The sequence below is a fragment of the Caretta caretta genome, chromosome 6 (assembly GCF_965140235.1).
Source record: "Caretta caretta isolate rCarCar2 chromosome 6, rCarCar1.hap1, whole genome shotgun sequence".
In the NCBI taxonomy this organism is placed as follows: domain Eukaryota; kingdom Metazoa; phylum Chordata; order Testudines; family Cheloniidae; genus Caretta; species Caretta caretta.
In genome coordinates, this window is record NC_134211.1 from 13,570,774 (window position 1) to 13,698,671 (window position 127,898).

At 49.6% G+C, this 127,898-nt stretch overlaps 6 protein-coding genes across 8 annotated transcripts; 4 read left to right on the forward strand and 2 right to left on the reverse strand.

The window, feature by feature from the left end:
• Positions 1-1,315: 1,315 nt before the first annotated feature.
• LOC125638820 (transcobalamin-1) lies at positions 1,316-13,250 on the reverse strand. Its single transcript, XM_048854996.1, has 9 exons — positions 13,164-13,250; positions 12,131-12,313; positions 11,205-11,354; positions 10,809-10,961; positions 10,445-10,623; positions 9,875-10,061; positions 2,397-2,586; positions 1,819-1,937; positions 1,316-1,610 (listed from the first exon to the last, which is right to left on the reverse strand). Exons 1-9 carry the CDS (start codon positions 13,240-13,242, stop codon positions 1,549-1,551), a joined length of 1,302 nt encoding a protein of 433 aa, XP_048710953.1. The 5' UTR covers positions 13,243-13,250; the 3' UTR covers positions 1,316-1,548.
• Positions 13,251-14,715: 1,465 nt separating this feature from the next.
• LOC125638821 (zona pellucida sperm-binding protein 3-like) lies at positions 14,716-23,353 on the forward strand. The gene is made up of 9 exons (XM_048854998.2): positions 14,716-14,785; positions 17,305-17,483; positions 18,681-18,793; positions 19,687-19,790; positions 20,315-20,486; positions 21,356-21,467; positions 21,780-21,966; positions 22,383-22,625; positions 23,100-23,353. Exons 1-9 carry the CDS (start codon positions 14,716-14,718, stop codon positions 23,351-23,353), a joined length of 1,434 nt encoding a protein of 477 aa, XP_048710955.1.
• A 19,788-nt stretch (positions 23,354-43,141) lies between these two features.
• LOC125638827 (transcobalamin-1-like) lies at positions 43,142-47,093 on the reverse strand. Its single transcript, XM_048855022.2, has 4 exons — positions 46,989-47,093; positions 44,197-44,359; positions 43,662-43,780; positions 43,142-43,444 (listed from the first exon to the last, which is right to left on the reverse strand). The coding sequence occupies exons 1-4, from the start codon at positions 47,065-47,067 to the stop codon at positions 43,383-43,385; spliced, it is 423 nt and encodes a 140-aa protein (XP_048710979.2). The 5' UTR covers positions 47,068-47,093; the 3' UTR covers positions 43,142-43,382.
• A 22,534-nt stretch (positions 47,094-69,627) lies between these two features.
• Positions 69,628-74,606, forward strand: LOC125638826 (membrane-spanning 4-domains subfamily A member 4A). The gene is made up of 7 exons (XM_048855021.2): positions 69,628-69,711; positions 70,124-70,241; positions 70,814-70,924; positions 71,454-71,510; positions 71,624-71,773; positions 73,275-73,397; positions 73,797-74,606. Exons 2-7 carry the CDS (start codon positions 70,182-70,184, stop codon positions 73,842-73,844), a joined length of 549 nt encoding a protein of 182 aa, XP_048710978.1. The 5' UTR covers positions 69,628-69,711; positions 70,124-70,181; the 3' UTR covers positions 73,845-74,606.
• Positions 74,607-83,666: 9,060 nt separating this feature from the next.
• On the forward strand, positions 83,667-89,743 carry LOC125638441 (membrane-spanning 4-domains subfamily A member 4A-like). Of its 3 annotated transcripts, none has more exons than XR_007357227.1 (8): positions 83,667-83,747; positions 85,898-86,021; positions 86,329-86,439; positions 86,897-86,953; positions 87,621-87,776; positions 88,176-88,298; positions 88,673-88,819; positions 89,518-89,743. XR_007357227.1 is itself a non-coding variant. In XM_048854218.1 (8 exons), the coding sequence occupies exons 2-7, from the start codon at positions 85,962-85,964 to the stop codon at positions 88,757-88,759; spliced, it is 594 nt and encodes a 197-aa protein (XP_048710175.1). In that variant the 5' UTR covers positions 83,667-83,747; positions 85,898-85,961; the 3' UTR covers positions 88,760-88,794; positions 89,518-89,743. The 3 variants fall into 3 exon arrangements, 2 of the variants coding, with proteins under 2 accessions (XP_048710175.1, XP_048710176.1); XM_048854218.1 differs by having other exon boundaries at positions 88,673-88,794; XM_048854219.1 differs by lacking the exon at positions 85,898-86,021 and having other exon boundaries at positions 83,677-83,747; positions 88,673-88,794.
• Positions 89,744-96,635: 6,892 nt separating this feature from the next.
• MS4A1 (membrane spanning 4-domains A1) lies at positions 96,636-117,824 on the forward strand. Its single transcript, XM_048855412.2, has 7 exons — positions 96,636-96,884; positions 100,835-100,987; positions 102,151-102,270; positions 107,353-107,415; positions 110,620-110,841; positions 111,371-111,445; positions 111,577-117,824. Exons 2-7 carry the CDS (start codon positions 100,883-100,885, stop codon positions 111,670-111,672), a joined length of 681 nt encoding a protein of 226 aa, XP_048711369.1. The 5' UTR covers positions 96,636-96,884; positions 100,835-100,882; the 3' UTR covers positions 111,673-117,824.
• Positions 117,825-127,898: the final 10,074 nt, after the last annotated feature.

Here is a 127,898-nt window from a genome sequence, read left to right on the forward strand (position 1 = left end):
AAATACATAATAATTAAACGCCGGTTCATTCCCTTTAGAGCTGGTAGGAGAAAGGCAAGTATGTTTTGTGTGCACACACAAAAAATCAGAAAAAAAAACAAACCCCACCCCACTTCCCCACCATTTGAATAATTGGGTTTTTTTTATGTTTCAAAACAATTTTGGTTTGTTAGGCTGGGGGTGGGTGGAACTAAAAAGGGAAGGAAAGAAGGGTTTTTTTCCTTACAAAATGAGATTAAAAATGGATTTTTTTTGATCTACACAAACATTTTTGTTGGGGATGAAAAGCCATTTTTCATTGAAAAAAAGCTTTTCAACTAGAAAGTTTTCACTGGATCTGAGTCCCATCACTCTCCCTAGCCCTCTCCCTGTATTTTTTTCTAACTACCTGGGCAGTAATCTCCAAGTGGGTTGTGATGGCAGAAGTGGGGAGGTGGGAGGGCACATGCCTGTGGGAAGAGCCATCTCCAAAGACACAGTCCACAGAGTGGAGCCTCCTCTAACCGCAGTCCATGGTCCAGGCCTCTGACACCTCTGGGTTCTGCTGTGGGGGCTCACAGTCAGTGGCGTTTACTGCTTCTGCCCCCTGTAGCCTGAGTCCACAGCTCTAGCCCCTTTCCCTGCAGGCCCAGGGCAGTTTCCAAGGGCCAGGTGAGGTGGCCTCTCTAACACCCTCACCCAGGAGGAGAACACCCCCTAGGCACTTGTTACTGACTGGATTGGGTTTGAATCTGGAACCTTCAGCACTAAAGGCTGAGGCCACCACTGCTAGGGCGAAAGGGCTATGCCCCCTGGCTGGCAGCTTTAGGAGAATCATCACCCTCCCATGTGGATCAGCCACTGCTGTGGGGGCTCGGACCCAGAGTGGGTGAGGCAAGGAGCCCAGGAAGTGCAGCTGCTGGGGATCCAGGCGGAAGAAGGGTTTAGCTGGGCTGCTGACACCATTAGCCTCCCATTCTCCACCAGCAGTGCCCTCCAGCCTGCCCTGCTACACCAAAAGCCTTAATGACCTGCCACTAACGATGCTACACCTAGTGTCACAGCAAGGGAGAGTCCAGGCCTGGGGACTGACTACTCAGTGCCCCATTGGCCAGGGCCCCAGAGGGGATGGTGACTCCCTGGTAAGCCCAGCACCCCATTGGCCAGTGCAGTGGAAGGGCTCCAGGGTGAGCCCTTATGTATGGTGAGGGAAGTGGCAGCCCTGCGGCTATGCTGTGTTTCCAGATGGAGGGTGCCCATCAGAGGCCCCATTAGCCACATTCCCAGTTTCTCAGCCCCTCTCCTTGCCTGGAATAACCCTCGCGGTACGGCGAGCTCTTGCAGAGCATTTATTTCAGGACTGAGGGCCAGACACAGGCAGAGCTTGGGAAACAGTCACACAGACATGAATATAAGACACAGTTGTCCCCAGGGGCCCATCCTACCCCCTGCTCTGGAGGGAATGGGTGGGGGATGCTGAACCCTGAAATCTCTGGACAGTAGAAAGGCCAGGACAAGTTTCACCTTCTGGAACACCCCTTGTCCCCAGGCTGGCCAGTGCCCTGGAGCTCAGTAAGTGGAGAATCTGACCTCCAGCCTCTCGCCATTATAGACGACGTAGTCCCCAGCACCTGGAACATGAGGAGAGGAAAGGGAGGGTAAGGGATAAACGGGGTCAGTGGCCCCTCAGCCTCAGCCACCCACCTGCATGCCAGCCCCTCCCTGGGATCCTGTCTTCTCCTGGTTCTCATCCCTGCTTTCTCTTGTGCCTCTCACTGCCCTGTTCCTCCCCCTCTCCCCTCACACTGCTCCCCACCCCTGCTCTTCCCACTGTCCCACCTTGGCTCAGTGGGATGCCGTTGCTCAGGAGCTGCCAGTAGGTGCGCTGGTTGTTATCAGCCTGCAGCCCCCGCACAGAAATGATGTACGGGCCCCAGGAGCTCTGCGTGTACTTGAAGCTACAGAGAGACAGAGAGTTGTGCAGGAGGACTGGTTACCATTGCCTCACAGCCTCCCCACCCCCCGCTTCACAGGGACATGCAACTGAGGACACAGTGGGACTGAACCCCATGCCATTCAGTGGGGAAAGGGATTGAGAAGCAGCCGAGCTGCCCCCTGCCTGAGCTCCGATCTCCCCATCCCAGGAAGATGTTGTCCAGCTGAGTGATGTGGCGGAGCCAGCCTTGATCCCCCCCTTCCCAGCCCCTGAGGGTTTAACCTGCCCTCAGCACACTGCTAGCTGTGAGAGCCATGCAGGGCGGGGTAGCAGGGGCATGTCGATCCCCGCATGATCCTAGGGACCCCTCTGTTTTTAAAATCTCTGTTGCCCTAGGAGCCCCATGCTACCATCTAGCCTGCTCTGTGCCGCTGCCGCTGACAGCAGTGGTGGGTGCCACGTTGCCAGGCTGAACAAGTACCTGAATTTGCTGGGGTCTTTATCCTGGACAACCTCCATCACCTTGAAAAGGACGGAGCCCTGGGGCACGGTGACACTGATAGAGTCGTTGAACGTGTTGTTCACACCATCGGCAACAGTGTAGGTGACTCTGATGCTAGGTGGGCGGCTAGTGGGTGGGGCGGGCCTGGTGGTGGACAGGGGGAGGTTATCTGTGTGGGGAGAAAGAGGAGAGAGGGCGAAGAACTGCGTATACCTTGGAGAGAGCGACTCTCTCTCTGCAGGGACTCCAGTCCCACTGGAGTCAAGGGGAGAGAAAGAGGCAGAAGCAAAGACAGAGAGGCTCTAGGCAATGGCCCTCTGGGCAGGAGATTAGCTGGGACTGAACCCAGGGCCTCTGGATCTATGATGATGATGCTCTAGTGATTGAGCTAAGGAGAAGGATCGGTAGATTGAGACTCATAAATCTCTAGAAGAAAAGGAGTACTTGTGGCACCTTAGAGACTAACCAATTTATTTGAGCATGAGCTTTCGTTAGTCTCTAAGGTGCCACAAGTACTCCTTTTCTTTTTGCGAATACAGACTAACACGGCTGTTCCTCTGAAACCTGTCATAAATCTCTAGGCCATCTAGTCACTAGATGGAGACATAGAGCCGCACGGGCTACACTAAGCCCTGGTCTACACTAGGACTTTAGGTTGAATTTAGCAGCGTTAAATAGATGTAAACCTGCACCCGTCCACACAATGAAGCCCTTTATTTCGACTTAAAGGGCTCTTAAAATCGATTTCCTTACTCCACCCCTGACAAGTGGATTAGCGCTTAAATCGACGTTGCCGGCTCGAATTTGGGGTACTGTGGACACAATTCGATGGTATTGGCCTCCGGGAGCTATCCCAGAGTGCTCCATTATGACCGCTCTGGACAGCACTCTCAACTCAGATGCACTGGCCAGGTAGACAGGAAAAGAACCGCGAACTTTTGAATCTCATTTCCTGTTTGGCCAGCATGGCAAGCTGCAGGTGACCATGCAGAGCTCATCAGCACAGGTGACCATGATGGAGTCCCAGAATCGCAAAAGAGCTCCAGCATGGACCGAACGGGAGGTACGGGATCAGATCGCTGTTTGGGGAGAGGAATCCGTGCTATCAGAACTCCGTTCCAGTTTTCGAAATGCCAAAACCTTTGTGAAAATCTCCCAGGGCATGAAGGACAGAGGCCATAACAGGGACCCGAAGCAGTGCTGCGTGAAACTGAAGGAGCTGAGGCAAGCCTACCAGAAAACCAGAGAGGCGAACAGCCGCTCTGGGTCAGAGCCCCAAACATGCCGCTTCTATGATGAGCTGCATGCCATTTTAGGGGGTTCAGCCACCACTACCCCAGCCGTGTTGTTTGACTCCTTCAATGGAGATGGAGGCAATACGGAAGCAGGTTTTGGGGACAAAGAAGATGATGATGATGAGGAGGTTGTAGATAGCTCACAGCAAGCAAGCGGAGAAACCGGTTTTCCCGACAGCCAGGAACTGTTTCTCACCCTAGAGCCAGTACCCCCCGAACCCACCCAAGGCTGCCTCCTGGACCCAGCAGGCGGAGAAGGGACCTCTGGTGAGTGTACCTTTTAAAATACTATACATGGTTTAAAAGCAAGCATGTGAAAGGATTACTTTGCCCTGGCATTTGCGGTTCTCCTAGATGTAGTCCTAAAGCCTTTGCAAAAGGTTTCTGGGGAGGGCAGCCTTATTTCGTCCTTCATGGTAGGACACTTTACCACTCCAGGCCAGTAACACGTACTCGGGAATCATTGTAGAACAAAGCATTGCAGTGTATGTTTGCTGGCGTTCAAACAACATCCGTTCTTTATCTCTCTGTGTTATCCTCAGGAGAGTGAGATATAATTCATGGTCACCTGGTTGAAATAGAGTGCTTTTCTTCAGGGGACACTCAGAGGAGCCCATTCCTGCTGGGCTGTTTGCCTGTGGCTAAACAGAAATGTTCCCCGCTGTTAGCCACAGGGAGGGGGGAAGGTTGAGGGGGTAGTCACGCGGTGGGAGGAGGCAAAATGCGACCTTGTAACGAAAGCACATGTGCTATGTATGTAATGTTAACAGCAAGGTTTACCCTGAAAGAGTGTAGCCACTGTTTTATAAAATGTGTCTTTTTAAATACCACTGTCCCTTTTTTTTTCTCCACCAGCTGCATGTGTTTCAATGATCACAGGATCTTCTCCTTCCCAGAGGCTAGTGAAGATTAGAAAGAAAAAAAAACGCACTCGCGATGAAATGTTCTCCGAGCTCATGCTGTCCTCCCACACTGACAGAGCACAGACGAATGCGTGGAGGCAAATAATGTCAGAGTGCAGGAAAGCACAAAATGACCGGGAGGAGAGGTGGCAGGCTGAAGAGAGTAAGTGGCGGGCTGAAGAGAGGGCTGAAGCTCAAATGTGGCGGCAGCGTGATGAGAGGAGGCAGGATTCAATGCTGAGGCTGCTGCAGGACCAAACCAGTATGCTCCAGTGTATGGTTGAGCTGCAGCAAAGGTAGCTGGAGCACAGACTGCCACTGCTGCCCCTCTGTAACCAACCGCCCTCCTCCCCAAGTTCCATAGCCTCCACACCCAGACGCCCAAGAACACGGTGGGGGGGCCTCCGGCCAACCAGCCACTCCACCACAGAGGATTGCCCATAAAAAAGAAGGCTGTCATTCAATAAATTTTAAAGTTGTAAACTTTTAAAGTGCTGTGCTTAAAGTGCTGTGTGGCATTTTCCTTCCCTCCTCCACCACCCCTCCTGGGCTACCTTGGTAGTCATCCCCCTATTTGTGTGATGAATGAATAAAGAATGCATGAATGTGAAGCAACAATGACTTTATTGCCTCTGCAAGCGGTGATTGAAGGGAGGAGGGGCGGGTGGTTAGCTTACAGGGAAGTAGAGTGAACCAAGGGGCAGGGGGTTTCATCAAGGAGAAACAAACAGAACTTTCACACCGTAGCCTGGCCAGTCATGAAACTGGTTTTCAAAGCTTCTCTGATGCGTACCGCGCCCTCCTGTGCTCTTCTAATCGCCCTGGTGTCTGGCTGCGCGTAACCAGCAGCCAGGCGATTTGCCTCAACCTCCCACCCCGCCATAAACGTCTCCCCCTTACTCTCACAGATATTGTGGAGCACACAGCAAGCAGTAATAACAGTGGGAATATTGGTTTCGCTGAGGTCTAAGTGAGTCAGTAAACTGCGCCAGCGTGCCTTTAAATGTCCAAATGCACATTCTACCACCATTCTGCACTTGCTCAGCCTGTAGTTGAACAGCTCCTGACTACTGTCCAGGCTGCCTGTGTACGGCTTCATGAGCCATGGCATTAAGGGGTAGGCTGGGTCCCCAAGGATACATATAGGCATTTCAACATCCCCAACAGTTATTTTCTGGTCTGGGAATAAAGTCCCTTCCTGCAGCTTTTGAAACAGACCAGAGTTCCTGAAGATGCGAGCATCATGCACCTTTCCCGGCCATCCCACGTTGATGTTGGTGAAACGTCCCTTTGATCCACCAGAGCTTGCAGCACTATCGAAAAGTACTCCTTGCGGTTTATGTACTCGGCGGCTTGGTGCTCCGGTGCCAAGATAGGGATATGGGTTCCGTCTATAGCCCCACCACAGTGAGGGAATCCCATTGCAGCAAAGCCATCCACTATGACCTGCACATTTCCCAGGGTCACTACCCTTGATATCAGCAGATCTTTGATTGCGTGGGCTACTTGCATCACAGCAGCCCCCACAGTAGATTTGCCCACTCCAAATTGATTCCCAACTGACCGGTAGCTGTCTGGCGTTGCAAGCTTCCACAGGGCTATCGCCACTCGCTTCTCAACTGTGAGGGCTGCTCTCATCTTGGTATTCATGCGCTTCAGGGCAGGGGAAAGCAAGTCACAAAGTTCCATGAAAGTGCCCTTACGCATGCGAAAGTTTCGCAGTCACTGGGAATCGTCCCAGACCTGCAACACTATGCGGTCCCACCAGTCTGTGCTTGTTTCCCGAGCCCAGAATCGGCGTTCCACAGCATGAACCTGCCCCAATAGCACCATGATGCATGCATTGGCAGGGCCCATGCTTTCAGAGAAATCTGTGTCCATGTCCTGATCACTCACGTGACCGCGCTGACGTCGCCTCCTCGCCCGGTATCGCTTTGCCAGGTTCTGGTGCTGCATATACTGCTGGATAATGCGTGTGGTGTTTAATGTGCTCCTAATTGCCAAAGTGAGCTGAGCGGCCTCCATGCTTGCCTTGGTATGGCGTCCGCACAGAAAAAAGGTGCGGAACGATTGTCTGCCGTTGCTATGACGGAGGGAGGGGCGACTGACGACACGGCTTACAGGGTTGGCTTCAGGGAGCTAAAATCAACAAAGGGGGTGCCTGTACATCAAGGAGTATTTCAGGCAGGACTGCACGGAGGGTTCCTATAAGAAATGGTGCACCTAAGTTATCGTTCTTATTGGAACAAGGAGGTTAGCCTGGCCTCTGATTGATACATGGCTAGATTTACCTCGCTGCACCTTCTCTGTGAGTGACTGCAGTGTGATCCAGAGGAATGAGTCCCCTAGACAGGGGAGGAGGCAAATGAGTACAAAAGAAATCTGGTCTATTTCTTGTTCTGACCCACTCCATCTATCTTTTACATCTTTGGCTGGCAGCAGACGGTGCAGAAGGACTGCATGCCATCCACATCTCATGGCTGCTCGGCAGAAGATGGTACAGTACGACTGCTAGCCATCTTCATCTCTTGCCTGCCTGGCAGAAGATGGTACAATACGACTGCTAGCAATCCTCATCTCTTCGCCTGCCTGGCAGAAGATGGTACAGTACGACTGCTAGCAGTCCGTATCGCCTGCCCGCTCACCATAAGACGGTTCAATAGGACTGACTGCAGGCAGGACTAAAGAGAATGACCTGGTCAAGTCACTCCAAATTTAGTCCCTGCGCCCATGTCTGCCCAGGCGCTCCCAGCCGACGTGGCCAGGAGCACCTCGGACACGACGAGGACGACTACCAGTCGTATTGCACCGTCTGCTGCCAGAAGGCAATGGGTTGCTGCTACTGTGCAGCAAAGGCGTACCGCATCTGCCAGCACCCAGGAGACATAGGGTGACGGTTACCTGAGCGGGCTCCATGCTTGCCATGGTATGGCGTCTGCACAGGTAACTCAGGAAAAAAGGCACGAAATGATTGTCTGCCCTTGCTTTTACGGAGGGAGGGAGGGAACGGGGGCCTGACGATACGTACCCAGAACCACCCGCGACAATGTTTTAGCCCCATCAGAGTGCTCCATTGTGACTCCTCTGGATAGCACTCTCAGATGCCCGATTGCTCTGACGCCGGGAGGGGCGTTTACAGGGTTGGCTTCAGGGAGCTAAAATCAACAAAGGGGGTGGCTTTACATCAAGGAGTATTTCAGGCAGGACTTCACGGAGGGTTCCAATAAGAAATGGTGCACCTAAGTTATTGTCCTTATTGGAACAAGGAGGTTAGCCTGGCCTCTGATTGATACATGGCTAGATTTACCTCGCTGCACCTTCTCTGTGAGTGACTGCAGTGTGACCTAGAGGAATGAGTCCCCTAGACAGGGGAGGAGGCAAATGAGTACAAAACAAATCTGGTCTATTTCTTGTTCTGACCCACTCCATCTATCTTTTACATCTTTGGCTGGCAGCAGACGGTGCAGAAGGACTGCATGCCATCCAAATCTCATGGCTGCTCGGCAGAAGATGGTACAGTACAACTGCTAGCAGTCCGTATCGCCTGCCCGCTCACCATAAGACGGTTCAATAGGACTGACTGCAGGCAGGACTAAAGAGAATGACCTGGTCAAGTCACTCCAAATTTAGTCCCTGCACCCATGTCTGCCCAGGCGCTCCCAGCCGATGTGGCCAGGAGCACCTCGGACATGACGATGACGGCTACCAGTCGTACTGTATCGTCTGCTGCCACAAGGCATGGGGTTGCTGCTACTGTGTAGCAATGCCATACCGCGTCTGCCAGCACCCAGGAGACATAGGGTGACGGTTACCTGAGCGGGCTCCATGCTTGCCGTGGTATGGCGTCTGCACAGGTAACTCAGGAAAAAAGGCGCGAAATGATTGTCTGCCCTTGCTTTCACGGAGGGAGGGAGGGAACGGGGGCCTGACGATATGTACCCAGAACCACCCGCGACAATGTTTTAGCCCCATCAGGCATTGGGATCTCAACCCAGAATTCCAATGGGCAGCGGAGACTGCGGGAACTGTGGGATAGCTACCCACAGTGCAACGCTCCGGAAGTCGACTCTAGCCTCGGTCCTGTGGAAGCGCTCCGCCGAGTTAATGCACTTAATGCACTTAGATCATTTTCTGTGGGGACACACACACTCAAATATATAAAACCGATTTCTAAAAAACCGACTTGTATAAATTCGACCTTATTCCGTAGTGTAGACATACCCATAGAACGGAGCAGGAATTTTTCAATGAACCCTTTTTTTCCCAGAAAAATGCCAATTCAGTGTCCGAACTGTTCATGAAGCAGTGTTGGGTTGGTAGAAACTCCCGCCTCAAAAAATGTGTGGTCAAAAGATTGCTGAACTGGAACGTTTTGGTTTTTCAACCTGAAACAACTTTTCGCTGAGAAATTTTAGTAAATTTACAGAGAGAAAAAAAGCGAGGAAGTTTGTAGTAGAAACACTTTGACGTTATCAAAAGGAAACATTTTGATTTATACAAATCAAAACAATTAATTTTTTTGTCTGTTTGTTTACTGGATTTTCAGTTTGTGAACATTTTTGAGATTTTTTTGCCTTTTCAGCCTCATTCAGGATGGAAACAAATTTTTGAAATGTCAAAACCCATTTCCCCCCCAACCCTTGCTACATGTGCTTCTGTCAGCCTCAGGTACTTTAGCTGGCCCCATCACCATCCTTAACAACCCCCCGATGAGGCAGGACAGTGCTATGAACCACATTGTACAGATGGAAAACTGAGGCACAGAGACACAGGGTACAGCTACACAGCCAAAAAATCCAAAAAACCCCATGGCAGCAAGTCTCAGAGCATGAGTCCACTGATTTGGCTCGAGCTCTGGGGCTAAAAATAGCAGTGCAGACATGAAGGCTCTGAGACCCAATCCCTCGCCAGATTTCAGAACCCAGGCTCCAGCCCTAGCCCAAACATCTACACTGCTATTTCTAGCCTCACAGTGTGAGCCCCACGTTAGTTCACCCAAGCTCTGAACCTTGCTGCCAGAGGTTGTTTTTTTCCCCCTTGTGTAGACTTGTCCAAGGAGTCATTGGCTGAGCAGGGAGCTGAACATGGGTTTTCTAAATGCCAGGTAAGAGCCCAACCACTAGGGCACCCTTCCTCCGCACGGTTGAATTAATGGGCTCTGTCTGCCTGGGTGCTACCAGTTCTTATGTCCTGTGCTGGGAGAATAAGGCATCTGGACTTAGCCACCCTAGGGATGCTGCCTTTGGTCTACTCTCCTTACCTGGATCCATGGAGCAGTTGAGCTTACTCACATCCAGGTAGGTCCTGTTCTCCAGGGAAGGGAGGATCTGGGAAGCAGCCATGGGGTTTTTGAACGTGCCCTGGGGAATCTTGTCCAGGACAGTGTGCAGAGTGTGGAGGCAACTCCAGTCCCCGGGTTTGAGATAGCTGGATGAGACGGATAAGGCCTGTGGAAGATAGAGAGGAAGGCAGGGTTACTCGCTGGGGCCTGGTTGCCCACGCCCAACATGACTGTTATAGAGGACAAGACTGTGAGCAAAGGCAGCTGGAAGGGGCTACAAGAACACGTCTGGATGGCCCACCAGGGAGAGAGCAGACGGGTGAGTAGGATGTAGACAGAAGGGAGGGATATTTAAGGCCTTCTATCTCCATTTATGGCAATATGGTGTTAACTCCGGAACCTACCAATGACACAGTAATTGCTGATATTAACTATTCCACAGGTGAATTATCCAGCTGCTCTGGGTTGTGGGGAGGGCCTTTGGGCTGTGGGTGAAGCTAGAATTCAGTCCCACCCCCTTTGATTCCCACTGGGACTCTGGTCCCTCACCTGCATGGCCAACCCTGTGCTGTAGATGTTCCCGATCACTCCATCGCTTCTCTTCTCATTCAGGATTTTTTTCACTAGCCACTGCACGTTCTGTCTGATCTTCTTATCCACCTTCAGAGGGAGGGGCTGCCCCCTGGTCTGCAGGCAGATCTGAGCCAGGACTGCCACCGCTGCAGTGTCTGTGGGGACCGGAAAAGCGGCTCAGATTGGACTGTCACGCCAGAGAGGGGTGAGGGAGAGGGTCATCCGAACACCGACCCCCATGGGGACAGTCACAGGGATCCCAGCTCATGTCACTCATGCCACCTCCCCATAGGGGAAGCCATGCCCCCCCAGGTATAGGAGACTGGGTGCCTTTACCTACCCACAGAGAACTGGCCGCTGAGGTAATACTTCTTGTGATCCGGGCTGAGGAGGGCACTGGCTCTGGCTGGTGAGAGGCGGCCGTTCAGCTGGCATAGGGCCAGCACATCCAAGCTGAGCTGGTAGAAGTTGGTCAAGGGGTTGCCATGGCTCACTGTGGGGGAGAGACCTGTTGTTAACCACAGACATACACACAGACTGGGGCCAGGACAGAGGGGGCAAAACAGGGGGAAGGTGTGGGATGGGGGGAAAGGGCCTGAGAGAGGGAGACACAGAGAGATAGGGGCAGAGAGAAGGGAAAGAGGTTGAGGGGATGGGAGAGCTTGATGGTGTGGGGGCAGAGGGGTTGAGCCAGGCAGGATCTTCCCCCCGGCCCTGCAAGCCTCAGGCTCCTCACCTATGTTCTGCAATTCCACCTGGAACTTCTGCTCCAGGAGACGTACCAGGTTGATGGTGGAGCCGTTTGCAGAGACCCGCCGGGGTTTGGAGCAGGAGGCCTGTTGAGCCAGGATATGGAGGGCCACCTGGCCCGAGGAGAAGGACGCAACTGAAAAACAGCATGGGGGGGGGTGTCAGTGGGGCTGGCCATGCTGCAAACTTGCCCTATGCTCCCTGCCCCAGCCTCTATTTCTGCCTCTGGTTCCCTGCCCCAGGCTCATCCTCTGCCTCTCTGCCCCAGCCCCAGCCTCCCTGCACCTCATTCCCCTTGGGTGTGTCTCTTTCTCCCCCCACCCCATCAGTCTGTCTGTCTGTTCCTATCTGTCTCCCTTTATTTTCCTGCCTTTCTCTTCTCGCTTTGGTTTCATGCTGTTCGGAAGGGAGCAGCAGTTTCAGCACCAGCCTTGTTGTACCCAATGGGGGTGCTATGGGATGCAAAGGGGTGGGGAGATGGCTGTGTTTTGGGGGGTGCTGTGGGACACAGTGGGCATGGGGACATTGCTGTGGTTTTGGGGGATGCTATGGGATGCAAAGGGGGCGGGGAAATGGTTGTTTTGCGGAGTGCTATAGGATGCCAAGGGGATGGGCAGATGGCTGGTTTTGGGGGGTGCTGTGTGGCACAGTGGGCATGGGGAAATGGCTGTGTTTTGGGGGCTGCTATGGGGTCACCTCTATCTCACAGAGAGGTGCATATTTGGGGAATAGCTTTGTTGTGGAGTCACCATTATCCTTTTAGGGGTCTGACTTTATATGTGAGGTTGTTGGGGACCCCACTTCCCAATGCGGGGTGGCTGGGTTGGGAAGGGTGGTTCTATTCGGGGGCAGTGTCAGAGTCCCACACGCCCGGGGGGTGTCTATGTGTGGGGAGGGGGATGGAGCGCTTACCAGCTCGCTGTACTCCATCCTGGCTCAGTTTGTTCAGCATGTCCTGCTCGATGCGCCTGTTGTGGTCCTGGGCCAGCCGCAGGGCAAGCAGGATGCTGGGGTTCGGGGGGGCACTAGCATTCACTGAATAGATCATCTTCTTCTGCAGATCCCTCACCAGGGGGCTCTCATCCTTGTTCACAGCTGGTGGAGGAGCCAGGATCACACATGGGTAGTCACAGCTGGGGGTCTATACAACTTCACCCCCACCCCCAGCCCTCAGAACCAGCTGAGGGGGGGATGCGGGGCCCCAGGCATCAGCCAGGAGGAAGTTAACACACCCCAGCCCTAGCCCCCTATTACACCCCATTTCTAAACCCACCTTCACCAGCCCCCCCAAAAGCCTCCCTGCCCACCCCCCAATCTCTCCCTGGCATTGTAGCTGTGCAGAGATGCTCTGCACAGGCAGTTTGCACATGGTGAAGCAAGGACCCAGACCCTGCAGTCCCCCAGGTAGGTGGGGTGTGACTTCGGCACCTGAGCCAGCCAGCTTCTCCAGTGCCCAGTGCTGGCACAGTCCCATGCTGCAGGTCACCTGTGTCCTGGCCCAGAGACAACTGCATCCTTGATCCCTGCCCGCCCTTCTCTATCCCTCACTGGCCATGTGTGAAATTTTCCAGGCCAGGTGTAAGAGGCAGGAACGATGGGAGGAGAGCAGCTGTCCCTGGATGGCAGGGACAATGAGGCTATTATTGCTCAGCCTCCAGTGGGGCATCAGGAAGGGAAACTCCTCCTGAGTCCCCAGGCAAACTGGACAAACCAGCTTCCAGGTCTGGGTGATGTCTACACTGTACACTGGTGTCGGCAGCAGAGACGACAGGAGTAGCTCGTACCACAGTGAAAAGCAGGCTGTGCCCAGGCTGCGGGGTGTAGCTACATGAGGAAGGGAAGGCTCTGGTGGGGAAGGCAGTGGAGAAAGGCTCCCTTCCCCCTGCCACCCCAACAGACACAACACAGAGGGGAGGGGTACATGGCACAGGGCCATTTGACTCACCACAGCCCTGGCACAGCCCCCCTGGGGCGAGGTATAGGAGCAGGAGCCCAGCTAGCATGGCCACCAAAGTCCTCATCATCCCTCTGTTTCCAGGTCCCTGGCTGTGCTGGGACCTGGACTAGGACCTGGTATTTATCAGCTGGAAGGAGGCGGGGACACCAGGGTGCCCTGCCCTCCTCCCCTGGCTTGCCTCACCCAGCTGCTTCCCCATAGCAGACTGGAAACATTGAGCAATGCCCAGCAGTATGGGCAGGTCTGTGCCCCAGAGACCGGCACAGACAGAGATGGCCAGGGCTGTCAGACAACTACTCCCTCCCCATGGCCTCTGGGCTGCACCAGAGACCTAGATCGAATTTTCCCAGTCACAATTCACACCCACTCCCTCCACCATCCTGTTGAACTTGGTGTCACAGGGCTGTGGGTCACATCTCACTAGGGGGGCCATAGGACTGTGAGATCACAGCTGGCTAACACCTCTGCCCAGACACATGGACACCATGGGTCACCTCAGTGAAGTAGTACTCCACGATACCAGAGAGGGAATTTGGGCTTCTTGGTTTTATCCCTACCTGGTTTCCTAGGTCATTGTGTGTAGATGACCCTGGCCATAGGCTGGGATTGAGGGGCATCAGGAGAGCTGGGGTAGGGAGCCCTGGGCCAGGATAGCAGAGGGTTACAGGTTGGGATTGAGGAGCCTCGGCAGAGCTGTGGGGGAGGCCAGGGCTAGGGTAACAGGGGACTGTGGGTTGGAATTGAGGCTCAACACCAGAGCTGTGTGTGACAGGGGTCCCAGGGATGGGATAGCCAGGGTCTAGGGTCAGGTTTGGCGGACATCAGCAGAGCTGGGTGGGGGCTCAGGATGGCACTGAGGTGGGTGGTTCTGGGGTCCAGGAGTCAACTGATTTCAGCTGAAGCCAGGGCTGCCCAGCACCTCTGAACAGTAGGCCCCAGGAGTCTCAAATTAGGCACCCAAAACTAGTGGGTGCTTGAAAAATTAGCCTTTGAATGTTCTGTGCGTCAGTTTCCCATCAGTATAATGGGGGTGGTCATCCCTTCCTCACTGAGATGGGGGGAGGGTTAGTTCATCCATCTGTGCATAGAACTAGGAGATCTTTGCCTGGGAGGTGGGGTGTCATGGTCTTGCTGTGTATGAGGGTTTCATTCCCAAGTGCTGGAGGAAACAGGGAAACAATGGACAGAAACTTTACAAACAAACCTGCTCTTATCACAAAAGGGTTGTGAACAGACATAAAGTCTCTTACAGAAGTGGGTAGGTGGCTCATTAGGAAAGGGGCAGAGTTACCACCCCTAGGAGCTGAACCTATAACCACAAGGGCTCAGGGTTGCACACATCTACCAGATGCAGCTCTCCTGGCTTTGGCTGGCTACGCTCACCTGCCCCTGTCAAAGCTGCAGAGGATCGGACTGGAGCTGTGGCCCATGCTGGTAATGGAGGAATCACAGACACCTGAGTGCTGCTGCCCCAGGTATAAAATGAGCCACTGGGGGCTGCTTCTCTTTATGTGGCTGTTTCCTGAGTAGAGAGTGGAAGATGGGAGCTCCTGTGGGGTGCTGGGCTTTGCTCCTCTTAGTCACTGGTGCTTGGGCTCAAAATGCTTCAGGTAAAGTGGGGGGAATGAGGGGTGCCAGGTGCAAAGTGAGCCTCTTGCTGTGGTTTATCCTCCAGCTGAGTGGGGCCTTCCTGCTCTGGGCTCCAGCCTCCTGGAAGAGCTGCTGAGTGGGCAGAGCCGGATCCAGGTCCTGTTGATCATGTGTTTCCTTAGACTTGTATGTTCTGGCTAGGTAAAACCTAGGGCTCTCCCATATGGCATGTATTCTGGGCACCTGCTCAGTGACTTATCTGCTGGCAGGGTGCCTACAGAGCTTCACTTCCTCCTGGCCCATGTGGGGAAACCCTGGACTCCTTGCAGTTGTCAGGCATGGAAGTTGCTCCATTTTACAGTCTGTGGCTGTAAATCTCCTAAGTATGCAACTTCCCTTGGGCTTAAATAACATAATCTCGTTCTTTAGGCAGTGTAGCCATGTCAGTCCCAGGATATTACAGTGACAAGGTAAGTGAGGTAATACCTCTTAGTGGACCAAGAGGACCCGTAAAAGATACTACCACACCCACCTTGCTTCTGTTGTCTTGTAAAACAGTGGCAGCTGCTGCCACTACTCACCAGAATGGTCTCTCGCCCACTGGTGATGGATTGGGGAAGCAGTTATTGACATAAGTGCTACAGAAAGGTGATGAGATATAGCTGGGCTCTGCAGTGAGGAATCCACCATGTTCCTCTTCCCCTCCCTTGACTTTGTCCCAGGCAAGATGGGCATTAGCGGTTCTTGGGTTCACAGACCTGCCCCCCTCAAAGGATCCAACACTGCATTTTGGTGGCAGGCATCCCGGGGCTTAGTAGCAACGATGAGACAACAGTGAAGGTTCCTCTTGTGGTCGCTATCTAGGCGCCTCTGGTGGCATGAGATCTGTAACACAAGGAGATACCAGCAGGACAGTCCTGTGCCCACTTGTGAGACTTCTGAGGTGGTATTCCCTAGTGGCTAGAGCAGGTGGGAGCTCTGAGTCTGGGGCCCTGGGTTCTAGTCCTAGCTTTGCAGGGGTGATCTTGTTGAAACCAAAGCTTTCCATAGTGGCTGCTGGATTTCTGGGTACCTCATTTTTGGGGTGTCTGGCTTCAGGTACCCACAGATTCACATCTGACTCGGTTTCCTGCTCCCGTGCCCTGATGCTTGGCAGCAAGCTGCATTGGTGCTCCTGGATGCCTTTTGGGTCCTTCAAGGGTTAATGCTCTCACTCTCTCCTGCCTCTAACCTGGCTTTATCAGCAGCTGGGAGTAACCTGCTGGCTGATGCAGAGCTTCCTTGTTCCTCCTCCACAGTCAGGTAGATGACTAAAGGCAGCTACCTGGTATTTCAGCTCTGGGGTTGGTAGAACCTGGCACTGCTGTGGCTCCAGTTTCCACTTTCTCTGAAATGGAGAGGATTCCTGGTGGCCTGTGTCTGAGTAGGGAAGATGTGGGAGGCTAGGGGCTGTTGGAGACCTACTCTGGGCAGACTAGGGCCAGGTCTCTACTCAGTTTTTTTGGTCAGTCAGGGGTGTGTGTGTGTGAGAACATGGTAAGCTGCCAAAAATTGCCATGTACACACAGCTTTGACAACAGAAGGGAGCCTTTCTGGGCTTAACAAATGTTGTTCCAGGAGGTGGTATTACTCTGCTGACGGAAAACATCTGCTGTTGGCATAAGCTCAGCCTGCACTTAAAGGGCTTTGCCATATCAAGTTGCAGTGGGGGAGGTTTAGATTGGATATTAGGAAAAACTTTTTCACTAAGAGGGTGGTGAAACACTGGAATGCGTTACCTAGGGAGGTGGTAGAATCTCCTTCCTTAGAGGTTTTTAAGGTCAGGCTTGACAAAGCCCTGGCTGGGATGATTTAACTGGGAATTGGTCCTGCTTCAAGCAGGGGGTTGGACTAGATGACCTTCTGGGGTCCCTTCCAACCCTGATATTCTATGATTCTATGATATAGCTCTGACAGTGAAGTATTGTGTGGACAAGGTCTGATTCTCCACAGACCCTGCATATGGCCAGTGTGCTATTGCAACTCATAGCCATCTAGCTCCAGGGACTCAGCTGCCATAGGTCTAATGACTGTCTCACTCAGTGTAATGTGGAAGAAGGGACCCGTCGCCCTCAGTGATGGAGGTTGGTGGATCCTCTAACCACATCACTGGATGCTCACCCTTTCTTCTGCTGACACTGGGCTCGTCCATCTGGCCACAGTGCCACTGGCTGCTTTTCCCAGGGGTGGTATCAGTACATGCCCCTGGTAAGCAGGAACCAGGGGATGAACTGTTGAGGTGGTGGGGAGATCCCCTCTCCTGCTAGCACAGATCTGGTAGCTGGACCCTGGGAGGTACCAGGGCTAGAGGATGGCCTCTCAGGCACAGGGCAGGTGTTTGGAATGGAGTGGAAAGAGCATGTTGGGGTTGCAGCAACTGGAATTATGGCCCTGAGTTCTAGGAGTGGTGTAAATCCCAGGATAGGATCTTGGGGGGGCTCTTGTGTCTGGAGGATGCTGTGGCTGTGAGTCTGTTAACCCCTGTGTGCCCCATCTGCAGTGTCGGTGGTGTGTGGCAGCTCGCGGCTTCAGATCACGGTGCTGGTGGATCTCTTTGGGAATGGCGTGACTGTCTCTGCCAGGGAGCTGACACTGGGGGCTGGCTGTGCCGTGACTGCTGTTGGGCCAGATAGATTCCAGCTAGAACACCTGCTATCGGCATGTGGGGCCACCATGGAGGTGAGAGCAGAGACCAGTAGGGGCTGGGTATGTGGGTAGGTGTCAATCTCTCTCCTGCTGAGTGCAGCCTAGTTTCAATCCTCAGCATGCGCCCCCCCCCCACATATTTCCTGAGTAATGGAAATCAGGCCTCGCATTCATTCACTCCAGTGCTGGACATGGAGCAGACTCACTGCAATGAGGCTCTTCTTGAATCTGGATATACCCTGTCCCATGCAGGAGAAGACTAATAGGGGATCTGGCTCAGAAGAAGCCCTTGGGTGGAGGGGAGCCAAGGGGAGAGGGCCTTCTAGCCATCAGATACTAACCCACAGCATTTCACTTCATGGTTGCAGCTGAACTAGGGGGAATTGTACAGTGTCTTAAGTGCACAGCAGGGGCCATGGAGGGCCTAACATTGCCAATGAACAGGCACAATGCAAGGGCTGAAGCAGATCTGTGAACGCTGGCTTGTGGAATTGCTTGGCTAACTCCTGCCTTCCTCTTCCCACAGGTTCCTGCATTTGCAGGAGCTGTGGGAACACAGACTGATCTAAAATGGGAAGTTACAGGCATTAGAACTATTGAGCTGGAAGCAGTACCCAGGGTTCCCCAAGTACTCAGTGTGCCCCTATAGGAAGGGACTCTCCATTTCCCTGCCTGGAAAATGACAGACTAGCCATGGTGGGGAGGGGTCCTGAGCCTTAATTAGTGTTCACATGTGATGAGATGCTCAGGTGGAGGTTACCATTGTAACCCCCTCTTCAGGGCACTGCATGCCCCCTCTAGTGGCTGATCCATGGAGGCTTGACTCTGCTCCAGCTCCTGGCTAGCAGATGGATTCCTCTGGCTCTTGTGGTAGCAGCTTCTGCTCCTAGGAGTCCAGGCACTAGGTCCAAGCCCTGATGTTGGCCCAGGAGGGGGCTGACTGATATAGCAGTGATTCTCATCTCCCTCTAACGAGAGTCTCTTTACTACCTGCCCCCTTGAATGGCAGCTGCTGGAGGGTTGTGAGGGTCAAACCTGGTGCCCTACTGGCTGGTGCTCTGGGGTATCTCTTCAATGGTGTATGCACCTCCCCTTTCTGGCTGGTCACAGTAGCTATCCTCCTGGCCTGTGGCTGGACAGGATGCCCTGCTGCTAGATGTATGGATGGAGCAGGGTGCAGCTGAGTAGCCTTGGGGGATACTGACTCTTGGCTGTATTTGCTCCACATAGCTCCTCCCTGACACCATCCACTACAGAAACTTCCTTTACTACAGACCTTCTGCCATGGGGGGTGTGATCCGAGCCAGCGCCTTCTCCCTCCCCATAGACTGCTTCTACCCCAGGTGAGTGAGTATCCTCCATGCAGTGTTGGGGGGCTGAGAACTGGTCCCAACTTGCTTCAAGGAGCAAAGTCTCTCCCCATTACCTGGACTTATTCATCCTCAGCATTGCAGGGCTGTCCCACTGAGCTTTGCTAATGGCCAGGGAGTCAGGAGTCCTGGATTGCCCTGCTGAGGCTGGGATGTGATTGCAGGGTCTGTCACACCAAGGCTGGGTATTCAGTCAACTAGAGCTGCCCAGGTCTTTAATACTCATGACTCAGCTGCAGAGAAGCACAACTGAGCAGAGCCTTGGTGGGGCCTGATGGTCCACAAGACCTACCTGTCACCCACACGATGCTGATCTACTAGTGCCATGCACACACCATGCAAGTGCACATGGTGAGACAAGGCAATAGAGACTGAAGTGATAATGTACTAGGGCTCATGAATGTCTCAGCCAGCTTCACTACAGCTCTGCTCTGGCTACACCATAGTCTTGGGCTGAGCCAGGGGATGGAGGGGTGGCTCTAGATCAGGGGTTCTCAAACTGGGGCACAGGACCCCCTCCAGGTGAGCTGTCAGCCTCCACCCCAAACCTCCCTTTGCCTCCAGCATTTATAATGGTGGTAAATGGTTATAATTACAAGCCTGAGTATGACCCCCCCCATATGTGAAAGGGGTTCCCAGTACAAGTTTGAGAACCACTGATCTAGATGCTATGATGTGTAACTGGAGTGTCCTGCTGGGATTAACCTCCGAGCTATTGGGGGGGGGGGGGGGGCAGGGTGATAGGAAAGCAGGAGGGGCTACACAATGGCTGCCAGGATATCTCCAAAGGAGAATGCCATGTGCCACCACACAATGGGAGATCCTGGGTATGAAGAAGGGGTAGTGACTGTCTCTTCTCTGTTCAGGACTGGGAATGTCTCTTCCTTGGGCCTCCAACCCACCTGGATCCCCTTCAGCTCCACTCTAATGCACAGACGGCGTCTGGACTTTGCCCTGGATGTATATGACAGTGAGTGGTGGTGTATTCAAGGGGACCTTGGGAGTCTCCTGGGGATCCCACCCAGTCTATGGCTAAATGACAGGGAGCCCACTAGCCAGGCTTGTCTCCAGGGGATGAGTTAGGAAGGCACTTCATTACTCATGCAGATACTACCTAAGCTGTTCACATAAAGGGGGAAGTGTGGACACCCCAAGTTAGTCAGTGCACCTCAGTTCTGTGTTCTCCCCCAGCCCTGACAACATCCTTCCTCTCATCCCTGAGCTCCCCTTACCTTGACCCATAGCCCCCTGCCATTCTAGCTGTTAGTACCCCTCAGTCCCACCCTGCTGCCCCTATTATTCTAGCTTTGGGTTTTCCTTCCCACAGATCTGTTGATGCCACCCCAATCCTCCTGCTTTCTTGCTGATCTCTCCTGCCTTATACCCCTTTCTCTAGCAGACTCCTTGCTAGTCTGTACTGGGGGATGGGCAGTGCTGGCTAGGCAGGAACAAGGAGGGTTCAGGTGAGTGTCATCCCCTATCTTTTGTCCTCAGGTACCTGGTCATCCCCCCTGTCTGACCCCACTTACTACCTTGGTGACCTGATAAACATCCAGGCATCAGTGAGAACTGGCAGCCATGCACCTCTGAGGATCTACGTGGATGAATGTGTGGCCCGGCCAAGTGCAGAGTCTTCCATGAAATATGAGGTCATCACAGACCACGGGTGAGCGTCTGGGGCAGAAGACTCTGAACGGGCTCCAGTGTCTACTATCAAAGCACCATTTTATCTAGCAGGTCTAGGCAGTTCTGGCCCATGGAGGGAAGTGGACAGTGGGCTTTTAAGTTATTGGTAGGGCCCTACCAAATTCAGAATCCATTTTGTACAATTTCACAGTAGTAGGATTTAAAAAAATTCTACAAATTTCAGCATTGAAATCTGAAATGTCCCAGTGTTGTAACTGTAGGGATCCTGACCCAAAATGGAGTTTGGGGGGCAGGCGGTCACAAGGTTATTGTAGGCAGGGTTGCAGCACTGCTACCCTTACTTTAGCACGGCTGCTGGCAGGGTGCTGCCTTCGGAGCTGGATGCCTGGCCAACAGCCGCTGCTCTCGGGCCGCCCAGCTCTGAAGGCAGCACAGAAGTAAGGGTGGCAATACCATGAGCCCCCTAAAATAACCTTGACCCCCACAACTCCCTTTTGGGTAAGGATCCCCAATTTGAGAAACACTGGTCTCCCCTGTGATTACTGTATAGTATAGTGTAAAATGTGGCACATGTGACCAGATTTCAGGAGGGGAGGAGAGGCAGGCCAAATTTCAGGCCATGACTTGTTTTTCATGGCCATGAATTTAGTAGGGCCTTAGTTATTAGTAATGGTTTGAACTGCTCCTGTACAACCTGTATCTCCAGGCTGCCGGCTGCTCCACCATTGCCCCAAATCCCCACAATTCCTTGTCTCCTCACCCCTTGGATCTGGGTCAGGTGCCCCCCAGCTGTTTCTCAGGTCCCATGTGGACCGCCTGGGAGCCAGGATGATGGCTGGCTCCATGGCACTGAGGAGGCTGGGTGAGTAACCCCTCTCCTCCCTACAGGTGCCTTGTGGATGGGCAGCACAGCCGCTCCCACTTCCTTGCCCCACGAGGAGACCAGTTCCTCCGTTTCCAGCTGGACACATTTGTCTTCACTGGTGCTTCCAACAGCCAGGTCAGTATGGGGGGGGGGGAGGGGGCTGAGCCACCTGGAAGGGCACTGACTTCCCTGTATGGGGTGGGTGTCAGCAATGCAAGATGGCTGCCGTCTCCATGTGGGACTCTCCCACAGGACCCTGTGAGGAGATAAGATGAGCTCTCCCGTCCTCTCTCTCCTAGAGAGATGGATGGCCAGGGGTGTGGGGCAGAATGGGTGCTGTATGGGAAGAGGGTTCCCTCAGCCTGACCTCTCAGTAAGTTGAGCTCTGGACTCTCCCTGCATCCCATACAGAACCACATCTGGCTGTGACATCTTTTATGCTTTCAGATCTACCTCCTGTGCCACCTGAAGGCCGTGGCTGCCGGCCCTGCCGACCAGCACAACAAGGCCTGCTCCTATGATCCAGCCACTGCAGCCTGGCACTCCCATGACGGAGGAGACTGCTCCTGCTGTGCTTCCCCTGCTGGCTGTGGGAGCAGGAGGCGGCGCCGGCATCTGCCTCAGGAAAGGGAAGGTAACCTTGCATGCGCCCCCCCATCCTTCTGGAGGAGCTTGCCTGGCTTCTGCCATTCCTTGGTGGGCTGGGGGAGGCTGGCCTGGGCTAATGTGTCCCTGGGATCCTCCAATCTCTGTGCCCTACCCCCAGACCACTCTTCCTTGGCACCAGAGCAGGGGCTGCCCTAGGGGCATTTGGCCCCTTCTAGCATTTGGGAGAGTAGAGCTGCCCCTCTTGCCCAGGAGACTAAGCTCCCATCTGGCTGATGTCAAAGCTGAGCCCAACTGCTTCTGATATGGGGGCTGGATAGATCATCTGGCTTGCTGCACATGTGGCTTCCACCCCACCAGACCCTGTGCTGATTGCTGGTGGGCATTGGCATGGCAGGTGGAGGGTGGTGAGGCTCCCAGACCGTGGCTGCTCTTTCCCTGCAGGGCTCCTTGGAGAAGCAGACCTCCAGCTCGGCCCCATCAAGCTGGCCTCCAATTCCTCCACTACACTGGGCTCCAGACCCCTAACATTGGCTTCTACAGAGCCCACCTCCACCATGGCAGGGGCTGTTGAGCTCTCTTACACTGTGCCCATCTCTGGCACCCCTAAAGCCATCCACCCTGTCCTGTTCTCTCCCAATCGGGCCATGAACCCCATCGTGAGAGGGGACATGAAGGAGTCCTCAGGTGAGTGCTCTGATCTGCCCTCTGTCATGGGGTGGGGGAGCTGACTGGAGTGAGACTGACTCCCATGACCCATCTGTCAGTGGGTGAGTTGTTGCTCGATGTAGCCATGAGCAAGGCCATGAGCAGTCTGGTCAACTTCTTATTGTCTCATCACCTAGCCAACTGACTAATGGGGTTGCTGTCATTGGCTGCAGGGCCCCAAATCCTGGAAATCTGGGATGAGGGGAGATCTGGAGTCAGGCTCTTCCAAACAGAAATGGGGGGGCCAAGCCCCATGTCCCACAAGCATGGAGCAGTGCCCAGGAGGGGGTGGAAAAATTTAGCCTTGCTGGGTTGATCCCTGTCTCTTCCCTCCCCCCGCCCCAAGACACAAGGGTTGATGATGGCTTTAGGAGGCTCTTGGAGCCAGGCTGCTTTGACCACGTGTCCTCACAGCCTCTCTGCTGAGTGCTGCCCTGTATTCCTTTCCCACAGGGCTGCGACTCTCCTTCTCCGTCACCACCCTGGCTATCGCAGTGCTGTGCTCACTCTTTGTCTTCCTGGGAATCCTGGGTTGCTACTGCTCCACCAAGCGCTACCACAGAGGATACCGGATGGGTGCCATTGATGCTGCCTTGGAGTCTGGTGCTGTTGCTATGGCACCCACAGCCTCTGGGGACTCCAATGTAGCCTCTAAGAAACCTGGTGCTGTGGTGGCTGCAGCCTGTGGGGAGTCTGGCTCTGTATGAAACTCCAGTTGCCTCTTAAAAAATAAAACAAAATAAACCAGTCAGTCAATGGAAATGTCTCATTCCTCAGTGTGGGGGTAGCTGGGGTGGGGGGCACTTCAGCACCACCTGGCTGGCTGAGAGCCTCTTCTGTCCCCAGTTTAACTATGGCCAGTCATACCGCTACCTTCTCCTTCAGGACCAGAAGATAAGATGACCACTGAGGGTCAGATTTCCAAAAGAGCATTCCGTCTTCAGTATGGAGCTATAATCTGACCTGCAGGGTGAGGGAGCTTCTTCCTCTTGAGCAATGGCTCTACCATAAAACACCCACTATGTACCTTCCTTTTGCTACGAATTACACCTGGTAGGTCACACACAGTTCAAATCTAGGCTGAGGCACAAAGTCCACAACTGACGAGTTTCCAAAAAACACCAAGTTTATTACACTCGAGCATGGTGCCTCCCTGCTAGCCAGGAGGGGACCCTGAGTACAGATTATACAAAAGTTATATACTTTTTAGCAAAGCATGTTGCCCTTGTGCATCAGAAACCTTAGCCAATAAACAAACCCTTTTCTTATCTACCACCTATCCCTGCTTGGTGCATTCCTCATGCTAAACTAGTATGTTAATTACACAGCATGGTCCTAAAGCAATGCATCAGTGACTTTCATTATCAGGATAGGAGGCCTTACATCAAAGGCCAGAAAATAGGGAGTTTAGGGACTGACAAAGAAACAGATACTGGGAGTCAAGGCAGGCTGGAGACAAGGAGGAGGATTTTCACAGGAATGCAGTATCTAAGGAACACTCCTCCTGGTGCATGCTGTGCTTGCTTTTAGACAATGGTGGGCCCCAAACCAAAATGGAGTCACATGTGCTAACTTTTCCTTTACACTTTGGGGCATGGCACTGCTGGTCACTGCCAGGGCAGTGGGTAGGGGGAGCACACACACATTTCATGTCCTCTGATACAATGACATCAATGATGGGGGGCCTTGTTGCTGAGGGAACATTCGGTTGTCTTTTCTGTGGTAAGAGACCTAGGTAACCATGATGACTCAGGTATTCCCCCATTGTAAATGGGGTGTGGGGAGGATGCTGAGTCTTCATGCTCCGCTGTCTCCATCTGCTTTGCCTAGGCCCTGCTCTTGGGGGCAGGGGGTAGGACAAACAAATCACTCCATTCAAATCTTGGAACTCAAGGGCTTTGAGCCAACTGCCTCTATGCACTAATGGATACATCAGTCCAACTGATGTGACTTGTCTGGTCCCATCTCTCCACTCACTGTTCCCCTCTCACTCATGGTGGCTGGACCCCCACCACAGCCCCACACCTGAGCTGGATCTAAATAATCCCCCAAACAACTAGAGCCTAGGTACCCAAAAGGCAGTTAACTGAGGCTGTCCTGAATGAGAACATTCTGAGTGGGTGTCTAACTGGGTAAGGTATCAATGAGGGGCTGAATGTGTGCTGATCTCCTGTGTACCCCTGCAGGGCAGATCTGGGAGAGGCAGCACAGTTGGTCCTAAGCCATGCCTCCTACCAGCCCTGGTGAGAAGGTAGGAAAGGCAGTGAAGGGCATGACTCTCTGTCCCTTCCTGCAGTGACAGTCTTAAAGATCTTTCTGCCATGCTCAGAAAGGCACTGGTGTCTTACTTAACAGTCCAGCTTAGTAGCTACTGGGGTGGATTCTAGGCCTGCTCTCTGCAAATTCACTGAGACTTTTGGCCTAGATATCTGAGTGCTGGGACCTTAGAGTTAGTGCTGGTGTATCATATGGTAGAGGAGAGTACTCTCCTCAGACAGTTGAGGGTCTTGTGCTCCTATGGCTAGTAACTGGAGAGTATAAACCTATGCTCAAACTGAGCTCTCTTCTGCCATCAACTGAGGAACGGGGGGCAAAGATGTGAGGAACCAACTGTATTTGCTCAATGAGGAGTCCTTGTGGCACCTTATAGACTAACACATTTTTGCTGATACAGACTAACGCAGCTACTGCTCTGAAACCTGTATTTCCACAGACACACCTAGGTTGCCTGGGTGACCAGTAGACAGAGCAGCTTTGCCGAAGTGATCAATTTTGGCTGGTTTGGTTTAAAACTTGGGCGCAGGACTAACAAAATCTTATTCTATAACTAAAGGGTAGAGAACAATACAGTTCCTCTAACTGTAAGCTCATTTGCTAAGTCTTGGGTAGTGATGTCAAATCCAAGTGAAAGATGGAGTGGCAATAGACTTTTCCTATGTGGAGCAGATTCTTCTTAAAGCATCTTAGGTGTTGTTTGGCCATCTTCTCCAGAGTTTAAAGAGAGCTGAAAACCCTTTCAACTTATTTCAACCTTTCCAGTGATCACTAGTGCTGAAATCATTACTAAGCTGATGATGTAAGGGGCTGAACCTGAGGTGTTTTGGGAGGGTCTTCTGGTGAAAGAAAATGCAGAAGGGGCAGTAGTGGCCACCCACTCCAATCACTAAGAACTGGACTAGCTGGTGGAACCTCCGAACAGCATCACTCAACCATTTCCCCCCACCCTCAGGCAGGATGTACATCTGATTGAATGCACCCCTGGAGGCTAGGATTTTCCTGATCTTGGACACCAAACTGGGTGGGGGTGCAGCAAGGGGGAAAGGGACTGCTGTGCTAAGCTGATGTCCACTGGGCCTTCCCATTGCAAGTTGGGAACAGGCAGAGGACCAAGATTCTGTGGGGAAAGTGTTTTACTTTACTTTCGAGTCACCATTTTGGTAGTTCCCCCTAATTCCTCTCCACGGAAGCTTTCTCATACACAAACTCAGGGCTTGAACCTGGGGAAGTATTGCCTCATGGAGAAGGGTGGTGAATAGGTTTCCCACATTTCTGGTTGTCAGCTCATGCTGCTTCTGTTTTGTAATGTAAGCGGAGTCAGGATGAGCTCTACCCTGACATCTGGTGGTGAGTTGTGGTGGGTTGTGGAAAAGAACTTCAGGGGCTGATCTCATTTGCATAGGCACACCCACCCCACCTAGATGGTCACTTTGGCTGCTGCAGGAGCCCCAGTTTCTCTGTTATTGGGGCAGGAAGAATAAACATGCCAATTGCACTTGTCTCTCCCTCTCCCTCTCCCTCTCCTGTGGAATATCAGAGCTAGTTTTGATTCTATTAGGAGTTTAGTTACTGAGCTGCTGAGCTGAATTCACTTTAGGCTAATGGTGCACCAGCACTGAGGCTCCCCTACTACAAGCTGAAATCACTAAAGAGCTAAAATTAAAAGGTTTGGGTCTGTGGTCACCTATGCAAATTGGTGAGGATTTTTATCAAACCTTCCCCAGGAAGGTGGGGGGTAACTTTTGGGAGGATTTTTTGGGGGAAAGATGTTTCCAAACTGACTCTTTCCTAATAATATACCGGTTAGGTGTTTGGTCATGGCAGTGAAAGTCCAAGGGCAAAAGGTAAAATAGTTTGTACCTTGGGGAAGTTTTAACCTAAGCTGGTAAAAGTAAGCTTAGGAGGTTTTCATGCAGGTCCTCACATCTGTACCCTAGCGTTCAGAGTGGGGAAGAAAACTTGACACCTCCCCATTTCCACCCAGGCTGTGAGGTAAAACTCTGCAGATAAATTTTGAAACTCTGGGGCTGCACTGACCAGGGACAGAGACTTCTGGGTTGTTGGACTTTTGGGACTTTGGGTGACTTTGGGGTTGCTGGACTCAAGAACCAAAGGGAAAGGACACGGCCCAATTTGCTTGGGGTGGGTTTTTGCTCATGGGTTGTGTTATGAATCCTGTTGGTGGTGTTTCCCCAACATAATGCCACATTGTTTCTCTCTGTTATTAAAAGACTTTTGCTACACTCAGACCCTGTGCTTGCGAGAGGGGAAGTATTGCCTCTTAGAGGCGCTCATAGGGGGTGGTATATATTTGTCCCAGGGTACTGGGTGGGGGCTTGAGCCGGTTTTGCATTGTGTTATTGGAATGGAACCCCTAGATACTGAACCCCCACCCTTGTTGCTGCCAACTCTGACAGGCAGAAGGGTTACAGTAATGTTAAGAGGAACCCTGGCCCTCGTGGCTGCTGGCATCACCTGGCAGAAAGTTCCACATGGCACTGAGAGTGTAAACTCCTCCATTCTTCTCTGGTTTGGCAGTAAATACCCTGAGCCACAGAGTGGGGAAATTGTGATATAAACATTCTCATGCCTGCAGGAATTGGGGATGTCTAACCCCACCTCCTAGTGAGTGGAGTGGGGAGCAATTAAATGCAGGTATAAGCCTGGCTCAACATATCTTCTTTCTACCCTCTCCATGTTAGCCTGGCCTAACATCAGGTCCCTCATGATGGCACTGAGAGCATTAAAGCTCTCCAAAGGCAAAGCCTGTGAGCAGTAGAGGAAACAGGGTTGTCTGAACTGTGCAGTCCCAAAAGAATTCCAAGCTTCACTTCATGCTACCACCACTTCAGCCCTGCTGGAGACCTATAAGAAACAACTGTTCTGGTCTGGAATTTCATTACTTTGTAACACGGTATGGGTGGGAGTGGGGAGGCTGTCTTTCATGTGTGACTAAACTAGAATTGGGTTTGCCCCCTGTCTGGGTCATTCACTGCTCTGTGCCTCAGTTTCCCCATGCAATAAGACACTCTGAAGAGGAAGGATTATTGATGCCCCGCAGGGGTCCCATCATTCTCTGGGTTATCTTCCTCCCCCTGTCACCCCTGAAGTCACACCACAGAGGAGAGGGGTACGTGGCACAGGGTCATTTGACTCACCACAGCCCTTGCATAGCCTCCTCGGAATTGGTCAAAACTCTCCTGGAAAATGGGGTTTTGTAAACAATTTTTGTGGGGGAAATTGTCACTTTTGACAACTTCCAAACAAGCTTGTGGTGAAATGGATTCTTTTTTTTGCTTTCCAAAAACCTAAAGCAAAAAATTCAGATTATTCTGGAGGACGGTGTGATGCTCTGTACCACAGGGGAACACCCTGCACCCCCATGTTCATCCTTATAATATGATTGTGTGATATCCAATGCAAAGTTTGTCATATCAGGTGTCTTCAGAAGGCTCATGATGCACTGAGCATTGTTGTTACAGTGATGTTATAGGTTGTAATTTCATGGGTATATAGTTATGAAGCTGAAAATGTGTCCTCATGGCTTAAAACAAGCTCATCAGGATATGTATGGGACAAACCCAGCCCAGCCTCACAGGAACAAAGGATGCTGGTCTAGGCAACAACAAAGGATCTGTTGGACTCTCGAGTGAGTCACCCCACCTCCCTTGGTCAGTTTGGGACTACAGTGAGGTAATGCTCACCCCGATAAAGCATCATAGACTCTTGCTGGCGCTCCCTCCGTCTCCAGTCAGCCCCTGGCTGTGCTGGGATCTGGACTATAAGACCTGGTATTTAGCAGTTCTGCCCACCTCCCCTGGATTGCCTCACCCTGCTGCTTTCCCATAGGAGACATTGAGCAATGCCCAGCAGTATGGGCAGGTCTGTGCCCCAGAGACCGGCACAGACAGAGATGGCTGGGGCTGTCCTCCCTCCCCATGGCCTCTGGGTGCTGCGAGGAGCCAACTGGCACCACAGATTGGGGAAAATTCCATCTGTCATAATTCCCACCCTTCCCCCTGCTGAATTGGTATGGCTGGCCCTGGGTCATGTCTTGCTGGGTGGCGGTTGGACTGCAAGGCTGGCTAACAACTACACCCCACTGAAGTGGCGTACCAGTGTAATGGAGAGGAAATTTGAGCTTGTTGATTTTATTCCTTCCTGGTTTCCCAGGTCATTGGGTGTAAATAGGTTGGGATTGAGGGGCATCAGCAAAGCTGTGGGTGGGTGGGAGAGAGGGGGGAGCCCAGGGCTGGGATAGCAGTGGGGAGGTGGGTTAGGATTGACTGGCATTGGCACAGGTCTCTGGGGGGAGCATAGGGCTAGGATAGCAGAGGGCTGCAGGTTGGGATTGAAGGGCCTTGGCAGAGCTGTGTGGGAGGCCAGGGCTGCGGGGACAGGGGACTGTGGGTTGGTATTGAGGCTCATCACCAGAGCTGTGTGTGGCAGGGGTCCCAGGGATTGGATAGTGGGGGTCTAGGGTCAGGTTTGATGGGCATCAGCAGAGCTGAGTGGGGGCTCAGGATATCAATAGAGTGGGTGGTTCTGTGGTCCAGGACTTCATTGAATTCAGCTAAAGCTGGGCCTGCCCAGCACCTCTGAATAGCAGGGCTCAGGAGTCTCAAATTAGGCGCCCAAAACTAGTGGGTGCTTGAAAAATTAGCCTTCAACTGTTCTGTCCCTCAGTTTCCTGTCAGTAAAATGGAGGTGATCATCCCTTCCTCACTCACAAAGTGTGGTGGGGAGAGTTAATTCATCCATCTGTGCATAGCACTCTGAGATCCTTGTGTAGCTCACAGAGCTAGCTTCAAGATATTTTATGTAGCACTACTGTAAGAAAGCTACAGCCTACACCCTGTGAAATATTTAGTTTAAGTAGTTAGCAGGAGGCTTTGAGGTCTACAAGTCTTAGTATAAGTGAGTTACCTGACAGTGGCCCTGAGTTACTGGGGAACTGGGAATATTAAGTTTAGGGGATTTTTGTATAATATGATACCAGCTGTAACAGGGACTTGGGTGGCCGGACAGTTTAGTGGTTAGATTGCCTGGCTCTACGCCCCGTGCTGGGCTGAGTAGTCTCAGTCTTTAAGAGGGAGAGTTAGGGGGATCTGGGCCTCCCTCTCTAGCGGGTCCCAGCCCAGGGCCCTGTACATGTCAACTCCTGAACAGGGGGGTTGGTGTCCTCCCAGTGGGGAGTCAGAATCCACTGCTCTGGGCTACTTCCTACAGTCCGTTCAGTTTGGGGTGTGGGTCCAATCGACCAAGCAGCTTGTTTCCTGCAGGATTCCCTCTGGAGTCCAGGTGGTGCCTTGCTGTGGTCCCAGACTCCTTTGGGTGGGGCAGTCCCAAGATGGTGAGGGTTTGCCTCAAATGTCTCTGGGGTCTGCTCAGTCAGTTACCTCCAGTGCTGAAGGTTCCTTCACAGTCCCCCGTGCTGAGGTGATGCGGGGGAAGGGGGACATGGGGTCACGTGTCCCCACAGATTTCTGCCTTCCATTTAGGAGCCGGTGGATTGAAAGCTGGTGAGAGCTGCCCAGCCCACTTGGGCTCCTGGCTCTGTGCTGTGGGAGCCGGAGTGGTGGCTGGCCCCCTGGTGCTGGCCCCTGCCCACGGAGCCTGGCTGCCATGAGAGGCTCATGGTGCTTGCTCACTGCTGTCCTGGTGTTCCTGGCTCTGCTGCAGCTCCTCAGCCCAAAGACGATGCATGGGGCAGTCTCTTTTCCCCACACTATCCAGAATTATACTTCATCTCTGCCTGCTTTGCTGGGGAACCAGTCCTTACTTCCAGGTGGTTGCCTTGGCTGGTGCTCCATCCATTCAGGTCAAGAGACAGCTAGTTCCTGCCTCTTTGCCAGTAGTCAGCCCTGAACTGAGCGAGGCTCCTTTCTTTTCTCTCCCCTCCAGGCCTGGTATTGGCTGCAGGTATAGCAAGCAGGGCTAGCTGGGTCCAAAGGCTTTCTTTAACTCCTGCTGTGCTGGCTGGCAGTTTTTCTGCTTCATTGCACCAGATAACTTCAAGAATACGAACGAATACCAGCTTTCGGATATTTTAGGATCGGAACATCTACAAAAGTACAACCATAAATTTGCCTTTGCAATCATTGACATATATGATAATAAGTTGAGATCATTAATATACTCCCCTGTAGGATCAGGACACCCCAACATTGTAAGGGTGTGGAAGTCAGTTATGGACAAAGGAGGCCAGATGTTTATATAACTATTCATGGCAGTCACCAGGCCGCATAATAGGCCAAACTGCCATGTAAGCTTTGAGATCTTGCCCATCGAACTTGTTTGATGTGCCAGAGACAGGGTTGTAGGACCCTTGTGGAACACCACCTGTTTCCCACCACTAGGTCTCCATGAGAAAGGAGTGAGTATATGTAAGGGATGGTGCCGGACACGGTCTTAATTTCACATTATAGCTACATTCTCTTTTGGGTTGGAATATTTGTGTTTTTACTAATTATGCTAACAACAGAATGTAAAGCTTTGCTTTGCCAGCATCGTAAACGCTGTTCATGCCGGTGTGCACGGCTAGACACTGAACTTCATTCTGTTGTGCCTGATTCTGTGACGAGAACCTTTTAAACCTCAGAATTTTAATCAGTGACTAATTGGGAATTCTTAAAATTCAATATATAATCAGTAACCACTCAACAAATCTGGCTACAGAGTGGCACCTGAGCATGAATCCTGAGGAGCACTCAGGAGTGTCCTCCCCTCACCTGTGGCTTAGACCCTAGGGCAGGTTAGACTCACCTTTAGGTAAACTGGAGTTAGAATTGTTCTCTGCCAACCACTTTTTCCCAGGCACTGAATCTGCCTCAGTCATGATACTTCCTTTTTCTCTTCTGCTTTTCTCTTTTGGTTCTGGTGTAGTTGGTGACGGTGGTATTCCTTTTGCTGTCTTGCTTGGCCAATTTCACAGTGAGTAGAATAATGGTGTTCCACAGTGTTCCTGTTAACTAGTCAATTTGTTGTTTTGAATCTTGCAAGAAGTGGGGGGGATGTCATGCTGTTTGAAGTTTATACACATGTTAAGGGGGCTTTGTAAGTTGTTTTGTGAAACTAAATTCAAGGTACCCAAAGTTGAAAAAGCAGCAGGATCAGGGGTGGGGACCCACGCTTTGAGGTGGTGGGGGAGCTGATTTTATTTTAGTCACCAATAGGGCACAGTAATTTAGGATCTGTCCAGATCTGTAAGTAGACTGGCAGACTTCAGCACCTGTTCCGATCTGTGAGTAAACTGGCAGAGTTTAGTAAACATCCTGACAAGAGCAAGGCCCTGCAGCTGAGCCAACTCAGTATGCCTATCTGTAGGCCTAGCTTGAAATAAGTAACTTGCCACATTTCTTAATGGGGCGTGATTTCTTAGCCTGGTCTACACTACGAATTTAGGTTGGATTTAGCAGCATTAAATCGAATTAACCCTGCAACCGTCCACACAACGAAGCCATTTTTTTGACTCTTAAAACCGATTTCTGTACTCCTCCCCAACGAGGGGATCAGCACTGAAATCGACATCGCCGTTTCGAATTAGGGTTAGTTTGGATGCAATTCAAAGGTATTGACCTCCGGGAGCTATCCCACAGTGCACCATTGTGACTACTCTGGACAGCACTCTGAACTCAGATGCACTGGCCAGGTGTACAGGAAAAGCCGCAGGAACTTTTAAATGCCATTTCCTGTTTGGCCAGGCGAGCTCATCAGCACCGGTGACCATGCAGTCCCAGAATCAAAAAAGAGCTCCAGCATGGACCGAACGGGAGGTACTGGATCTGATCGCTGTATGGGGAGAGGAATCCGTGCTATCAGAACTACGTTCCAAAAGACGAAATGCCAAAACATTTCAAAAAATCTCCGAGGCCATGAGGGACAGAGGCTACAGCAGGGATGCAACACAGTGTTGCGTGAAACTTAAGGAGCTCAGACAAGCATACCAGAAAACCAAAGAATCAAACGGATGCTCCGGGACAGAGCCCCAGACATGCTGCTTCTACGCTGAGCTGCATGCAATTCTAGTGGGGAATTACTACCCCACCCCTGTCCATGGACTCCGATGATGCCTCTGCCATGCCTGAGGATTTTGTGGGTGGGGAAGATGAGGAGGAGGATGAGCTTGGGGAGAGCACACTGCACTCTCTTCTCCCCGACAGCCAGGATCTTTTTATCACTCTGACTGAAATACCCTCCCAACCCTACGAAGCCGGAGAAGGGAGCTCTGGTGTGTGTACCTTTTAAAATATAATACATGTTATAAAAGCAAGTGTTTTTTAACAATTAAGAAGCCCTGAGGACTTGGAATGCATTCGTGGCCAGTACAGCTACTGGAAAAGTCTGTTAACGTGTCTGGGCATGGAGCAGAAATCCTCCAGGGACATCTCCATGAAGCTCTCCTGGAGGTACTCTAAAAGCCTTTGCAGAAGGTTTCTGGGGAGAGCAGCCTTATTCTGTCCTCCGTGGTAGGACACTTTACCACGCCATGTTAGTAGCAAGTAATCTGGTACCATTGCATGACAAAGCCTGGCAGCGTATGGTCCCGGTGTTTGCTGACATTCAAGCAACAGCCGTTCTTTATCTCTCTGTGTTATCCTCAGGAGAGTGATATTGTTCTTGGTAACCTGGTAGAAATAGGGGAATTTAATTAAGGGAACATTCAGAGGTGCCCATTCCTACTGGGCTGTTTGCCTGTGGCTGAACAGAAATGTTCCCTGCAGTTAGCCACAGGGTGTGTGCGTGGGGGCCATTGGTGCTGAGCTGTTCGTGTTTGGCTAGCAGGGATCTTCCCTGATACCAGCCACATGGTAGGAGGGAGGGGTAAAGCGATCATCCCAGAGAATTGGATGAGGGGGAGGGCTGGTTTGGTTTCTGCTGCTGCATGTTAACAGGAAAACCACAGCACTAAATGGCCAACTCAATGCGCTTTGCTTGGTAGGGGAAAGGAGGGCGCTGCAGTTATGAAGGTTGCAGAAGCCGAAAGACTATGGCTTACCATGGCCGCCTGCAAGCTGAATTCTGTTGCCCAGCCCTGCGTGTGTGATCTCTAACACCAAAGCTGCAGGCACTCAATATAAGATGCAAAATGCGACCTTGTACCAAAATCACATGTGCTATGTAATGTGAATAGTGTTATTCACCATGAAAGAGTATAGCCATTGTTCTGTAAAATGTATCTTTTTAAATACTTCACTCTCTTTTTTTTCCTCCAGCAGCTGCAAATGTTTCAAGCCTCCCTCCTCCATCCCAAAGGCTATCTCAGATAAGGCGGTGAAAAAAACGCATGCGCCATGAAATGTTCTCTGAGCTCATGCAGTCGTCCGGCACTGACAGAGCTCAGCAGAATGTGTGGAGGGACACAATAGCAGAGTACAGGAAAGCAGCCAATGAACGTGAGGAGAGGTAGTGGCAGGAAGATCAGAGGAGGCATGAGGCAACGCTATGGCTACTGCGGGATCAAATGGACATGCTCCGGCGTCTGGTGGAGGTTCATGAATGGCAGCTGGATCACAGTCTGCCGCTGCAGCCCCTGTTTAACCGCCCTCCCTTCTCCCCAAGTTCCATAACCTCCTCACCCAGATGCCCAAGAACGTGGGGTGGGGGAGGCTCCGGGCACCCAACCACTCCACCCCAGTGGACAGCCCAAGCAACAGAAAGATGTCATTCAAGAAGTTTTAAAGTGGCCTTTTCCTTCCCTCCTATCCTCCTCCCACACCCCACCTGGGCTACCTTGTGAGTTATCTCCCTATTTTAATAATCAATTAATAAAGAACCCATGTTTTTTTAAATGATAGAGGCTTTATTTCCTTTGCAAGCAAGCTGTGATCAAAGGTGGGAGGGCGGGTGGCTTACAGGGAATTTAGAGGCAACCAAGGGGGCGGGTTTTCATCAAGGAGAAACAAACAGAAGTGTCACACAGTACCCTGGCCAGTCATGAAACTGGTTTTCAAAGCTTCTCTAATGCGCAGCACTTCCTACTTTGCTCTTCTAACCGCCCTGGTGTCTGGCTGCGCGTATTCAGCAGCCAGGCGATTTGTATCAACCTCCCACCCCACCAGAAATGTCTCCCCCTTACTCTCACAGAGATTGTGGAGCACACAGCAAGCAGCAATAATGGGAATATTGGTTTCGCTGAGTGAGTCAGTAAACTGCGCCAGCAACCCTTTAAATGTCCAAATGCACACTCTATCACCATTCTGCACTTGCTCACCCTATAGTTGAACAGCTCCTGACTACTGTCCAGGCTGCCTGTGTACGGCTTCATGAGCCAGGGCATTAAGGGGTAGGCTGGGTCCCCAAGGCGAACTATAGGCATTTCAACATCCCCAACGGTTATTTTCTGGTCTGGGAAGTAAATCCCTTCCTACAGCCATTTATACAGTTCCTCAAGACGTGAGCGTCATGAACCTTTCCCGGCCATCCCACGTTGATGTCGGTGAAACATCCCTTGTGATCCACCAGTGCTTGCAGCACCATTGAAAAGTACCCCTTGCAGTTTATGTTTATGTACTGGCTGCCCTGGTGGTCCAGTCCCAAAATAGGGACATGCGTTCCGTCTATTGCCCCACCACAGTTAGGGAAACCCATTGTAGCAAAGCCATCCACTATGACCTGCACATTTGCCAGAGTCACTACCCTTGATAGCAGCAGCTCAATGATTGTGTTGGCTACTTGCATCACAGCAACCCCCACAGTAGATTTGCTCCCTCCAAATTGATTACCGACTGACCGGTAGCTGTCTGGTGTTGCGACTCGCTTGTGAACTGTGAGGGCTGCTCTCATCTTGGTATTCTTGTGCTTCAGGGCAGGGGAAAGCAAGTCACAAAGTTCCATGAAAGTGCCCTTATGCATGCGAAAGTTTCGGAGCCACTGGGAATCATCCCAGACCCGCAACACTATGTGGTCCCACCACTCTGTGCTTGTTTCCTGGGCCCAGAATTGGCGTTCCACAGCATGAGCCTGCCCCAGTAACACCATGATCTCCAAATTGCTGGGGACCACAGTTTTAGAGAAAACTGTGTTCATGTCCTCATCACCGCACTGCCGTCGCCTCCTTGCCTTGTTTTTCAGGTGCTGGTTCTGCATAAACTGCACAATAATGCGCAAGGTGTTTACAATGGTCATAACTGCTGCGGTGAGCCAAACGGGCTCCATGCTTGCTGTGCTATGGCGTCTGCTCGGGCAATCCAGGGAAAAGGGCATGAAACGATTGTCTGCCGTTGCTCTGATGGAGGGAGCGGCGACCGACAACATGGCTTACAGGATTGGCTTACAGGGAATTAAAATGAACAAAAGGGGTGACATTGCATCAAGGAGAAACAGAATGGCCCCCTCAAGTGTAAGTGCCAGGCCGAGTTGATAGCAGCAAGGGCCAGGTTCAGTACACAGGGGTTCCCTCTCATCAAAGCAAATGCAAAACTGGCTCGAGCCCGCACCCAGTGACCTGGGAAAATCTTACACACACCCCTCGGCACCTCAAAGAGGCAATACTTCCCCTCTCGCAAGCACAGAGTCTCGGTGTAGCAAAGAATCTTTAATAACACGAGGTAAATGACATCAGCATTAAATTGGGGAAACGCTACAACTAGGGTTCATCAACCAAACCATGAGCAAAGACCTACCCCAGCAAATTGGGCCATGTCCTTTCCCTTGGGTTCTTGAGTCCCACAACCCAAACGTCTCTTGAGTCCAGCAATCCAAAAATCACCCAAAGTCCAAAAAGTCCAACAACCCAAAAGTCCAGCCCCAGAGTTCAAAAGTTCATCTGCAGAGTGTTACTTCCCAGTCTGGGTGAAAAATGTGCATGTGTGGGGGGGAAGAGGTAAGGGGGCACCTTACGTGATCTGAAGCTGACTGCCCCACAGCTCCATAGGGCTTCACTCCAATCCGCTCCACAAGCCGTCCCACAAAGCGCTCTGCTCAGCGTCCCACAAGCAGCTCCCACCTTCCCAGGAACTGCTCCACCAGGCAGTCCACAAACAGCTCCCCAACTACTTAACACAGTGCTCAGTGATTTCAGCGCTTAGTAATTTTAGCTCTTTAGTGATTTCAGCTTGTAGTAGTGGGAGCCTTAATGCACTATAAGGCCAAAGTGAATTCAGCTCAGCACCTGTAGCTAGACTCCTAATAGACCCAAAATTAGCTCTGATATTCCACAGTGGAGAGAGACAGAGGTGCAATTGATGTTTCAGGGCCCCCCCCCCAGTACTAATACCTGTCTCCAAACTCTCTCCATTCACAGAGTTTTGGAACCCATGTCCCTTGCCTAGCGAGTGCTACACAGTTGATGGTGAGTCCCTCTATCATAACAAAAGGCCAAGTACAGTTCCACTGTCCTTGATTCCCATAATCAGGGTAATAACAATTTATTCTTCCTGTCCCAAAAACAGAGACACTGGGGATCCCACAGCAGCCAAAGTGACCATTTGGGCAGCTATGGCCTCATTCTAGGCGGGGTGGGTGTACCTATGCAAATGAGTTCAGCCCCTGAAGTTCTTTTCCACAACTTGCCACACCTCACCACCAGATGTCAGGGTGGAGCTCATCCTGACTCTGCTTACACAAGGATAGAACTCAAAACTGGGTTTAGAAGGCCGCTGATTTCACAGAGGGAGGGAGGAGAAAATGAATACAAAACAAATCGGGTCTATTTCTTGTTTTGATACACTTCATCTATCTTTATACACCTTGCTGATAGCAGATGGTGCAGAACGACTGCTGGCCATCATCATCTCCTGGGTGCTCGGCAGAAGACAGTGTAGTATGACTGCTGGCCATCATCGTCTCCTGACTGCTCATTAGAAGACGGTGTAGTAGGACTGAATCGCCATGAGATGAAACTTAAAAGGGTAATGACCTGGCTGAGTCACTCCCATGTTTGCCCAGGAGCCCCTGACAGACCTCACCAAGGTTGGCTATTAAAAGAGCACCCTGGAGTACGTCAACGACGGCTACCAATCATACTGCATTGTCTGCTGCCAAAAGGCAATGAGCTGCTGCTGTGTAGCAATGCCGTACCACGTCTGCCAGTACCCAGGAGACATACGGTGACGGTTAGCTGAGTGGGCTCCATGCTTGCCGTGGTATGGCGTCTGCAAGGGTAACCCAGGAAAAAAGGTGCGAAATGATTGTCTGCCATTGCTTTCACGGAAGGAGGGAGGGAAGGGGGGGCCTGACAACATGTACCCAGAACCACCACGACAATGTTTTAGCCCCATCAGGCATTGGAATTTCTACCCAGAATTCAAATGGGCGGCGGAGACTGCGGGAGCTGTGTGATAGCTACCCACAGTGCAATGCTCCGGAAGTCGATGGTTGTCTCGGTACTGTGGACGCACTCCGCCGACTACATGTACTTAGAGCATTTGTGTGGGGACACACACAATCGACTGTATAAAAACACTTTCTACAAAACCGACTTCTATAAATTCGACCTAATTTCGTAATGTAGACATGGCCGTGGTTGTGATTGGGAAGGTGAGTGGAAAGTGAAGCTGTAAATAGGGGCTTAACAAGCAGTGTGCTGGAGTCAGGATATCTGTGCGAGCTAAGAAAAACAGGAGCACCCTGATGCCAGGGTCAATGGACAAGATAAACCTGGAATGTAAACATGAGGTTATACCTGAGCAGCACATGGACAGAGCACGTGGCACAGGGTTAACCAAAGCCGATCCCAAAATGTGTGATGCAATGGACACTAAATGCAATGTAATGTGTGAATGTATATAAAAGAGGAGGTTTGCTGGGTGCCTTTGGATGCATGGTACACCCTACACTCACCCCCTATGCTTGAATCTGATCAACTCAGTGTAGCTTTGCTGTATGCCAACTAAAGGAACCTGAGTGACAAAATCTGCAGTCAGACAGGGTTTTGGGACCCCAGAGAACTGGGTGAAGTGTTCTCCCAGAAGAGAAGAATTCTGGACAAGCTGAGTAGAAAAGGCCTCGGAGGGAATCCAACACGGACACCCTAAGGAGTCAGCTAGGTGCCTGGTGGATTGTCTTGCCTGATTTTCTGAGGAAGCCAGCAGGCTGGCCCTTAAGCCCAGCAGCAGCAGTAGCTCTCTGGCTGCTCAGTGCAGACACCCATGGATTCTCTGCCTCCCTGTGCTCATCTCTCTCCAAGTACTGTTCCTGCTTTGCTTTTCCACTGCTCCAGTTCAGATCCTGCCCTGCATCCAAGTCTTGTCCCCGCCCTGCTCCTGCCTCACAACCAGCCCTGCTCCTGCCTTCTCTGACTCCTGGTAATCCGGTTCCGACCTTTGGCTCTGATTCTCCACTCCAACTCTCTTGACCCTGGGCTCTGGCATTCCGGCTCCAACCACTAGCCCTGACTGCCTATGACCCTGTCCACTGACAGTTTGAGCAGCCCCAAAATAAAACAGAGGGGATGAGGCTGACAAGTCCAGATCGGTGGCTAGTATGGATCCCTCCCTGACCAATGTTTTCCTGCCGGACATACAGGTTGCCTTACAGACCCTGCAGGCTCAGGTCAGTGCCCGGCAGGCCCATAATGCAGCACTGCATAAGCAGGCGGCACCACCCTCCCCGGCTCCACGTGAGCCAAAGACTGCTCTGATAAGTTAAACATGAGTGGGGCACACTTCTGGGGTTTCTCAGTCAATGCCAGCTCCTATTTCTGCTGTGCCCGTAGTTCCCCACTGAGCAATGCAGGGTGAGGCTGATTATCAGCCTGCGGACTGGGAAGGCTCTGGCCTCGGCATCCCTGCTCCTAGAGAAAGCAAGCCCACGCCTGCACCAGCTCAAAAACTTCATTCGAGCCATGGCCGTGATCTTCAATTACCCTAGTTGTCAGCGTACAACCACAGCCACCCTTCAGGGGCTGAGGCAGGGACACCAGCTGGCTGCTAAGCATGCCATGGAGTTCCATCGCTTGGTAGTGGATACTGAATGGCATGAGGCCATGGGGCATTATCATTTCTGCTTCGGCCTTAATGATAACATCGAAGATGGGCTGGCACAAGTGGACTACTCACCCATTCTGGATGCCTCGACTGACCTCCGCATAAAGATTGACAACCATCTGATGGGCCCCCTCAGGGAGTCCACTCGCTCTGGACCCCTGGGGCCTCCGCTCCCAGAGGGAATAATGCAACCCTGTGCTCCAGACTGGAGCGATTCTCAGCCAGCGTAAAACAGGAGGGTTTATTGAGCATCTCAACACAGCATAGGAAACGCTCAGGGCCCTCAGGCCTAGCCTCCCTCAGCACAGTACATCTAAGTCTCCCCTGCATCCAGGTGGGCTCTGCCTGCTCTCTCTCTCCAGTCCAGAGACCCTGCGCTTTCCAGCTGGGCATCTGATATCCCCTGCCCCCAAGCCCCACCTCTGTCCTTTGTCTTCTGTCCAGGTAAACAGGGTCACCTGGGCCTCCTCTCCTCTCAGCCATCCTTTGTTCCCCACTGTCTGGAACCAGCTGGTCAGGTCACAGGTCCTCTCTCCGCAGCCCATTGTCCTCCCACTGGCCAGAACTGGCTGTGACATCCGAGCTGGGCCTCCTGGTCACCAGGTCACCTGTCCCTGGGGTATCCATTCTCCCGGCCATTGGCCGGAGTCCCAAGTTCCGTCGCGGGTCCTCTGTAACAACAAACTCCCTCTCCCATCACCTCGTTAAACCAGTAACACCCAGGGAAACTGAGTCCCACCCCCTCTGCATGCAAACCATTGAAAAAAAACAAGAAAAAACCAAGGAAATCCCCTACTTCTCCACAGGGGTGACTTGGTAGAATGTGTAACCAGGTTAATGGGTCTGATGAAAAAGGGAGCCAAGTTTGTTGATGGGGAAGAGTGCTCACCTCACGAAGGGGGTTGAGCCTTGTGATTGATTGGGCTAGCCCTGGGGGCTGGAAGACTGACTAAGCCACTCAAAGGGGATGAGAGGAGAACTGCTGTGCCTCCGGGGAGCTTGGGCTCTCCCTGGGCCTGCCTGAGGGGAATGCTGGCCCTCCCACTGCCGCCGCCCTCTGGCTGGGGTGTTGCCTGTTTTGCCTTGAAAGGTGTTTTCTGAACTACTCTGAGAGAGCGCAACTGGACTCGGAAACTCTGATGAAGCCCCCTGTGCCATGGAGACTTCATCCACTGAGTAATGCCTGTTGTTGCTGCCGAGAGTTTGGGCCCCTGAAAAAATCGGCGCCCTCAGCACCTCACCCCACCCAAGCACCAACAGGCCTGCAATGCCTCATCAAGGTACATAGGTTCCTCCGTGTTACAGAGCCCACTAGTGCGGAGTAAACCGGACTCGCAAATCCAGGGAAATCCACCCTGCGGGTTGTGTGGTGTTACTGATGTACCCACTCCACATCCATCTTTCCCTTCCCTTGATATGCTTCCTCTGTATTTCCCCTGGTAAATAAAGTGTTGGTTGCCGGTTCATGCATTACAGAGGTGTCAGAGTGTATGTACAAGGTATCCTGGGGGTAAGTGCCGGGTCAGGGACGGTTGAAACCACATGGTGGTGGTGGTGTGTGTGTGTGGGGGGAGAAGGGGTATGGCAGAGTTCCTGACTCCCTTAAACAGTCAAGAGGAGGCATCACCCCTTAGTAGCTAAGAACCCAGGCTGCTGAAACCCACTGCGGCCAAAGCAGAGGGACCCCGGGTAATGGTCCCTGTTGATAATTAGCTGCCCATAGGCGTCTGGCATCCTGTAAAACCCCCTTACAGGTGCCTTTCAACACTCCCTCCCCGGCTCTACATAACTCTGCATTTGTTGCATGCTGATCACTGCAGGGTCTGGATCCCAAGGTGCTGCTGCTGCATCACATTTCCCAAAGGTAGGAGGACCTCACCCACAGCTGTGCGGATTCCTCCGTCAGCTCCGATCCTCCCTGTGTTGTGTTAATAGTGCAGGTGGTGTCCTTGCTTTGCTTACCATTGCTCTGCATCAAAGGGTGGCTGAGGGGGAGGCCTGGGCCAGTCTCCATAGGTTTCATTTTAAAAGGCAATTCTGTTCACAGGCTTGTTTTGTCCTTTGCTAGGAAAAAGATGCCTTGCCCCTCCATTGGCAGCAGGGGGAGCTCTTGCAGCTGCAGAAGGCAGAGAGGCAGCTGCCACCAGGTTAAGCATTAAAGCACCAAGTCTTTGCAGGCCATCAGGGCTGTGGTGCTCTATGGGACTGCAAGGCCCTGTGCGGGGTGCACAGAACATTAATCTCTAGCCCTGGTGCATCCAGTCAAAACAGGCCAGGGTCAAAGGGGAGGCAGGTGTCAGTCTGAGTGCATTGGAAAAAAACCTTTTCCACTAGAAAGCCTTGACTGGCTCCAAGTCCCATCGCTCTCTCTAGCCCCCTCCCCATAATTTCCCCCCCATCTCCCTAGACAGTAATCTCAGAGTGGGTCATGGTGGTAGGAGTGGGGTGCTGGGAGGGGAGGTGCTCACAGAAAGAGCCATCTCCAAAGACACAGCCCACAGCATGGGAGCCTCCTCTAACCCAAGTCCCTGATCCAGGACTCTGATTCCTCTCGGTTCTTTCTGTGGCGGCTTTCTGGGTGAGCCCACAGCTCTAGCCCTTTTCCCTGCAGTCCCAGGGCAGTTTCCACACAGACCCAAGAGGAGAACCCCCCCAGCGGCACTTGTTGCTGACCAGACTGGTTTTGAATCGGGAAACCTCAGCACTAAAAGCTGGGACCACCACTGCTAGGGCTAAAGGACTATGTCTGCAGGCTGGCACCTGAAGGAAAGTCATCACCCTCCCATTGAGACCAGCCACTGGTAGGGGACTTGGACTCAGCATGACCCAGAGTGGGTGAGACAAGGAGCCCAGGCAGCGCTGCTGCTGGGGATCCAGGCAGAAGGAGGGTTTAGCTGGGCTGTTGACACCATTAGCCTCCCATTCTCCACCAGCAGTGCCCTCCAGCCTGCCCTGCTACACCAAAAGCCTTAGTGACCTGCCACTAACGATGCTACACCTAGTGCCACAGCAAGGGAGAGTCCAGGCCTGGGGACTGACTACTCAGTGCCCCATTGGCCAGGGCCACAGAGGGCATGGTGACTCCATAATGAGCCCAGTGCTCCACTGGCCAGGGCCATACGTTAAACGGGGTCTCGAGGGTAAGCCCTTAACTACGGTGGAGGTATGTGACTCTGTTGTGATGCAGCCCTGCGGCTATGCTGTGTTTCCAGATGGAGGTTGCCCTCCAGAGGCCCTGTTGCCCACATTCCCAGTTTCTCTTTGCCTGGAATAACTCTCACGGCGCAGACGGCTGTTGCAGAGGGTTTATTTCAGGAGTGAGGGACAGAGACAGACAGAGTTTGGGAAACAGTCACAGACATGAATACAACACACAGTCATCCCCAAGGGTCCGTCCCACCAAGAGGGAGATACCTGCTCTGGGGGAATGGGTGGGGCTGCTGAACCCTGGCATCCCTCACAGTAGAAAGGCCAGGACAAGTTTTGCCTTCATGAGCACTCCTTGTCCTCAGGCTGGCCAGTGCCCTGGAGCTCAGTAAGTGGAGAACCTGGCCTCCAGCTTCTCCCTATCAGAGACGGTGTAGCACCCAGCACCTGGAATATGAGGAGAGGAAAGGGAGGGTAAGGGATGCAAATGAGGTCAGTGGCCCCTCAGTGCCAGCCACCCACCTGCATGTCAGCCCCTCCCTGGGTCGATCTGTCTTCTCCTGGTTCTCATCCGCGTTCTCTTGTGCCTCTCACCCCCTGTTCTTCCCCCTCAACCCTCCCCCCACACACTTCCCCCTGCCCCCACTCTCCCCGGCCGTCCCACCTAGTGTCAGCGGGATGTCGTTGCTCAGGAGCTGCCAGTAGGTGTGCTGGTTGCTGTCTTCGTGCAGCCCCTGCACGGAGGTGATGTATGCGCCCCACACATACAGTGTGTACGTGAATCTACAGAGAGACAGAGTGAGTCCTGCAGGAGCCCTGGTTACCATTGCCTCATCGCCTCCCCAACCCGCACTCCATAGGGACATGCAACCCAGGCCACTGTGAGACTGAACCCCCATGCCATACGGGTGGGGGATTGAGAAGCAGCCGAGTTGGCCTCTGCATGAGTTCTGATCTCCCCACCCCAAGGAGACCGTGTCCAACTGAGTGATGTGGAGGAACCAGCCTTGATCCCCCGATACTTTAACTCGCCCACAGCAAACTGCTAGTTCTGGGAGTCATGCAGGGTGGGGTAGCAGGGGCATTTCCCCCCTGTGATCCTAGGGACCCCCTCCAATTTTTCCATCTCAGTTGCCCTAGTAGTGCCATGCTGCCATCTAGCCTGCTCTTTGCCAGGGGTTGCCAGGCCGAGCAGGTACCTGAATCTTCTGCAGTCTTTCTCCTGGGCGACCGCCATCACATCAAAGAAGGAGGAGTCCTGGGGCACGGTGAGAAGGATGGAGTCATTAAAGGAGTGGTTCATGCCATCCACAACAGTGTAGGAGACATCAATTTGGAGTTGAAGATGGGTGCGTGGAGCAGCTGTGGGGGTGGAGAGAGGGAGGTTGTCTGTGTGGGTAGGAGAGAGGGTGAAGACCAGCCACTTATACCTTGGAGGGGGGTGAGTCTCCCACTGCAGGGACTCCTGTACCATTGGAGTCAAGGGGAGATCCACAGATCCTACCAGGAATGGGGTGGAGGTACAGGATTGCAAAGGGAGAAACAAAGACAGAGAGGATCTGGGTGATGGCCCTGTGGCCAGGAGGTTAGCTGGGATTGAAGACAGGGCTTCTGGATCTATGACTCTCTACTGCTTGAGCTAAAAGCCAAGGAGCATTAACTTGAGCGCTAGAGGAGATCCATACATCTCTAGGTCATCCAGCCACTAGAAGGAGACACAGGACTACCTATAGAGCTGGCCTGGAATTTTTCAGTGAACAAATTTTTCACTGAAAAAGGCCAATTCAGTGTCAGAACTGTTCAGGAAGCACTGCTGGGTTGGAAGATACTCTCACCTTGAAAAATGTTTGGTTAAAAAAATGTCCATATTGGAAAGCTTTGGTTTTTCAATCGAAGCAACTTTTCATTCAGAGATTTTAGTAAATTTACACAGAAAAAAGGGAGAAAAGTGTGAAGTTGAAACATTTCAAAGTTATCAAAAGGACACATTTTGATTGACCCAAATTGTGGGTTTTGCGTTGGTTTGTTTTGGTTTGTTTTTTTGGATTTTCAGTTCGTGAACATTTTTGAGATTTTTTTTTACTTTTTGGCCTCATGCCAAAATGTTTTTGAAATGTAAACCACTCTCATGGAACAGGAAAACAATCCCGCCCCACCCTCCGCCAGCCTTGCTGCATGTGCTTCTGTCTACCTTCGATACTTTAGCTGGCCCTATCACCATCCTTAACAACCCCCAATGAGGCAGGGCAGTGCTATTAACCACATTGTACAGATGGGACTGAGACACAGAAAGACACAGGGTACATCCACACAAGAAAAAAACAAGCAAACCAAAAGCCTTGTGACAGCAAGTCTCAGAGCCTGGGTCAACTGATCTGCACTTGCACTGTGGAGTTAAAATAGCAGTGTAGACACTTCATGCTTGGGCTGGAGCCCGGGCTCTGAGACACAACCCGCTTGCCTGACACACACCCCCCACCTCCACATCCCTCACTGGCATTCCAGCTATGCAGAGATGCTCTGTACAGGCTGTTCCCACGTGGTGAAGGGAGGGCACGGTCTCTGCAGCCCCCCAGGTTGATGTGGTATGACTCTGGCACCTGAGTCAGACAGCATCTCCAGTGCCCAATGCTGGCACAGTCCCATGCTGCAGGTCACCTGTGTATTAGCCCAAAGGCAGCTGCATCCTTGATCCCTGCCCCCCAGTGCCATGTGTGAAATTTCCCAGGCCGGGTGCAAGAGGCAAGAGACAGGGGAGGCGAGAGGCTGCCATGGCCTGCATGGTAGGGACAATGGTTTGGACGGTGGGTCAGGAAGGGAAACTCCTCCTGAGTCACCAGGAGAACTGGATGACCCAGCTTCTAGGGAGTCACTGTGTTTGGGCAACATACACACTGCACGCCGGTGTCAGCAGCAGGGAGGGCAGGTGTAGCTGGTGCCACAGTGAAAAGCAGGCCGTGCCCACACGGTGGTGTGCAGCTACACGTGTGAGGGGAAGCCTCCAGCAGCTCCCCACTGGTGGAGCCTTTCACTGCTGCAGGGGTCTTTCCTTGTGGTGGGAAAAGGCTCTAGCAGTGCTGATGCAGCAGGACACTGCACTGCTAAAAATAACAGTGCAAACTAGGCTAGGACAAGCAAAGAGCCAGGTAGGGTGTGTGTGTGGGTACGTACCCAGGCCCCTTCAGGTGTGTCTTTGCTGTACGCGCCTAAGCCACAAGCTGGCCACTCACCCGTTCCTGGAATACCGGACGTTCCGGTACTTTGGGGAATGGCAGGGGCCTGCCCTGTCAGCATGACCGTGCATGCAAGGTCCTGCTCTCTGTGGGGGGAGGGCACCATTTTTAAGAATTGGAGGGGTAGAGTGGTGTTTCCCATCGGATACTGGACAGAGCAACGTTCGGTTTGGTCCCTGTACAGATCAGGAAAAACCTCTGAAAAAGAGGACTGTCTGGTTTAATATCAGACAAGTGGCCTCCCTACTAAGCCATTCCTCATCAGCTACACTCCGACTTATACCTGTGCTAGTGGGGGCTACTCGTGTACGCACTCTACATGCCCCCAAAAGCAGGTAGTGTAGATGCACCTATAGACTCAACCTGTTTCCTGGGGGGAGGGGGGTGTCTCTTTGTATCACTATCACTGTGAGCGAAGCTGGTCTGACTCTGAACTCCATCCCCCCGCCTGCCCCTAAAGTGATGCTGGCATTGCTGGGTCTCTCCCATGCTACTGAGCTGGGGCATGGGGAGAGGGGCACTCTATCCCATGGAGCATGTAGGGGGCAGTGTGTTCTGGAAGGAGGAGTCCAGAATCCAGGGTTCACACCCCAGCTGGATCACCCAGTTTCCCCATGCATATGAGGAGCTCTGCAGAGGAAGGATTATTGACATCCTGCAGAGGGCCTATCACTCTCTGGGTTCTTTCCCTTCCCCCGCCACCCCAGCAGACACACCACAGAGGGGAGGGGTACATGGCACAAGGCCATTTGACTCACCACAGCCCTGGCACAGCCCCCCAGGGGCGAGGTACAGGAGCAGGAGCCCTGCTAACATGATCACCAAAGTCTTCATCATCTCTCCGTCTCCAGTCACTCCCTGGCTGTTCTGAGACCTGGACTGGGACCTGGTATTTATCAGCTGGAAGGAGGTGGGGACACTAGGGTGCCCTGCCCTCCTCCCCTGGCTTACCTCACCCTGCTGTTTGCCCAGAGCAGATGGGAGACATTATGCAATGCCCAGCAGCATGGGCAGGTCTGTGCCCCAGAGACCAGCACAGACAAAGATGTCGGGGCTGTCAGACCACTACTCCCTCCCCATGGACTCTGGGTGCTGCGAGGAGCCAACTGCACCAGAGACCTAGATGGAATTCTCCCTGTCACAATCCATACTCCCACTTCCCCAGGTGACTTGGTGTCACAGGGCCCCGGTCACATCTCACTGGGGGCCATAGGACTGTGAGACCACAGCTGGCTAACGCCTCTGCCCAGACACATGGACACCATGGGCCACCCCAGGGAAGTTGTGCACCAGTGTAAGTGAGAGGGAATTTGGGCTGCTTGGTTTTATCCCTGCCTGGTTTCCCAGGTCATTGTGTGCAGTTGGTCCTGGCTGTAGGTGGGAATGAGGGGCATTAGCAGAGCTGTGGTGGGGAGCTCAGGGCTGGGCTAGCAGGGGACTGTGGGTTGCAGTTGAGGGGTATCAGTCAAGCAGTGGGTGGGGGGAGTGCAGGGCTAGGATACCAGAGTATTGAAGTTTGGGACTGAGGGACCTCGGCAGACTTGTGGGGGAGGCCAGGGCTGGGGGGACAGGGTACTGGGGGTTGGGATTGAGGCTCATCACCAGAGCTGTGTGTGATGGGGTCCCAGGGATGGGATAGCCGGGGTCTAGGGTCAGGTTTGATGGGCATCGGCAGAGCTGCGTGGGGGCTCAGGATGGCACTGAGGTGGGTGGTTCTGGGGTCCAGGAGTCAACTGATTTCAGCTGAAGCCAGGGCTGCCCAGCACCTCTGAATAGCAGGCCCCAGGAATCTCAAATTAGGCACCCAAAACTAGTGGGTGCTTGAAAAATTAGCCTTTGAATGTTCTGTGCCTCAGTTTCCCATCAGTATAATGGGGGTGGTCTTCCCTTCCTCACTCACCAACTGAAGTGGGGGAGAGTTAGTTCATCCATCTGTGCGTAGCACTAGGAGATCCTTGCCTGGGAGGTGAGGTGTCATGGTCTTGCCTGTGTATGAGGGTTTCATCCCCCAGTGCTGAAGGGATACAGGGAAACAATGGGCAGAAACTTTACAAACAAACAAACAAACCCAGTGTTATCACAAAGGGGCTGTGAACAGACATAAAGTCTTTTACAGAAGTGGGTAGGTGGCTTTTAGTTTACCCTCACTAGGAAAGGGGGCAGAGTTACCACCCCTGGGAACAGATGCTACAACCACAAGGGCTCAGGGTAGCACACATCTACTAGATCAGGGGTGGGCAAACTTTTCGGCCTGAGGGCCACATGGGATTGCAAAACTGTATGGAGGGCTGGGTAGGGAAGGCTGTGCCACCCCAAACAGAACACCCCCACCCATCCAACCCCCCCTGCTCCTTGTCCCATGACCGCCCCATCCCGGGACCCCCTGCCCCCTGAGAGGCCCCCCTGGGATTCCCCCCCCCGACTGTCCCAACCCCTATCCGCACCCCTGCCTCCTGACAGGCCCCCCGGGACTCCCACGCCCTATCCAACCCGACCTGTTCCCGTCCCCTGACCGGCCCCCCAAAACCTCTGCCCCATCCACCCGCCCCCTGACAGGCCCCCCAGGACTCCCACACCTATCCAACCACCCCCTGCCCCCTGACTGCCCCCCCCCCCAGGATCTGCCGGCCCCAGCCCCCTTACCGTGCCGCTCAGAGCAGCATGTCTGGAGCCAGGCCGCCTGGCCGGAGCCTGCCGCGCTGCCCTGCAGGAGCGCACAGCCCCACAGCCCAGAGTGCTGCCCGCGCGACGGCAAAGCTGCGCAGGGGGGCCGGGGACGAGCCTCCCGGGCCGGGAGCTCAAGGGCCGGGCAGGACGGTCCCGTGGGCCGTAGTTTGCCCACCTCTGTGCCAGATGCAGCTCTCCTGGCTTTGGCTGGCTACTCTCATCTGCCCCTGTCAAAGCTGCAGAGGATGGGACCAGAGCTGTGGCCCACGCTGGTAATGGAGGAATCGCAGGCACCTGAGTGCTGCTGCCCCTGGTATTAAACCAGCCACTGGGGGCAGCTTCTCCTCTTAGGGCTGTTTCCTGTGTGGGGAGTGGAAGATGGGAGCTCCTGTGGGGAGCTGGGCTTCGCGCCTCTTAGTCACTGGTGCTTGGGCTCAAAATGCTTTGGGTAAAGTGGGGGGAATGAGGGGTGCCGGGTGCAAACTGATCTTCTTGCTGTGGCTTATCCTCCAGCTTTGTGGGGCCTTCCTGCTCTAGCCTCAAGGAAGGGTTGCTGTGGGGCAGAGTTGGATCCAGGTCCTGTTGTCTTCTTGTAACTCTGGGAAAGTAGAGCCTGGGGTCTCTTGATAGGCATGTATTCTGGGCTCCTGCTCAGTGACTTATCTGCTGGCAGGGTGCTTACCAAACTTCACTTATCCCTGGCCTACATGGGAAACCTCAGTCTCCCTGCAGATGCTGGATGCGGAAGTGGCTCCGTGCGGTCGGTCAGTCCATGTAAAACTCCACCCCCCGTGCAATTTGCCTAGGGGTTAAATGGCCACTCTCCTGTTCAGTAAACAGTGGAGGCTGCTGGTTAAGCCAGATGTTTAACAGTCTACACTCCAGCCTGCTGGTGATGGGGGTTGGGGTAACTGCTATTGAGCTATAAGCTGCAGAAAGGCGATGAGATACGGCTGGGGTCTGCAGTGACAGATCAACTGAACCCCAATGCTTTGACTTTGTCCCAGGCAGGATGGGTATGAGCAGTTCTTGGGTTATCAGACCTGCCTGCTCAAAGAACAAAACCCAGCACTGCTTCCACTGACCCAGGAAGACCGCCACCAAAAATGCATAGAGACAATAGGGAAGGTTTCTCTTGTGGTGGCTAAATTGGTGCTTCTGGTTGCATGAGGCCTACAGCACAAACAGCTACCAGCTGGACACTCTGCCTACCTGAGAGGCTTGTGGGCTAGTGTCCCTTGGTAGCTAGGGCGGGTGGGAGCTCTGAGTCTGGGGCCCTGGGTTCTAGTCCTAGCTCTGCAGGAGTGATGGTGATGAAACCAAAGCTTTCCAGAGCAGCTGCTGGATTTCTGGGTACCTCATTTTGGGGGTGTCTGGCTTGAGGCACCCGCAGATTCAGTGGCGCTGCCCCCCTCTGGCATGCCTGGTGGCAAGCTGCTGTGTACGTGGCATGGTGCTGTTGGAAGCATTAGTGCTTCTGGATGCCTTTTGGGTCCTTCAAGGAGTAATGCTCTCACTTTCTCCTGCCTCTAACCTGGCTTTATCAGAGGGAGCTGTCTCAGCCGGAGAAACCTGCTGGCTGATGCAGAGCTTCCTTGTTCCTCCTCCACAATCAGGGGTAGATGGCTGAAGGCGGCTGTCTGGTATTTCAGCTCTGGGGTTGGTAAAGCCTGGCACTGCTGTGGCTCCAGTTTCCACTCCCCTGAAATGGAGAGGATTCCTGACGGCCCATGTGTGCGAGTAGGGAAGACGTGGGTGGCTGGGGACTGTTTGGAGACCTAGTGTTGGCAGACTGGGGCCAAGTGAGAAGTTGGGGGAACCCACATCCCCTAGCCAGGTATGCTGGCAAGCCCCCAAATGTATATGCAGCTATGATAACAGAAGAGAACTTCTATCAGGTTAGCAAATGTCATTCGGGGATGGTGACAGTGGTGGTATTACTGTGCAGACATGAAAATCATCTTCTGTTGGCCTAAGCTCAGCCCACACTAGAGCACTCTGCTGGTATAGCTGTACTGGCAAAGCACTGTAGTGTAGATGGGGCCTGAAGCACCATAGACCCTGCATGTCCACAGTGGGCCATTGCAAATCAAAAGCCATCTGACCGCTGGGGATACGTCTGCACGGCAATTACACACCTGTGGCTGGTGCGTGTCAGCTGCCTCGGGCTTTGGCTGTAAAACTGCAGTGTAGACCTTCAGGCTGAAGCATCGGCTCCAGAACCTGATGCTCTAGCCCGAGCCTGAACATCTACACAGCTATTTTACAGACCGAGCCAAAGCTAGCTGACGTGAGCCAGCTGTGGGTTACTAATTGCAGTGCACACGTACCCTAGGGACTCCAGGGACTCAGTATAGGTCTCCAAGGACTAGAATCAATAAATATCAGGGTTGGAAGGGACCTCAGGAGGTCATCTAGTCCAACCCCGTGCTCTAAGCAGGACCAATTCCAACTAAATCATCCCAGCCAGGGCTTGGTCAAGCCTGACCTTAAAAACTTCTAAGGAAGGAGATTCCACCACCTCCCTAGGTAACGCATTCCAGTGCTTCACCACCATCCTAGTGAAAAAGTTTTTCCTAATATCCAATCTAAACGTCCCCCACAGCAACTTGAGACCATTACTCCTTGTTCTGTCATCTGCTACCACTGAGAACAGTCTAGATCCATCCTCTTTGGAACCCCCTTTCAGGTAGTTGAAAGCAGCTATCAAATCCCCCCTCATTCTTCTCTTCCGCAGACTAAACAATCCCAGTTCCCTCAGCCTCTCCTCATAAGTCATGTGTTCCAGTCCCCTAATCATTTCTGTTGCCCTCCGCTGGACGCTTTCCAATTCTTTCACATTCCTCTTGTAGTGTGGGGCCCAAAACTGGACACAATACTCCTCACCAATGTTGAATAGAGGGGAACGATCATGTCCCTCAATCTGCTGGCAATGCCCCTACTTATACATTCCAAAATGCCATTGGCCTTCTTGGCAACAAGGGCACACTCTTGACTCACATTCAGCTTCTCGTCCACTATAACCCCTAGGTCCTTTTCTGCAGAACTGCTGCCGAGCCATTCGGTCTCAAGTCTGTAGCGGTGCATGGGATTCTTCCGTCCTAAGTGCAGGACTCTGCACTTGTCCTTGTTGAACCTCATCAGATTTCTTTTGGTCCAATCCTCTAATTTGTCTAGGGCCCTCTGTATCCTATCCCTACCCTCCAGCGTATCTCTCTCTCCTCCCAGTTTAGTGTCATCTGCAAACTTGCTCAGGGTGCAATCCACGCCATCCTCCAGATCATTAATGAAGATATTGAACAAAACTGGCCCCAGGACTGACCCTTGGGGCACTCCGCTTGACACCGGCTGCCAACTAGACATGGAGCCATTGATCACTGAGCATATCTGGGTCCTGGAAGTGGTAAATTCCAGGATAGGGGCTCTGGGGCTGTTGTGTCAGGAGGATGCTGTGGTTGTGATTCTGTTAACCCCTGTGTGTCCTGTCTGCAGTGTCGGTGGTGTGCGGTAGCTCGCGGCTTCAGATCACGGTGCTGGCGGATCTCTTTGGGAACAGCGTGACCCTCATTCCCAGGGAGCTGATGCTGGGGGCTGGCTGTGTTATGATAGCTGTTGGGCCAGATAGTAGGTTGTCATAAATATAAAGGGAAGGGTAAACACCTTTAAAATCCCCCCTGGCCAGAGGAAAAACCCTTTCACCTGTAAAGGGTTAAGTAGCTAGGATAACCTCGCTGGCACCTGACCAAAATGACCAATGAGGAGACAGGATACTTTCAAAAGCTGGAGGGGGGGGAGAAACAAAGGCTCTCTCTGTCTGTGTGATGCTTTTGCCAGGGACAGAACAGGAATGGAGTCTTAGAACTTAGTAAGTTATCTAGCTAGATATGCATTAGATTCTGATTCCTTTAAATGGCTGAGAAAATAAGCTGTGCTGAATGGAATGGATATTCCTGTTTTTGTGTCTTTTTGTAACTTAAGGTTTTGCCTAGAGGGATTTTCTATGTTTTGAATCTAATTACCCTGTAAGGTATTTACCATCCTGATTTTACAGAGGTGATTTTTTTTATTTTTTCTTCTATTAAAATTCTTCTTTTAAGAACCTGATTGCTTTTTTCATTGTTCTTGAGATCCAAGGGTTTGGTTCCGTGTTCACCTATGCAAATTGGTGAGGATTTTTATCAAGCCTTCCCCAGGAAAGGGGGTGTAGAGTTTGGGAGGATTCTGGGGGGAAAGACGTTTCCAAACGGGCTCTTTCCCGGTTATATGTCTGTTAGACGTTTGGTGGTGGCAGTGATAAAGTACAAGGGCAAAAGGTAAAATAGTTTGTACCTTGGGGAAGTTTTAACCTAAGCTGGTAAAAATAAGCTTAGTAGGTTTTCATGCAGATCCCCACATCTGTACCCTAGAGTTCAGAGTGGGGAAGGAACCTTGACATAGGTATTCTAGCTGGAATCTATCGGTATGCGGAGCCACCATGGAGGTGAGAGCAGAGACCAGTAGGGGCTGGGTATGTGGGTGAGTGTCAATTTCTCTTCCTGCTGAGGAAAGCCTGGTTTCAATCCTCAGGCCCCCCGGCTTCCCCTTTATCCTGGGTAATGGAAATCCAGGCCTCTACATTCACCCACTCCACTGCTGAACACTGCAATGAGGCTCTGGAAAAAGGCTAATGTAGTGCCAATCTTTAAAAAAGGGAAGAAGGAGGATCCTGGGAACTACAGGCCAGTCAGCCTCACTTCAGTCCCTGGAAAAATCATGGAGCAGGTCCTCAAAGAATCAATCCTGAAGCACTTGCATGAGAGGAAAGTGATCAGGAACAGTCAGCATGGATTCACCAAGGGAAGGTCATGTCTGACTAATCTAATCGCCTTCTATGATGAGATTACTGGTTCTGTGGATGAAGGGAAAGCAGTGGATGTATTGTTTCTTGACTTTAGCAAAGCTTTTGACACAGTCTCCCACAGTATTCTTGTCAGCAAGTTAAGGAAGTATGGGCTGGATGAATGCACTACAAGGTGGGTAGAAAGCTGGCTAGATTGTCGGGCTCAACGGGTAGTTATCAATGGCTCCATGTCTAGTTGGCAGCCGGTATCAAGTGGAGTGCCCCAAGGGTCGGTCCTGGGGCCGGTTTTGTTCAATATCTTCATAAATGATCTGGAGGATGGTGTGGATTGCACTCTCAGCAAATTTGCGGATGATACTAAACTGGGAGGAGTGGTAGATACGCTGGAGGGGAGGGATAGGATACAGAAAGACCTAGACAAATTGGAGGATTGGGCCAAAAGAAATCTGATGAGGTTCAATAAGGATAAGTGCAGGGTCCTGCACTTAGGACGGAAGAACCCAATGCACCGCTACAGACTAGGGACCGAATGGCTAGGCAGCAGTTCTGCGGAAAAGGACCTAGGGGTGACAGTGGACGAGAAGCTGGATATGAGTCAGCAGTGTGCCCTTGTTGCCAAGAAGGCCAATGGCATTTTGGGATGTATAAGTAGGGGCATAGCAAGCAGATCGAGGGACGTGATCGTTCCCCTCTATTCGACATTGGTGAGGCCTCATCTGGAGTACTGTGTCCAGTTTTGGGCCCCACACTTCAAGAAGGATGTGGATAAATTGGAGAGAGTCCAGCGAAGGGCAACAAAAATGATTAGGGGTCTGGAACACATGAGTTATGAGGAGAGGCTGAGGGAGCTGGGATTGTTTAGCCTGCAGAAGAGAAGAATGAGGGGGGATTTGATAGCTGCTTTCAACTACCTGAAAGGGGGTTCCAAAGAGGATGGCTCTAGACTGTTCTCAATGGTATCAGATGACAGAACGAGGAGTAATGGTCTCAAGCTGCAGTGGGGGAGGTTTAGATTGGATATTAGGAAAAAAATTTTCACTAAGAGGGTGGTGAAACACTGGAATGCGTTACCTAGGGAGGTGGTAGAATCTCCTTCCTTAGAGGTTTTTAAGGTCAGGCTTGACAAAGCCCTGGCTGGGATGATTTAACTGGGAATTGGTCCTGCTTCGAGCAGGGGGTTGGACTAGATGACCTTCTGGGGTCCCTTCCAACCCTTATATTCTATGATTCTATGATTCTATGATTCTCTTTTAAAAACTGGATACACCCTGTCCCATGCAGAAGAGGACTAATACGGGATCTATCTTGGAGCAAGCCCTTGGTGGAGGGGAGCCCGGCGGAGAGGCTTTTTGGTATTGGATGGGTAACCCAGAGCATATCATTTCCTGGCTACAGCTAAACTGGGGGTGTTGTCGGTCGGCTTGCGTCTGTGTTCTCTCCATGTGCTGTCCCAGCTCTGCGCAGGTAGCTGACGCAGCAGACCTCGATGGTAATACACAGAAAGACCACTGACTCCATCGGTGGAGAAGGGGCTCTGCCACGTTTATTGTCAACGAAGCACGGTGTGATGCTGTGTATAAGAAAGGTGACTGTTTATATCACTGTTACCATAAATCTTGTACCAAGTAATTGTGTATGTCATGTAAGGTATCAATAGAAAAGTTATGAATTGCTAAGTATGATTACCTTATTTATATGCATATATCATCTTTGTATCTGAAGTTATGGATATTGGCCATGTACTTGTATTTTATATGCATGTTGTATTCCTGGTTGACACCCCCAGATAGATCTAATCCAGGGTTAGAAAGTTATGTCTTGATGGCCCATTAAAGACACTCTACTCTCACAATGGGTCATTGGAGAATTTCATCCACCCAGTAGATCTTTCTGTGGACACCTCAGCCAGTGAGAAGCCAATGGCCACCCCAGGTGATTCAGCAAAACATGTAGAGGCAGGTAATATGCTCATGTAACCCTGGACTCCATCTTGGGTGGTATTTGGGTAAGACTAGAGATCCAGATTGACCTGGGGATAAGGGTCTGATCCTTTGGGATCAGTAAGAACCTCACATATGGTGAACTGGGTTTTCAATTATCAGGGGGTAGCCGTGTTAGTCTGTATCCACAAAAACAGCAAGGAGCCCGGTGGCACCTTAAAGACTAACAGATTTATTTGGGCATAAGCTTTCGTGGGTAAAAAACCACTTCTTCAGATGCATGGAGTGAAAATTACAGATGCAGGCATGATATAATGACACATGAAGAGAAGGGAGTTACCTCACAAGTGGAGAACCAGTGCTGACAGGGCCAATTCGATCAGGGTGGATGTAGTCCACGCCCAATAATAGATGAGGTGGTGTCAATTCCAGGAGAGGCAAAACTGCTTTTGTAATGAGCCAGCCACTCCCAGTCCCTATTCAAGCCCAAATTAATGGCGTTAAATTTGCAAATGAATTTTAGTTCTGCTGTTTCTCTTTGAAGTCTGTTTCTGAAGTTTTTTTGTTCAAGTATAGCTACTTTTAAATCTGTTATAGAATGTCCAGGAAGATTGAAGTGTTCTCCTACTGGCTTTTGTATGTTATCATTCCTGATGTCCGATTTGGTCCATTTATTCTTTTATGTAGGGACTGTCTGGTTTGGACAATGTACATGGCAGAGGGGCATTGTTGGCACATGATGGCATATATAACATTAGTAGATGTGTAGGTGAATGGGCCTCTGATGGTGTGGCTGATATGATTGGGTCCTCTGATGGTGTCGCTCGAGTAGATATGGGGACAGAGTAGGCAACGAGGTTTGCTACACGGATTGGTTCCTGGGTTAGTGTTTCTGTGGTGTGGTGTGTAGTTGCTGGTGAGTATTTGCTTCAGGTTGAGGGGTTGTCTGTAAGCGAGGACTAGCCTGCCTCCCAAGGCCTGGGAGAGTGAGGGATTGTTTTCCAGGATAGGTTGTAGATCATTGATAATGTGCTGGAGAGGTTTTAGCTGGGGGCTGTATGTGATGGCGAGTGGTGTTCTGTTATTTTCCTTCTTGGGCCTGTCCTGTAGTAGGTGATTTCTGGGTATGTGTCTCGCTCTGTCAATCTGTTTCCTCACTTCTCCAGGTGGGTATTGTAGTTTTAAGAATGCTTGATAAAGATCTTGTAGGTGTTTGTCTCTGTCTGAGGGATTGGAGCAAATTCGGTTGTATCTTAGGGCTTGGCTGTAGACAATGGATCCTGTGATGTATCCTGGATGGAATCTGGAGGCATGTAGGTAAGTATAGCGGTCAGTAGGTTTCTGGTATAGGGTGGTGTTCATGTGACCATCACTTATTTGCACTGTAGTGTCCAGGAAGTGGATCTGTTGTGTGGACTGGTCCAGGCTGAGGTTGATGGTGGGATGGAAATTGTTGAAATCCAGGTGGAATTCTTCAAGGGCCTCCTTCCCATGGCTCCATATGATGATGTCATCAATGTAGCGCAAGTAGAGGAGGGGCGCTAGGGGACGAGAGCTGAGGAAGCGTTGTTCTAAGCCAGCCATAAAGATGTTGGCATACTGTGGGGCCATGCGGGTACTCATAGCAGTGCCATTGACTTTAAGGTATAAGTTGTCCCCAAATCTGAAATGGTTGTGGGTGAGGACAAAGTCACAAAGCTCAGCCACCAGGTGTGCCATGGCCTCATCAGGGATACTGTTCTTGACAGCTTGTAGTCCATCCTCATGTGCAATATTGGTGTAAAGAGCTTCTACATCCATGGTGGCCAGGATGGTGTTTTCAGGAAGATCGCCAATGCATTGTAGTTTCCTCAGGAAGTCGGTGGTGTCTCGAAGATAGCTAGAAGTGCTGGTAGCATAGGGTCTGAGGAGCGAGTCCATATAGCCAGATAATCCTGCTGTAAGACTGCCGATGCCTGAGATGATGGGGTGTCCAGGGTTTCCAGGTTTATGTATATTGGGTAGCAGATAGAATACCCCTGGTCGGGCTTTGGTGGTGTGCCCTTGTAGATTCATTCCCATGCTGTAGCAGGGAGTTTCTTGAGCAGCTTGTGTAGTTTCTTTTGGTACTCCTCAGTGGGATCAGAGAATAGTGGCCTGTAGAATGTGGTGTGGGAGAGTTGCCTGGCAGCCTCCTGTTTATAATCCAACCTATTCATTATGACTACAGCACCTCCTTTGTCAGCCCCTTTGATTTATAATGTCAGAGTTGTTTCTGAGGCTGTGGATGGTGTTGCGTTCTGTATGGCTGAGGTTATGGGGCAAGTGATGCTGTTTGTTCAAAATTTCAGCCTGTGCACGTCTGCAGCAGCACTCTATGTAGAAGTCCAGTCTGTCATTTCGACTGTCAGGAGGAGTCCATGCAGAATTCCTCTTCTTGTAGTGTTGGTAGGAGGGTTCCTGTGGGTCAGTGCACTGTTCAATGGTGTTTTGAAAATATTCCTTGAGTCGGAGATGACGAAGGTAGGCTTCCAGATCACCGCAGAACTGTATCATGTTCGTGCGGGTGGTGGGGCAGAAAGAGAGTCCCCGAGATAGGACAGACTCTTCCGCCGTGCTAAGTGTGTGGTTGGATAGATTAATAATATTGTTAGGTGAGTTGAGGGTACCACTGTTGTAGCCCCATGTGGCATGTAGGCTCATTCACCAGGATGCCTACTAATGTTATATATGCCATCATGTGCCAGCAATGCCCTTCTGCCATGTACATTGTCCAAACCAGACAGTCCCTACATAAAAGAATAAATGGACACAAATCGGACATCAGGAATGGTAACATACAAAAGCCAGTAGGAGAACACTTCAATCTCCCTGGACATTCTATAACAGATTTAAAAGTAGCTATACTTGAACAAAAAGTATAGCCTCATTTTGCACCAAGCCCAGCGCTCCAGGCTCGTGCTCTCTACTACCTGGGGAAGGGTGCACAGACTCAGGTGTGCTGCGGGGCTGTGGAGGGCTTAGTCAGTGCTGCAGTAACACTGATGGGCTGGTGCAGCACAAGTGCTGAAGCAGATCTGTGAACGTTGGCTTGTGAAATTGCTTGGGTAACTCCTGCTTTACTTAGATGACCACAAGTTCCTGCATTTACAGGAGGAAGTGGTGCCTGGGCTGATCTAAGGTGGGAAGTTACAGGTCTGGGAAATTGTAGAGCTGGAAGCAGTACCCCAGGCTCCCCACATACTCTCTGTGCCCCCATGGGAAGGGACTCTCCTATCTCTGTCTCCATTTCCCCCACCTGGAAAATGACAGACTAACTGCCCTCCACAGTGGGGAGTGGTCCTGGGGCTTAATTGTTATTCACATGTGATGATGCACTCAGTTGGAAGGTACCATTGTAACCCCTTCTTAAGGGCCCTGCATGTCCCTTCTAGTGGCTGATCCACAGAGGCTTAACTCTGCTACAGCTCCTGGCTAGGAGATGGATTTCTCTGGATCTTGTGGTAGCCGCTCCTGCTCCTAGGAGTCCCGGTGCTAGGTCCAAGCCCTGATGTTGGAGCAAGCAGGGCTGATGATGCTATAGCCGTGAAGAATGAATTCTCTTCTCCCTCTAGCTGGAATCTATTTACTATTCTCCCCCTCGTCCTCCGCCATTCCCGGCCCCTGAATGTCAATGGGTGGAGGGTTGTAGGGGCCGACCCTGGTGCCCTGAGGTGTGTCTCCAATGGTGTATGCCCCTCCCCCTTCTGGTTGGTCACAGTAGCTATCCTCCTGGACTATGGCTGGACAGGATGCCCTGCGGCTGGGTGGATGGATGAAGCAGGGTGCAGCTGAGTAGTCTTGGGGATACTGACCTTTGGCTCTGTTTGCTCTGCATAACTCCTCCCTGACACCATCCACTACAGAAACTTCCTCTACTACAGACCTTCTGCCACGGGGGGCGTGATCTAAGCCAGCGCCTTCTCCCTCCCCATAGACTGCTTCTACCCCAGGTGAGTGAGCATCCTCCACGCAGTGCTGGGGGCTGAGAACGGGTCCCAACTTGCTTCAAGGACTCTCCCCCTTACCAGGACTTGTTCACCCTCTCGCCGAGGGCAGCCTTAGCATTGCAGGGCTTCCCCACTGAGCTTTGCAAATGGCCCAGGAGACGTGTCCTGCTGAGGATGGGATGTGGACAATGGGTCTGTCACACCAAGGCTGAGTGCAGCTCTAGTTAATCCATGTTTCAGCTGTAGGGAAGCACAATTGAGCAGAGCCTTGATGGGGCCTGATGGTCCATGTGACCTGCCTGTCACCTGCACCAGTGCAATGCTGACCTGCTAGTGCCATGCACTGGTGCACAGGGTGAGGTGAAGTGATAGAAACTGAAGCCCTAATGCACTAGGGCTCACAAACTTATCAGCTGATTTCTTCACCACAGCTCTGCTCTGGCCGCCATAATGGCAGGTGTCTCATGACAGTTTTGAGAGAATTAAAGCACTCTGAAGGCAAAGCCCGTGAGTAATGGAGCACACAGTGTTCTCTTACCTCTGCCTTTCCAAGGGGATTCCTTGCTTCCTTCTGTACCACCACTGCTGCCTCAACCCTCATGGAGACCTATGAGAAGTGACTCCTGGAATTTCATTTCTTTGTAACCAAATATTATGGGGGGGCTTGGAGGCAGTGGTGGGGGCAGCCATGTGGGTTTGAACTAGAATTGATCAAAACACTCCTGAGAAAATGGGGGTTTGTTGACATTTTTCTCCACAAAAATATTTATTTGTTGACAACTTGCAAACAAGTTTGTGGTAAAATTGAAAGTTTTTGCTTTTCCAAAACCTAAAGCAGAAAATTCAGATTATTTTGGAGGCAGGGGAGGCAGTATGAGGTTTTCATTTCTCTCACTTTGCCCTGTCTACTTCTTTTTTTGGGGGGGGGGGAGGCGGGAGGGGTTGGAAGGCTGGAGACAGCTTAAACAAACTGCTCCAGAAAGGAGCCTTCCAAAAATACTTGCTTTCAAAAACTAAAACAAAATCTTTCACTTTAAAATATTTGAATGAAATTTTTTTGTATAAACAAAGAATTTCACTCATCCTTGTGACAAATGTTGATTCTTCATAAAATGGCCATAGTCTATCAGACCAATGGTCCATCGAGCCTGATATCCTGTCTTTCGACCATGGCTGGTTCCAGATGCTTCAGAGGGAATGGATAGAATGGGGCAATTTATCAAGTGATCTATCTCCTGTTGTCCAGTCCCTGCTACTGGCAGTCAGAGGCTTAGGGACACCCAGAGCATGGGGTTGTCTGACCATCTTGGCTAATAGCCATTGATGGACCTGTCCTCCATGAATTTATCTAACTCAGTTATACTTTTGGCCTTCACAACATCTCCTGGCAATGAATTTCACAGGTTTACTGTGTTGTGTGGAATACTTCCTTATGTTTTAAGCCTGCTGCCTATTAATTTCACAGGATGACCCCTGCTTCCTCTGTTATGTGAAGGGGTAAAGAACACTTTTTCTCCACAGCATTCATGATTTTGTAGACATCAATCACATACCCCCTTAGTTGTCTCTTTTCCAAGCTCAACGGTTCCAGCCTTTTGAATCTCTCTCTTCAATCCATTCTAATTTAATCTGTTCTCACAGAACCCTGCTGTCTCTGGGCATAGAATCATAGAATATCAGGGTTGGAAGGGACCTCAGTAGGTCATCTAGTCCAACCCCCTGCTCAAAGCAGGACCAATCCCCAATTAAATCATCCCAGCCAGGGCTTTTGTCAAGCCTGACCTTAAAAACTTCTAAGGCAGGAGATTCTACCACCTCCCTAGGTAATGCATTCCAGTGTTTCACCACCCTCCTGGTGAAAAAGTTTTTCCTAATATCCAACCTAAACCTCTCCCACTGCAACTTGAGACCATTACTCCTTGTCCTGTCATCTTCTACCACTGAGAATAGTCTAGAACCATCCTCTTTGGAACCACCTCTCAGGTAGTTGAAAGTAGCTATCAAATCCCCCCTCATTCTTCTCTTCCGCAGACTAAACAATCCCAGTTCCCTCAGCCTCTCCTCATAAGTCATGTGTTCCAGACCCCTAATCATTTTTGTTGCCCTGGATGGATGTATGATGCATGGATGCTGTCATAAATATAAAGGGAAGGCTAACCACCTTTAAATCCCTCCTGGCCAGAGGAAGAACCCTTTCACCTGTTAAGGGTTAAGAAGCTAAAGATAACCTTGCTGGCATCTGACCAAAATGACCAATGAGGAAAAAAGATACTTTCAAAGCTGGAGGTGGGGGGGAACAAAGGTTTGGTTTTTTTTCTCTTTCTCTTTCTCTTTCCGGGACCAGACCAGGAATGCAGGTCGGAACTCCTGTAAAGGGTTAATAAGCAATCTAGTTAGATATGCATTAGATTCTGTTTTTGTTTAAATGGCTGATAAAATAAGTTGTGCTGGATGGAATGCATATTCCGGTTTTTGTGTCTTTTTGTAACTTAAGGTTTAGCTTAGAGGGATTCTCTATGTTTTGAATCTGGTTACCCTGTAAGATATTTACCATCCTGATTTTACAAAGGTGATTCTTTTATTTTTTTCTTTTCTTTTCATTGTTCTTAAGATCCAAGGGTTTGGGTCTGTGTTCACCTATTCAAATTGGTGAGGATTTTTATCAAGCCTACCCCAGGAAAGGGGGTGTAGGGCTTGGGGGGATTTTGTGCGGAAAGACGTTTCCAAGCGGGGTCTTTCCCGGTTATATTTGTTAGACGCTTGGTGGTGGCAGCAATAAAGTCCAGGGACAAAAGGTAAAATAGTTTGTACCTTGGGGAAGTTTTAACCTAAGCTGGTAAAAATAAGCTTAGGGGGTTTTTCATGCAGGTCCCCACATCTATACCCTAGAGTTCAGAGTGGGGAAGGAAATGCTGATTTCAAACAGGCATTAGTGCTCAAACCCTAAATGCAGCCCTAGAAGAGTGTTGATACATTGGAGGGGTTTCAGGGAAGAACCATGAAGATAGTTAAAGGACTGGAAAATGTGTTATAGGGACAGACTGGAGGAGCTCAATCTATTTAGTATAGGCCAGGGGTCGGCAACCTGAGGCACGCATGCCAAAGGCAGCATGCGAGCTGATTTTTACTGGCTGCTGCCAGCCGGGGTCCTGGCTGCCGTCCCCACTTGGCCAGCTGTCTGCCTGCTGGTCTGGGATGATTCCCAGTGGCTGCGAAACTTTTGTATGCAAAGGGCACTTTCATGGAACTCTGACTTGCTTTCCCCTGCCCTTAAGCACAAGAATACCAAGATGAGAGCAGCCTTCGCAGTTGACAAATGCGTGGCAATAGCTCTGTGGAAGCTTGCAACACCAGACAGCTACTGGTCTGTTGGAAATCAATTTGGAGTGTGCAAATCTACTGTGGGAGCTTCTGTGATGCAAGTAGCCAATGCTATCACTGAGCTGCTGATATCAAGGGTAGTGACTCAGGGAATCCCATTGCAGCAAAGCCATCCACTATGACCTGCACTTTTCCCAAACTGTGGTGGGCCATAGACAGAACCCATATCCTTATCTTGGTGCCGGAGCACCAAGGCAGTGAGTACATAAACTGAAAGGGGAACTTTTCAATGGTGCTGCAAGCACTGGTGGATAACAAGAAACATTTCACCAACATCAACATGGGATGGCCAGGAAAGGTTCATGATGCTCACATCTTGAGGAACTCTGGTTGGTTTCAAGAGCTGCAGCAAGGGACTTTCTTCACAGACCAGAAAATAACCGTTGGGCATGTTGAAATGCCTATAGTTCTCCTTGGGGACCCAGTCTACCCCTTAATGCCATGGCGCATGAAGCCATACACAGGCAGCCTGGACAGTAGTCAGGAGCTGTTCAACTATAGGCTGAGCAAGTGCAGAATGGTGGTAGAATGTGCATTTGGACATTTAAAGGGTTGCTGGCGCAGTTTACTGACTCGGTTAGACCTCAGCAAAACCAATATTTCCATTGTTATTACTGCTTGCTGTGTGCTCCACAATATCTGTGAGAGTAAGGGGGAGATGTTTATGGCGGGGTGGGAGGTTGAGGAAAATCACCTGGCTGCTGATTACGCGCAGCCAGACACCAGGGCAGTTAGAAGAGCACAGGAGGGCATGGTGGGCATCAGAGAAGCTTTGAAAACCAGTTTCATGACTGGCCAGTGTGTGAAAGTTCTGTTCGTTTCTCCTTGATGAAACGCTCCCCCCTTGGTTCACTCTACTTCCCTGTAAGCTAAGCACCCTCCCCCCCACCCTTCAATCACCGCTTGCAGAGGCAATAGTCATTGTTGCTTCCCATTCATGCATACTTTATTAATTCATCACACAAATAGGGGGATAACTGCCAAGGTAGCTCGAGAGGGGTGGTGGAGGAGGGAAGGACAAGGCCACCCAGCACCTTAAAACCTATTGAATGTCAGCCTTCTCTTGCTTGGGCAATCCTCTGTGGTGCAGTGGCTGGGTGGCCGGAGGCCTTCCCCCACCACGTTCTTGGGTGTCTGGGTGAAGAGGCTATGGAACTTGGGGAGGAGGGCAGTTGGTTACACAGGGGCTGTAGCGGCAGTCTGTGGTCCTGCTGCCTTTCCTGCAGCTCAACCATACACTGGAGCATATGAGTTTGATCCTCCAGGAGCCTGAGCATTGACTCCTGCCTTCTTTCAGCAAGCTGACGCCACCTACCATCTTCAGCCCGCCACCTCTCCTTGCGGTCATATTGAGTTTTCCTGCACTCTGAGATTGTCTGCCTCTACGTATTTTGCTGTGCTCTGCCAGTGTGGGAGGACAGCATGAGGTCAGAGAACATTTCAGCGTGAATGCGTTTTTTTCGCCTTCTAATCTTCGCTAGCCTCTGGGAAGGAGAAACATAAGCAGCTGGTGGAGGGGAAAAAAAGGGAGAGTGGTAGTTAAAAAGACACATTTTATAGAACAATGGGTACATTTTTTCACGGTAAACCTTGCTGTTAACATTACACAGCACATGTGCTTTCATTACAAGGTCGCATTTTGCCTCTTATTGAGGGTATGCCGGTTTGGTGTGAGAGATCACTCACACAGGGCTTGTAGGCAGCCATGATAAGCCACAGTCTTTTGGCTTCTTTAACCTTCATAACATGTGGGGATGGTGCCAAACAGCAGCGCCCTCATTTCCCATACAAAATAGCCGTTGGGTTACCCATTAAAAATGGGTTTGGCAATTTAAAAGGAGGGGCTGCGGTTTCTGGATTCATGTGCAGCAGAAACCCAGCTAACCCCCCCCCCCCGCCCCAACACATGCACCCAATTCTCTGGATGATGGCTTCACCCCTTCCCGCACTGTGTGGCTAAGAGCGGGGAAGATTTCTGTTCAGCCACAGGCAAACAGCCCAGCAGGAACGGGCACCTCTGAATGTCCACTTACTAAAACCACCCTATTTCAACGAGGTGACCATGAATAATATCACTGTCCTGAGGGTAACACAGAGAGATAAAGAACAGATGTTGTTTGAATGCCAGCAAACACCGGGACCATACACTGCAATGCTTTGTTCTGCAATGATTCCCGACTATGTGCTACTGGCCTGGTGTGGTAAAGTGCCCTACCATGGAGGATGGAATAAGAAACCTTTTGCAAAGTCTTTGGGAGTACATCCAAGAGAGCTTTATGGAGATGTCCCTGGAGGATTTCCGCTCCATCCCCAGACACGTTAACAGACTTTTCCAGTAGCTGTACTGGCCGCTAATGCAAGAGCAAATTAATCATTAAACATGCTTGCTTTTAAACCATGTATAATACTTACAAAGGTACACTCACCAGAGGTCCCTTCTCTGCCTTCAGGATCCGGGAGCCCACCTTGGGTGGGTTCAGGGTGTACTGGGTCAAGGTCCAGGGTGCTAAACAGTTCCTGGCTGTTGGGGAAACCGGTTTCTCCACTTGCTTGTTGTCAGCTATCTACAACCTCATCATCATCATCCTCTTCCTCGCCCCCAAAACCCACTTCTTTGTTGTCTCCCACTCCTTCGACGGAGTCAAAGCACAGGGTTGGGGTAGTGGTGGCTGCACCCCCTAGAATGGCATGCAGCTCATCATAGATGTGGCATGTCTGGGGCTCTGAACTGGAGCAGCCGTTTGCCTCTCTTGTTTGTTTTTTTTTTGGAAGGCTTGCCTGAGCTCCTTAATTTTCATGCGGCACTGCTGCGGGTCCCTGTTATAGCCTCTATCCTTCATGCCATCGGAGATTTTTTTCAAATATTTTGGCATTTCATCTTTTCGAATGGAGTTCTGCCAGCACAGATTCGTCTCCCCATACAGCAATCAGATCCCATACCTCCCGTTCGGTCCATGCTGGAGCTCTTCAGTGATTCTGGGACTGCATGGTCTCTGTGATGATGAGCTCTGCATGGTGACCTGTGCAAGTGAGCTCGCCATGCTGGCCAAACAGGAAATGAGATTCAAAAGTTCGCGAGCCTTTTCCTGTATACCTGGCCAGTGCATCTGAGTTGAGAGCGCTGTCCAGAGCAGTCACAACTGAGCACTCTGGGATAGCTCCCGGAGGCCAATACCGGCGAATTGCATCCACAGTACCGCAAATTCGACCCAGCAAGGCTGATTTCAGCGCTAATCCCCTCGTTGGGGGTGGAGTAAGGAAATAGATTTTAAGAGCCCTTTAAGTCGAAAAAAAGGGCTTCGTCTTGTGGACGGGTGCAGGGTTAAATTGAGATAACGCTGCTAAATTTGACCTAAACTCGTAGTGTAGACCAGGCCTTAGAGTGAATAAATGAAGACTTGGCACAGCACTTCTGAAAGGTTGCCGACCCCTGGTATAGGCTATAGCTACTTAGCACGGCACTCTGTCCCCCTCTAGTGGTAGCTATGCCAACTAGAGCTTCTGTCTGCTACAGCTTTGGCTAAGAGCTGTCCCTTTTAGCTAGGGGCAGAAGAGGATCATGTATTAAGATCCAGAGGTCAAAGGTTCAATACTTGTTCCTGAGAACTGAACCCAGGGGGCATCAGTGTTACAATAATGTAAAGACAAATATTATAGAGTGACTTGATAGAATTCAAGTGCCCCAGGGGTCAGTCCTGGGACCGGTTTTGTTCAACATCTTTATTAATGATATGGATGATGGCATGGATTGCACCCTCAGCAAGTTCTCAGATGATACTAAACTGGTGGGGAGGGATAGCTCAGTGGTTTGAGCATTGGCCTGCTAAACTCAGGGTTGTGAATTGAATCCTTAAGGGAGGCCATTTAGGGATCTGAGGCAAAAATTGGGGATTGGTCCTGCTTTGAGCAGGGGGTTGGACTAGATGATCTCCTGAGGTCCCTTCCAACCCTGATATTCTATGATAGGGTCCAGAGTAACCTAGACAAATTGGAGGATTGGCTCAAAAGAAATCTGATGAGGTTCAACAAGGACAAGTGCAGAGTCATGCACTTAGGATGGAAGAATCCCATGAACCGCTATAGGCTGGGGACTGACTGGCTAAGCAGCAGTTTGGCAGAAAAGGACCTAGAGATTACAGTGGATGAGAAGCTGGATATGAGTCAGCAGTGTGCCCTTGTTGCCGCTAATGGCATATTTGGATTCATTATTAGGAGTCATTGCCAGCAGATCGAGGGAACTGATTATTCCCCTCTATTCGGCACTGGTGAGGCCACATCTGGAGTACTGCATCCAGATTTGGTCCCCCCACTACAGAAAGGATGTGGACAAACTGGAGAGAGTCCAGAGGAGGGCAACGAAAATGATCAGGGGGCTGGGGCACATGACTTATGAGGAGAGGCTGAGGGAACTGGCTTATTTAGTCTACAGAAGAGAAGAGTGAGGGGGCATTTGATAGCAGCCTTCAACTACCTGAAGTGGGGGGGGGGTTCCAAAGAGGATGGAGCTCGGCTGTTCTCAGTGGTGGCAGATGACAGAACAAGGAGCAATGGTCTCAAGTTGCCGGGCGGAAGTCTAGGTTGGATATTAGGAAACACTATTTCACTAGGAGGGTGGTGAAGCACTGGAATGGGTTCCCTAGTAGGTGGTGGAATCTCCATCCTTAGAGGTTTTTAAGGCCTGGCTTGACAAAGGGATGATTTAGTTGGTGTTGGTTCTGCTTTGAGCAGGGGGTTGGACTAGATGACCTCCTGAGGTCACTTCCAACCCTAATCTTCTATGATTCTATGAATCAGTACCTATATGGAGTACATAAACTTGAAAATTAAGGGCTCTTCAGTCTAGCAGACAAAGACTTACTTTCCAAGTGCTGTGGTGGATTCTCAATCACTAGCAAATTAAGTCAAGATTGGAAGTTTTTCCTAAGGATTAGTGCAATAAAAAAGATGGAGAAAAGTTGTTCTCTGTTGCCACAGAGGGCAGGACAAGAGGCAATGGGTTCAAACTAGAGCAGATTTAGATTAAACCTCAGGCAGAGCTTCCTAACTGTAAGAACAGTAGGACAATGGAACAGACTGTCTAGGGAGGTCGCGGAAGCTCCTTCACTGGAGGTTTTCAAAAACAGACATATGGCTGTCCAGCCTTGGAGGGCTTAGACACAACAAATCCTGCTTCTTGGCAGGGTGTTAGACTAGGTGGCCCTCCTTGTGGTCCCTTCTAACCCTGTGGTTCTATGATCTGTGCTAATTCAAACAGTAATGAATTCAGGGCAGCCCTGTGGCCTGTGCTAAGCAGGATGTCAGACTAGCTGATCACAGATGTCTCTTCTGGCCTTGGAATCTACTCTAGGTGGATGGTGCTGGCAGTAACTGAGAGAGTTGGTGTCTCTCTCTTACACGGTAATGTCTGCAGTGAATTGTATGTGGGTCTGTGATCCAGCCATCCCTACTCCAAGCCCCAGCACTGATTGTTCTAGGAGTGGTGGGAGGGAATGATGGTTGCTGGTGAGGTGCAGGGAGGTAGCTGTGTACTAGCAGAATTGGTAGTCTCCTGGCCACAAAACCAAACCCACAAGGTTTACTGGTTGTGCATGGCTGATAGGATTGCTCCCAGAGAGAAGCCTTCTAAATCAACAGGCACTTGCAGCAGCTTCCCCCAGTTGGGTCCTCTGCCTGGCCTGGAGGGGGCAAGGGCTGGGATTGCAACAGGTTGGTGGGGGGCTCTTGGAAGGGCATAGAGAAATGTCGCTGTCTATTGGGAAGAGAGGAGGCTGCTTGGGGCCAGGGTGTTTGTCTACCTGGGAGGTGTGTTGGGTGAGGGCAGATGCAGAAAACAGCCTTGTGATTAGGCTGATTGTGTGTGTGTGTGGGTGGGGGGGCTGTGGCATGGGAACAATGCCAGCCCCTGCCCCCTCAGTAGATAATTATCACCCTGTGTGTGACTGCCTGAAAAACTGTCCCAGAGGGGTGAAGGCTGTGTGTGGGGAGAAGGATACCTGCCTTGGTGGGAAGACAGAGTGTTGTGTGGGTTCAATTGGGAGAGCTAGGGATGGGGTGGGGGGAGATATCTGTACATCCTGGAGGAGATTGGGGCTGGGGGCAGCTCTCCAGGAATGGCTGGTGGTTGTGATAATCTCTCCCTGAGGGCCGAAGGGTAGTGGAGTGGGTGGGGGAGAGGGGTGATCTCCCTGTCATGGCCATCTTGGTGTACGTCTCTTTTCCTGGTGGCCCTTCCCAACATATTCACATTTCCAGAACGGCAGATCCCCTCAACCACCCTACAGCCACTCATTCCCATCCCCTGGAGCCACCCAGCCCCACAGGCAGCTGCCTGGCTTGGCCCCCAGATGGGCCATGCCCCTTGGCTCCTGAGGCACTGTGACCTTCCCTGGGCTGGATGGGAGCTGACAGGCCCCTTCCCGCCTCCGGCTCCCCACGCAGGGGGAGAGCAGGAGCACAGTGACTGTGCAGGGCAGCCTGTGCTGAGTTGTGCTGAAAGCTCCTTCTCTGTGCTAAGCATCCGGCAGCCCCACAGGAGGTTGGGACACTTCCTGGCAGGCCTCCAAGGAGACACAAGGGATCAGATCAGTCTGGGGGGGAGCAGCAGGAGAACCAGGCGTAAAGCTGGTGATTGGAACCCACACTGTGAGCCTGGAGCCCACCTCAGTGTCAGAACAGAGAGACCCAGGTAAGTGTGGAGAGGGAGGTGTGTGTGTGTGTTGGGGGGGTCAATGGGGAGGGCAGTAGATGGGATGAGGGGTTTGGGGGCTGGATCACTAAAAGAAGGGGTGACTGGCCTCAGGGGGGTGAAGGACCCTCTGGGACAGGACAGGGCCCCTGGCCCTCATTCCCCCTGACCAGAGGAGTCTCTCATCCTGGGACACCTAAATCTGTGCCCCTATCATAGTCCCCTCTGCTTCCAACTTGTCTCCTAGCTAGAGACCAGCCTGTTCGCCCTCCCTTGGGGCTTTTCCAACAGGGACCAGGCAGATACTCCTGGGGTGCCTCTCTCATAAGGGGGCTGCATCGGCTGGGGTGGGGGAGATGTGTCTGCTCCATGTCCTCCTCAGATTGACACTACCCCATTACCCCCTTCACAGGCTTGTTTGCAGGAGTCCACTCGGGGATTGTTCCGTGTCACCACGCCCGGGGGCCACCATGCCAGAGCTGGAATCCCTGCAACACAGCTTCCTCGGGGTGCAGCCCAGAGTCTTTGGGGTGAGGCCTTTCCCAGGGAGACACAGAGCTGCGGCTTCCCTCCCATGTCTCCTGCCTTGGTCTCCTTGATGTTCCCTCAACCAACAGCTGGGGCAGAGCTCCCAGACCTGGCTCTGTGGGCAGTGGGGACCCAGCTCTTTTGCCATCCCTTAGAGATGAGGGTGGCACTCTGGGGGATGTGGAGAAGGTGGGTGGGGATCCAGCAGTGCCACTACCTGCTCTGGGAATAAGGAGAGGCCAATCTTCTCCCGGGCCTGCTCCTCTGCTGCCAGGATTCCAATCACCCATCTAAGGGTCCTGAGTAGCCCTATGGGCTCTGCACTGGCCCATAGGGCTACTTGGGATCCCTTCTGATAAGGCTTGAAACTCAGAAGAGTGGGGGCAAGCAAATGCCCATGTGGTTTATCAGCACCCCCCCCACCCCAGCCCTGATGCCTGGCTCAGCAAGGCTGGCTTGTGCTCCCTGCATTCCAAGGGATGGCATCCCTGCACATTGGTATCTGACTGGCATCCTTAGTGACTGTGATGCTCCCAGCCCCCTTGCCAATGGCTGTAGCATCTCTCATTGCCAGGCGGTGCTAGTGGTGGTGGGGCTGCTGCAGATGGCCTTTGGAACCCTCTTCGTCATCGACAGCTGCGCTTACACGGATAGTGTCGGCATCCACTTCTTCCCAGGAATCCTGGTAAGAGAATGAGTTGTCTCAAAAAGAACAGGAGTACTTGTAGCACCTTAGAGACTAACAAATTTATTAGAGCATAAGCTTTCATGGGCTACAGCCTACTTCATCAGATGCATAGAATGGAACATATAGTAAGAAAAAATATATATATATATACAGAGAAGGTGAAAGTTGCCATACAAACTGTAAGAGGCTAATTAATTAAGATGAGCTATTATCAGCAGGAGAAAAAAACTTTTGTAGTGATAATCAAGATGGCCCATTTAGACAGTGAACAAGAAGATGTAAGGATACTTAACTTAGGGAAATAGATTCAATATGTTGTCTCAGCTGCCCCTGCTGGCCCACCCACACACTCTTCAGTGCCCTGGGCTCCCCACATGCAGAACTCTGGTGCCTCTCAATCCCAGTCCTGCACCTCCTGCAGCTCTGCGGAGGCCCTGCAGTGCCAGCCCTGCTTTCCTAGTGCTGAGTACCCATCTCTCCCACAAAGCCCTGACTGTTACTCCTTGTGCTCTGACTCTTTCCCTAGTTATTCTTGGCTGGCATCATTGCCATCGCTGCTGACAGAGCACCTAGCATGGCCCTGGTGAGTGATCAATCCTGTTCCTCTGTATCTCTTTCTTTCTCCTTCCCCGCGCCACTCCCTTAGGCACCATGTTGATCCATAGCAGCATTGCCCATAGTTCTGCTGTCTTCCAGGTGAAGGCCTGTCTGGTGATCCAGATTATTGCTGCAACTGTTGTCATGGTGATCAACTTCCTCTACATGAGGGACCTGCTCTCCTATCTCAGTTTTGCCTGTGACCTCCAGGACCAACTCCAGAACTGCCGTGTGCACGATCAGATCCTGGTGGGTTCCCCCCCCCCGATCCCGTGTCTAGCCCTGCCTTGTTTTGGGAGGCCATTGACTGTTTTCTGGGGGAGATATATGATCCTGGGGGATTCAGTCTCCATCTTCTTTTATGCCTGGGCTTCCACTCCACCCCCTCAGTTGCTATAGATCTGAAGGCCAGGGTGGACTATTGTGATCATCTACTCTGACCACCCGCATAGCATGGGCCAGAGAATGTCATGTCTTAGGTTTTTCTCTCACCCCATTACTGTAGTATCTGAACACCTTACATGCTTTAATGTATGGATCCTGGGAGACAGGGCTGTGCTATTATCTCCATCTTACAGATGGGAAAGGCAAACTCTCACCACGCCTAAATACTCATGAGGATCTGGGGCTAAGTGACTTGCCGTAGATCACACAGGACATGGATGTCAGAGCCAGGGATGGTTGGACCACCCTTCCTCTCCCAATAATTGGACTTTACCCAATAATTTCTGCCCAGCTGAACCCAATACCTTGTGGGTTGAATTGCAGCATCTATCTGAAACCAGTCTCAATTTAAGAATTCCAACTGGATTTCAGCCAATGGGAAGCCATCACAGTGGTCCAGTGTTCCAAGATAGGAGCCCACCACCACTAAAGCCCCCACTGGATATCTTTGGGGAATTCTGAGGGTTTTGTTTTTTCAAAATCCTGCTCAATTCTCCTTTTCCTCCCACCCCACCCCAGTTTGTATTGGAAAATCTGTGGGATAGTCCCTCAATTCCCCCTGACATGAATAGGATGGTTGGCGTTTGTATTGGAGGTTACTAGAAATCAAGTTGACTTTTATTTGTCTGATCATTCTGAGTTTTCAAACAATTCTACTGACTTTATGCAATGTGCCTCTGAAGCTGCATGTCTAAATTAGTGCAATCTGGGACTCAGGGGAGCTGGATTGAAGAAACCTTATGGTTAAGGCACTGATCTGGAAGCCAGGAGTTCTGGGTTGAGTTCCTCAGTCTGCCACAAACTTTCTGTATGACCTTGGACAAGTCACTTCATCTCTCGTTGTCTCAGTTCCCCATCTATAAAATGGGGATAACAGTCCTTCTGGTCTCCCAGCTTTTGCCTGTCATGACTATTTAGACTGTAAGATCTCTGGGACACAGATCATCTCTTACAATCTACTCTTAGGACAATGGGATCCCAAGCTTATAGGTCCTACTGTAATATTAAATTATAATCGTAGTCTGGTAAAGTGCCCAGCACATATTAGGTGCTGCATAACTAATAAATGAATGATGACTATTAAATATTCACACAGTGTAGAATTTCTATGGTGTACATTTCCTATAGTCCCTGGCATCACTTACAAGGGGGCTGGATGAAGCTCTTAAGAAGATATTGCAGCAGTATAAGCGACCATCCTCCACAGACTGCCTCTGGGGATGGATGTAGTTGTACACTCTAGTTTCTATGCTGGTTTCCAGGGATATGTCTGTCTGTAACTCTCTGTCCCTGGTCTGTTCTCTAGATCTACTGCACGGGCATGCGGGGCATTGCACTGTTCACAGCGACTCTGGGGTTGTGTCTCACTGTTTCTCTGGCAGCGTTTGGATGCAAAGCTGTCTGTTACCAGAACTCTGAAGATGATGTGGTAATTAAACAGCAGCTGAATAGGGGAGAAGGGGAAGAGAGAGAGAATAGGAAAATGGGATTTTTATTTTAACAAAATAGCTATAACTACAGACACATACAGCTCCAGTTTCAGCTTTGTCTGTCTTGCTGACTGCAGGCTATGCGTTGCTGGAACTTTATACAGCACGGACACCTAGTGGCTGAGTAATACAGTACACATAAATTATATCATTACACAGATGGTGGGTGAGAATGGAGGAAGGACTGGGGTGAAGTTCCCAGGTACATTGCCTTTTCATAGCAGGGCAATCAGGATAGGTGGGTGCTGGGAGGAAGCAGGATGGCGGCCTGGGGGTTGGGTTTCAACACTGCTGTACTTATGGATTATTCAGCACGCTCTGTTTCATTTCTTTTCCAGCCCATTGTTGTCCTTAGCTCTCATGAGGTAAAAGCAGATCCTGAGTGAGAGGGGCCCTCTTCATGCCACCAGCCTGAGTGACATCATCAGACAGCTCCCCCAATGGAGATCCCAGTGGTTTCCCTGCCCTGAGCAAGTGCTGCTTCACTTGTGAGCAATAACCCATGGCAAGGGGAGGGGCCAAGTACCCAAGCAGTGCAGGATGCTGTGCCAAGGGGCAAAGCCAGGCAGACCTTCTCCTTAGTAGAGATTGGCAGATTTCCCACCTTCCCCTGCCACAGTGACCATTCCCAATGGCTTCTCCACCCAGCTGGCAAACGGCCTGGATTCTCCCCTGGTCAATAAATGGCCTCTATTTCCTCACCTGGGTACAATTAAAAACTGTACCCAGCTAGGCAAAAATACAGTCCACTGGCCAAACAGATCAGAACACTTCCATGCCCCTAGGCCACTCAGCTCCAAAGGAGTGAGAAAGGATGGGGTTATCCACCAGAACAAAGCCACTGGGCCATTTGCAGCCCTGGCCTAGGAAGATGCCCCAACATTGACTCCAAAGGGAGTCTGCACCCATTTACACCCGGACTGAATTTGACCTGTTTTGTCACCACGTTACATGATGGTACATTATCCCCCAATGGGACCTGTTAATATAGGGCAGTACCATCAAAAGTGGGTGTATGCAGGGATAATAGAGCTGGTGGTGCTTGGTGATTGTGTCTTCAGGGACAGACACGGGCATCAACTTGACCTGAGTTATTGCTGATCTAAAATGTCTCTTGCTTTCATTTTTTAAACAAATTAAACATTTAATTAAATCCCAGAGTTCCTTCTATTTCTGGTGTATCAGGAAAATGATCTTCCATGAATGCAGTGCTTCCCATCCTGATGGATGCCAGAGTCCTGACTTCAGAATGGTTCTATACACTAGAGCTGAGCAATCATTGGAATTTCCATCCCATAGGAAGTTCTGACATTTAGATGCTTGTTTCCATCTAAATCAGGACAAAATATTAATTCTTCACTGAACACAAAGTTCTGAAAATTTTTAATTCAGAAATGTCTAAACATTCCTTTTGCCATTTGCTATTGAAATGTTTTGAGATACTTCAGTATTTACAGCATATACCTTAGCTGCTGTAGTGCCTCATGGGAGTTATAGTTTGGAAGCATGATGCCCTCCATCTTCTTTATGGGCTTTGTTCTCTTGCTGGACTACATTTTCCATCATGCATCATGCAGCTTGGTTAGAGGGGAGGCTGAGTGGCATCATCTTTGAAAACTCATGGTGATCGGGGGAGGTCCCAGACGACTGGAAAAAGGCTAATGTAGTGCCCATCGTTAAAAAAGGGAAGAAGGAGGATCCTGGGAACTACAGGCTAGTCAGCCTCACCTCAGTCCCTGGAAAAATCATGGAGCAGGTCCTCAAGGAATCAATTCTGAAGCACTTAGAGGAGAGGAAAGTGATCAGGAACAGTCAGCATGGATTCACCAAGGGCAAGTGATGACTTGGCCTGACTAATCTAATTGCCTTCTGTGATGAGATAACTGGCTCTGTGAATGAGGGGAAAGCAGTGGACGTATTGTTCCTTGACTTTAGCAAAGCTTTTGACATGGTCTCCCACAGTATTCTTGCCAGCAAGTTAAAGTATGGACTGGATGAATGGACTATAAAGTGGATAGAAAGCTGTTTAGATTGTCAGGCTTAACGGGTAGTGATCAATGGCTCCATGTCTAGTTGGCAGCCGGTATCAAGCGGAGTGCCCCAAGGGTCAGTCCTGGGGCCGGTTTTGTCCAATATCTTTATTAATGATCTGGAGGATGGTGTGGATTGCACCCTCTGCAAGTTTGCAGATGATAATAAACTGGGAGGAGAGGTAGATACGCTGGAGGGTAGGGATAGGATACAGAGGGCCCTAGACAAATTAGAGGATTGGGCCAAAAGAAATCTGATGAGGTTCAACAAGGACAAGTGCAGAGTCCTGCACTTAGGATGGAAGAATCCCATGCACCGCTGCAGAATAGAGACAGAATGGCTAGGCAACAGTTCTGCAGAAAAGGACCTAGGGGTTACAGTGGACGAGAAGCTGGATATGGGTCAACAGTGTGTCCTTGTTGCCAAGAAGGCCAATGGCATTTTGGGATGTATAAGTAGGGGCATTGCCAGCAGAGCGAGGGATGTGATCGTTCCCCTTTGTTCGACATTGGTGAGGCCTCATCTGGAATACCATGTCCAGTTTTGGGCCCCACACTACAAGAAGGATGTGAAAAAATTGGAAAACATCCAGCGGAGGGCAACAAAAATGATTAGGGGGCTGGAGCACATGACTTATGAGGAGAGGCTGAGGGAACTGGGATTGTTTAGTCTGCGGAAGAGAAGAATGAGGGGGGATTTGATAGCTGCTTTCAACTACCTGAAAGGGGGTTCTAAAGAGGATGGATCTAGACTGTTCTCAGTGGTCATTCTCTTTAGTCCTGCCGACAGTCGTATTTTACCGTCTTCTGGCGAGCAGCCAGGAGATGAGAATGGCTAGCAGTCCTACTGCACCGTCTGCTGCGAGCCAAGTTGTAAAAGACAGATGGAGTGGATCAAAACAAGAAATAGACCATATTTGTTTTGTACTCATTTGCTCCCCCTCCCTTCCTCCCTCCATGAAATCAACGGCCGACAATTGTTTTGGTGAGGTCTGTCAGGGGCACCTTGAAAAATTTAATGGAGATATAGTCCTGCCTGGAATACAAGAGGGCAGGATAGCTCAGTGGGTTGAACATTGGCCTACTAAACCCAGGGTTTTGAGTTCAAGCCTTGAGGGGGCCATTCTGTGTGACAGTTTTTTTGTTTCTCCTTGATGTAAAGCCACCCCCTTTGTTGATTTTCATTCCCTGTAAGCCAACCCTGTAAGCCATGTCGTCGGTCGCCCCTCCCTCCGTCAGAGCAACGGCAGACAATCGTTCTGCACCTTTTTCCTTGAAGACGCCATACCACGGCAAGCATGGAGCCCGCTCAGATCACTTTGGCAATTAGGAGCACATTAAACACCATGCGCATTATCCAGCAGTATATGCAGCACCAGAACCTGCCAAACCACAACTGAGCGAGTAGGCAATGTCAGCGTGGAGACGAGAGTGATGAGGACACGGACACAGACTTCTCTCAAAACAAGGGCTCTGGCATTGTGGGCATCATAGTGCAAATGGGGAAGGTTCATGCCATGGAATGCTGACTCTGGGCCTGGGAAACAAGCACAGACTGGTGGGACTGCATAGTGTTGCAGGTCTGGGACGATTCCCAGTAGCTGCAAAAATTTTGTGTGCGTAAGGGCACTTTCATGGAACTTTGTGACTTGCTTTCCCCTGCCCTGAAGCACCAGAATACCAAGATGAGAGCAGCCCTCACAGTTGACAAGCGAGTGGCAATAGCCCTGTGGAGGCTTGCAATGCCAGACAGCTACCGGTCAGTCGGGAATCAATTTGGAGTGGGCAAATCTACTGTAGGGGTTGCTGTGATGCAAGTAGCCAACTCAATCAAAGATCTGCTGATATCAAGGGTAGCGAGTCTGGGAAATGTGCAGGCCATAGTGGATGGATTTGCTGCAATGGGATTCCCTAACTGTGGTGGGGCCATAGACGGAACCCATATCCCTATCTTGGAACTGGAGCACCAAGGCAGCGAGTACATAAACCAAAAGGGGTACTTTTCTATGTTGCTGCAAGCACTGGTGGATCACAAGGGACGTTTCACCAGCATCAACGTGGGATGGCCGGGAAAGGTACATGGTGCTCGCATCTTCAGGAACTCTGATCTGTTTCAAAAGCTGCAGGAAGGGACTTTATTCCCAGACCAGAAAATAACCATTGCAGATGTTGAAATGCCTGTAGTTCTCCTTGGGGACCCAGCCTACCCCTTAATGCCATGGCTCATGAAGCCATACACAGGCGGCCTGGACAGTAGTCAGAAGCTGTTCAACTACAGGCTGAGCAAGTGCAGAATGGTGGTAGAATGTATATTTGTACGTTTAAAAGCGCGCTGGCGCAGTTTACTGACTCGGTTAGACCTCAGTGACACCAATATTCCCATTGTTATTGCTGCTTGTTGTGCGCTCCACAATATCTGTGAGTGTAAGGCGGAGACGTTTATGGCAGGGTGGGAGGTTGAGGCAAATCGCCTGGCAGCTGGTTACGCGCAGCCAGACACCAGGGCGGTTAGAAGAGCACAGGAGGGTGCAGTGCGCATCAGAGAAGCTTTGAAAACCAGGTTCATGACTGGCCAGGCTACGGTGTGAAAGTTCTGTTTGTTTCTCCTTGATGATTCCCCCCCCCCCGGCTGGTTCACTCTACTTCCAATTAAGCTAACCACCCCCCTTCGATCACCACTTGCAGAGGCAATAAAGTCATTGTTGCTTCACATTCATGCATTCTTTATTAATTCATCACACAAATAGGGGAATAACTGCCAAGGTAGCCCGGGAGGGGTGGTGGAGAAGGGAAGCACCGGGTGGGGGTGGAGGAGGGAAGGAGAAGGCCACAGAGCACTTTAAAACTTATTGATTGCCAGCCTTCTGTTGCTTTGGCAATCCTCTGGGGTGGAGTGGCTGGGTGGCTGGAGACCCCCACCGTGTTCTTGGGCATCTGGATAAGGAGGCTATGGAACTTGGGGAGGAGGGCGGTTGGTTACACAGGAGCTGTCGCGGCGGTCTGTGCTCCAGCTGCCTTTTCTGGAGCTCAACCATACGCTGGAGCATATTAGTTTGACCCTCCAGCAGCGTCAGCATTGAATGCTGCCTCCTCTCATCACGCTGCCGCCACCTATCATCTTCAGCCCGCCACTTCTGCTTGCGTTCATTTTGTGCTTTCCTGCACTATGACATTGTCTGCCTCCATGCATTCGTCTGTGCTTTGTCAGTGTGGGAGGACAGCATGAGGTCAGAGAACATTTCATCGCGAGTGCGTTTTTTTCGCCTACTAATCTTCGCTAGCCTCTGGGAAGGAGAAGATCCTGTGATCCTTGAAACACATGCAGCTGGTGGAGGAAAAAAAAGGGACAGTGGTATTTAAAAAGACATATTTTATAGAATAATGGGTACACTCTTTCTTTCACGGTAAACCTTGCTGTTAACATTACATACATAGCACATGTGCTTTCATTACAAAGTCACATTTTGCCTCCCTCCACCGCATGGCTAACCCCTCCCTCCTCTTCCTTCCCCCCACTGTATGGCTAACAGCGGGGAACATTTCAGTTCAGCCAGAGGCAAACAGCCCAGCAGGAACGGGCACCTCTGAATGTCCCCTTAAGAAAAGCACCCTATTTCAACCAGGTGACCATGAATGATATTACTCTCCTAAGGATAACATGGGAGTAAAATGTCCTACCATGGTGGATGGAATAAGGCTGCCCTCCCCAGAAACCTTTTGTAAAGGCTTTGGGAGTACATCCAGGAGAGCTTATGGAGATGTCACTGGAGGATTTCCCCTCCATCCCCAGACATGTTAACAGACTTTTCCAGTAGCTATACTGGCCGTGAATTCCAGGGCAAATTAATCATGAAACATGCTTGCTTTTAAACCATGTATACTATTTAAAAAGGTACACTCACCAGAGGTCCCTTCTCCACCTGGCGGGTCCGGGAGGCAGCCTTGGGTGGGTTCGGGGGGTACTGGCTCCAGGTCCAGGGTGAGAAACAGTTCCTGGCTGTCAGAAAAACCAGTTTCTCCGCTTGCTTGCTGTGAGCTATCTACAACCTCATCATCATCATCTTCCTTGTCCCTAAAACCTGCTTCCATGTTGTCTCCATCTCCATTGACGGAGTCAAAGCACAGGGTTGGGGTAGTGGTGGCTGAACCCCCTAAAATGGCATGCAGCTCATCATAGAAGCCAAATGTTTGGGGCTCTGACCCGGTGCGGCCGTTTGCCTCTCTGGTTTTCTGGTAGGCTTGCCTCAGCTCCTTAAGTTTCACATGGCACTGCTTTGGGTTCCTGTTATGGCCTCTATCCTTCATGCCCTGGGAGATTTTGGCAAATGTTTTGGCATTTCGAAAACTGGAATGTAGTTCTGATAGCATGGATTCCTCTCCCCATACAGTGATCAGATCACGTACCTCCCGTTCGGTCCATGCTGTAGCTCTTTTGCGATTCTGGGACTCCATCATAGTCACCCCTGCTGATGAGCTCTGCACTCACCTGCAGCTTGCCACACTGGCCAAACAGGAAATGAGATTCAAAAGTTCGTGGGCCTCTTCCTGTCTACCTGGCCAGTGCATCTGAGTTGAGAGTGCTGTCCAGAGCGGTCACAATGGAGCATTCTGGAATAGCTCCCCGAGGCCAATACTGGCGAATTGCATCCACACTACCCCAAATTTGACCAGATAAGGCCAATTTCAGCGCTAATCCCCTTGTCAGGGGGTGGAGTAAAGAAATCGATTTTAAGAGCCCTTTAAGTAAAAAGAAAGGGCTTCGTCATGTGGACGGGTGCAGGGTTAAATCGATTTAATGCTGCTAAATTTGACCTCAACTCCTAGTGTAGACCAGGGCTTGGTCCTGTTTCTAAGAAGACTAGATCAAAGCAAACTAACCAATCAATGCCTGGAAGCTGACACTATTTTTTGTTGCATGAACACAGCATGAAATGTTTTTTTTAAAACCGAGACTGGGCTATCACTGATACAATCTTGTCATGGTAAAATTAAGCATCTGTACCAATGGCATATTACAGATGCTGAGTTTTGCATTCAGTCAGGAAGTGCCAGAGATTTAGGCCTTGGCTACACTTGCAAGTTAGAGTGCATTAAATCAGCCCCAGGCGCCCTAACTCCTGAGGTGTCCACAATGGCAAGGCACTTAGAGTGCCTGGATTCTGCAGATGGAGCGCATCTGGTAATCCACCTACATGACAAGCATAGAGCTTTCTGTGCCCAGGCTGGAGCACCGGGGTATTAGTATGGTGATGTGTTGCATTTCTGTGCTGTGATTGGCCCCCGGAAATGTCCCATAATCCACTGAAGTCAAGTGACCACTCTGGTCATTGTTTTGAACATGGTACAGAACCAACTCCCACAGGGGATCACTCCAAAACCTTCCTCCTCAGAAAAGCTTTTCCAGCTGTGAAGGGATAAATACCGCATCTTGGCTTTGAAATGGTTAATTGTCATGAGGATAATTAACTCATCTACCTGCCCCTGCAGGCCTAATTAAAGATGGAGCCCAGCTGGAGAAGAAGCTGCAAAGTGGTGACTATAAAGAAAGGAAGCACAGATTAGGAAGCTGCTGGGGCAGAGGGAAAGAATGTCCAGTCCCTCTCTGGGGATGGGTGACTAGGGAGATGAGGAAGGTCAAGGGGGAAGCCCAGGGGGAGAGTGAGGTAGCACTGGCATCCTTTTCTGAGTAGAAAAGTCGGGTAAGAGGCTGGCAGAGGCAGGCTGTGGTGGTGAGCCCTGATAATAGGGCAGGCTCTGAACGTCCAGGGAGAGAACCCTAGAGCATTTCAACAGAGGAAGAGACACAAGGTCAAGCCTAGGGAGGGCAGAAGCGGGTTTACATTTGTCTTTTGGTTTGGGATTTTGGTGGGGGAGGGTCCTGAGAGAAGGGTGAACTTCAAGAGGTGGGGGTGTTATGCTTATAAGAAGCACATGGAATCTTTTTAAAGGGGATAAGGTAATATGCCACATTTATTGAGAGTACAATTTAAGCATTGAAATCAGCATATGCTTCCACTCACACTCCAAAAGGTTCTGCAGCTGGATCTTAAAGTTACCAGTCCTTGGTGTTGCTCGGTCAGTTCCAGTGGCCAGCTGAAACTGCACATGAGGGAGGGAAGCTGGGCCTCTGTCGAACGTGTTCGAAGCTCTGATGTTGATGCAGAACGAACCCAAAGTCCCATAGAAGTCCACACACTTCTTTTATAGCGATAAGTTCCCATACAAGTCTATCGACCTTGCTGTGTCATACCGGAACTGTCAATCACGAGGTATTCAAAGTTGCTCTTAATTAGTATTATTTTGAGTTGTTACCGGGAGGTTCTGCAGCTGTTTCTTCTCTCGTCCCTTTGGCTCAACTCCTTACCTCCTCCTTGGAGTGTGTGCCTTTGCTTGAGGGTCGTCAATCTGCCATCTGGGTGATTGATAATAAAGTTGGTGCCTCTTGACTCCTCCACTCCCTTCTTGACCATCCAGCCTAGTTGTCCTTTCTCAGTTAATTACCATACATTCTTCACTCACACCAAACAGTAAATAAGGCAATTACAGCCATAAAACTCCTATCCTTCTAAGAACAAATGTTAACACAATCAGCAAAGAATAAACTCAGAACAATTTCTTTTTACTAATTCAAGGCTACAATTTCTTCTTACTAATTCAAAGCTAGCAAAATGGAGTATAGGCCAAAATAAGCAAAATGGAGTACAATTTTACTTTAGACAATTTCTTCCCATTAGGCTTTTGGCCTACGGGGGCAGGAGAAGGCCTGGAAAAGAGGCTACTCTAGGAAGAACTCCAGGCAGGTAGCAACAAGGAGCCTGAGGGAGCAGACCTTGGGAGGATGAAGTTTGTGTGACATGCCTTGACATTAGAGGGTAAGGAGTTTTGAGAGCTCTGACATAAGGACCATGGGGCCCACAGCAAACTCAAGGAGTGGGAATATTAGTTTTTGGACTTTGTTACCCCAAAAGGGGTGGAACTAAAACGTGACCTCATTGAGTTGTGAGAAGATATGAACCACAGTGGGACTGGAGCAACCATGGACATGGGGTGCTAGAAACAAAAGACCTGCTACACCATGCCCACCCATGAGGGGGTGCATCTGCTGTGAGTCAAGTCTTGTACACTGACATAAGAATGATGCTTGTCCAACAATCAACCCCACCCCCACCTCAAGCAGAGTTTGGACCCTCTCAAGCGAGCAGTGCCAAATTCTGTTTCTCTCTGGCCATGTGATGGGAACTTGCCAATCCTGGTGATGATGCAGAACCCAATAGGCTCTGTGCCAGCTCAGGTCGGCCAGTGGGCCTCACATGGCAGGAGTGAGGTTAAAGCCTAACCCATCAGTGGGAGTATGTAGCAGGCATATGTGCTTTTGGGAAGTGGGGGTTACATCCCTACAAAATCTGTGGCTGGAAAGGGCTTTGCAGTAGAGCCCTGTGAATAATCTATTTTGTGGGGTACCAAAATGTTGCCGGGGGGGGGAGGGATTCACTTTTGATTGAACCACAACAAAAATAATTTCAACATTTTTGGCAAACCATAAAGTCAAGAAAAATATCATTTAGAGTTGAGTGGAAAGTTTCATATAACCAGTTTCATATAATGTTGTTTCATCTTTGAGCTATTATTTTTAAGGGTTTCTTAATTTTTTAAAAAGGAGACCAGTTTGGTTTTAAATGAAAAGGTGTGTTGAATCAATAAGTCTGGTTTTGAAAATGTCAAGTTGAAACCTTTCAATTTTTGTTCGGAAATTTTTAGGGTTTTTTCCCCCTCTGATTTGGAGAATTCAACACAAATTTGCAAAATATTTCAGCTGATCTGAATCTGCATTTTTCACCAGAAGAAGGTTCAGGCCAAATATTTCACCTCACTCTCCTTTCCAGGAGAGGGAAAGCTACCCCTGCATTGGGTCTAAGGCCGGAGGAAGTCTCCTGAAGGAGGAATGGGCGAGATGGGGACTGTGGATGGGTCACTCCCATGACTCCTGGGGGAGACTGATGTGCTAAGTATCTACAGATCCTTGAGCGAGGATGGGGGTGGGGAAGCAGACCAAGCCCGATGTTGAAAGTCCCTTGTTTGCGGTAAGCATCTGGCAGCCCTGTGGGAGGTTGGGACATTTCCTGGAAGGGGTGTCCTGGCTGTAATGTGACAAGGAGGATCGGATTGGTCTGGCAGGGGAGTGGCAGGAGAAACAGGCGCAGAGCTGGTGAATAGCACTCACGCCGAGAGCCCACCCCGTGCTGAGATAGAGCAACACAGGTGAGCGCCAGGGGGAGATGCAGGCCCCAGGCAGGGCTGGGTGTGTGAGGGGACAATGATGAGGGCAGTGGATGGGATGAGGGGTTTGGGGCTGGATCACTTGCAGGAGAGGTGGCTGGCCTGAGTAGGGTGAAGGACCCTCTGGGGCAGGACAGGATCCCTGGCCAGAGGAGTCTCCCACCCTGGGAACCCAAAATCTGTGTCCTTATCTGTTTCCTTATCCTCTGCTTCCCACTTGCTTCCTAGCTAGAGACTAGGCCTGTTCCCCCGTCCCTTGGGGCTTCCCCCACAGGGACCAGGCTGATCCTCCCAGGGGTGCCTCTCTAAGGAGGGGCTGCACTGGCTGGGGACAGAGAGACTGAAAGAGAGAGAATGGATGAATTCAAAGGGGAAAATACAGAGGGATAGAGAGGGTGGAAAAGTGAGAGAGAAGAGGCGAGGGAGACAGGCTCTTAATGGGGTCAGGACATGGAACTCCGTTAGCAGGCCATGGGAGTGATGCTGTCACTAAATGGGTTGCACGGAGGTGGTATAAGATCTCCAATTGCTCTCAGGTTTCTGGCTTGCTCTCAGGTTTTCATGGATTCCTAGATTTAAAGGCCAGAAGGGACTGTTAGATCATCTGGTCTGACCACCTGTGTGGCACAGGCCACAGAATGTCACTCAGTTACACCTGTGTGGAGCTCAGTAACTTGTGTTTGGCTGAAGCTTCTTCCAGAACAGCCTCCAGGTTGGATTTGAAGCCATCAAGAGATGGAGAATCCACCATTTCCCTTGGCAGCTTGTTCCATTGGTTAATCACCTGCACTGTTAAAAATGTGTGCCTCTTCTCTGTATGACCAATAACACGAATAAACTCTGGTACTACAGATCTATTGTCTGGCACTCTTTGCCAAATAGTTTGCAGAACAACATTATTTGCAGGAACTGCTTGAAATTCCTTCAATTTCTGTTTGGCAATAGGCAAAATAAAAGCTAATCAGATGTAGTGCAACATCAGCTTCCTCTGAACTTACTCCTTCATCATGCAACATGTAGACTCTGGATAAAGTGTCAGCAATTACTAATTCTTTCCCTGGTCTGTATCCAACTTCCAGTTGATATTTCTGGAGTATTAGCAACCACCTTTGAATCCTTGATGGAGTACTATGAAAAGGTTTTCTGAAAATGGCCTCAAGACACTTGTGGTTGCAGCCTTTTCATCTGCACGTCAGCACATTCAAGGGTTAAACTCACTCGCACAGAGTCAGACACAATACCACACGCAATGGGGTCTCTACTGAGTGAGGATTGTGCTGCCAGTTTTCCATCAGTCGCACGCTAGTCTATATTTTCCCCATCTGTCTGACTTCTAGTGAAACCTGTGTTCCAGTCTCATACGGGATATTTCTTGGCAGTGGACAGTATGCCTCAAACTTCCTGTTTAAGACCTGATTTTTTTTTTTAATCTACTGCATCATCAAATAGAAAAGTGTTAAATATGTCTCTCATTTCTTCACCTGCCACAGGAAGAAGTAATGCTGTTTGCAGCCACTCATCTTTTTGTCTGTGCCTCTCCCAGTGCCGTACAGCTTTGCTTCCATTTTCTCCAGTTTTCTGCTGCATTTCCTTCAAATGCAAACTTTCCTGGAGGCTTTAGTTGGTCCAGTGTTTTCCAGATTCATTCTCCTCTAGTCTTACTTTCAGTTTTGTTCTGACACCATGTAATAGCTGTTGCCAACTTGCTGTTATAACACCAGAAAAGACACCAGAGAGTAACAGTAAACACTTTCCTGAGTTTGTGGCTGAGAAATGTACAGATAAGTGTTGCTGGCTCGGCTCCAAATACGGCTCCCTGCATAATGATTTCCCCCATACAACATTATGGGTAACTGGTTACTCCAAAGTCTCTGCTATCATTACATGCCCTGTGTACGTTTTGTGCATGTTAGGCTGCTGAGCTGCCATAAGCAAGTCAGGCTCTTGTACCAGATATGGACTGGCTGCAGAGCCTTTCTCCCAGAGACGTCTTTGCTGTAAAATCCTTTCATTCACTGCCAGGAATGGTTTAACTAAGGTATATTCCACACGGCAACGCCTAGCAGCTGAACGGTATAATGCAGTTTTGCATTCCAGTGCACCCCATGACCCAGTCCCTGTTGCACCCACAGGGCTGTCTTTCCTGCTCCAGAGCCTGTGAGGAGTTTGGTCTATATCAAGAGGCTGGGTTCTGTCATGTCGGAAGCAGGACCCCTGATGCAGCGGTTCCTCCAGGGGCAGCCCAGAGTCTTGGGGGTGAGCAACGTGCATGGAGGGCGGCTGAGGGCTGGAGAGTCTCTCTCTCTCTCGCATGTGCACACACACACACACACACACACACACAAAGCTGTTGCCCCATCTCACAGCTCATCCCCTTGTTGCTCCAGCCTCACGCTCTCTGCCAGCCCTGCACAGCACCTGGGGTCTTTGGGATCCTCTTGTCAGATAGACCCCGCTGCCTGTTAGCCAGTGACTGGACATGGCGCCTGTCTCTGCCCCCTGCTGGTTGTCCTGCCCCCGCACAGAGCCATATGCTGATGGCAGGTTTGTTTCCCGTTTGCAGGCCCTCTTGCTGTTGGTGGGGCTGCTGCAGATGGCCTTTGGTGTCCTCTTGGCCATTTCCCCCTGCGTCTATAGGGATGAGCTGCACGTCCACTTTTACTCAGCAGTGCTGGTAAAGGGGTAGCTTTGGGGGGAGGGATAGCTCAGTGGTTTGAGCATTGGCATGCTAAATCCAGGGTTGTGAGTTCAGTCCTTGAGGGGGCCATTTAGGGATCTGGGGAAAAAATTGGGGATTGGTCCTGCTTCGAGCAGGGGGTTGGACTAGATGACCTCCTGAGGTCCCTTCCAACCCTGATATTCTATGAATGACACATTGCCTAAGCCTCCATGCCCAGCTCTGCCGGTGCCTCTCAGTCCTGACCCCCAACCCCTGCTATCTCTCTCCTGGGTTCTCTCCCTACCCCCAGCCCTGCTGATGTCCCCCAACCCACAGCCTTCTTGCTATACCAGCCGTGGGTTCCCCCCACCCACATTTCTGCCAATACCCCTAACCTGCAGCCTCCTGCTATCCCAGTCCCTCCCCACCCCAGCTCTGCCGATGCTCCTGATTATTTTCTTTTCCTCTCCAGTTGCTCTTGGCCGGCATCATCACTCTGGCTGCAGACACAGCCCACAGCCTGGCTCTGGTGAGTAACCTCTTGATAAAGCCTGGCCCAGGGCTGCATCAGGGCTTGGTCACATCCCTCCTCATTCCTCTCCCCAGACAAGCGACCCTCCTAAGAGGGACTGTACCCTCTGGGCCAGTTGGGGCTATGAGGCTCAAGGTAGCTGTGCCTTGCACTGGGGAATTCTGTCAGAGGGCGAGGTGGGGAGAAGAGGAGGAAGCCACTGGTGAGGGATGGGCCAGGAGCAGTGGCTGAGGTGAACCACATTTATAGTGGTGCTCTTAGGGGCAGCTGGGGTACCCAAGGCCCAGCTGCATGAAGGGGACATAGAGCCATAGGCAGATCCAGGGGACAGAGCCAGGACATGGGGCAGCCCTGGGGAAGAAAGAGGTGATCCTGGCCCAGTCCTCAGGAGAGGCAAGGCAGAGCTAGTTGGGAGGGAAGGGCAAGTCAGGACAGGAGGCCAAGCCCATATGTCAGTGTGAGATGGATCCAGAGAGGGGCTGTGCTAGGAGGTGATCTCTTGATGGGGCAGCTCCCCTCTGTACACTGGAAGGACTCTAGGGGAGCATGCTGGGGTTTAGGACTACAGCCGTTATCTGTCCAGGAGCATTGGCAGTCCCCCATTCCTACTCTCCAGCACCCTGGTGCTTCCTAGCAGCGACAACCGTTTCCCTTCATCTTCCAGGTGAAAGCCTGCCTGGTCATCGACATCATCTGCACGGTGGTGGTGGGCGTGATCAACTTATTCTACCTGGTGGACTTGGTGTACGATCCCCATAATCGGTACATCCGGTGTCCTTCCAGCAACAGGTTGCACTGCAGGCGGCTGTACCAGGTCTTGGTGGGTGCCTCCTCCTTGGAGAGCTATAGAAGAGCAATGGTGGGGCAGCCAGCTGGCTGTGATCGGGGGATGGGATGAGGGATGGGAGTTGGAGGAGGGGATATATCTCCTGAGGAACTCAGGCCTGGGCTTCATTTCTCTGTCCCCTGGGAACTGTCTCTTGGGGTAGGTGGGGGATTCATTAATTCCTGGAATTCCTCCTCCTGTTGACGGCTTCCTGGAGCTTGACTCACTGGAACTGGACAGGACATGAGAATAGACTGCAGGGAACACTCCTTCCCATTCCTACCAGGGGATGGACAATGGAAACAAACAGGGCTGTCCGGTCATTAGTTCCTCTGATCTGTGCTGAGTCCAGGGGCTTGTCTGTGATTCCCCATCTCCTGCTCTGTTTCCCAGCACTATTGCACGGGCATGCGGGTCATCATCCTGATCTTAACTTCGCTGGGGTTCTTCGTTTCCATTGCCCTGGCAGCCTTCGGGTGCAAAGCAGTGTGTCGCCAGAACTCTGCCGATGATGTGGTAACTACCCCACTGCTTCTGGGAGATGTGGGGAGGAGTGGGGTTAACACAGAGAGCTGGGGGGAAAGGGATGGAAGGAAAGTAGGGATGGACCCTGGGGGGATAAGCAGAGATGGCGAGAGCGTGGGAGACAGGCAGAGGGTGGCTGAGTAGAGAAGGGGAGCAAAGGGGTAAGACTGAGAGGCAGATGGGAGCAGATGCTCCATGGGGTGTCTATGAAGTGTTTATGTCTGTGCCTGGATAAGGGCAGGGAGATACTAAAGCAATGAACAGACAGGCCAGGGAGCAGCTGCCCATGGCTAGGAGGTGATCGGCCAGGGCTACCCCTCCTGAGCCATCACTGCTCACCCCATGACTTTGTGTTTTGCTCCCAGCCAGTCGCTACCCTGACAAATCTGCCTGCTTCCCATGAGGCCACCGCGGAGCCAGAGCCTGTGGTGTCAGAGGGACCCACAGCATGAGTGTCCCCTGGTGGAGAGACCGACAGCCCCCCTCAGTGAGCAGCTACCCCGTGCCCCTCAGTGAGAGGCGTTTCTGTTTCACCCTCTCTGCTTTCCCTCCATCAATCCCCCTTGTGGAAAACCCCTGCTAACTGCCATTGTGTGTTGTTGCTGCTCACATGTCCCCTGCTGAGCTGCCACACCATTGCGCCACGGCACAAGCACCCCCCAAAATCTATTAATGTCCTGCAAGCCAAGGGCCTGTCCTGCAAAATCCTGGATGGGGAGAGGATGGCATAGCACCATCTGATGGGCCCTGCAGCTAGCTAACAGGAAGTGGGCTAGAGAGCAGCCCAGAGCCTGGCACATGTTATGGATTCCCTCAACCAAGCTCTGAACCCAGCTTCATCCATGATGTGTAATTGTTATCTGAAAGCATCTCCCTGAAACCTGGAACTCTCTGATTCATGGAGCCATAGATTCTAAGGCCAGAAGGCACCGTTAAATCATCTACTCTGACCTTCTGTATAACACTGGTCAGTGCATGTCACTCAGTTACCCCTGCACTGCGCCTGATAACTTGTGTTCAGCTGAAGCCTCTTCCACAAAGGCATCAGTCTTGATCTGAAACCATCAAGAGATGGAGAATCCATCATTTCCCTTGGTAGTCTGTTAATCGTATGCACCATTAGAAATTTGTGCCTAATTTCTAATTTAATTTGTCTGGCTTCAGCTTTCAGCCATCGGTTCTCATTATGCCTTTCTCTGCTCGATTACAGAGTCCTGGTATTTGATCTTCCACAAGAAGTCTACCAGGGGCATCTCCTCCTGCTTTAATGAGTAGGTCTATCAGCGAAGCTGCAGGCATGGATCATGACATGCATTATTGCTCCAAAGAAATGGCTTTGCGGCTGATTGAGGTGTGCTGCCGTTCCCCGCAGGATGGTTTCTTAACATGTAGAACACCCCCTTCTTCAAAAAAATAAACAATCCAGTTTCACCTTGCTCATGGTTTGGTTGGTTTGTTTCTCTCTGTGATGAGGTTTACAGACCCCACAGGAGTCAGGAAAGGATTAATCGGAGCCCAGTCAGCCCTGCCCTGTGACACCTGTGCAGGTGTCAGTCTTTGAGGGAAGAGCTAAAAAGGGAGAACCCAGCTCTGTTGCTGCCTGGCTGGCTAGGAGAGCAGATCTGACATGCTCACTGAGAAAGAGAGAAGGCTGGTGGAGGCCAGGAAGAGGGGGAGACTGCTGCTTAGTGCAGCCTCCCTGTGGGAAGGGAAGAGTTTTTGTTTCTTTGTGTTCAGTTTGGACTTTGGTTGCCCTGGAAGTGGTGGAACATTGATGTGACCTAGCTAGGGCTGCGTCACGTCAGCCCAGAAGGGGTTGAAGGCTGGGTGGATCAGCTGAAGGCCAGGAAGAAAACAGAGGCCGAGCTACTGTGGTGCTGGTGGTCTATGCTGTGAGGGCGTGCGGCCACAGTCTCCTGAAATCTCTCACTTCTGAATGAAAACATGGAGTGTTAGCCCATCAGCTCCAGTCACCTGCCCTGCTGGTATCCCCGCTGTGAGGGGATAGTCATAGGAGACATTGCATCTTTCTCCTACTGGGGAGAGGTGGTACCCTACAGGGACAGCAGGAAAAAGGGCAGAGAAGTCTTAGACACCCACATATAAGAAGGAACCAGGTAGAGTTGGTGGAATTACTAGTGTGAGTAGAGAGGGGTGAAAGGTTTTGGCCAAAACTTTTTATCCACAACCTTTTTTTTCCTGGTGAAAAATGGAGATTCACCAAAAAACGACAGGTGAATTCATGTCCATGTTGCCAAATTGTTTGGAAATTGTTGGAAATAAACCTAAAAAAATTCCAACCCCCCTCCCAATTTTGTTTACACATTTTCAAAACTAAACTTGGGGGGGGGAGGGGTCCAAAATAAATTTTTGTTTCAAAATTTCCTTTAAAAAATTTAAAATGGGTGGGATTAAAACAAAACATTTTATTTTGTCAAAACATGCGTTGTTTTTTTTTAACTTTTGACTTGCCAAAAATGTCATTTTCTTTTCAACCCAAACCAAACTTTTTTAGACTTTCCTGCACCCCCAGGAATTGCCAGTGAACTGAAAAACCCGTTACTTGCACAACTCTGTTTGTGGGTAAATTATCAGATGGACTGATTTCAGAGTAGCAGCCGTGTTAGTCTGTATCCGCAAAAAGAAAAGGAGTACTTGTGGCACCTTAGAAACTAACAAATTTATTTGAGCATAAGCTTTCGTGAGCTACAGCTCACTTCATCGGATGCAGGCAGTGGAAAATACAGTAGGGGGATTTTATATACACAGAGAACATGAAACAATGGGTGTTACCATACACACTGTAACGAGAGTGATCAGGTAAGGTGAGCTATTACCAGCAGGAGAGAAAAAGAACCTTTTGTAGTGGTAATCAAGGTGGGGCATTTCCAGCAGTTGACAAGAACATGTGACCCTCCACATCAACATTTCACACAAAGATGGACTACAAGCCATCAGGAGCAGTATCCCCGATAATGTCACAGCAAACCTGGTGGCTGAACTTTGTGACTTTGTCCTCACCCATAACTATTTCACATTTGGGTACAATGTATACCTTCAAATCAGCGGCACTGCTATGGGTACCCGCACGGCCCCACAGTATGCCAACATTTTTATGGCTGACTTAGAACAACGCTTCCTCAGCTCTCGTCCCCTAATGCCCCTACTCCACTTGCGCTACATTGATGACATCTTCATCATCTGGACCCATGGAAAAGAAGCCCTTGAGGAATTCCACCATGATTTCAACAATTTCCATCCCACCATCAACCTCAGCCTGGACCAGTCCACACAAGAGATCCACTTCCTGGACACTACAGTGCTAATAAGCGATGATCACATAAACACTACCCTATACCGGAAACCTACTGACCCCTATACTTACCTACTTGCCTTCAGCTTTCATCCAGACCACACTACATGATCCATTGTCTACAGCCAACCACTAAAATACAACCGCATTTGCTCCAACCCCTCATATAGAGAAAAACACCTACAAGATCTCTATCAAGCATTCTTACAACTACAATACCCACCTGCTGAAGTGAAGACACAGATTGACAGAGCCAGAAGAGTACCCAGAAGTTACCTACTACAGGACAGGCCCAACAAAGAAAATAACAGAACGCCACTAGCCGTCACCTTCAGCCCCCAACTAAAACCTCTCCAACGCATCATCAAGGATCTACAACGTATCCTGAAGGATGACCCATCACTCTCACAGATCTTGGGAGGCAGGCCAGTCCTTGCTTACAGACAGGCCCCCAACCTGAAGCAAATACTCATCAGCAACCACATGCCACACAACAAAAACACTAACCCAGGAACCTATCCTTGCAACAAAGTCTGTTGCCAACTGTGTCCATATATCTATTCAGGGGACACCGTCATTGGGCCTAATCACATCAGCCACACTATCAGAGGCTCGTTCACCTGCACATCTACCAATGTGATATATGCCATCATGTGCCAGCAATGCCCCTCTGCCATGTACATTGGCCAAACTGGACAGTCTCTACGTAAAAGAATAAATGGACACAAATCAGATGTCAAGAATTATAACATTCAAAAACCCAGTTGGAGAACACTTCAATCTCTCGGGTCACTCAATTACAGACCTAAAAGTCGCAATATTACAACAAAAAAACTTCAAAAACAGATTCCAACGAGACACTGCTGAATTGGAATTAATTTGCAAACTGGACACCATTAAATTAGACTTGAATAAAGACTGGGAGTGGATGTGTCATTACACAAAGTAAAACTATTTCCCCATGTTTATTTTTCCCCCTCACACGCTCTTGTCAACTGCTGGAAATGGCCCACCTTGATTACCATTTTAAAAGGTTTTTTTTCTCTCCTGCTGGTAATAGCTCACCTTACCTGATCACTCTCGTTACAGTGTGTATGGTAACACCCATTGTTTCATGTTCTCTGTGTATATAAAATCCCCCTACTGTATTTTCCACTGCATGCATCCGATGAAGTGAGCTGTAGCTCACGAAAGCTTATGCTCAAATAAATTGGTTAGTCTCTAAGGTGCCACAAGTCCTCCTTTTCTTTTTGCAGATGGACTGAGTCATTCTCCCTGGTGGGGAGCATGTGTGATTTTTTTCCTCACAAGTTTGTTCTTTGCAGCTGCCTGCAGAGATTTCAGTTTATGGGGTTGTTCACTTTGCGCTGTTGTGCTGTGTGATTAGTCACCTCAGTCAGGTGGTATTGCTGCTGGTCCTTGACTGGATGGGTAAAACCTTTGAAGCAGGAGAATAACCAGTAACAGAGAGCAATAACTTATCTCTGTAATTAATTCTAATTTGGGCTAAAATTTGTGAAGCTATCAGGACTTGCAGCTGCTTTCCCGAATAAAATGATGGCCTCCAAATACTTATGTGCAACGAAGAACATGACTGCAGCAGTGTCTTTGCTCTCTGCATAACACTAAGAATAGCAGGAATCAGCACGGGCACAGCTGAGTTCCAGATAACTATGTTTACTAACACATAAGGCCTAGCTATATATATATATGGTCTGTTGAGTTCTGGTGGCTTCTCCCATAGAAGACATCGAGGTTCACTAGATGACTCCAAACTATTTAAAGGGATGTTATCCCATTCCTATACACTACAAACCCATAAACTGTGGCAGAGCAGGTTTGCCGTGTTTATTTGCAAACCATATATTTAATAAGCTTCCAGGATTGTCACTCAGAAGCCTGTTGAGCCAGCGTGAAGTGATGGAAGTGGCTACAAGCGTGGCTGAGAGCTCTTTTTGATCAGAATATTACCAGCTTGATTCATCACTGGGATTCACCATCTGTTACCGTCCAATTTTTTAAGTTCTCAGCCAGTAAATTACAGCTTGGGCTTTCAGCTAGTGTTATATACTTAATTAAGTGATAAAGAGTCAAGAAGGTTCCAAGAAAAATACTTAGAGACAGATCCTCAGCTGCTGTCAATTGTTATAGCTCTGTTGGCTTGAGGTCAATGCGCTATGACAAGTGACACCACTGGGGTGTCATTTAAGAAAAACTCATAGGGAAGAGGAGGCAATAGATGAGTAATGAATGCCCACCAGCATGGTGAAGGTTTGAGAGCTGCGTGACTACATCACATTGCAATCAACTGCATTCTGTACTGCTAGATCAGAAAAGAACAATGTTTGAAAAACTGCACTTCTTCTATATGTTTGTGAAGAAAAGTTTATGATTGATTATATAGCTTGGGAAATGCAATCATCTTATGTGTGATTATGTTATTTCCTGCAAAGTCAGAGCGGGCAGAGGGCAAAAATGGAGCACATAGACCTAAGAAAAGTCTGGCGGGGGAGCCGTGGGCAAGGCAAACCACAATCTGGAGGGGGCAACTGCCCTCCTTGACCTGTAGTAAATGACATCTCTTGACACCACATGAGGATTTGCCCCTTAGTGAAAGCTGACGTGCAGTAGATCCAGGGGAGGAGTGAGGACCCAGCTGGAACACTGTTTGTTTCATAACTGACACAATGTACCGTCAATTCTTTGAATTCGCTTTGTTGTTGTCAAGTCTGCGTGTTTGTGTTTTGACGTAGCGGAAACCACCGCAGCCAGCTGCAAAGCTCAGGTTTTTTCAATTTGCGAAGCATATTAAGAGCAGGAAAACCATCACCCGAGCTGATTGCTCACAGCAAGACCCAGGGGAGGTCAGTACAGCCCCCTTGTCTCCACAGGACATATGGGCTTTTACAGGGTTCAAGGCCAACTCATCAAATATCCCAAATAGAGACAGATCTCGCTGGGGAAGGGATTAAGTTATCTGGTCTATGGTAAACCACTGGAAGGAGTGTACCACAGCCAAACTAAAGCCATGAAGCACAGCTACTGAAGCTATCGACTCCAGTGGAGTAGCACTGATTTACACCAGCGGGGGATCTGGCCCATAGACAATTAGAACCAGATCCATTCAAATCCATGGGTGCTAGAGGCGTAAAACCTTTGAGGATCTGAGCCTTTGGGCTAGATTTTCAAAGTGCTTAGCCTGCCCCTTGCTCTCTCTTTTATCAGTGGGAGCTGTGGGGGGCGCTCAGTACTTCTGATTCATGCCCCGCCTCGTATTTATTCATCTGCCCATGTCTATCACTTGGCTAGGGTGCTAAGGTGGGGTTGGCTCAGGGCAAGGGCAGGTGACCGTTAGACTGATACATGGATGCGGCTTCTATAAAGAGCTCTGTAGAACCGCTAGGCCCTGTGGAGCTACCGTTCCCTTTAGCTCAGCACGTGACTGTCTGCGGTTTTCATTGGTGGGATTTATCTCTGGTGGGACTGTGGCTTGCAGAGACAATTATTACAATGTCTAGAGCATCGCAGCTCTACAATCCACCCCCACAGGTCAGAAATCATCAGACGGGGAGTGCTGCTACCTGGGTCCAGGCTGCAGAAGACTGGGCTTGTGAGGGATGGACCAGTCAATGGGGAAATCTCTTGCTGGTGAAACTGCTTAGAAATCTTCATGGGCATCTGCATAGAAACTGGACATGCAGCTCCCACAGGCCAATCTAGACACCAGTTAGTTGGGGTTGGTCCTGCTTTGAGCAGGCGGTTGGACTAGATGACCTCCTGAGGTCCCTTCCAACCCTGATATTCTATGATTCTATGATTCTTCTACCAGGTGGCAGGGAAAGTCCAATGGCTGAGGAAGGTTAACCCTCCATGATGGCCACTCAGAACAGCCATTGTGAAAGCCAGTGGCAGCAGATACAGGGAATACAAAAAGGCCTCACTGGACCCAGCAACTACACTCATACCACGGGATGCTGGTGACTTCCTCATCTAGGTCATGTAACCCTCACCCAGCCCACTGCTGCCCTGGCAACTGATTGATGGGCAAGGACCAACCCAGCCAATCATGACTCTTGGACAACTTTCTCAGGGGCCACCAGCGGCTGGCTGAAAGCCAGTTGAGTGTGCAGCAATCCGACCCCTCCAGCCTATCGGAGTGTGGGCAGCAGCATTCTCGCCACACCCTGATCAACAGCCACTGCGCTAAAGAAGCCTTTGTTGGCCGTGTCGTGGGAATGGCTGGATGGAGATGGCTCCAACCAAATGGGAAGCAGCAACAGATAAACTCAGGGTACCTGCCTGCAAAGAGCCACTGACTGTATTTGTTAGTCTCTAAGGTGCCACAAGTCCTCCTTTTCTTTTTGACTGTATGTGTGTGTGTGTGTGTGTTTCACACACACATACAACAATTTCTCTGCTGATGCCAATGGATGACACTCTAGAGAAGTCAACAGAGATCTTCCCCACCCCATTTACACTAGTAGAAAATCTGGCCCACGAATTTCTTTTAAACACTGAGGCCCAGATCCTCAATGGCATCTAACTCCCACTGACATCAATGAGTGTTGGGCATCTGTACACGTTGGAAGATCTCATAGAATCATAGAATCATAGAATATAAGGGTTGGAAGGGACCCCAGAAGGTCATCTAGTCCAACCCCCTGCTCAAAGCAGGACCAATTCCCAGTTAAATCATCCCAGCCAGGGCTTTGTCAAGCCTGACCTTAAAAACCTCTAAGGAAGGAGGTTCTGGGCCAAAGAGACCTGTCCTATTGAAGTCAAAGACAAAACTCCCATTCAGCTGTAATGGGACCAGGAGTGCTCCCAAGAAGAGCCCTTGGGGCAGAGAGATGCTCTGATCTTTGATTGTTTGGCTGGCTCCCTCGGCCACCCATCATGGCACTAAAATAATTCACCACGTCTAGTTCCTTTACTTTTGTTCTGGTAGGAAATGAAAGTTTCGTTTCTGATCGTATTCTGAAACCACATGACCGTGCAGCACAAGTTGAGCACCCAGTTGGCTACAAGAAGCTAAGAGGAGAGGCAAGAAGCCTGAAAGAAAGGCAGATAAATCCTATGTTTCCTTTGGAGGCGTCTTCCCTCTCTATTTCTGCTGCCTGAGATAAAGCTGGGTCCCAGCCCCGCTCTCCTGTTTGTCTTCACTCAGACAAGGAATAGGAAGTGGCTTTTTGAATCTACATTTGGACCTTGTCCAGCTCTTCATTGCTACGCAACAAAGGCGGCGTTGGTGGTCGACGGGACAGGTATCTTGTTAATTTCATGTACTAGCTAATGTGCATCAATAATTTCACAGTCTCTTACCTGCAAGAAGCTTTAATGAAAGTTTGTTAGCTCAGGAAATGTCAAGAGACCAACAGATTCTTCTCCAAGCTCTGAGGAATGGATGAAATGGCTTTTTGACTTTCGGGGTGAATGACAGTGTGGTTCTGAAATTAATGTGTTACCATGAATGGCTCAAATTTCACCCTAGCTTACCTCATATACAATGCCCCTGGAATTAATGGGGTTGAAGGGCATGTGATTTATGGCACATTTGGGGTCAGATCATGATCCCAGTGGCATAGGTTTAAATCTGGAGTGACTCCATTTAAGCTACTCCTGATTTACTCCAGCTAAAATGAGATCAGAACCCAGTCCAATGCTTCTTAGTACAGTTCACTGCATTGATGGTATAAGTGTTGTAGAAATACCTAGGTAAGCACAGGGTTATTACATGGAATTCCATGTATGATCTATGAGAGATGGGATTGTTCAGTGGTTAGCACATCCATCTGGGACTGAGGAGACCTAGGTTCAATTTCCTGCTTTTCTACAGACTTCTTGTGTGATGCTGGGCAAGCCACTGAATATCTCTGTGCTCCAGTTCCCTGACTGTAAAATGGGGACAACAGCACTGCCCTGCCTCACAGGGGTGTTGTGAAGCTAAACACCTTAGGTAGATATTGCCTTGTGCCACTTGGTGATTGGAGAGGAGTTGCCACTGTACCAAGAACAAACTCTCATGCTTTCTTGAGCACGGAGGGTTTGCACTCAGTGATGGAAGTCCAGCTGATTTCAGCAGGAGCAGGATGGAGCCATGAACATGCTTGTTACATTGGCAAGATACACTCTGTGGAGTCGGGCCCAGCTGACCACGTTACGCCTCTTTGCACCATGTGCACTTACCCAGGGAGCAAAGCTCTCTGCCCCCGAACAACGCATGCCCTGAAAATGGAAATGTTTCCCTTTCCAAGCGGTGGCTGCTTCCCTTCCCAAGCGGTGGCTGCTTCCCTTTCCAAAGCACGAGTGGGGAGAGAGGCAGAGGTGAATGTGGGGGTTTGTAGAAGAGGCAGGCTCTGAAGCTTTGGGGGAATGGGAGGTGTGGAGCGGCAGCAAGATTGATTTTCTGTTTGCTGTATAAACTCACTCCCCCGACTATTTTTCTTCTGTGGATCCTGATGAATTTCCCCCTCCCTGTGCTGTGCAGCAGGAGATCTTATTGCCTGTGCCCTACCTGGCTCCTTCAGGCACCACGCACACTGAAGTTGCTCTGGGAAGCAGAGGGACCCCTATGGTGTATGCTTCCCCATGGGAACTCAATCAACAGAGGACACCGCCAGTCAGATGACTGCTACCTATGCCTCTCGCCCACATGAGCTAGCTCTCTTTAGTGGAACAGGGGAGATGCACGAAACTGATGGAAGGACAAGAGTGATTTCGGTCCCTTCCCCCTTTATTCTGTAATCTCAGCTTTTAAAATACTTCATGGCCTCTCCTGACCAGAGAGAACAGTAGATTCTACTAAGGCTGATAAGTACAAAGAAATACCATTGGCTACTTCCTCTCTGCTTGTGTTGAATGCTGCTCAGGAAGGAAAACCTCTCTACTCTTAGCGCACTGCGGTGATGCTGTGGTCAAAAGCAGCAAGCTCCAGATGGAGCAAAGATATCAGAAGGGGCTTGTGAAAGGAGCGAGAAAGCATTTGTGAAATGAACAAGGTGCAGTTGCACAGACTAGCAATGAGCTCTACAGACACAGAGGAGAGAGGATCTTGTGCTGGCAGATAAAAACCAAGGACCTGATTCTCTTCTCTTGCACTCCCTTTACACTGACTTCAGCTGGGTTATTTCTGGTTTGTTCCCATGTAAATGAGAGAAATTGGAAAAGAAAGAAATTGGAAAGTGGACAAATTGGAGAGAGTCTAGCGGAGGGCAACAAAAATTATTAGGGGGCTGGGGCACATGACTTATGAGGAGAGGCTGAGGGAACTAGGATTGTTTAGTCTGCAGAAGAGAAGAATTGCGGGAGGGTGGGGGGGGGGGGAGTTGATAGCAGCCTTCAACTACCTGCAGGGCAGTTCCAAAGAGGATGGAGCTTGGCTGTTCTCAGTGCTGGCAGATGACAGAACAAGAAGCAATGGTCTCAAGTTGCAGTCAGGGAGGTCTAGGTTGGATATTATTGGACTATTTGGACTATTTCACTAGGAGGGTGGTGAAGCACTGGAATGGGTTACTTAGGGAGATGGTGGAATCTCCATCCTTAGAGGTTTTTAAGGCCCAGCTTGACAAAGACCTGGTTGGGATGATTTAGTTGGTGTTGGTTCTGCTTTGAGCAGGGGATTGGACTAGATGACCTCCTGAGGTCTCTTCCAACCCTAATCTTCTATGATTCAATGATTTTAAGGCTGGTGTAAATTGACATAGGACCACTGACTTCCCTGGAGCTACTCTGGTTGACATCTTCCAAACTTCAGTGCCTTCGGGTCTAATTCATCATTGCCCAGCACCTTGTGTTGTCATTTACATCACTGCAAAATGAGTGTGCACAGCAGAATGGCACTGTTTTACACTCAGTTTGCAGGGATATGAATGGCAACTCAAAGGGCAGTGCTGTGGGGAGTTAGGCCCAGATCCACAAAAGTATTTAGACTCCTAACTTCCATTGACGGTGGAAGTTAGGAGCCTAAATACCTTTGTAGATCTGGGCCTTAGTCCTAGTCACAGGGGCAGCTGGCCCTGGGGGCCAGGGCTCAGCTGCACCTTGGCCAGGCTTAGCCCATCTCCCCAGGTGAAGGGAACAAGTCCTGGGGTCACATGATGGTAGCATGTGATTCAGACACAAGCCTATTTGGACATACAGGCCAGGTTGAGGAAGAGACTCAAAGAAGTGGAAGGGAGACTCTCTTGCTTTCGGGGCCTGGGAAGTGAGAGAGACCTGCAGGGGACCACAGGGGAGTAGGGAAGAGATTATCTAAGCCACCCAGAAGGAAATGCCTGGCTGGAACTATCTGTGTATGGGGCAGGAGCAAAACTCCTAAGAGGGAATTAGAAGCCAAGGAGGGATGCAATGGACTAGTGAGCTTGGTTTTGAGTTAAGCTGTTAGTTTATGTTGGAAGGGGAGCAGAATTCAAATTCCCAGTGGGGAAACTGAGGCAATGGAAGGGTCCACCAGTGGATGAGGTATTACAAACATCCCTAGACACATACCTATTTCACATATTCTCCTTTCTATATCCACTATTGATTGGGTGCTAGGTGTCAGATCCTCTTCTGATGTCAGTGACTTCAGCTGAGGCTCTGGCTCTGGATGTCTAGACCCTCCAAGGAAAACTGAAGATCAGTTTTGAAAAGTCTTAACCTAAAAGACAGAGTAAGAAGAAAAACAGCTGCAGGCATACAAAGCCAACTGGCTCAATGGGATCTCTTCCCCATTCACCCAGCCATCTTGCAGTCATTCAGTACAAACGTGCTCCTTGGATAGCCACTGACTGTCAGGGCCAGGTTCTGCTCTCCGTCACACCAGCTGAAATCCAGTGGGGGAGGGGGCCATTGGCTACACCAACAACCAGCCTTAAGAAAGTGACTCAGGATTTACACTAGTGCAGTCGAGATCAGAATCTGCCCCTAGATGGATTTCCCATTTAGTGTAAGCTGAAAAACAGCCCTTAAACCAAATTGGCAGCTATAAAGGGGGCCTTACACAGTGGTAACTCTGTGGTTCCCCCATAGAAAGGTGGGGCATGGGGAAGATATAGAGATGTGCCCTTCCTGTGTGCTACAGAACGCTTCCTGTGCCCCAGCTTGCAAGCAGACTGGGACATGGGATCCATGTCCCTGGAGATGAACAGCCCACTCCAAGTCAATATGATGTAACAATGATTCCAATAGTGATCTGGTTGCTCATAAATTAACCTCTCTTGATCTCTCTCCCTAGATAAGCTGTGTCTCTGCTGTGTCTCTCCCCAGCAGCCATTGATATGCCATGGCCTTTCCCGGGACTGCGGCTAACAATGTGACCCTGCTCATCCCCCCACACAGCCCTGATGACACTCAGAAGAAATTCCCAAGAAAGAATGAGGCACTAGGGGTAAATCTGCCACCTTCTCAAACCTGCATGCATGGGAGATGGGGCACCCATTTCACTGTGGAGGAATGTCTGCTGTTCCCCTAAGGGGCTGCCAAACCTCATATGAACCACCACCCCATGAGCCAAAAGAGGGGGGGCATGATATGGCCTCAAGGAGGGAGGAAATTGGGGTTGATCTTCACTAATGCAGAGGCTAATGCGATGCACCCACACCTTGCCTGGGGAAGAGACAATTCAAGCTAGTTAAGAACATTGCATTAGGTGGTGGGTTTTTTATGGTGAGGTTTCCAAACAACTCATTCTGCAATGCTTCTAATCCCCCTAGGAGTGTGGGAATAATGCTTGGTTTCTGAATCAGTGAGGTCCTGGGCAAGCCACTTAACTGCTGTAGTGTCTCAGTTTCCCCCTCTCTTAATAACATAATACTCACTTAATAACTTAATATCTGTACTGTTAGCCTTTGGCATGAGCAGTTAGCCAATATTCAGGGCGTTGCGGAGTTGTTTCCATGAGGGTGAGAAATTGATGCTAAGCCAGGTATATTCTTTGGTGTGATCTTGTTTATTTACAAAGAATGTCCACAAAGTCCTCTTTCCCTGAACACAGTAGAACCAAACAGTAACAGGCAGCTTCCTGGCTCAGAAATCCCCAATGTCTGCCTCTCCAGTAAGCTCTGTGCCCAAACAATTCTGCTTCTGTTTCCTCTCAGGGTCACACTTGCAACTGCTTCTCCTGGCTTTTCTCTGCCTCCAACACAGAGAGCTGCAACCAATCTCCTAGCCCTTGTGTTTGCAACCAGGAAAATCCCACAGACCACATGGTTTAGTTCTGACCTGCCATGAACCTATTGCCTTGGGCAATAGCCTTCATTGTTTTCTGCTGTCTTTACTACATAAACGGCCTTGAGTGCACCTTCTGTTGAGCCTGGAGGAATGTGCTTGGCCCATCCATTAGCTGTAATGAGGTTTGTGATTGTGTTTGGATCCAAGAGCCCATGACGGCAGCTGGTAGCCCCTTTCAACTCCATAGGGAGTTGTGAGGTTTAACTAATTAATGTGTCTAATTAATTAACATGTAATGCTTTGGGGCACCTTCGGAGGTGGGTAAGTGCTTATCATTAGGAGAACCTTACTGACTGTACTGACTTTGTTCTCTCCCTGCAGGCCATACAGATCATCGTCGCCTTAATACACCTTGGCCTTGGGGGCATCTTGTTCTTCTCCTCAAAAGAATCTCTCCCCCTGTGCATGGCTTCCTGGTATCCGTTCTGGGGAGCAGCGCTTGTAAGTGGAATACATGGAATTATTATTGCTGAAACACAGGGGTGGCTAAATGGATGCTGGCTCTAGAGATAGGAACGATGTGGAGTTATGGATTGATGGCTGAATAAACGTGGTATTGAGAAAAGCAGTGGAAGGGTGGCTTCATGGATTCTAAATATGGTCTCCATAAATACTGCCATGCAGATTCGGCGCACCACAGTCGCACCACTTGGGCAGAGCAATGGGAACAGAATCTTCCCTTGCTGGGAATATCCCTGGCATGGGGGAATCCCCAGCAGGCAGACAACTAGCAGAGCTGACTTCTACCCATCCTGTCCCACATAGAATCATAGAATCATAGAATATCAGGGTTGGAAGGGACCTCAGGAGGTCATCTAGTCCAACCCCCTGCTCAAAGCAGGACCAATCCCCAATTAAATCATCCCAGCCAGGGCTTTGTCAAGCCTGACCTTAAAAACTTCTAAGGAAGGAGATTCTACCACCTCCCTAGGTAACGCATTCCAGTGTTTCACCACCCTCCTAGTGAAAAAGTTTTTCCTAATATCCAACCTAAACCTCCTCCACTGCAACTTGAGACCATTACTCCTTGTCCTGTCCTCTTCTACCACTGAGAATAGTCTAGAACCATCCTCTCTGGAACCACCTCTCAGGTAGTTGAAAGCAGCTATCAAATCCCCCCTCATTCTTCTCTTCTGCAGACTAAACAATCCCAGTTCCCTCAGCCTCTTCTCATAAGTCATGTGTTCCAGACCCCTAATCATTTTTGTTGCCCTTCGCTGGACTCTCTCCAATTTATCCACATCCTTCTTGTAGTGTGGGGCCCAAAACTGGACACAGTACTCCAGATGAGGCCTCACCAATGTCGAATAGAGGGGGACGATCACGTTCCTCGATCTGCTCGCTATGCCCCTACTTATACATCCCAAAATGCCATTGACCTTCTTGGCAACAAGGGCACACTGCTGACTCATCCCAGCTTCTCATCCACTGTCACCCCTAGGTCCTTTTCCACAGAACTGCTGCCTAGCCATTCGGTCCCTAGTCTGTAGCTGTGCATTGGGTTCTTCAGTCCTAAGTGCAGGACCCCGCACTTATCCTTATTGAACCTCATCAGATTTCTTTTGGCCCAATCCTCCAATTTGTCTAGGTCCCTCTGTATCCTATCCCTGCCCTCCAGCGTATCTACCACTCCTCCCAGTTTAGTATCATCCGCAAATTTGCTGAGAGTGCAAACCACACCATCCTCCAGATCATTTATGAAGATATTGAACAAAACCGGCCCCAGGACCGACCCCTGGGGCACTCCACTTGACACCGGCTGCCAACTAGACATGGAGCCATTGATCACTACCCGTTGAGCCCGACAATCTAGCCAACTTTCTACCCACCTTATAGTGCATTCATCCAGCCCATACTTCTTTAACTTGCTGACAAGAATACTGTGGGAGACCGTGTCAAAAGCTTTGCTAAAGTCAAGAAACAATACATCCACTGCTTTCCCTTCATCCACAGAACCAATAATCTCATCATAGAAGGTGATTAGATTAGTCAGGCATGACCTTCCCTTGGTGAATCCATGCTGACTGTTCCTGATCACTTCCCTCTCATGTAAGTGCTTCAGGATTGATTCTTTGAGGAACTGCTCCATGATTTTTCCGGGGACTGAGGTGAGGCTGACTGGCCTGTAGTTCCCAGGATCCTCCTTCTTCCCTTTTTTAAAGATTGGCACTACATTAGCCTTTTTCCAGTCATCCGGGACTTCCCCCGTTCGCCACGAGTTTTCAAACATAATGGCCAATGGCTCTGCAATCACAGCCACCAATTCCTTTAGCACATCCCTCAGTGCAGAGGCAGGATAGGGTTCAGGAGGGGTGGGCAGAGGTGTTCTGCCAACACCCAGTTGATATATGGTCCCTGAGGACCCCAGCTGCTATAAACTGCTCTGGGGGATCAGCAGCGTATCCCTTACAGCTCCCTGTAACTTGTGCCCCTAGTGTAAGCCAGGGGAGCAGAGACACAAACCCTTAAAGGCAAGGGAATGTGGCCCTGTCTCTTAACCATATTTTAATGCCCACGCCTACTGATAGAAGCAGGCTGCCTTCAAGAGATAAGGAAACACTTTACAGGCAGTGAATTCATCCCCCTCAGTCTGAGGCCTAACCTCAGCAGCGCTAGCAAACACTCAGCATTCGGCCAGTTGAGTGTGGTGTGTGGTCATGAGGGAAATGCGAGGAGGAGGCCTGCTGCTCCTACCTCCAGCATAACTCTGCCCACTTTCCCAAGCTGTGGGTAGACTGTCAAGTTCAGGTTTCAGAGTAGCAGCTGTGTTAGTCTGTATTCGCAAAAAGAAAAGGAGGACTTGTGGCACCTTAGAGACTAACCAATTTATTTGAGCATGAGCTTTCGTGAGCTAATGCATCTGATGAAGTGAGCTGTGGCTCACGAAAGCTTATGCTCAAATAAATTGGTTAGTCTCTAAGGTGCCACAAGTCCTCCTGTTCTTTTTGTCAAGTGCTGTGTCTGCTCTGTGCCAGCCACAGCTCCAAGGGTTGCAAAGCCACAGAGCTACTAGTGAGGCCAGACAGCACCTAGTATCAAAGCCGGTAACTCCTCTGCAACCATAGCTGCTACTCCTTCTGACTGACTGAGTGGGAGCCCGCAGCGTAGACTACCTCCTCCTCATGGTTTCCTGTCCAGATTTCTAAACAAAGAACATATGGCACAGCCATCTTCCTCAAGGACAGTCCCTGACTTCAATCCTATCAGAAACAATGGGAAGTTGTGTTCATTACGGTTGCCAACTTTCTACTCACACAAAAGCGAACACCCTACTACCCCCATCCCGCCCCTTCTCCGAAGCCCTGCCCCCACTCATCCCATCCCTCCTCCTTCTGTTATTCACTCTCCCTACCCTCACTCACTCGCTCATTTTCACCGGTCTGGGGCATGGGGATTGGGGTGCAGGGATGTGAGGGCTCCGGCTAGGGGTGCGGGTTCTGGTGTGGGGCTGGGAATGAGGGATTTGGGGTACAGGAGGGGACTCTGGGCTGGGGCAAGGGGTTGGGGTGGGGGGGGTGAGGGCTCTGGCTGAGGGATGAGGGGTTTGAGGTACAGGAGGGGGGCTCTGGGCTGAGGGATTCAGAGTGAGTGAGGGGGCTCCGGGTTGGGGCAGAGGGGTTACGGGTGCAGACGCTTACCTCAGGCAGCTCCTGGGAGCGGCGGCATGTCCCCACTCTGGCTCCTGCACAGAGGTGAGGCCAGGCGCCTTGCGCACTGCTCTGTCTGCAGGTACCACCCCCACAGCTCCCATTGGCCGCGGTTCCTGGCTAGTGGGAGCAGCAGAGCCGGCACTTGAGGCGGGGGCAGCATGCGGAGGAGCCCCCTGGGTACCCCTATGCATAGGAGCCAGAGCGGGGACATGCAGCTGCTTCCGGGAGCCGCACGGAGCCTCATCAGGCAGGGAGGCTGCCTTAGCCCTGCTGTGCCGCCAACCAGACTGTTAACAGCTCGGTCAGTGGTGCTGACCGGAACCACCAGGGTCCCTTTTTGACTGGCCATTCCGGTCGAAAACCGGACACCTAGCAACCCGAGGGGTCATAGAAGCAGCATCATTTTTACGTGGCAAGGCTTTAGTGGAATGGCAGCCATCTTCCTTGAGGGCAATCTGTGGCTTCAATTCCAATGGAAACAATGGGATGTGGCAACCATTTTTAGTAGAGGCATATGCCAGTGACCATGTTTATTGAGGGCATGAGTAGCTTCAATCCCATTGTGAATCATGGAAAATGGCAGTCATTTTGAGTAAGGGAAAATTGCTGCAACAATGGCAAAGAAAGGATACAGTGATCCTTCATAACTTTGCTTAACTGCAACCTAACTTCTTCAAATGTACACTGTCACTAATTTGCAGTGAGGTTTAGCAATATGGGAGTTGTCAGGGATAAAAAAACAGTCACTTGTTAGCAAACAAAGTCCAAAAGAAGGTGAGATGCTGGGGGGAGGCTTAAAGGTCCAATTTTTAATTATTTTCCCCTGAGAAACTAAATAGCAGATTTTAGTTGAAAATCTTCAGCAAATTCAGTCTTTACTCCACCCCTGCAATGTGGAGAATGATATGTAACCAATCCTGCTAGGGCCAGCAGTGGGATTTGAACCGGGAAACACTGAAAGTCTCTACTGCTTATGCTAAAGAACTAAATTCTATAAGCTGGAAGCTGTGTAAATCTAAAACTTTTTATATGAACCAGGCACTAGAAAGTGACAAAGACTCAGTGTGTGTTACAGAAACACTATATTGGACATCGACGACAAAGCGGTTGAATCCATGTTTTAAGTGAAAAACTGAATCCAGCCTTAATTATAGATACTCTGGACAGATGTATTCTCATATTTACCTATGGGCTGAATAGATCATAAATCAACATCCTTCTATCAAAGAGGGAGAGAGAGAACAGTGACACAGATGTTTCATAAGATGTTCCTATTTTTGTTTTGATTTGACCCAGACATATGTCTTGCCATGGGCCACTGGTTGCTTTCTGATCACTGGCACATTAGTGGGGCTACTGGCTGCTCCCTGATCACTTGAATTAACATGCAAGGGATAGGACCAAGCTGTTTTATTTTAACTTTCTTTCTGTAGGTGAAGTGACATGTTAGTCCCAGCCCAGGGCACTCTAATTGGGCTAATTTGTCACAGGAAGGATGTAGTCCAGGGGGGAGGGATAGCTCAGTGGTTTGAGCATTGGCCTGCTAAATCCAGGGTTGTGAGTTCAATCTTGAGGGTGCCTTTTAGGGATCTGGGGAAAAAATTGGGGATTGTCCTGCTTTGAGCAGGGAGTTGGACTGGATGACCTCCTGAGGTCCCTTCCAACCCTCCTATTCTATGATTAGGCAATGAGATGGACAGATGAGAAAGCTGTGAGAGGGATGGGTATGTATGCTTGGGGTTGGTGGGTGTATATGGATAGGGTGGGTGGATGGAATGTTCAGACCTATGGATGGGTCGGGGAGGAGCTCTTTATCTAAAACTTTAAAGTGACCCTCACCTTAATTAATGATCATTTTCTCTTTTCTTTACAGTTCATCATTTCTGGGTCCCTCTCAGCTGCAACTGCAACTGCAACGAATATCACAGAGGGTCTGGTGAGCTATGCAGTATCCTGTTATTGGGAGAGACTTACAAGTTAACACTAAGGGGAGAAATCAGAGCCCTTGTCTGTCAAGAATGCCCTCCGGGATATGGCTGGTGTCCCATGGGGAGGAGCATGCAAAGGTGAAACTCAGAATTGAACGAATTCCCCTCTCACTCAAGGAGAGACGGATTGCTGCAGAAGTACACATGGGTTTGCTTGAAACACGATTCCATATAATGGGTAGACTAGGGAGGTGGTGGAATCTCCATCCTTAGAGGTTTTAAAGGCCCGGCTTGACAAAGCCCTGGCTCGGATTGGTCCTGCTTTGAGCAGGGGTTTGGACTAGATGACCTCCTGAGGTCTCTTCCAACCCTAATCTTCTATGATTCTATAAAAATATGCATTAAATGTGGCATAATGCATGCAAAAGCTAGAAAATGCCTAAGTTAAGGTTGCCCACACAACTTTAACAGTGCCCCCTTGTGCATCTGCATTATTGCAGTAGTTTGTTTTCTCTGCATGACCAAGCCTGATTTCAGAGCATGGGTTGCATGGGGCTCAGTGAATGAGCCAGCTCTGCTCAATATTTTTCTTTATGCTTAACTCTTCCATGAATGGACCTCCTGCCTCATTCACTGAACACCATCCGAACTGCTTGGTTAATATGGCAGGATGTGACAGGATATACGATCCCTCAGAGACCTGAGAATGAGAGAGCCATAGGACTCAGGGCTGGGAAGGCAAGGGTTAATGGACAGAGATCAGTCTGCTAGGGCTCATTAGAGGTCCAGTCTGCAGTAGTTATAAGATGACAGCTTCCTGGTCTGAGGGCAATGATCCATCTGATCCTTGGAGGAAAAGGTTCTGTTTGTTTCCATTTGGGACTTGGACAGGAGTCAGTGAACTGAGATGAAGACAGTTTCCTCCTGAAGCAGAGCAGGCTGTGTCATTTTGGTTTGGATCTTCACCCCACACTGGGCATCAAGACCCAGCCATCTAGGTGAAAACTGGGAGTTCTAATTACTAGGCCACGTGGACCCAAACTTAGGTCTGGGTCTGGGAAAAAGCTTCTGGACTGATATTTAAAATAACTCCCCAAAAGCCGCTGTTTAGGAACATAGGAGATAGGACTGGAAGGGACCTGCTAGGTAATCAAGTCCAGGCACCTGACATGGTGGGAAACCACATCATAGAATCCAACACATAAATATACCAAGCTCCATCTTAAAACTAGTTGGGTTGTTAGCCCCCACTCCTGCTTTTGTGAGGCTGTTCCAGATCCTTGCTCCCTGCATGAATTGAAACTTTCCTCTCATTTCCAGCCTAAATTTATTCATGGCCTGTTTATCCCCATTCCTTCCTTTGCCAACATTGTCCTTTAGCTTAAATAGCTCATCTCCGTCCTTGGTGTTTACCAACCTGATGTATTTATAGAGAGCAATCAGATTCCCTCCCCCGCACCCAGACTTCATTTGTTTGAGGATCCCTTGTGGATCCTGTCTAAATTAATCTGCAGAATTAGTCTTCCCTTTAAAAGGAGAGGGCCCAGAGGATGTGGATATTTACCTTCCTGTGGAGGCATTAATTGTCCTATTAGGGACGAGGAAGTGGGTCTATGCCATGTTTTCTCTGGGGAAGAGGAAGGAATCTCAGGAGAGTTGGGGATGGCAACCTAGATGGCCACCTATAACTAGGGTCTGTTATTGGAATTCTAAGAGCTTGTCTAGATGGAGAGTTAGTGCTCAGCAAGCTGGGGTGTAAATCTTCAGTGCTGTGATGGGGTGGAGTAGGCCCAAAGGGCTCATGCTGGCAGCCTCATGGTCCTGCCACACCCCATCCCAGACAGGAGCAGAAGAGAAGTCCGCCAAGTGGCCTAGAGTGACTGCAGGGGAAGCAACCAATCAGAAGGGCTGCAGGAGTGGCCAATCAGGGGGCAGCAGTTCTATATAAAAAGGAGCGCTGGAGCTGGAAAAGAGGACTATGTTCCTGGTTGGGTGAAAAAGCAGAGGTTCATGGACAGCTCAGTGCGGCAAGGAACTGGGGGTGCTAAGAAGGAGCTCCTGGCTGGCTGCTGGGACTGAACAAGGACTGAGTCCAGGGAGGGCTGCAGGAACACAATGTCTCCAGAGAGGAGGTCCTGGGGCTGTGGCCTCATACCAGGGCTGGGGGAAGTAAAGAGTGCCTACCCTGGAAGGGGTTTATGATGTTCCACCTACAGTCAGTTTGTGTGGCTTGGCTGGATGGCTGAGTCACTGAAGACTCACCGAAGAAACCACTGGGGGTGGCGGGGCACTCACAAGAGGTGGGTGCTGCCCCATTCCACAAACTCTGTGATTGCAGGCACACACACTTGACCAGTTCGTGGTGGTTTCACTGAATTGTTTATTTAGAAAACAAACAAAACAAAAAAATTCAGAAAAAAAATGTTTTGACATTTTTGAAATGGTTTGAACTGACTTTTCAAATCAAATTATCCTCGAATTTTATTTTTATATTTTAAAAAAATGTTTGCAATTGTAATGAAACGTTTCATTTGGCTCAAAGTGAATTTTTTTTGATTTGCTGAAAAATTTTTATTTTGATGCCAAAACAATTGTTTTTATTTTTGAAAATTGCCAGTGAACCAAAAAATCCATGATTTGCACAACTCTAATCCTATGATACTATGTAAAATTGCCCATTAAGGAGACAGAATCCAGGTGTGATTAGCGCACTTAACTTCACCATTTCCTGACTTTGTCCTTCATTTAGCAATTTAATCATTTATTTCCGATGGCCAAGGTAAGATGTAATCTTTTTTCACTCTGTTAGTACTTTAAAAAAAATTGCTGAACTGTTTTTGTTCACATTTTCCCCAAAAGTTCATTCATGGGCTTAAAACAAACATGGAAAATTGCAGCCTAGAAAGTGAAAAGTTTGACGAAGTTCTAAGTAACTGAAAAAGCCCTTTAACATTCAGGCAACCTTAACCATAGAGTGTTGCTAATCACTCTGTCTATTAAAAGGGAGTGCTTCTCTGCCATATGTGTATTTTGTTGTTCTCTTTATCTGTGCGTGGAGGGATGAAGTCAGAGGAAATGGGGCAAAAGAAGGCTGGAATGTTGCAAATATGGGTTGCTGTGCTTATGTATGTATATGGCTCAATACTCAGTGGCCATGTGTCTGGGTATTGATATGACTGTCCTAACCTGTGCCCTCTGCATATCTCTTTCAGGAGGCAGGCAGCAATATGTTGAATGCCATCAGCTTCCTTGCCTCATTAGCTGGAGGAATAATGTTGGGAATTGATTTGATTAATATTTGCATTCTAAACAAGTACAAAGTTTCCATCCCAATTTTGGATAAAATCCACTTAGTCAGCTTCCTTCTCCCTCATCGCTGTGAAGAAAGCCCCATCCCTTGGGACTACTGTCAGAGCATTGGTTCTTACAAGACGGTAAGTGCTGTGGTTCCACAAGGTGCTATGAATTCTGTGTCTTCTGAGCTATTTAGAACTGGTGATGGCTCAGCATCTAAGGGGAGGGTCAGTGCTTGGGTTTGGAGAGTTATCCATGTTCATTGGACTCTCATGGACCTTAGTATTAGCATGGGAGATGTTTAAAGACAACAGGCACTGTCTGGAACTTGGATGCATGATAGCATGAGGAACATTGTTAGAAAATAATTGTAGCAAATGCTCATTAAACTCTCTGAAACATTAGAGAAGGTTCAAGTCTTGTTTTATGCAAACTGATAGGGTTTTGTTTTTCGTCTCCCCATTCAGGCCCTTGTGGTGTTTTCTCTCTTTGGGCTAAATTCTGCTCTTGGTTATATTGGTGTAATTCCCCTGAATCCAAACTGCATTGACTTCAGTGGAATTAACTCTAGATTTACACTGGTGTAGATGACACCAGATTTTGGCCCTATTAGTCCATAGCAGATAGTGTCACTAATTGTATCTCTCTCTTATTGGCTGTGTGGCATAGGGAATCTTGGCCTTGATGCTGATCTTCTCTGTAATCCAGAACATCGTTTCTAAAGACGCTATCTCCTCCGACTCGGTGAGGACTTAAGATGTTAAGTCAGTGGCTCTATCAGGGTGGGGGTTCTTTGTCTGGGCTGAGGGAGTGGATGGACAAGGAAGATGGTGGCAAGGAGACCCACCAGGTAGTGATTTTGTCTTTTCTTCCAGGATAAGTCACAGGATCATGAGGCAGAGCAAGTGTTTCCTTTGCTGTCACCCCCACAACCACAGTTCAGCAACGGAACCAGTCCTCCATGGCAGTAGTCTATCAGCAGCATCCAACAAACTCCAAGCAGCTTTCATGGGTAAAAAGCATATATGCGTGGTGCCTGAATCTCTCCCTCATCTTGCAGATAAGACGCCCTTCTCTCTCTTACTGAGTCTGGTCCAGAGATCACATGTGTTTTTACGCAGAAGGGAAGATGGGCAATAATGACTCACTAGCTTTATCCATCCTCTTGGAAAAGACCTCCTAAATGACTCTTACGCCAGCTTCTTCAATAATGGGTTGAAAAGGTATTGTGAGTTGGTTCTTTCAATCTCACTTGACCTGAGTGTATGGGAGTGGTGGGTGTACCTCTCATCTCCCAATGGAATGGATTTCACGGCAACTTTAGAAATCCTGGAAGACATTGTAACTGTGTTGAAATGTCACAGGGTGATGAGCTGTTTCCCAGACAGAGCATGGAGAACAGAAGAGACCTATTAAAGCAGCAGCAACCTCTATTGATGGTGGTTGGGTTTTTTTCTTTGCTCCCAAATTTCACCCTGTTAGGCTGAAATTTGCGAAGCCCCAGTTTGTTTTTAGGTGCACATGGAGTTTAAAAGGGGAAGTAGCTCAGCTACATCTGAGACTGTATAGAGGGACAAATACATGACATTCCCTACTTGTAAAATAGTTCTTATGCCACTCTTTTTTTTTTTTGAATGGTTCTCTTGCCAAAATGGGTAGCAGTAGAAAGATGAAATTTCCTAGAAAAATAGCCTTCATTTAGGAGAAGGACCCTGGAGAGTTCTGGTGAAGATCAGCTTGAATTTGGCACTAAAGGCTGAGGGTAGGTATCAGTTAAATAAGACACCTGTAGGGATTTTTACCCTTAATTACCTAAAAGCCAGGCAATTCAATACTAAGGTTAAATTTACAAGAAACCCAACATTAGAAAATGTGGAAAGTAACTATTAAAAAACCCAAACTACCTTAAGTCTGGCTTCCCTCAGGGACAGTTTGTGGAGCCTTTATTTTAGTGAGTAGAACTGGGTGAGTAATTGACTTTTTTTGATTTGGTGGCTGACCAAAAAAATCTGACAAGATTTTTGTTCTCGGGTTAACCCAAAATGACAATCTTTTTTTTTTTTCCCAGCAAGAAACCAAAGCCGCCACCACCACCACCACCAAAAACTTTGTTTTCGGTCAAATTAAATGTTTATTCAATCCAAATTGTTTTATTTTGGGGTCTCTTACCCTTAAGTTATGGTTTTTTTTAAGTTAAATCTAGCTGAATTTCTAAATAAAATGACACATTTCAACTTTGAAACATTTCCCCGTGTCAAAAGCTTTGCTAAAGTTAAGGAATAACATGTCCACTGCTTTCCCCTCATCCACAGAGCCAGTTATCTCTTCATAGAAGGCAATTAGATTAGTCAGGCATGACTTGCCCTTGGTGAATCCATGCTAACTGTTTCTGATCACTTTCTTCCCCTCTAAGTGGTTCAGAATTGATTCCTTGAGGACCTGCTCCATGATTTTTTCCAGGGACTGAGGTGAGGCTGACTGGTCTTTAGTTCCCTGGATCCTCCTTCTTCCCTTTCTTAAAGATGGGCACCAGATTAGCCTTTCCAGTCACCTGGGACCTCCCCCGATGGCCATGAGTTTTCAAAGATAATGGCCATTGGCTCTGCAATCACATCCACCAATTCCTTTAGCACCCTGGGATGCAATGCATCCGGCCCCATGGATTTGTGCTTGTCCAGCTTTTCTAAATAGTCCCAAACCACTTCTTTCTCCACAGAGGTCTGGTCACCCCTCCCCCCCCCCCCATGCTGTGCTGCCCAGCGCAGCAGTCTGGGAGCTGACCTTGTTTGTGAAGACAGAGGCAAAAAAAGCATTGAGTACATTGCTTTTTCCACATCCTCCGTCACTAGGTTGCCTCCCTCATTCAGTAAGGAGCCCGAACTTTCCTTGACTTTCTTCTTGTTGCTAACATCTGAAGAAACCCTTCTTGTTACTCTTAACATCTCTTGCTAGCTGCAAGTCCAGGTGTGATTTGGCCTTCCTGATTTCACTCCTGCATCCCCGAACAATATTTTTATACTCTTCCCTATTGAAGTAGTCTTATTGGTTCCAGTGGAACAACTCGCCACTTGTGTAAGGGAGCCACAATCTTGATCTGAGAAAGCCAGATCTTTAATCATCCCTTCCTTGTTCCCTTTGTGCATTCTTTTTCAAAGGAACCCAAGGGATTTAAGCACCCACCGCCATCAGCTCATATGAAAACCCCAGCCTTCATATCCAGGTTAAAAGGCATGCTTTTGTATCAGGGACTCAAAGCCTGCAGCTTTGCTTATTGCTTAAAATGTGTACAGCTTCTGTAGTTGTAGACTGCCCAGCTGCAAGGGGAGAAATGTACTCCACAAATAATTGGTTTAGAACTGGTTTCATGTTTCTAATATTAACACACTAGCTCTGTGTCTAATGATGCTGGCTGGCACATGGAATCACAGCACCCAGACCTGTGAGCTGCTGGGCACTTTGAAGGATTGGGCCTTTAATGACATGTAGGGATTGATCACGATCAGCATGTTATTTGTCTAATACAAAACTGGGAAAGCAGTGGGGTTTTTTTCTGTGGCATGTGAATGGCCTTTAAGAAAGCTAGAATCAGCATCACAACTGTGAGATTAAAAGTACAGGAAAGCATTCTGTCCATCATAGGCGCTGACTTTCTAATGTGCCAGGGGATGCTTAACCCCTGGCTCTGTGCCAGACCCTGCCCCCACTCCCCTCCTTCCCCAAGGCCCTGCCTCTTCCTGCCCCATTCAACCCCCTTCCCCAAGTGCACTACACACTCACTCCTCCCTTCTGCTGCCCCCAGCACCTCCTGCATGCTGCAAAACAGCTGATCACGGTGGGCGGAATGTGCTGGGAGAGAATGGGAGGCGCTGATCATTGGGGTCCACTGGGCGGGGGGGGGCGCTGATAGGGGGGCTGTCGGTCAGTGCTCAGCACCAACCATTTTTTCCCAAGCACCCACGGAGTTGGTGCCTATGTTCGTCAGCACTGGTAGGTGGAGACTAGGTAGCCTGAACCGAAAGTTGCCCAATTAAACCAGTTGAAAGACAAGAATTATCTCATAAGGCCAGGGGTTTCCAAAGGGCCACAGTAATATGTCAGCAGCCCCACCCCCTCCCCTGAGCCTGCCATGCCCTCGCTCCCAGTGCCTGGCAACCCCGCTGATCAGCACATCCCTGCACCTCCTGATCACTGTTTCTGACGTGCAGGAGGCTCTGGTGGGGAGGGGGACAAGCCAAGGCATGGCAGGCTCCGGGGAAGGGGTGGAGTGGGGGCAGGGCCTGTGGCAGAGCCAGGGGTTGAGCGGTGAGCACCCACCGGCACATTGGAAAGTTGGCGCCTGTAGCTTCAGCCCCAGAGTCGGTACCTATACAAGGAGCTGCATATTAACTTCTGAAGAGCCACATCTGGCTCCGGAGCAGTACATGCAACGTTAGCTCTGTCCCCTGTGGGTCTATGTCTACATTGCAGTATAAGCTCAGAGACAGGGATTTGAGTCAACTGGCCTGTGTTAGGGAATTCTTTATTAATCAAGTAATTTCATAGAGTTTTGTAGATATTAAGGTCAGAAGGGACCATTATGATCATCCAGTCTGACCTCCTGCACAACGCAGGCCACAGAATCTCACCCACCCACTCCTGCGATAAACCTCTCACCTATGGCTGAGCTCTTGAAGTCCTCAAATCATGGTTTAAAGACTTCAAGGTGCAGAGAATTCTCCAGCAAGTGACCTGTGCCCCACACTACAGAGGAAGGCGAAAAACCCCTGGGGCCTCTTCCAGTCAGCCACTCCATTATCTTCCCTGGGATCGATACCAGCTGACTGGCCTGTAATTATTTGGGTCAACCCGTTTACACTTTTTTTTTAATTGTCACAATACTAGCTTTCTTCCCCGGTGATTCAGGACTTACTGAAAGTCAATATTAACTGTCCAGTGAGCTCCTCAGTCAGCTCTTCTAAAACCCTTGGATGCAAATTATTTGGAGCTGCTGATTTAAAAATGTCTAACTTTAGTAGTTGCTGTTTAACACCCTCCAGAGATACTAATGGAATGGAACCGTATGATGAGATTAGCATCTGTTTAGTCTCAAGTACAGAACAGAAATATTTATTCAACCCTTCTGTTGCTCTTGTTCTCTACCTGTGGCACACAATAGTGTAGTGTCCAGAGGGCTGTAGTAGTGTGGCCTAGTTGTTGGAGTTGGTGTGTGGGGGCTGGGTGGTATTATTGGCCTCTGGCCTACAGGAGGTCAGACTAGATGATCTGGTGGTCTTTTCTGCCCTTAAACTCTAAGACTCTATGACATAGATGGACATTTTACAATGGTTGGAGCATTCGTGGCAGTAATACAGCTAAGGTTGCCTAAGCATTTCCAGATACTTGTTTTCGGTATCTCTGATCAGGCTGAAAGACTAAAGCTTTGGAGTGAAGTTTTCAAGCCCTAATCCATGTCCAGAGAGTCAAAATTTGAACAAAACTGGTTTCTCTGAAGAAAGAAAACAAAACCCAAACAAACATAATTCATTATCCATTCTCTTTTGTGAACTTTTTTTGGAGTGCTTCAGTGCTGAAGTGGGAGGGAGAGGGAGCTGACATCTGTCAGCGAAAACAGTTCAGATTCTGGTGCAAACTGGCTTTGATTTAGCTGAATGATACAGATTTGAAAAGCATAATTCATGCATCTGTGGAAGTTGTTTCTAGCATCGCAAGTGCTGCTTGGCAACCCTTTCTCAGAGCCCTAAAGGGAGGGGGCTAATTTAGGATTGCAGCAAAAAATGGTGAGCCCTGCTTTCATTTAATGTGCTCTTCAGGAGCCATTGCCACTCAGTGAAGGAGGCAGCGGCTTCTCATGTCCTGACTCATGCACCCAAACAAGGAGGCAGTGTGCTTTAATGGATAGATTACTGGCTTAGTATGCAGGAGACCTGAGTTCTAATCCTGGCTTTGTTGGGTGACCTTGGGCAAGTCATGTTGCTGCCCTGTGCCTTGGTTTCCATTGCTGTAAAATGAGGTTAATGATATTAATCTCCTTTGTAAAGGGTTTTGAGATCCAAGGGTAAAAAGAACTAGGTAGTAGTGTTATGAGCCAAATTCTATACTCACAATAGTGTGAATCATGGTGTATCATTTACTCCAGGTCTCCCTTCTTGGTGAGTGGACACAGTGCATCATGGAAGATATAGTCCAGCTGGGGAGCCTGGCCCAGGGAGGAGAATGGGGATATAAGGAAACTGAACTACAACTCCCAGGAAGTACCACAGTGGTAGATTTTAATCAAAATATTTCAGTTTTGGTTGTTTTAAAAAACTTTTTATCAAATTGAAATTTGCTTTTCTCTAAAACACTTTTCATGAACAATTTAGTTTAATCAAAAACCCAATTTTCCATCAAAAAACAGTTAAATTTTCAGCCAGCCCTGCTAAGATGCCTCTCTTAATGCATGTGGGCAATTCCATTGACTTCAGAATACAGTTGGAATGGATTGCCAGTTAAACAAGTTTGCAATAAAAAATTAGTTAAAAGTAGCTGAAAGGTCCCTAAAAACAGTTTGAAATCTCCAGTCCTTCTCCCTACGTGCTCCCACCTACCTCTTCTCATCACTCCCTACCTCAAAGGTTGCCTCCATTATGTATCCTTCCCTCTCACCCACCCGTTAAACGCTTGCAGTAATAACTCCCCACACCATTTGCCTTGCTCAGTCAGATGCGTTGTAGCAGATAAATGAACACTGTCAGCAGCCTGGTAGGCTCCTGTGTTGGAGGGATGGGTTCAGCAGGTGATCTTTCACCTGTAAAGGGTTAAGAAGCTAGAAGCTGGAGTGGGGGAGAAACAAAGGGTCTGAGTCTGTCTGTGTGATGCTTTTGCCGGGCCAGAACAAGAATGAAGTCTTAGATTACTTACTAAGTTCTAACTAGATATGCGTCAGATTCTGTTTTGTTTAAATGGCTGATAAAATAAGCTGTGCTGAATGGAATGTATATTCCTGTTTGTGCCTTTTTGTAACTTAAGGTTTTGCCTAGAGGGATTCTCTGTGTTTTGAATCTGATTACCCTGTAAGGTATTTACCATCCTGATTTTACAGATTCTTTTACTTTTTCTTCAATTAAAATTCTTCTTTTAAGAACCTGATTGCTTTTTCATTGTTCTTAGGATCCAAGGGTTTGGGTCTGTGCTCACCTATGCAAATTGGTGAGGATTTTTATCAAGCCTTCCCTAGGAAAGGGGGTGTAGGGTTTGGGAGGATTTGGGGGGGGGGGGAAGACATTTCCAAGCAGGCTCTTTCCCTGTTAGATGCTTGGTGGTGGCAGCAATCAATCCAAGGGCAAAAGGTAAAATAGTTTGTACCTTGCGGAAGTTTTAACCTAAACTGCTAAAAATAAGCTTAGGGGGTTTTCATGCAGGTCCCCACTTCTGTACCCTAGAGTTAAGAGTGGGGAAGGAACCTTGACACCATGTCCAGAAGTCTTTGATTTTTGGATGCCAAAGACATTAAACACTACTGTTGTTTATCACATTAAGACACTATTTAGTAATAAATGTAATTAAGGTCTGGCTTTAGAAAGTGCCATGCACTGAGTGGCCAAAAATTGTATGGGGTTATGAAGGACCAAACTAGGCTCATATATGGTGGAAAATTTCATGCATGTTTATACCTGCATTTCTTGGAAGTGGCTAATTGATCCACATGATGAAGGGGTTTTTTTGTTTGAGAGGAAGGAAGTATATGGACATATAAAGCAAAGCATACAGCGACTTCATTCTCTTTGCTTAAACCCCTGTGGGGGGAATAGAGGTGGAGAGCACTGAGCGATGGGGAAGGGGGAGGAGCAAAAGTTGGGGCAAGGCCTTGTGGGAGGGGGGGAAGATGTGGGGCAGGGGGAGGTTCTGGTGCTCCTGCTGTAGTGTCCCACAAATATATTTGGTGCCAGGCCCACAAAAGATTAATCTGGCCCTGTCCAGGAGTCACCATAACTGTACAAAAACTCAGAATTGGTTGCATAATGGAACTGAGGGCAAAAAGGAAAGGTTTTTGGCAATGAATGTATCCCGTGGAAGATTTTGCTCAAGGATCCTATGTGCTACTGATTTTTCTCCCACTGAACACTCTCAGTTGTTGAGAGGATTTTTTTTTTGAGGGGATGTAGCAGCAGGTACTTGTTGGGGGGCAACACCAAGGATGCTCATTGCTGAAACTAATGAAGGAAGCTGCAAAAAGAGAGGTGAGGTTCTTTCTAGCCAACCACTAAATAAAGCTGAAGTCATTGTAGCTGGGTTGGGGGTGGCTTCTCAGAAGCAGATTGAATAGCATTCCCCCAGGAGATTGGAGACAGGACTGTCTGAGTGCATGCCTGGACTGCAGGACTACATTAAAAGCTGACTCCAAACCTGGAGTGGGGTTCAGTGAGTGGGAAATGGGGAAGGGCTGTGGTACAGGACATTTGCCTGTTGGATATTCACACCTGTGGGTGGAGAACTGAGTTAATGACCTACAGACAAAGCTACCATGGGGGGAGGCTTTTACTGACCATTCAGGTAGATATAATGTTGTGTCTTCCCAAGTTGATGCCAGGTTCCATTTCCCCAAATTAAGTTCTCCTTGCTTCATGTAGAGACTCAGTTTGCTTGTGAGTGGGGGCAGTACTGCCTATTCAGTCATAGAATATCAGGGTTGGAAGGGACCTCAGGAGGTCATCTAGTCCAACCCCCTGCTCAAAGCAGGATCAATCCCCAATTTTTGCCCTAAATTTTTGCCCCAATTTTTGCCCCATATCCAAACCCTCAAGGATTGATCTTACAACCCTGGGTTTAGCAGGCCAAAGCTCAAACTACCGAGCTATCCAGGAAAAGTATTTAATGATCCCAGAAATTCTGGGTGGGGGCTTGAGCTAGTAGTGTGTGCTAGGGTTTTAAGAGATGCACCTAGATATTTGAACCAGCCTCTGATGCTGCTGAAAACATTGAGCAGAAAGAAAAGGAGTACTTGTGGCACCTTAGAGACTAACAAATTTATTTGAGCATAAGCTTTTGTGAGCTACAGGCTCACTTCATCAGATACATGAAGTGAGCTGTAGTTCACAAAAGCTCATGCTTAAATAAATTTGTTAGTCTCTAAGGTGCCCCAAGTACTCCTTTTCTTTTTGCGAATACAGGCTGTCACTCTGAAACCTGTCATTGAGCAGAAAGGTTACTTGTGTCATTTGCACCTGTATCAAATGTGCTCATTCTGATGTGGAAGAATTGTACCCCCACTTAGCAATGATGTAAATGACTCCCACTTATTCTAGAATGCACAGAGCACCATGCAGCTGCTGCTACTGATCTGTATCTAGCTACATGGGCTACCTATGTGCAACTAAGTTTGTAGGGAAAAACTAGTATGGTTATTGTAACCCATGCTCAGTGTGACTCTCTGCCCCTCTCTAGTGGGGGCTAGGCCACAGCTAGCAATCACTGAGCCAACGGCAGCTTTAGTTAGTAAAGCTGGGACTTCCAGCTCAGCTAGTAGACCTTACGTTTCAAAGGCTGTAGGTTTGATCCTTGCTCACGATGATATGCCCAAGGGCTCAGCATTGTGCTGTTATGAAAATGACCCAGGTGTAGATTTTTACACCTGATTTCTTGCTATGCTGATGAAGTGTGTAGCTAAGGAAGGTTGTGTTGCATGTGACTAACTTTGCTTCGTGGAGGAAAATTTTGACTGGACATGTTAGATGAGGCGTTCTTGTACGGTGCAAAGCTTGTACGGTGAATTTGAGCCATCAAAGGTGATCATATCATTAAAATGGGCAGCCAAACACCTGTCAGGGATGGGCTAGGTGTACTTGGTCCTGCCTCAGTGCAGGGAGATGGATTAGATGGCCTCTCGAGGTTCCTTCCAGCCCGGTATTCCTATGAGTATATAAATCATAATTCAAGGAGCTACTGGGATTAATTACTCATTTTGGCAGAGCTATGCTTAGAAAAGAGGATTTCTCTGCATTTAGAGAGACCCCTTCAGAGTCACTCCTGTTCATGTCCTCATCCTCCCACCCACCCTACAATCTTTTCCTGTCTTTAGAGCTAAAACAGACTGTGAGTTCCAGCTGTGCAGCATGACTGTGCCTTCTGGGCTTCTTTAGAGGTGAAGCTCTGACCGGGCTGAGTCGTGACATTCAGATTCAGAGCAAAGGTTCCCTTAGCCATTACACCAAGGATTTCCCCCTGGGTTAGATTGGCAGAAACCATGGGGGGGGAGGGGGTGTCACCTTCCTCTGCAGCATGGGGCATGGGTCACTTGCAGGTTCAAACCAGTGTAAATCTCTGTAACTTGAAGACTTTAAATCATGATTTGAGGAATTCAGTAACTCAGCCAGAGGTTAGGAGTCTATTACGGGAGTGGATGGGTGAGGTTCTGTGGCCTGCAATTTGCAGAAGGGCAGATGATCACAATGGTCCCTTCTGGCCTTAAAGTATGAGTCTGAGTTTAAGACCCTTAAGCCTCGGGTAGCATGAAAGGGGTGGGAATGTCCCCTCAGGACACCAGCTGCACAGGGGGCAGCCCCAGCTGGTGTAGTATGGGCACACCGCTACAGACTAGGGACCGAATGGCTCGGCAGCAGCTGGCAGAAAAGACCTAGGGGTGACAGTGGACGAGAAGCTGGATAGGAGTCAACAGTGTGCCCTTGTTGCCAAGAAGGCCAATGGCATTTTGGGATGTATCTGTAGGGGCATTGCCAGCAGATCGAGGGACGTGATCGTTCCCCTCTATTCAACACTGGAGAGGCCTCATCTGGAGTACTGTCCAGTTTTGGGCCCCACACTACAAGAAGGATTTGGAAAAATTGGAAAAAGTCCAGCGGAGGGCAACAAAAATGATTAGGGGTCTGACTTATGACTCATGACTTATGCGGAGAGGCTGAGGGAACTGGGATTGTTTAGTCTGCAGAAGAGAAGAATGAGGGGGGATTTGATAGCTGCTTTCAACTACCTGAAAGGGGGTTCCAAAGAGGATGGCTCTAGACTGTTCTCAGTGGTAGCAGATGACAGGACAAGGAGTAATGGTCTCAAGTTGCAGTGGGGGAGGTTTAGGTTGGATGTTAGGAAACACTATTTCACTAGGAGGGTGGTGAAACACTGGAATGCATTACCTAGGGAGGTGGTGGAATCTCCTTCCTTTGAGGTTTTTAAGGTCAGGCTTGACAAAGCCCTGGCTGGGATGATTTAGTTGGAGATTGGCCCTGCTTCGAGCAGGGGGTTGGACTAGATGACCTCCTGAGGTCCCTTCCAACCCTTATATTCTATGATAAATACTCTGCACCAGTCCTGATCTCAGCCCCTGGCATAAGGGTTAGAATCGGTTACATGACCGGAGTACACTGCATTCTGGCTATTCTCTGCTTCTCAAAACCCCCAGGGGCCCCATGGAAAGCAAAGGCTAAGTTTGAGCAGCCCTGAGGCAGCTCTAACTTACAACAAGAGCCAGGTAGGCCTAGGCACAGCTCCAGAATATAGGAGCCTCCCCCACTTGGTTCCTGCCCCAGTGCAGAGAGGGAGTAACTGAAAGCTCTGTATCGAGTTCTCCCAGAGTCCACTGAGGTTTGTGTATTCAGGCTTTGGTCCTACCTCTACACACAATACCTCCTACAGGCACCACCCTGTAACACCACCCAACAGTATCCGTGAGATGAATCCCAGGTTTACTCAGTAGGGGTCCCTTTCTATCAGAGCAGGAGCAGCATCCAGGATCCAGCTAGGCTGTGACAGACAGGGTGTCTGCTTCTCTCCCCAAACTGCTCTCTCTCTGGGGAACATTCTGAGCAGAGCAGAACTAAGCTATAAGGCCCCAATCCTCGGCCACTTTCAGGCCACTAAGCTCTACCGATACAAGCAGCTCTAAACCCTGCAGATCCAGCTCTGCAAAGATTTTTCTATGCTGTGATGGGTGTTCACACAGGAGTGGAAGGGGTTAGTGGAGGCATTGTGGGATTGCCATATTCCAGCCCAGAAAAGAGTAGTGGAGGTGAGTCCTCCAAGCAGCCTAGAGAGGCTGTGCAGAAAGCACCTAATGGGAGAGAAGTGGCACAGAGCAGCCAATCAGGGCCCAGCTGGCTAGCATAAAAGCAGCTGCAGGGCAGAATAGGAGACACTGCTGTGGTGAGTGGACACCATTGCACCCATACAGAGAAATAATTAGATATCCTATAGCCACTGCTATGCCTCCCAACTGCTGGCATAGGGGGCATGGCCCAAAGAAGAGTGATCAGTTGTGGCTCATGTCTGTATCCAGCAATCCACAGCTGCCAGAATATCCCCTTAGGCCTGGAGCAGCCTGGACAGGGACTGTTCAGTAAGAAAGTGACCTCAGGATGGGGGCAAGGGCTCTTTCGCGCACGTGTCCCTTCTCAGTCCAGCTGAGGATCTGGCTTTATATCTCTCTCAAACACACAAGAGGAGCAAATGCTGTAACTCACCTGGCCCTTTTGAGTTTCTTTTCAGCTGCAACAGAGAGGGATCCAGAAGCGATGAACTGTCCAAAAGGGAGGAATCGATCCTTGATTTACTTGTTGGTTTTACATTTACAGAAACTTTCCCCATAGAATAAACTCTCCATCTGTTCCAGCTCCCTGTACCCATCCACCCACTCATCACAGGCTAGTGAATCCCACCACAGCCAAGACTGCACCAAAGTTTCTATTTATCATCCACACTCTGCAAACTTTTCTAAAATCCACCTTCTAAACCGGTTTCAGAGTAACAGCCGTGTTAGTCTGTATTCGCAAAAAGAAAAGGAGTACTTGTGGCACCTTAGAGAATAACCAATTTATTTGAGCATAAGCTTTCATGAGCTACAGCTCACTTCATCGGATGCATACTGTGGTAAGTTTAGAAGATCTTATTATATACACACAAAGCATGAAAAAATACCTCCTCCCACCCCACTCTCCTGCTGGTAATAGCTCATCTAAAGTGACCACTCTCCTTACAATGTGTATGATAATCAAGGTGGGCCATTTCCAGCACAAATCCAGGGTTTAACAAGAACGTCTGTGGGGAGGGGGGTAGGAAAAAACAAGGGGAAATAGGCTACCTTGCATAATGACTAAGCCACTCCCAGTCTCTATTCAAGCCTAAGTTAATTGTATCCAATTTGCAAATGAATTCCAATTCAGCAGTTTCTCGCTGGAGTCTGGATTTGAAGTTTTTTTGTTGTAAAATAGTGACTTTCATGTCTGTAATCACGTGACCAGAGAGATTGAAGTGTTCTCCAACTGGTTTCTGAATGTTATAATTCTTGACATCTGATTTGTGTCCATTTACTCTTTTACGTAGAGACTGTCCAGTTTGACCAATGTACATGGTAGAGGGGCATTGCTGGCTCATGATGGCATATATCACATTGGTGGATGTGCAGGTGAACGAGCCTCTGATAGTGTGGCTGATGTTATTAGGCCCTGTGATGGTGTCCCCTGAATAGATATGTGGGCACAGTTGGCAATGGGTTTTGTTGCAAGGATAGGTTCCTGGGTTAGTGGTTCTGTTGTGTGGTATGTGGTTGCTGGTGAGTATTTGCTTCAGGTTGGGGGTTTTTGCTTCAGGTTGCCTTGTCTGTAGGCAAGGACTGGCCTGTCTCCCAAGATTTGTGAGAGCGTTGGGTCATCCTTCAGGATAGGTTGTAGATCCTTAATAATGCGTTGGAGGGGTTTTAGTTGGGGGCTGAAGGTGACGGCTAGTGGCGTTCTGTTATTTTCTTTGTTAGGCCTGTCCTGTAGTAGGTGACTTCTGGGAACTCTTCTGGCTCTATCAATCTGTTTCTTCACTTCCGCAGGTGGGTATTGTAGTTGTAAGAATGCTTGATAGAGATCTTGTAGGCGTCTGTCTCTGTCTGAGGGGTTGGAGCAAATGCGGTTGTATCGCATAAACACCACCCTATACTGGAAACCTACTGACCGCTATTCCTACCTACATGCCTCCAGCTTTCACCCTGACCACACCACACGATCCATCGTCTACAGCCAAGCTCTGCGATACAAGCCTATTCAAGCCTATTTCCCCTTGTTTTTTCCTACCCGCCCCCTCAGACGTTCTTGTTAAACTCTGGATTTGTGCTGGAAATGGCCCACCTTGATTATCATACACATTGTAAGGAGAGTGGTCACTTTAGATAAGCTGTTACCAGCAGGAGAGTGGGGTGGGAGGAGGTATTTTTTTCATGCTTTGTGTGTATATAATAAGATCTTCTAAACTTACCACAGTATGCATCCGATGAAGTGAGCTGTAGCTCACGAAAGCTTATGCTCAAATAAATTGGTTAGTCTCTAAGGTGCCACAAATACTCCTTTTCTTTCTTCTAAACCGAATTGACTTGAAAATTGGCATGCCCGTTCAGGAGCCACGATAGAGATTGTGGCACAAATTTGAGGTCATTTGATCTTGGGGTTCCTGAGATACAGCCTCCCTCCCCCATCCAACACACTTTTCACATTTCAGCTTTCCTACAATGCTTGTTTTCACAGACCTAGGAGAAGTATTATCCATGAGCAGTTTCCACATGAAACGTCTACCACTGGGATTAAAGCTGGGTGAATAACCGATTTTTTTCAGTTCCCTGGTAATTCCATACCACGTAGGGGGGAGGAGGGGGAATAATTGGGTTGAGCCGAAAATGAAATGTTTGGCAAATCAAGAAGTTAAAAAAAAATTTCTGGGGTCAAACAAAATGTTTCATTTTGATTTTGGGCATTTTAAAACTTTTTTTAAAGGTAATTTCTAGAAGAAAAGACCTTTCAAAGCAAAAAAAAAAAATTCTAAACCTTTTGAAAATGTCAGTGAAACACCTTGAGTTTTTCAGAATATTTTTAGGAGTGGGAGGTTGTTGGTTTGTGTTGCCAAACCAGTTCAGCACAACCAGCACGAATTCACAAAGCATTTCAGGATCACCCCATCTCCATTTCTGACTTTAAAAAGTTTCAAACAAAAATGTCACCAGCCCTTCCTGAGATGCCCCTGTTCAGATCTAGTGCCTGGTGCCAAGAAGAAGTTCCAGATCCCAATTAATCAGATGTTATTAGACTCTTATTTCTGGTTTTATGGACCTATGAATGAGTGCCTTGTGGATCTGGGCACATCCCTGCCCGCCCTTCCCCAGCACGGGGAAGATCAAGTTGTATGCTCCCATCCACCCTCAGCACCCATCCATTCATTTCCACCCCTCCGTCCCTCCCTCCCTCTGATCCAGCTAGCAAGGATATTCCTCTACTGATAGCTCCTAGATATGGATGCTCAGTTTGACTCAAACAGGACTCTGCTCTGCTGACTCAAAAAGAAGGCTCCAATGGTATTTGGAAATCATGGGGGTATCAACTGCTACTTTGTCTTCTTAACTGTCTGTGTATAAAAGATTGTCACTTTAAGAGAAAGTGCTCATGGGATCTCTCCAGTGGCTATAAAAAGCCTGGCTGGAGAATAGGGTTGGATAGCCAGGCAGAGAGGTTGCCAGCAGTGTTACTGTTGCATATTTGGTCCCTTATGGGGAAACAATGTATATGTTGTCCACTGAGACCAGAGCAGATGGCTGGAGCCTGGCTCAGTTTTTGCTCTTGGCAGTATATTGTTTCGGTCTGTTGCTTTAAAATTAGCCCTCCTCCCCCCCCATTTGAAATGTTACATTCCTTATCCCTGGTCGCTCTGTGCCATACATTAGCAAGATCCACCCACCATGAGGGTCATGCTATTGTCACCCTATCCAGGGGGGTGAGCTCCATGGTCCCCCTCATTGGGTAACGTCAGCAGAAAGGCCCAGAATGGACCAACCCTTGAACTCTCCTCTCAGTCTCTTGTGATGGACACTCCCTTCTCTGGTAATTATGTCCAAGCCCTCTGCCCTTGTGTTGGATTGGAGAAGCAACCTATAGCTTTAGGGGAAGCAGGAGTTCACCTAGAAACCAACATCAGTCCCTCTGTCACTGATCAGAGCACCCTCTTCCCCAGTGGGCTCAGGCTGATTCTCGAATGCGATTGGAACAGGGTGACATTTTGTGACCAAAACTTTTTTTGATGAAAAATGCCGATTCGGCGACCCCCAAAGCATTTTGGGAATTAGTGTTGGTTTTGCCAAATTGTGTTGGTCGGGGCGGGGGGACAACAACAAAAACCTAAAATGCATTCTGAAAAAATCAATATGATTTGGTGTTTTGGTTCAAAATGACTTTGTCTCAGTGTCCTTTGCTTTTGTAATGAAATCAATCCAAAATGATTAAACGTGGCTAAAATTAAAATGAAACATGCTGATTGTGGAACAGGTGCGCAGAAAGGAAAGAGAAGGGGAATTCTGGTGTCAGGCAGGGAGAGGGGAGTTTGGGGGCTGAAAGAAGAGGGGCGGAGGTGGGTCCCACTTGTAGCCTACAGGGCTAGTCTGTTTGCTTGCCTACATATCTTTTTTTACGAATTTCTTATTTTCTTATGGGTTTGATTTGTAATATATTTATATTAAAGTATTTTGGCTGTGGCAAAGTTAGCATACATGTCTGGGAATCTTTCACCTAGGTAGGTGGTGATGAGCTAAAGCATAAGGTCCATATATGGCTGCAACCTTTAATATAGATAGATAAAGGATATATGGAAGCAGGTTGGCATAGGGGGCTTCTTAAGTTCATATCCTTTTAAACTTAATAGGTAAACCACAGGGAAAGAACCAGAATAACCGGGTAGGACAGAAATAACAAATGTGAGAATGAGCTAATGTCATTAGTATGTATGTATGTCATCAATACGTACAACATACCAGCCTATGAAGTAAGTGTACCCCAACAGTTTGTGGGTGAGGAAACTAAGTTTGGACTTAGGAGAGCTCAGGTACTCAAGCTCTATAAGAGGAGTGACCAACCATGCCAAGGAAGCTTCTGGGTTTCTAAGCTTCAAGTTTCCAGGCTGCTTTGGTTGTTAGTCTATTAGTCTGTTAGTTCTTAATTGTAAGTTTTAAGACCGTTAAGTAGAATTCTGTTAGGAGAAGCTGAAGAGCTATCAAAGCTAAGTTCTCCACCTACCGTTCAAGAACTGAGGAACCTGGACCTGAACTCTCTTGGCATGCCAGAAGTGAGGCTGGTCCTTTGTGTCTTACCACTAGGTTATCAAGGAAGGGTGTGAGTATATTAATCAAAAGCTCTCTAGTATACAATATCACATGTAGCTCTAGAACAATATTATTGCCTTTGCAAAAAGA

Coding starts and splice junctions, on each gene's coding strand:
- LOC125638820 (XM_048854996.1), bottom strand. CDS start 13,242: ATGATGAGGACTTTGGTGGCCATGCTAGCTGGGCTCCTGCTCCTATAC. Junction 10,624..10,808: donor CAGCGGCCAGTTCTCTGTGG/GTAGGTAAAGGC, acceptor CGGTCCCCACAG/ACACTGCAGCGGTGGCAGTC. Junction 10,062..10,444: donor GCACAGGGTTGGCCATGCAG/GTGAGGGACCAG, acceptor TATCTTCCACAG/GCCTTATCCGTCTCATCCAG.
- LOC125638821 (XM_048854998.2), top strand. CDS start 14,716: ATGGGAGCTCCTGTGGGGTGCTGGGCTTTGCTCCTCTTAGTCACTGGT. Junction 18,794..19,686: donor ATAGACTGCTTCTACCCCAG/GTGAGTGAGTAT, acceptor TTCTCTGTTCAG/GACTGGGAATGTCTCTTCCT. Junction 20,487..21,355: donor GAGGTCATCACAGACCACGG/GTGAGCGTCTGG, acceptor TCCTCCCTACAG/GTGCCTTGTGGATGGGCAGC.
- LOC125638827 (XM_048855022.2), bottom strand. CDS start 47,067: ATGATGAAGACTTTGGTGATCATGTTAGCAGGGCTCCTGCTCCTGTAC. Junction 43,781..44,196: donor AAAGACTGCAGAAGATTCAG/GTACCTGCTCGG, acceptor GTCTCTCTGTAG/ATTCACGTACACACTGTATG. Junction 43,445..43,661: donor CGACATCCCGCTGACACTAG/GTGGGACGGCCG, acceptor CTCATATTCCAG/GTGCTGGGTGCTACACCGTC.
- LOC125638826 (XM_048855021.2), top strand. CDS start 70,182: ATGCCAGAGCTGGAATCCCTGCAACACAGCTTCCTCGGGGTGCAGCCC. Junction 70,925..71,453: donor ACTTCTTCCCAGGAATCCTG/GTAAGAGAATGA, acceptor CTCTTTCCCTAG/TTATTCTTGGCTGGCATCAT. Junction 71,774..73,274: donor GTGTGCACGATCAGATCCTG/GTGGGTTCCCCC, acceptor TCTGTTCTCTAG/ATCTACTGCACGGGCATGCG.
- LOC125638441 (XM_048854218.1), top strand. CDS start 85,962: ATGTCGGAAGCAGGACCCCTGATGCAGCGGTTCCTCCAGGGGCAGCCC. Junction 86,954..87,620: donor CAGCCCACAGCCTGGCTCTG/GTGAGTAACCTC, acceptor TTCATCTTCCAG/GTGAAAGCCTGCCTGGTCAT. Junction 88,299..88,672: donor AGAACTCTGCCGATGATGTG/GTAACTACCCCA, acceptor TTTTGCTCCCAG/CCAGTCGCTACCCTGACAAA.
- MS4A1 (XM_048855412.2), top strand. CDS start 100,883: ATGGCCTTTCCCGGGACTGCGGCTAACAATGTGACCCTGCTCATCCCC. Junction 102,271..107,352: donor CGTTCTGGGGAGCAGCGCTT/GTAAGTGGAATA, acceptor TTTTCTTTACAG/TTCATCATTTCTGGGTCCCT. Junction 107,416..110,619: donor CGAATATCACAGAGGGTCTG/GTGAGCTATGCA, acceptor TATCTCTTTCAG/GAGGCAGGCAGCAATATGTT.